This window comes from Nyctereutes procyonoides, unplaced genomic scaffold (assembly GCF_905146905.1).
Source record: "Nyctereutes procyonoides isolate TBG_1078 unplaced genomic scaffold, NYPRO_anot_genome, whole genome shotgun sequence".
NCBI lineage: Eukaryota > Metazoa > Chordata > Mammalia > Carnivora > Canidae > Nyctereutes > Nyctereutes procyonoides.
Window position 1 is genome coordinate 9,705,525 of NW_026575148.1, and position 144,179 is coordinate 9,849,703.

The following is a 144,179-nucleotide window of genomic DNA, read 5'->3' on the forward strand; positions in this document are numbered from 1 at the left end:
AAAAATGGAGGGAGGAAGGCAAGGTAAAAAGTCAACTTCATGGTGCCACAAGAGTAGACCTAGGATTGAAATTAGAAGAAACAAAGAAGGAAGGAGTGAAGAATAAGCTGACAGATGTAACTGGTATCATCATGAAAACTCCAGGCTCATGGTAACCACTTTTGCTGACACTCACCTATCAGGAATACCAAGATGGAAGCTGTGGCAAAGAGCCGAAGTTAATACTAGAACCGGACTGATCCTGCACCCAAAATAGGGGAAGCAAAGGGATTTGTCGATCATTTATTACGTCAGTGTGGGCACCTTGCAAACTCTAGGTGGTTTGAGGAAAATGAGCAGAGATACTGACTAGAGTGTGATCACCACGCAGTGATGATGGTGGAGCTCACATTAGCATCCAGGCTCACCGAGATGGCACAGCCCATGTCAGCCATGGGAAACCATGCTCCAGTCCAATTATGTTTTACTGTTGCTATATGATTTAAACTATAGCACCTACTTGAAAGAAAGTGCTAAGTCTAGATAAATAGCCTATTGAAAATCATTCTTTTATGAATATTACAAATTAACATTTTGTAATACTACAAATTAATACTACAAATTAACATAACACATCTAAAATATTTGAGGATGTCGTCCTAAGAAGGTAAATCGCATATCTATAATCCTAAGTACTTGGTTTAGGGACTATAAAAATGAACTTTACCATCCCTGTTTGAATCAGCAGGGTCAAAATTTAAAAATATTTAGGCTATTCTCTGTGTTATTTCTCTAGATATAAACATGTCTACATGTAGAACATCAATAAAAAGTTACTAAAGCAGCCCCAGGGTGGCTCAGTTAAGCAACTGCCTTCGGCTCAGGTCATGATCTTGGGGTCTTGGGACTGAGCCGCAACTTGGTCTCCATGCTCAGCTGGGAGTCTGTCCCTCTCCCTCTGCCCCTCCCCCATTAGTTCATTTTCTCTAATAAAATCTTTACAAGTAAATAAAATCTTATATGAGTATCAATATGACTAATCACAAAAACAGGCTGAAACTTGTCAACTCATCAGAACCACTATTCTTTGGCAATCACGGGATAGGACTATAAATTCACTTCATAAAATAACTCCCAGCAGTTGAAGAGGGATCTCAATGAGTAGAGGAATTGGGTGGAGTGGAATATTAAAGGAGAGTTACTCAATTAACAAACGTTTCTTGAGTACCTACTAACTACAAAACACTGCTGAGTGCTACAGAGTGAAAGCTAAATAGTCTTATTCCCTTACCTATAGAGAAAGTCTAGCAAACCTCAGTGCTCAGTTTTAGAAAGAAAAGGTTTTTAAATTGGCTAACATGATTTTCATATAGCAACATTTCATTTCTATACTGCTTATCCACAGTTTCAATAAAATACTTTCTCTTGTGGTCATATCAGTTAGCTGGGCTGCAGGAGAAGTGGGGGGCTGGGTTCTTCCTTGGGCTCTCTCATGCAGTGGGGGTTAGAGGTCACCTGGGGATACAGTAATCTTTTTTTTTTATTTTTTATTTATTTATGGTAGTCACAGAGAGAGAGAGAGAGAGAGAGAGAGAGAGAGAGGCAGAGACATAGGCAGAGGGAGAAGCAGGCTCCATGCACCGGGAGCCTGACGTGGGACTCGATCCCGGGTCTCCAGGATCTCGCCCTGGGCCAAAGGCAGGCACTAAACTGCTGCGCCACCCAGGGATCCCCTGGGGATACAGTAATCTAAATGCCCACTTGGGCTGGACATCCAAGATGGCACACTCAAATGGCTGACCGTCAGTGGTGACTGTTCACTAGGGGATCAGCTGGAGCTGTGAACTAGAGTACCTGCATGTGCTTTTCCATGTGACTTTGCCTTGGGCTTCCCTACATAGCATGGCAGCCCTAAGAGGGAGATTAAGAGTGAGCAGAGAACAAAAGCAGTTTCCTAAGGCCCAGAGAGGATCAAACAGAGTTAAGGTCTATACCAGAAACTAGCAGTGTCCCTTATTTCCACTATATTCTGTAAGTCAGAGCCATCACAGGTCTTTTTTTTTTTAATTTTTATTTATTTATGATAGTCACAGAGAGAGAGAAAGAGAGGCAGAGACACAGGCAGAGGGAGAAGCAGGCTCCATGCACCGGGAGCCTGATGTGGGATTTGATCCCTGGTCTCCAGGATCGCGCCCTGGGCCAAAGGCAGGCGCCAAACCGCTGCACCACCCAGGGATCCCGCCATCACAGGTCCTATCCAAAGACAAGAAAATAGAGAAATAGAGACACCTGGGTGACTCAGTGGTTGTCTGCCTGCCTCCGGCTCAGGGTGTGATCCCTGAGTCCTGGGATCGAGTCACACAACAGGCTCCCTGCAGGGAGCCTGCTTCTCCCTCTGCCTATGTCTCTGCCTCTCTCTGTGTCTCTCATGAATAAATAAATAAAATTAAGAAAAAGAAAATCGAGAAATAAATCATCTCTTGATAAAGTAGCATCAAAATCATATGTAGAAGACAATGTGGGATTAGTGTTATCTTTGGAAAACACCATCTGACACAGATATAAAAGCATTGTTTTGACCAATATTGTACTTCAGATTATTTTAACTATTAAAACTTTAAATGCAATAAATTATCATCTATCCAGCAAATAAAGTTATCCTATCTAGACTTTCCTAAGGGAAAGAAAGAAATGCCTCATTTGGGGAAAGAACTCCCTTCAAATAGTAAGATAAGTACTAGTTTATGCCTAATATGTATATCACACACACGCACGCTACACATAGAACAGACAGAAGTCTTTAATATGAAAGGCAAGATCATAAATCCAAACACAAACCTCATTGATAATAAATCTAAATGCTTATCTTAGAGTGTCGTATCTTCTCAGCTCTTTATCAACTCAAACTGAGATTAATTCACTTAAATCATCTATATGATACTGTTAAGTGTTTCAGACTATATAATCGTGTCTTCTTGGATTTTACGACCTATATCAAGGGGGAGAAAAATATTACCTCCTCTTCATGATGAGTCTTAACAATGGTTGATGTGTCCCTTATTACTGTTTGTTCTTGGGCTTTTTCTTCCCCAAATGGCTACCAAAATAAATTGCACAAAATATAGAGTTGACTGGACTGCCTTTTAACCTGCGTTAATTTACTAACCGTTTCAAGCATTTGTTGTTGCTCATCAATAGACAAGATTACTGTAAAAGTCTCAACACTTTTTAGTGCTCTGTATAAAATGGAAATGTAAATCCCTTTTATAGTAACTAACACAGATTAACTTTGGTGAAACTGATATCAACTCTTCATTTTTTAATAGGGTCATTAGGTAGACTTGGAAAAGCCCAAGATACTCTCCTGATGCTTAAAAATTTCTAGGTCTCGTATATGTTAGTCTTCTTACAAAGACTACTTTCTTAAGTGGGGACTTAGAAAATCCCAGATGGTAAAAATGTAGGCTCTTCCATGGCCAGAAGAGAGAAAAGCATTTTAGAAGACTGCAGTTTTTCCTGAGAAGAACTTCCTCCTGCCTTGCCTTTTGGTGCAATGGAGAGGAGAGGAGTCCTTTCACTTCTTGTTCTCCATGAGCAAAGATTCAATCCTCTTTCCTAGCTCCCATCCCCAGTGTAAGCCTTGCTGCCATTTACCAGTATAGACAGTCCTGAGAGCTCCTAAGCTCTCTGAATGATGAGGTTAGGGAAAAAGTAGCAGGAGGCTGGTTCACTGGAGGGCACTTTGAATCGATTGTTAACATGTGTTGGGAATGCAGGTCAATGCATTCTGGGATTGGGCTCACGTGGCTCACTGAAGGAGGTTACTTCCTTGGGCTACCTTTGACCTCAATTTAAGCAATGTATTTATAGTTGGGATAATGTAGTGATAGCATGACCTTATAGTAAATTGAACGAGCCTATTAACGATGCGATGATCACCCATTATGAAGCCCTTTTTTACAGGAATGATGCATTTAGGTCTTGGATAGAACTTGATAGGGACCAAGGTGGTAGAAGCCTGGGAAGAAACTTCAGAAACAAAGATAAAGGGTTTGTTTTCTGGTGAATAAATGGGTCACTGTTCCCAACACTCCATTTCATTAATCAAGTTGGCAGGATAATCAACAAGCTTAATTGCTAGCAAATGATTAAAATGGGAAAAAATAACATGTCCAAATAGCTGGAAAGTATGGTCAAAATTTTATAAGATTTTAATATAGTCTTGTCATCCAACATATCACTGGCACAGAGAATCTATTAAGAATTTTTTTGGCCAGAAAAAAAAAAACTTAAGGATTTACTTCTCCATTACAGGCTATGTATCCCTTACTTTCTTGAGAATCTTATTCCAATTCTCAAGTTTACTGGAACTACCTTGATGCACTTATAAAACTAAGCGGATCTCCATTATTCTTGTTCATGATGCTAAAAACAAATTCCTTAAGGTCGTTATTGTATTCTGTTATCTACACATTTTGTTGTGCCATTACCAAAAACCTCTAGGAAACTGAAAATGATGATGGTAAACAATGAAATCGCTACATGAAAATCAGATGTAATACACCAAAAATGTAGAGAATAAAGGAGTGTTCTTTTAACTGTCCTCATAGGTTATGAAAATGATAATAAAGAGAGGCAATGACTAACGCCAAACTCTTGTTCCAAAGACAGACAAGTGATATTTCAGATGGGTATCTAGAACATTCAATCTCCAAGCCCTGAGCCTTCAACACCTGTCTCCTACATTGGATGACTCAATGCTACAGTCTGGTTTATCTAGTCCCCACACACCTGGAGCTCTTGCTTAACTAATCTATTATGTCTGTCTGACAAGAGGACTTTCCCAGAAATACTTCTGAACCTCCTTCTCATGAATTATTTTACAAGCAAGCTCTCCCTTTGACACCTTACTCAGCATAATACCATATCCTGTGTAGATGGATCTTTGAAGAGATAAACAAAACTGATATACCTCTAGCCAGACTCAAGAAAAAAAAAAAGAGTCAAAATAATTAAATAGGAAATAAAAGAAGTTGCAAACATACAACGGATATACGGAAGATCATACAAGAATGCTACAAACAATCCTATGCCAATAAATGGGACAATCTAGAAGAAATGGATAAATTGCTAGAAACATACAATATTCCAACATTGAGTCAGGAAGAAATGCAAAATCTAAACAAATTGATTACTGAGTTGAATCAGTAATCAAAAAACTACCCCCCCAAAAAAAACAAAAAACCAACAAACAAAAGTCAATGCCCAAACGGATTCAACGGTCAATTCTACTGAACATTTAAAGAGGAGTTAGTATCTATTCTTCTCAAACTCTTCCAAAAAAAATAGAAGAGGAAGGAAAGTTTCCAAAGTCATTCTATGAAACCAGCATTATCTCTGTACCAAAACCAGAAAAAGATATCACATAAAAGAAAATTACAAGCCAATATCCTTGATGAACACTAATATAAATATCTGTAACAAGATGTAAACTGAATTTAACAATACATTAAAAGGATCCTACACCATGACTAAGTGCTATTTATTCTAGATATGCTAGGATATTTCAATACCCACAAATTAATCAAATCACATTAGCAAAAAGGATAAAAATTCCATGGGGGATCCAACACGGGAGAAATCAACAGAATCCCAAAACGAAGTGAAGGAAGATCCTAGGTCCACGTCTGTACTGCAAGCTAGAGGCACACCCATTCCAAACAGGAAACACCAGTAGGCTTGGAAGAGACTTCCTTAAGAAGTTAAATTAGGGCAGCCCGGGGGGGGGTGGGGGGGGGCTCAGCAGTTGAGCCACTTAGCCAGAGTGTGGTCCTGGAGATCCGGGATCGAGTCCCACGTTGGGCTCCCTGCGTGGAGCCTACTTCTCCCTCTGCCTGTGTCTCTCCTTCTCTGTGTGTCTCTCTCATGAAAAAATAATAATAAAAAAAATTTTTTAAAGAAATAAAATTAGCAGAGTACCTAATGTGTTTGAATATATTAAGGATTTATATAATTCGGAGGGAGTTTTCAACTGAATTGAGTACGTAAAGCCATGTAAATGATGGACAAGATGCTTAACAATCCCAAGGAAAACAAAATGTGTAGATGAAACAGAGAAATCACGACGTACTGCAGGACTCAGCAGCAGACAGTGTTTACTCCGGCAGCATAACATCTGCAAACCGAACACAGTTTCTATTACACATATCTGTACAGGAAAGATCAGCATGGGAACTCAGATGGAGGTAAAAAATCAAACTAAACCCTCTTCTTTCAAAATAAAAAGGTCCTAGTTAGTGCCTGAAACTGTAAGATTGAGAAGTAGCCATACACTCACCGTCTTTAGGTATATGTTCATTACATATACATAAAATCAGGCTGGAGAGTTTAAAAAAAAAAAAAAAGCCAAACAATGGCTCAGAGGGCTACTCTTTTCCATAAGAGGTTTGTGGAGGTATCTAAGGTCTTTGTAGTATGTGTATCTTTAATTCCAATAAAAGTTAAAAAGTGTATTTCAATTAGTTGAATTACAGAATACCAAATCTTACCTATTGTAACATAAGAATTAAAAGAAGGTACGAGCTGGCAAAGACATTGATATGGAGAAAGAAAGATCTTCCTTGGGTTTTAAATGATATACTTTCATAAAAATGAAATTTGGGGTTTGCATACTTTTCAGTGTTTATCACAATAGATTTCAAAGGTCCAGAGATGAGAAAAGCCCCATATGTTTCTATTAGGTTGTTAGGACAATGATCTCACGACTGGTTGACATGAAGACTTTCCACAGGGCACACGATTTCCAGGTTCTTAGTTCATATGTGGTATTCCCTAAAATAGTTGTCCCTGAAGACATCCTTGGGCTGAAGACGATGCTGGTTTCCCTTGCCCACGTCCTCTACATAATCGCCTTTCTCCCAATTTTCAAATGAAATGCAGATCCCTCCCTCATCCCTAGTCTTAGCGTGGGACAAAGCCACGACTCCAAAAACCTCTGGAGCATCAAGCCAGGAGACAAGTCAAAAGCCTGGCGTAAGCAAATGAATGACTCTGACGAAGGGGTGTTACTCATTTTACAAATCACGTAGTTTTTGATTCTTTCTTTCCACAATACAGGAGTATCTAAGCCAATTTGTCAACTACTAGGCCATTAAAATATTTCTGATGATCACTGTGACTGTCAGCATGTGACAGGTCAGGAGTTGAAGGAATTTTGCTACTCCCTCAACAAAACACTCTCCGTTTCTATATACAAATGTGGTTGTTAGAGCAGAAATAAAATCGATGCTGAATCCTGTATCACTCTAAAATGTATCCTGGTCCATCTCATCAATATCTACATTTTGAGTACCATTTTACTTTTTAGGTTTAATAATTATCAACACTTGTATTTATGCTATCATGATTATATATTAGTAATAACTAATAATTATGGTCACTTGAAGTTTTTTTTTTACAACTCTTCCAATTCATATTTTTGCAGGAAAAGCTTGAGAAGGCAATCTAGAAAACCCTACAAATTTGTATGTTGTGACAGAAGTGGAATTTATGTATGAGAAGAATGAAAAGCAAATTTTCCAATTTCTAAAGTAAGGCTTTCCTCATAATCCCTTTAGGGAATACGAAGGGTTTTTTTTTTTTACTTAGTTAATGACAAGGATGAGGGGCACCCCGGTGACTCAGTGGGTTAAGCATCTGCCTTGGCCCTGAGTCATGATCTCAGGGTCCTTGTTCAGGTCCTGTGTCAGGTTCCCTGCTCAGTGGGTAGTCTGCTTTTCCCTCTCCTCTCCCTCTGCCCCTGCTCATTTTCTCTCTCTCTCTCTCTCTCCTCTCTCTCTCTTGCCCGCCCCCTCAAAAAAATAATAAATCTTCAAAAAAAAAAAAAAAAGAATACAAGGATGAGGCCAGGCAGGGCAGTAGAGACATACCACCATAGAAAGCCCAAGTTCCTTGGGCCCTCCCTCCTCTGTTCCCCACCATTTACGTTTTAAATGGATGGTGATGACTACCAAATTGTCATGTACTTATATTTCTTTGACTATATGGAAAAGGTGATACAATTTTTTTTCATTTTTAAATTTTTCTTTAAGTGTCAATATTTAAAATATGCCAGAAATCATATTTTGTTACATAACAATCATGCCTTTATCTTGAAAAAAATTAGATACCAACTTCAGTGAAGATATTTAATTTTGAATACCTTAAACTTAGTTACCAATTCTACAAGGGGATGCATAATTTTTGAAATTATTTTTACAAGTCTGAGAGCAAAAATTTTGCAGTACACCTGCCCAGTTTAACGGGTGGGTTCACATCGCCCTCTTGTGGTGGTTAGGATGGAAGGACACATAATTTAGACATGGTTTTTTTTTTTTTTCCTCAAACAGAAATTACATTCTCCTTCTTGGTGCAATGAATAAATAGCGACTTGTTGTAGAGATGAGTACATCTCACATATTCTTACTAGCTTTATAAGATTTGGATATAGTAAAAGGATCTTGAAAGTTAGAATATGACAACGCTTGGGGCAACTGAGGGGCTCAGTTCCTGATCCTAGGGTCCTGGATGGAGCCCAAGTCAGGCTTCCTGCTCAGCGGGGAGCCTGCTTCTCTCTACCCCTCACCCCGCTTGTGCTCTTGGTCTCTCGGTCTCATTCTCTGAAATAAATTAAAAAAAAAAGAATATGACAACCCAATAGATCAAAAAAAATCAGCTTATTTGCCTTCAATAATTGGGATTCGGTATTGACCAAATAAGATTTTTGCTTTCCACATATGTCCAGACCGTGCACAGAGTCCAGAGACACAACGGAGGCACTCCATCAGCTGAATGAAAAACTCATCCTATCGTTTCAGGTTGTTCTCAGGGTAACTGTGGAGCTTTGCCTAGGAAGGCAAAGCCTCTGCAGTTTTCTCCCTACTTCCCCCTTCCTCCTACCCTGCCCCACGGAACTCCATGCCCTGGTGCTGTCAGCAATGAGGATATCCATTGTGGACAAAGGGTGGCACAGTAGACAGCAGGGGATAATGAAATATCAAACAACAGGATGTGAATTTTGCACACACACATACCCCCACCCAAGCTCATTGCTAGTTGTGACCTTGGTTGACATAACAGAATTCTCATGGTCAGTTTCTACAACAGTGCAATGCAGGCCTCACAGATGCCATGTGCAACTGCCAAAACACATTGGAAAGATGCTCAATAATGGCAGCCAACTGCAACGATGGCTCTTTTACACATGCGAAGGATGAGCGGGTCTGCGCACATGAAGGATACAGTCCCAGCGAGACACTTCGGGTAGCTTTAGTCACTTTCATTTGTTCAGTCACAGCAGTGCCATCACATACATCTTCCGAAGTGTTTTCTTTCCTGTTCTCTGAGACAAAAATTTCACCCTTATTACACTTGCTCGCTCTTCTCGCTTCCTCAGGTGACTGAAGTTGGTTTAGATGAGCAAACAGATGCCAGCCCCACAAATATGATCCTGTCAGCGACCCTAGCCTGACAGCAATGCCCCACTCGCTTCCTTCACTATGGAGAAGGCCAGATTCTCCCTGTGTGCTCAAACACTACCCGTCTCACCTTCATGACCATTGCTTGAGCATGTTGTTTTCCTTTTTAGTGAGAAATATCCTCAAGTATTTGCTTCTCTTTCAACCAACCTTACCTCCACCTCCTAAATAAAAACTGTCTTTGTATGCCACGTAATCCTGTAGATGATTTATTGCTCTGTCCCCCTTCATCATTAAACATCTTGAAAGAGTGGTCTATAGTCATAGTTTCTGTTTCCTCACCTCACATGCTTTTTTCACTCTACTCCATGTGGAATGATGAATGTTCTTCCCCTTGAAACTGGTCAACATCAAAAATTTAATTCTGATACCAATTCCAATAAAATGGGTTCTGCTCTTAACAGATTCCTTAGCAGCTTCTGACGGTTGACCACTCAAATGAGAAAAAATATATATATGGTATGTGTAGATGGCGTCTTAGGGATGACTTGGTGGTAAAGAATATAAATTCACAGTAACTTAAATAAACAAACATTCATTTGGGGGAAAAAAGACTATTATCTCAGGAAATCTTAGCAGGAAATTCAGCCAAGTGCTGTAAGATCATTCACTGGGTCACTCTGGGTATGCACCCTGGGAACGCTTGTTCCTCCTCCTCTCCACATGTCAGCTTCATACCCATGTTTCTTTGAAGATTTCCAATATATAACTTTCTAGGTCAAGGGATCAGCAAAGACCTCTAAGAGTAACTAAGTCTCTCACAATAAATTTCCACGAGAGAAACCCGATTAGTCCAAGCTTGAAGTATGAATCTTTTCCCAATTAGTTACGGTCAGTGACGGTTAATTTTTACATCAACTTGCCTAGGCTACAGTGCCCAGTTACTTGATCAAATGTTAAATGTTCGTATGGTGTCAATGTTGCTGTGAAGGTATATTTAGATGTGATTAATATTTAAATGAGTAGACTTTGAATAATGCGAATTAACTCCCTCCAAATTTGAGTGAGCCTCATTCAATTAGTTATTAACCTTGAGAGCAAAGACAGATTTCCCAAAGGAGAAGAAACTTTGCCTCAAGTCTGCAAAATAGAAACCCTAACTTTCCAGCCTTCTGACTTGTCATAAGGATTTTGGACTCCCCAGCCACTACAATCATGTGATCCAGGGCCTTAAAATTAATCTTTCCCTCTCTTCCCTCCTCTTCTATCTCCTCCCCTTCTCTCTGTATCAATACAGGTAAGTAGATAGGGAGGGAGGGAGGAGGGAGAGAGGTATAGATAGACCAGAAACAGGTATTGTTTCTCTAGAAAACCATAATAATACAGTCACAAAGAACAAGCTTAACCACAGCAGTCTCTCCTGTTATTAAAAAGCAGGTTTAGGATACTGGATATGAGCAGAGTGGCCCCAGCTCTATTATGCATATGATTCCAGAGAATCTCAAACTTAATTATATTTATAGTTCATTGTGCTTGCTCAAGAAAAATTCGCCAATATATTAACATCTGTTCATTACTATTTAATCTCATATCAATTCAAATATTAGTTACCTAATTAAAATTTCAATCTTTTCTTTAAAGAATGCCTATTCATGTTGACATTTTATACCTTCAAAGTCTAGAATTAAAATAGAGAAGACTCTTTGGAACCCTCTGCATTCTTGGAGGGAGAGACAAGTTATGGTTGACAAAAATATCCTGTACATAATATGGGTTCCTGTGATGGGGGAAAGAGGTGGGAAGACCAAGGACAAGAGTGGGAAGGAACCTGATTCTCTTTATGACACCAGTAAACCTTCATTTTTGCCCCCTTCTTCCTAGAGGAGCAAAAGATGACCTTGGATTCCATCATAAATACAAAATATGTATTCATCCAAATGATAAAATTACTGAAGAAATATAAATGGTGTTTTGTTTCTGTCCATGGGTCTTATTTCTATATAGTTACAATAAAACCATAATCAACTGTAATTCTACTTACCAGAAAATAAGCAATGGAGAATCTGAGGTGAGAAGCCTTTCTTTTTTTTTTAAGATTTTATTTATTCATGAGAGCTGCAGAGACACAGGCAGAGGGAGAAGCAGGCTCCCTGCAGGGACCCCATGTGGGACTCGATCCCTGGTCTCCAGGGTCACGCCCTGGGCCGAAGGCAGACGCCCAACCACGGAGTCCCCCAAGTGCCCCAAGGAGAGATGGTTTGAGGAAGGAACATGGGTTGACTTAAGAGGGAGAATTCAAGATGCTAGCAGACAACCAGCCCCTAACACTTCAGAGCTTAGGAGAAGTCACTGTTGGCAACAAGGTGGAAACCATCCACTGAAACAAAGTACTTCAAGTGGCAAAAGTCGGTGGGCTTGCTAAGGGTGAACAAGTAAAGACAACAAGTAGAGTTTGGTACATGTTTAATGATTTCAAACAGAGAAAGGGGTCTGACATGAGGGAGATAAAACATCTGCTTGGAGCAAGCACCATGGTTTGCATCTCAGAGGCCTTTTTCCTCTTTCACTCTTGCTAGGCAAGTCTTAGTTTGCCTCATTCCACTGGGGGAGGGAGGAGTTACTGCAGGCTCCAGGGTAAATCCTAACTGAGCTAAGCCCACCACTTGTCCTCCTTTCCTTTTGCCACAGGCTTGTTTAGGCATATGCACGTATACACATGTTTGTACAGCACTGGTGGCTGAATTATGAGAGGAAGAGTCTCCAGTGTGGAGACTTCTGAGAAAGATACCTTCACTAGGATAGAAAACACGGAAGAGAAGCCCCCCTTCGGCAACATATTGCTCCTGTTAGAACAATACAAGCAACGTGGCCCTGATGAAGGACACTATCTCAAAAAAGGCAAAGTAAAAAATGAAGGAATCCGTGTTGATTATAATCACTCAATTATTAATTACCCTCGATACTAAGTACTTCAGGACTATGGGAGGTGACTTCTCCTCCATGTTTAAATCAGTTGAATAAGATTTTCTGTTACTTTACTTGCTGCCCAAAGTACAAATTAATATCTAAAATACAGTCAGAGTCTTAAAATCAAGACAAGTGAGAATCAGCAAGGTCAAATGCTCTCAATAATTCAAGAAGAAGAAAAGTCATTGGTCTAGATCCCAACTGAAAAGTGTGTGTGGGGGAGGTGGGGGAGAGTCAAAATCTTTAATATTGTTTCTTATTTTATGTATCTCTTTTCTTATTATACTAAGTGAAATAAATTTCAATTTCTCTTATTCTATATATATCAAAACTTATAAATGTATCCATTCACTTACCAGTTTAATGCATGCAACTGAGAAGGACATTTTATTCACACTTGTATCAGTTAGGGTGTAGTCAGAGAATAAGAATGACAGTGTGGGGATTTGGCACAAGGATTTGAACTTATTGATTGTAGGAGATGGTTAAGGAGTCTCTGAAAGGCTGCTGACCTTGCATCTGATGTTGGAGTTTGATACACACATGTTAAGACAGATGGGAAGGGTAGACAGATATGAAGTGAGGAAGAGAAGAACAATCCCAAATTCACAAGGAAGAGCTGGAGCCCACAGAACAGACTGAAAAATATGTTCAGTTTTTGTTGCCTCTCACACTGATTGAGTGAGTATCCTGCAAGAAGTAGGGCCTTTGATCAAGCCAAGGGATCAGAGACAGGTGCAGTCCCGGCCGCTGCCTCATGCTAGGAGATGAGCCAGCAGATAAAGGACAAGATGCACAAATGGTGCCAATTCCCTCATAAAGCCCCCTTTTGGTCCAGCCTTACTGGCAACATATAGAAAAGGGAATTCTGGGGAATGTAATGGAGACTAATAAGTTGGCACATTACAGTAATCCACATTTGCTAGTCTCATGAAAGAAAGGGTCTCTATTATCATGGTGATACTTTTTCCTTAATCTCATGGAATGGCCTTTGGAAAGGACATTTGATACTTGTCAGTATCAGACTACTAGTCTTTTAGTAGGACCCATTTTGCAAAATACTTGCACCTGCTCAGGCATCCTACTATTTCAGTTAGAAGTTACAAATAAGGGACCATTTATCACCACTGAACTTGGTGCATATACAGATAGTGAAAAGGTACATTCTGAAAGCAGTTGCTTTTAAAGACACATTTCTTGCTATGATGTCAAGAGACTTCTACCAAGTTGCATCCTCTACTCTCAATTTTGCCCAAATTTATCAAAACTACTGTTGTCTCAACCTACAAAATTTAGACCCACAATAAGGGTCATCTAGAAACAAAATAACATGTAAAGACCCCATTCTATTCTTGGAAAACTAGTTTTGCCAAACATGTTTTTCTTATGTTACAACTGAATGAAAGACTAAGCAGCATATAAACCATAGCTATGTTCAGAACTGTAAATAAAATCCAAGTTAAGAAATACGTATTTACTGTTGATTTCACCAGTAATTTACCTGTATCCACTTTGGTATGTTGGTTTACCTCTTTGTGCCTCTTTTTTCTTATTATACTAAGTGAAATAAAGTAAATTTCAATTTCTCTTATTCTATACAAATCAAAACTTCTAAGCGTATCCATATACTTAAGTCCAAAATATTTAAGATGTATAGAACAGAATTTAAAATATAAAAATATTTCCATTCATTCTGACTCTGGCATAAATATACTTTAAACATACCATTATAATGGAGTCATTAACTATTTTTTAATGATTTGCATAGACCAAGAAACAAATCCAACGAGAGAAATTTTGCATTAAATGTATCGTACATTTTTCCTTGTACAGTTTTAAAGTTGTACAAATTAATTAGAAACCTTAAGGCCAATATAAATAATGTACAAAAAAATACATTTGCCTAAAAACACATACTTGTGAGAACAGCAAAGAGGATAGATTCACCCTACCGTGTAGCAACACTCTTGTAATACTGTAATTAAGTGGTCAGACAACTGGATGACTGAAACAAAATAGCACAAAATTCCACTTATGTATACCCAACAATTTGATATAGGTCAAAAGTTACACCATGAATCAATGGGAATAGTAAGGTCTCTAAGATAGTGTTACAGAAATTAGTTCACAATATGGAGGAAAATAAAACTATCTCCTTGCCTAAAACCTTGAACAAAGTAGATTCTAAATTAATTAAAAACTTAAAAGTAAAACCTAAAGCCATAAAAATGAAAAGAAGATAATGTAGAAGAGTGTTTTGTGACTAATGTACAGATAAAGGACAGTCAAAATTCAAAAGTACAAAACAAGGCAGGGAAGAGACAATGGATTTGATCATCATTAAGAAATTTTGTTCAATTAAAGATTTTATGTAAAAGTTAATGATGATAGATTAGGAGGAGATATTTATAATATTTCAAACCAAAAAGGGACTAATTTTGCAGCACCCCCAAAAAATGATAATGATCTATCGATTTCTTGTTAGAAATCGACAATTAAGACAAGCAATAGGAAAATGGGCAAACTATATGAACAGGCAATGCACAGAAGAAACTCAAAGGAATGTGAAATATAGGAAAAGATGCACAAACTTAATCTGGATGTGCAAGTAAAAATGAAAAAAATTTAAATAACATACGAAAAGATGCTCAACATCCTACATTATTAGGAATATAGTTGCTCATTAAAGTAAGTGAGATACCCTTACACACCTATTCGAGTAGCCAAAATACAAAACACTTGACACCACCAAATGCTGGAGAGCATGTAGACAACATGTAGAACAGCATGCAGGACAACTCTCATACACTGCTTGTGAGAATGCACAATGGTAGAATCTCTTTCAAAGCCAATTTGACAGTTTCTTACACAACTAAACGTATTCTTACCATATGACCTCTTTCATATATATCCAAATTAGTTGAAAACTTAGGTCCTCACTGAGGGGGGCACTTGATGGGATGAGCACTGGGTGTTATTCTATATGTTGGCAAACTGAACACCAATAAAAAATAAATTTATAAAAATAAAAAATAAAAAAGAAAACTTAGGTCCTTACAAAAACCTGTACACTAGTCTTTATATGAAATCTTCACTCATAATTGCCCCAACTTTGAAGCAACCAAGATGTCCTTCAGTACATCAAAGGATAAGTGAACTATTATATCTAGACACAGTGGATTATTCTTCAGCATTAAAAAGAAATTAATTAAACCATGAAAATATAGGAAAAAATTAAATTGCACAGTATAAAATTAAAGAAGCCAATCAGAAAATGCTACATATTGCATTACTCCAACTGTATCACACTCTAGAAACAGCACAACTATAGTAAAACGATCAATGTTGCCAGGAGTTGGGGGAAAGGAAATGAAAAGACAGCGCACAGAGACTTTTTAGGTCAGTGAAACTATTGTGTATGACATTATGATGGTGTATACATATCATGCATCTGCCACAACCCATAGAATGTATACCTCTAAAATCAGGAACAAGACAAGGATGTCCACTCTCACCACTTTTATTCAACATAGTACTGGAAGCCATAGCAGCAATTAGACAAGAAAAAAAAAGGCATCCAAATCAGCAGAGCAGAAGTAAAACTGTCACTATTTGTAGAGATGTGACACTACATAAAGAAAATGCTAACTACTCCATCCCAAAGCTATCAGAAATGAAAAATGAATATCCATAGTTGTGCTGTTTCTTGGGTTTCATACAGTTGGAATCATACAATATGTAGCATTTTCTGATTGACTTCATTTTTATAAACCTGTAAATTTGCAGGTTACAAAAAATACACTGTAATTACTTGCTTTTCTATACACTAAAAATGGGCTACCAAGGAGAAATTAAGAAAACAACCACATTCAATTGTAACAAAAAGAATAAATACCCAGGAATAAATTTAATTCAGGAGATGAAAGACTCATACTCTGAAAACTGTAAGACAGTGATCAAAGAAATTGACCAATATTTAAATAAATGGAAAGATAGAACATGTTTATGGATTAGAAGATTATTGTTAAAATATCCATAGTGCCTAACACAATCAACAGATCTAATGCAATCCCTATTAAAATAATAGTATCTTCCACAGAACTAAAATAATCCTAAAATTTGTATGAAATTACAAAAGACCACGTACAGCCAAACAATATTGTCAACGATGAAAAAAGCTAGAAGTATCACAATCCCAGATTTCAAATTATACTACAAAATGATAGTAATCAAAGGAGCATGGTGCAGATACAGAAATAGATCAACGGAACAGAACAGAGTGCTCAGAAAGAAACCCACACGTATAAGTGCTCAATTAATCTATGACAAAAAAAAGGCAAGGAGAGTTTCTTCAATAAATGGTGTTGGGAAATGGGGCTGGGAAAACTGTAAAGCTACATGCCACATCCTGGATCACTTTATTGCACCATACACAAATACAAACTCAAGATATATTAAAAACCTGAAAACATAGACAGTGAACTCTTAGACATTAGCCTTAGCCATATTTTTCTGGATCTGTCTCCCCAGGCAAAGTGAACAAAAGAAAAAAAAAATGGGAATTGAGACTATGTCAAACCAAAAAGCTTTCAAATAGTGAGGAAACAACAAAACTAAAGGGCAACCTAATGAATGGAAGAGGGTATTTCCAAGTGATTTATCTGATAAGGGATTAATATTTAAAATATATGATGAATTCATACAACTGCAAAACACCAAATAATCCAATAAAAAAATAGGCAGATGACTTTAATACACATTTTTCCAAAGAAGACATTCAGATGGCCAACAGACACATGAAAAGATCCTAAGCATCAGTAATCATCAGGGAAATGCAAATCAAAAATCACAATTAGATATTGCTTTACATGAATCAGAATGGTTAGTCAAAAAAGATGATTAATAATAAGTATTGGCGAGGTCGTGGAGAAAAGGGAATCCTCCTGCAGTGCATGTAGGAATGTAAACTGGTGCATATGGAAAACAGGACAAGGACAAGGTTCGTCAAAAAATTAAAAACAGGGATCCCTGGGTGGTGCAGCGGTTTGGCGCCTGCCTTTGGCCCAGGGCGCGATCCTGGAGACCCGGGATCAAATCCCATATCGGGCTCCCGGTGCATGGAGCCTGCTTCTCCCTCTGCCTGTGTCTCTGCCTCTCTCTCTCTCTCTCTCTCTCTCTCTGTGACTATCACAAATAAATAAATTTAAAAAAAATTTAAAAAAAAAGATTAAAAAAAATTAAAAACAGAAATGCAATATGATACGGTAATCCCACTACTCAATATTTACCCAAAGAAAAAGAAAATACTATTTTAAAGAGATAGATGCACTCCTATGTTAAGTGTAGCACCATTTATGATATGGAAACAATTGAACTATCACGGAATGAATGGATTAAAAATGTGGTATATATAGAGAGTGGAATCTCAGCCATAAAAAATGAAATTTTTTTGTGACAACATGGATAGACTTAGAGGTTATTATGCTAAGTGAAATATGTCAGAAAAACACCAATACCATAGGTTTTCACTTACACCTGGAATCTAATCCAGAGAAAAAACTTGTTTCCCAGAGGGGAGGTTGATGGGGTGATGGGCAAAATAGGTGAAGGGGATAGAGAGATACAAACTTCCAATTTTAGAATAAGTCATAGGGATGAAAGATAAGGTATAGAGAATATAGTGAACAAAATTACAGTAACATTGTATGGGGACAGATGGTAACCACACTTAAGGTGATGAGTAATGTATATAATTGTCAAATGAATATATTGTATTATAATTGTATGTCAAACTACACTTCAATAATTTTTTTAAAATGTAATGACAAAAGAAAAGGAAAGAAGCGACGGAAGGAAAGAAGGACTGACGCAGGCAAATAAACTACTGAGAAAAAATAAAAAGCCATCAGAGGCCTCTTTGTCTCCTCCACCCCCACACCATTGCTGTCCCACTGTGCACGCTTCCCTTGTACCCTTCTCTTTTTCTCAGAACCTCTCCCTAACCTCCTCCTCAGAACCCATTAAGACCCAGCCCTTTAAAATTAAACCCTCTGAAAATCCTAATGTTAAATCCTTAATTTAACCTATCCCCTGGACTAAAAATTTCCCCAAAGTAAGTGAGGATTCCCACAAATTTGCTGAGGAATCTAACATAGTCGTTTGGACTTACCAACCTGGTTCCTCAGACTTAGACTGGCTAGTTCACATGATCGTTAGCAAAGGCCAAGCCCAACTCGGGATGAAAACAGCCAAGTAGGATGAGCCTGAAAAATCTAGAACTACAAAGGTGAGCCCAACCCCCTGCCTTGTTATACTATCTGGTTTGAAATCACTAAGTGAATTCACCTGGCAATTCCTAGGGCTTTTCCCGAAACCTTCTGATGAGAATGAGATTCAGGCTTGCACTCAGAAACACAGTGAACACAATTCTGACCCAAGTTGACTCCAAATGGTTTCTAAGGCAAATTCTGGCCTTCTGTTGATGTTGAATCCACTCAGGTGGATTCACTCAGCCTTTAACTCCGTGTTCATTAACAGGCTCAACTGAGATCTTTTCTTTCTAGTTAAAAGGACCAAGGTGGGGCAGCCCCGGTGGCGCAGCGGTTTAGCGCCGCCTGCGGCCGGGGGCATGATCCTGGGGACCCTGGATTGAGTCCCACGTCGGGCTCCCTGCATGGAGCCTGCTTCTGTCTCTGCCTCTCTGTCTCAATGAATGAATGAATGAATAAACAAATCTTAAAAAGAAAATAAATAAAAGGACCAAGGTGGAATGGGAAACCATGTCCACTCTAGCTTTGGTTAAGTTAGCACATCAGCTCGCCCCCACCCTAGGTGGTTCAACTAAAAGGAAGGACACTAAAATCCTTAGTTTTCAACTCTAACAAACGGAAGCCTCTAAACAAAGCCAAACTTCATCTGATCTTTGTCATTACTGCAAAATCTGGGACACTGGAAGAAATACCAGTTTAAGCTCTCCAGGAGCCTTCAGCTCTCCAACCAATCCTTTCTGAATTACAAGACTCTGAGGAACTACAGCAGCATTTCTCCATCTTTCTCCAGGTTGGAAACGAATCTCTTTCTGTACTTATTGACGCCGGAGCTACACTGTTGGAGCTTAACCCTACTGTTATTTTTTTGTAAGATTTTATTTACTCATGAGAGACACAGAGAGGCAGAGGGAGAAGCAGGTGCCCTGCGGGGAGCCGGATGGGGGACCTGAGCCAAAGGCAGATGCTCAACCGCTGAGCCACCCAGGTGCCCCTCAACCCCACTATTATTAAACAGTCTCTGCCTTGAAGTATTCAAATGGCTCACATAGCAGTGGTTTCTAATAAAGCTCAACACATTCCTGTGTCTCTACCGATTCCATTTAAGCCCTCTGAGGGATACCCTCTTCTCCTTACTTCTTTCATCCCTATCTTTTTATTGGGTCAAGATTTCATATAGAGATAATACACTAAAATCTCTTTCTCCAGAAAGGGAGAGATAATTCTCGAATTTGATAGCAGCAACCAAAATAGGCAACCAGATTGATCAAATAACCCTTCGGTATCTTGATTTGTTCCATCTCTGACAACACAAGATCTAATAGTAAGGATACTAACTATTGTTCCCTACTGGCTACAGGGCATCAAGCCCATAAAAAAAGATTATAAACTTGGTGGGGGGTGGCGCGCGCGCGCGCGCGCGCGCATTACTGCTCCCCTGGGGATAAGACCTTTATCTTTATCCAGGGAGGAAAAGATTACAACTGGACAGTAAGGCCCCAGGGATTTACCAAAAGTCCTTCCTACATCTCCCCAAATTTAAAAACCATTTTGGACGATACAGTCACCTGGAGGCTCTGCTTTGTGACAACATGCAGAGGACTTGCTTTCTCTGCTCCTCTTCTCAAGCCTCTTCGCATGGAAGACAGCATCCACCTGTTAAAACTTTTAGCCTTAAAGGGACACAGAGTCTTCGAGGAGAAATTGCAGTTTGCTCAAAGGAAATTCTGTTATTTGGGGCACCTAATTTTACAAAAAAGGCTACATTTGTAGATCAAAATAGGTTCCATGGCTTCTTGAGCTTGCCCCAAGTCAAAACTAAGTGCCATTTACAAGGTTTTCTTGGCTAGTGGAATCTAAAAAACAAACCTGACCCTATCACTTGGGAAGATCGGGATGATTTTGCCTTTAAAACCCTAATGAAAAGCTTAAAAATCTTCCGCCCTTGAACGTCCCAATGACCAATTTCCTATTTTCCTATCCCTGCTGAACCCCATCCCACTTCCCTGCTCCTCACACAACTAATCATAAACCCACCACCACCACCTCCTTGCCTTTTCTGGGAGTGGTACTCTTCAGGACCGGTTGTCTCTGGCAGGTCACCTCCTTGCCCCTCCCTGATGACTTACAGGGAGCTCCTTTGCTTAACATCAACTTTTTTGTCCTGACAGTTCTTATTTAAAAGGATCAAAGTGGTAAATGTTATGCTGGGTATGCCGTTCCAGCTTCTTTGGAAATCATCCAGGTATCTCTGCCCTTGGTTACCTGGGCCCGGCAGTCTCAACTGTCCTAGCTGAAGCTAAACTGCATATACCCATGCGACAATGGTGATGCCTCTGCAGTAGCTCATGACTTTGGAACGCCCCAAAGTTGGACTGCTCTCAAAGGAACCAACAACCAACCAAACTTCTGTCATGGTCTGTGGAGATGTTCCTTCAAATGATAATCTAGAAAAATTGTAGATGCCCAGCAATTGGACCTAGAAAAGGAAAAACAATATTGGAAATCTAATAATTGTTGGTTTGGTTAGAAAAAGAAAACTCCAGCTTAGGTCAAATAATAATCCAGTTGTAGGATACTGACCTTAGACAGGAAATGCCTCAGAGTTCTTTCTCCCTCATTCCCCTCCTTGTTACTCAAATGTAGCCTCGACAGTCTGCAATCTGTGCATTTTCCCTCTGACGTGGAATAGGACAACCAGTAAATGTCTCTCTTTTGTTTTTAAAGACTTTATTTATTCACGAGAGACACAGAGAGGCAGAGACACAGGCAGAGGGAGAAGCAGGCTCCACGCAGGGAGCCCAATGCAGGACTCGATCCAGGGACTCCAGGATCACGCCCTGAACCAAAGGTAGACTCTCAACCACTGAGCCACCCAGGCGTCCCTAACCACGCTTTAGGACAGTATTTACATAGCATGCCCCAGGGGATGAAGACCTTAAACATCCCACCTTGCAGCCCAGAGATTTTGTTTTTTGGAAAAAGCTATCCCCAGAAAGGCTTCATAGTGCAACTCTGTTAGAAAGGCCCCTCTCAGGTCCTGTTAACGGATCCTTATGGAGCCAAACTCCAAGGAATCGACCCTTGGATCCATGTGTTGCATCTAAAGAAAGCACCAAGCCTGGGGCACCTGGGTGACTTAGTCAACTAAACACTGACCTTTGGCTCAGGTCATGATCCCAGGGTACTGGGGTCAAGCCCCATGTTGGGCTCCCTGCTCAGCGGGGAGTCAGCTTCTCTCTCTCCTCCCTGCTCATGCATGTGTGCTCTCTCCCTCTCTCTCTCTCTGAAGTAAATAAAAAAAAATCTTTAAAATAAATTTTATTTATTTATTTTTAAAAGATTTATTTATTTATGATAGACACAGAGAGAGAGAGAGAGAGAAGCAGGCTCCATGCCGGGAGCCCGACGCGGGACTAGATCCCGGGACTCCAGGATCGCGCCCTGGACCAAAGGCAGGCGCCAAACCACTGAGCCACCCAGGGGTCCCTTTAAAATAAATTTTAAAAAGAAAGCACCAAACCCTGACTGGAACTGCATCCCCACTGGCAGCCTGGAAAATAAAGATTTCCAGGAATTAAAGCAGCTGAAGGAGATAGCTTTCCCCAGAAGACAGAACGGGTTTATTTACCTTTTCCTTGCTGTTGCTTTTTATCCTATTTCCTTCTTTACTTTTTTGACCCAATCTGTTGCTTAAAGAGGGAACTTCCCTGTTGGATCTGTTACCAGAAACTCCGATCTATCCACGATGTCAGGGATCCCTTGGTTTTCTCTGCAAGCAATTTGTTTGATCCCAAGACCTATCAGGATAGGCTGTTAGAGCTGGATGTTCACATACTGGTTTTAACCTCTAACCATACTCTTTAGCTGTTTGCCTTCAAGTTCAAGTTAGAACGATTATAAATACAACCCGGGGTCATTATTCTGCTACGTAAACATTTTTAAATTTTGCACCTGTTGCCTGTCAAATCTCTATAGAAGTGACGCACCCAGTAGGTGGTGTTAGCTCGGCACTCACGGATGATCTCCGATGCTTACAACCTTGTAAGATACTGACCTTAGACGGGAAATGCCTCAAAGTTCTCCCTCATTCCCCTCCTTGTTACTCAAATGCAGCCTCGACAGTTTGCAATCTGTGCATTTTCCCTCTGACATGGAACAGGACAACCAGTAAATATCCTTCTTGGCACTAAGGGATAAGACCACTAAATATCAAAAATCTAATCTTGGAGCAGCAAGGTTTTGAGGAAAGATCTTCATCAGAAGGGGGAAATGGGGAAATGTGAAAATAAGTAAAAGAACCCTCATTTAAAATGGAATTGGGAAGCCCTAAACGGTGAGCTTTCATGTACCACCAGTCACCATAAGAAGCATTACCTTGCATTTCCCAACAGGAGACTTACTTGACATACTCCGGCAGCGGGAAGGAAGAATTTCTCTTTGTCCAGCAACAGCCCAGCCAATGAGAACTCCATGAAACAGCCCTTTCAGCTTCCTCCTTTCTTCTGTAAAAGCAAATCCCTCTCCTCTGTTCTCCAGACTTGCCTCTGCTTCACCATACTTTGCTTGTCCTGAAATGCAATTCCTCTGCTATTCTCCAATAAACTCATTTTGTTGGTAAAATAGCTGGCTCTTTTGTTTAAGGTCAACAGATAATAAAGGACTTAGAGTAGCCACAACAATTTGGAAAATGTACAGAGTTAAAGCCCTCTCACTACCTGACTTCAAGAGTTATATATAGTTATCGAGATTATTTTAGCATAGGGTCAGAATATTCAGAAATAGACACACACATGTGGTCAACTGATTCTTTTTATAAAGGGGTCAAATAACTTAGGAAAATTATTCTTTTCTGGAAATGATGCTAAATACACTGGATATCAACATGGAGGAAAAAATAAGCCCCAACTCTTAGCTCTCATCATACAAAAAAAATTAACTTGAAATGGAATAATGACCCAAATAACTCTTCTAGGAAAAAGAAAACACACACACACACACACAAACACACACACACACACACACACAAGAAAGTCTTTTTGATTCTAGGGTAGACCTAAGCTTCCTATATGGATGGGATACAAAATATAGTAAATATTATGGGGAAAAAATTAGAAAATGGACTTCATAAGAATGTGAAAGTTTTACTCTTTGAAAATTACTATTAAGAAAAAAAAAAGTAGGTCACAGATTTGGAGAAAGTATTTACAATACACATATCTGATAAAAGACTGGTATTTAAAATATATTTAAAATGCTTCCAGAGGAAGTTGATATTGTGAGACGATATGTGTATGTTGGGGGCAAGGGACATTAGCAAAATCTCTAGCTTCTCCATTTTGTTGTGAACCTAAAAACTGCTTTAACAAATATAAACTACTAAAAAAATAGGATAGAATAAATGCTTACAACTCAGTAACAAGCAAGCAAAGAATCCAACTACAAAATGGGCAAAAGATTTGATAGGTACTTCAAGTAAGACATGTAAATAGACAAAGCACATGAAGGGATCAATATCATTCGAAATCAATAACATGCAATTTAAAACCATGTGACTGCATTACAAAAGTATTACAATAGCTTTTTTAAAAAAAGACACCATAGCTAGTGCTGGCAAGGATGCAAAACAAGTAGAAATTTCATACATTGTAAAACGGTACAGCTATGTTGCATGCATTTGGCAGCTTCTTTAAAAGTTCAGTGTTTACCGTATAATTTAGCAATTCTAAAGTATTTACACAAGAAATGAAAACATATGCACAAAACAACTTGTAAAAGAATGTTCATACAAGTTTTATTCATATTAAAAGCTGGAAGCCCATGAAGTGAGCAGTATATCCATACAATGGAATATTATACACCAATAAAAAGGAATAAAAACATGAACTAACCTTAAAAACACTGTATTAAGCAAAAGAAGTCAGACAAATCTAATAGTAATTAAGCGAATCAGTACGTGGTTTCCTGGGCTACAGTTTAAGTATGGGGACTGACTGGGAAGGGCACACAATAAGAATTTCTGGGGTGATGGAAATATTTTGTATCATGATTATGTTAATGTATACATCTCTCAAACCTCAGCAAACTGCACATGTATAGTACATACAATTTACTGTAGATGTTTATCTCATGCCTCAATAAAGTTGACTTAATAAACACCCATTTTAGAGTTTCTCTTCTTAAGATAGAACATTCCTCCTATCCTAACAAGAAAAAATAATCTAAAAAATCATATCTTATTTGAAATCATTAGAGAGTAGAGATCACCAGGCAACAAAGAGAACTGAATTCTAAAAACATGACAAGATTCTCCAAGGGGAGCTGATACAAATGAACCATATATTTGACAAGAAGAAAGACTGCATAAAGCAGTTAAGAATAAATCAGTTAGGGGCACCTGGCTGGCTCAGTCAGAACATGTGACTCTTGATTTGGGGTCCTGAGTTTGAATGTCATGTTGGGTGTACAGAGATTACTTAAACATAAACCTAAGAAAAAAAGAAAGAAAGAAAGAAAGAAAGAAAGAAAGAAAGAAAGAAAGAAAGAAAGAAAGAAAGAAAGAAAGAGAATAAACCAGTTAATGTTTAATGGATTCTTAAAGGATGACTGTGGGCTAGGCTAGTGCTGGGGTTTGCAAAAGCAGCATAAACACGAGGTGCTACAGGAAATTTAAAATTTTTGAAACACACTGATAATGTCCGTCTGTCCAAAATATTGACCACCAGCTTGAGATGATTCAATTTCATCATTAGATCCCACTACATTACAAAGTTTCATGTTTTGTTTTGTTTTGATAAAAATCAAGTGCTATAAGAAAATCCGTGCAGAACAGGTAATGAGGATGGCAGTCCCCAATGTGATTCCATGACTTAAGATATTATACAACGGGCGCACATATCCCAAGAATAAGAACTTGTGGTTATTTTAATACAAAAAAAAATCACTTTTTTTCTTTTAATACTCAGAAAGCTAAGATTAGAAGGGAACTTCTTTGACAAGATAAAGATCATATACAAAAGCGCTATGGCTAGTAACTTACACAGTGGTGGAAGAATGAATTCACCCCAAATGGGAATAAGGCAATTCTTGTAAGATGTCCATTCTTACCAACATCATAATAAAGGTCCTAGGAAGTAGATTAAAGCAAGAAAAAAAAAGGCATAAAAGATTGTGAAGTTACAAATTTTTTTTCACAGACGATACGGTAATCCATGTAGAAAATCTCAATGAATCTAGAAATTATAATTATGGAGTATACCAGGGTCACAGGAAAAAGGTTAAATACAAAAATCAATAAATACTTAAAAACTGAAATTAAATGGGTACCAGAGTGGTTCAATTAGTTTTGGATTCTTGGTTTCAGCTCAGGTTATTATCACAGGGTGGTGAAACCAAGCTCCCCCATCAGGCTCCTCACCCAGCTAGGAGTCTGCTTGGGATACCTTTCTCTTTCTTCCTTGTCCTCTGCTCCTCTCCTCACTCTCAAATAAATGAATCTTTTTAAAAATTGTAATTAAAAAGAGCATTTATAAGGAATAAACTAACAATATATATGCAAGATTCATTCATATAGTGAAAAACCACAATGATGGGAGAAAGACCTAAATAATTGAATACTGTGCGCTCTTAAGTCAGACATCTCAATCTTGTTAAACTGTCAATATTCTAATTGATTATAGGTTCAATATAATTTAAATCAAAATCCCAGCAGGCTTTCAGTAGAAATTTACAATTTGATTCTAAAATGTCTGGGGAAAACCAAAGGAATTTAGAAAGCTCTAACAATTTTTAAAAAGAACAAAATTTAGAACTCACACCACCTGATTTCATAATTTACTATTTATTTAAAGATTTTATTAGTGAGAAAGAGAGTGAGCATGCATGAGTATAAGCAGGGGAGAGCAGAGGAAGACAGATCATCCGAAGCCGACTCCATGTTGGGCACAGAGCCCGACACGGCTCGATCCCAGGACCCTGAAATCATGACCTGAGCTGAAACCAAGAGTCCATCACTTAACCATAAACTGAGCTACCCAGGTGCTCCCATAATTTACCAAAGTGTAGTAATCAAGACTGTGCGTTGTTGGCATAGGCAGAAATATAAAAATAGGACAAAATGGAAGCCCAGAAACAGACTCACCTATATATGAACAATGGATTTTCAATAAGGTAAAACAGAAATACAGGGGAAGAAGATAGTCTTTTCAATAAATGCTGGAAAAATTGGATATATGCTCCCAAAAAGAAAACCAAAAACTAAAATCCTGCCTGCACACATACGCCTCTCATTCATACCACACATTATATACAAAACCCATTTTGAGATGGATCATAAGACTTAAATGTAATTCCTAAAAGTATAATCCTTTTAAAAGAAAACATGGGAAAAATCTTTTTGTGATCCTGAGTCTATCCCGAGACTTGCACGTGAAAGTTTATTGCATCTTTATTCATAATGGCCAAACGACTGGAAACCCAGTTGGTAAATGGGTAAACAAACTGTAGAATATTCAATATAAAGAACAGCACTTAATAATAAAAAGTAATGAGCAGTTAACGCAAAGCACAGATGAACTGCAAAAATATACTAAGTGAAAGTTTGGCTCAAAGCCTTTATTTTGTAGGATTCCTTTAAATAACATTATGGGAAAGTAAGCCGATAGATAAATCAATGGTTGCCAGAGACTAGGTTTGGGGAAATTAGGATGGGATAACTTTTTTGGAGAGATGGAAAGATTTTTGTATCTTAAATACGTTGGTGGTCAAACAACTGTATAATATACCAAAGCTATTACAATGTATCCCTAAATACTCCTTAGGAGTAGAAAAAGACAGTCTATCTAAAAACATCAAAATATAGACAAATCGTTTTCCATTACATACCACATCTCTGAATATCTCTTCAAAGGATCATGATCTTTCCTAAGTAGCCATAAGTTACAAAACCCAATTTTTCATTTTATATATATAAGCATAGTGTTTTAAGTGGTTAATTAACCTCTGTATTGTTCAAGTCAATAAAATAAATATTAAAATTCCTAAAATTTACTTGAGACCTTTCTCTCTTAATTTCTAAACATGCAACTTAGGTATTTATGTTTTAGGTGGTTTTTAAAAATTAGTTGAGTTAAAAAACAAAAAGATAGTGAAAAGACTAGTAATAGAGATATTGATAAGGCAAATAAATATTCCCAAAAATACTAATGGATCAGGTAACAATGGAAAGACAAAAAGCTTAATAATGCTGGCCAACTTATGGAACATAGCATTTCTGAGAAAGAATCAAAATAATGAAGAAAAAAATACAATTGATATGTGAGGCACAGTTTTAAGTGCTAGGGTTACAGCAGTGAACAAGATAAAGTCCTTCCCCTAATGGAACTCACATATTCATGAAAGGGGCAGTCAATGACAAGTGAAAAAGAAAAAAAAAAAAAAGTCAATAGTCTAGGTAAGTGCTAGAAGGAAAAGGTAAAGGATTAAAAAATGATTGATAGGGGCAGGGTATCAGTTTAGAGACTTGACATGTGAGCAGGGACTTGACTGGATTATTCAAGGGAGGGAACAACAATGCAAAGACCCAGAAGTCCTTTAGGGTATTCTAAGCAATGGGAGTAGTGTGAGATAGAACAGAAATAGCTAGGGGTAAAGTGCCACAGATTATAAAGTTGTGAATGCCGAGTCCATCCATTTATCAAAAATTATAGACATTGGCAGTTTTTATTTGAATGTTTTTGATGAAGGGCTGAGTCTGGTTTTACATATTTAAGATTAGATGCCTATTAGATATTTAAGTGCAGATGAGTTCAGGGGAGTAGTTGAAGCTGAAGATACTCCGCACAGCAATGAAAAGGAAAAAAAGTAAAGCAGGTGAAACAGAGGACACAAATAAAAAATATTATGACAGTAACACCACAGGTTTCCACAAAGCAGAAAGAACTGGTCAAGAGGCAAGACCTGATCTAAAATATCAAATAAACAAAGAATATCACACCTAGACACAGTACAGTGAAAAGAACACCAGAGACAAAACAAAGTTTGGAAAGGACAAAGAGGGAAAAAACCGTGAATGCCAGGTCAAATTCCACAGCTCATCTACAGATTGGATACCTAATAGTAGTCTACAATAATAAAATTACAGCACAATCCACATTTCTGCCAGATAATATAGATGATCAATGCAATCAAGATGTTAACTCATTTAAAGAGAAGTATTATGACTTCACGTTTTGTTTTGAGACTATTTATATGTTCCCAATTAATATTTAGATCAAGACTCAAATGTAGACTGGGACAAAGAATTAAAATAATCTTACTCATTTGGGAGTTTGAATTACCAATCTTGTTTCAAGTAAGAGCTGATTTTTTTTTTTTTAAAGGACAGGTGGCTAATGGCCTTTTAGGATAGAAAATATGGCACATGAAGCTTCACCGAAGAATTTATATAGATATTTGGAAAAAAACCTCAAATTATTTTTTAATCATACTTTACCAAATAATCTTATCTTTCATTCTTTAACATGGTTAGTATTTCCTATCCTTAAGTCTTTATAAAGAATCCAAAGATTTCCTGTAATAAAACCAATCTACTAGGTTCTTAAAAAAGAAGAAAGAAGTTAGCCTAAATAAGACATCTAATAAAATTACTTACTATAGTCATTCTGCAGAGAAAATTTCAATTGTTTTGTTTTAAATGTCTACATTTAGAAGATTTAAGAATTTTAACAAAGAAGTTTTGACATTTTGTCTCAAGATTTTTGTACTATTGCCTAGTTGCCTGTCCTTAAATATGTTCATCATAAATCTTGCACTATATATAATAGTTTCATATTTTTAAAATGAGTGTTAACTACTGGGTTCGATAGTTGTTCATATTAACATGTTTAAATATCAATTTAGACACAGTTAAAAATATTTTTTGCATTACTTGCTGAGCAATGAACTACTCAAAATTTTAACAAGCCACATTTAAGAGTTCACATTACAATTTCAAATGACGCTGGTTGTCTAAAAGAATCCGGTATTTAAAAATTGCTTTTCCATCCCCCACAATCCCCCAAATCACTACACCCCTTGTAAAGAAACATCACAACTGTAAAACTACATTATTTACGGCCCAAAGACTATTTTCCAGTCAGAAACAGTAACAAAGGTAAGGAATTACGGCATTTACCCTAGTGCATATTCTTTAAATCTCATGGAAATGAAATCAGTATATTTATATAATCCTTTCATTACTTAACTACAAAAATGGATTACAGAAATTATATAACATACTGTTTTATGCAAATACAAAGGTTTGTTTTATTAAGCCACTCACTCTGAAATTAATGAACGAAATCATTCACACTCCAGTTTTCCACAGCTGTCCAATCTAAAATTACTTTCTAACGTATCCTGAACAAAGAATATTTTCTTTATAAGCAAACAGGCCATTGCTTTTAATAAGAATCATTTATTGTATATTATTAAAGTGGAGGGTTAATTGGTACAGTACTATGCATAATCTCTCACCCTTGAAAATTTAAACACAAATGGATAAAAATAGCAAAGCAGAATGAATGAGCATGTAAAAGACAAAATTTATGCATATCTTATAGAGAATGTTCCCTGTTATATTTATGTACTAATGTTCTCCATTGTGTCTTAATAAGTTTATGGCTTGTTCCTCTTCTACAGGATTGCTGACTTCTTACAAATAATGAACATATTTTCCATCAATTAATGTTACATACAGTTTTAGGTTTTTCATTCAACTAATTAGTGACTGAAATATTTAACTGTTAAATCAGAGCCCATTCCATTGCCTCAAAATATGTAATACTGTTCTATGAAATCTGTACAATAGGATATAATACAAATATCCCAACTACAAAGTGATGATTAAAAATGCCAACCCTGATCTGTTTACTGTATTAATATAACTTCATTAAGTATTATATTTTTTCATTAAATGCGATCTTCTACTAAATGTGGGAAAAAGTGGAAAAGCTTAAAAATGTATACTGGCACTAAATTGTTTTTATCACTTTTATATTTATATAAATTAATGTTTAAAAATTGAGTTATTCTTCATATGTTATCTGATACGCCAGAAAAAAATAGATTATCATTCTTCATGGTAACTAAAAGAGGGATCAATACTTTAAAAAAAAAAAAAAGGAAGGAAAGCTTTGTTTTGTACACATAAGATTTTAGACCTAAATGGATAAAAGGAAAATATTTAAAAAATAAATCCATCTATGGATAAATTTCTGTAGACTGCTCCCACAGTTAATAAACAGGGACACATTTAAGAATATTACAGGCATATACCAATATATTTATATTTGTCAAAGTTAAGATTCAAATTTGTTACATCACAGCACACATCCAAAATGTATGCCAACATGATTCAAAAATCCCCACTGAATATAACAAAATAAAAATCTGTGAATAAATATAAGGCATTCTAAAATAAAATCTGCAGAAAACCAACAAGAGTCCAACAAAGATTTCTATGATCTAAATTTTACTTCATAGATTCATATAGTCTTCAAAATAGATTTAGTTGTAGTGCCACACATTAGCAATAATCAACTGCTTACCAAAATACCTTTTTCCTGGTAGCTAAATGTTACTACTAAAAACAAAACGAAACAAAACAAAACAAAGTTAAGTGCTTAAGGGAATAAGAATGCAGCAGAAAATTACAGGAGCCCACATATCCTTTTTCTTAAATTTAATTTGTCATATATAAGGTTTTTATATACAATCAGTGTGCATTGTAACAGTTTATATTAAAAGTCAATCAAGTTTATCTAAAATGTTACCTGGCTGCATAGCACATTTGACATTATTGCCCACATGAAAAGGGAAAACAAATGGATTTACAATAACTTTTGGCCATTTTGGATTCTGTGAAGTGTTCATACACCTACCCTTTTAAACCAAATGCATCTGAAAAAAATGTTTCCAGAGCATGCAGTTTAGATTTTACATATTATCTCACCATTTTGTTACTACAAACACAATATTTACTAAAAAAGAAAAAAAAAAAAAAGAAATAACATGTATCTAATAAAATAGTCAATATAAAAAAGAGGACTAATGGAATTAAGTGGCCCCTTTCCCCATTTTTTACATTCTAAACAATGATTCCATCAAGACAAATCATTAAAAAGTGTTATTACACTGATAAATTTTTTTAAATGATAAGAAGGCCTGAGTTGGTAGGGAAAGGAACAGTCAAAAAAAGCCTGAGAAGGGAAAGGAAGTAAGGAAAGCTCATTTAATCCATTTACAATAATTTACAGCCATTTTTATGTGTGTATGTATGTGTGTGTAAAAAGGCATAATAATAGATCACAAACAGGAAATTCCTGGCTATTTTACAGATATAAGTACAGAATTTAAATATTCAAGCTTGTGATGAAAAGCGGCAAGGTGGTCGCAGTGTACAATGTAAACAAGTAGCTTTGGAAAGTGAACAAAGTCCTTGAGTGTTTTTTCTTTATTAAGAAAAGAACTCTCTTTCATTCCTTCCTGAAACATGATCACAGGTCAGAGTAAAGTTCATATACAAACATAATTTAAATGGAGGTCAGTCTAAAATCACTGACTTAAAAACAGTTTTATCCAGCCTATATGGAAGGGCAGTGTTGAGGTCCCTGTAATAGTAAACATTTTCCATTTCTTTAAAAAAGAAAAAAAAAAAAAAAGTACTACAGTATTTGTAGTACAGTGCAGCATAATCCTTAAATATAAAAATATTTTCTCTTCTGTTGGGATAATAGACCTTGCATCCTGGAAAGAAGTAACAATACTGCTACTGATAGAAGATCTGTTTATATCTTTCAAGTCATGTAAGGCAATTACTGTGTTGGTTTATGATATATGGCTAAAAGAAAAGTCCAGAAAGATAAAGTATCAGTTTTTGTTATGTTTTCCGACTACTCCAGGTATGCTCAGGTGTACTTTTGTGTTCAATTGAATGTTCAAATGGAGATCTGGAGCCATAAGGAGATCTCTGATCTAGTGGTGATCTGGGGCCACTACTGGAAGCTCTGTGGTCCATTTGCCAATCTGAGTGATACCTATAATCCCTGGAAGATTTATGGTGTGTATACTCAGAACTTGCCCGATGGTCTGAATGTAACCGATGATCTGAATGAGAACGATGATCAGAATGAGATCTATCCTTTATACTTCCTTCCAAATTTGACCTGTGATCTCTACTCCTGTGATCGTCCAGTTTTCTGTGTTTCTCTCTATCACTGTAATACCTAATAAAAGATAAATTAGAATTAAATTGATACTCCAAATTAATTGTTTCCAGATAAAAAAAAATTAAAAAATAAAACACAAAAATACTTTAAGGCATCCTTTTAATTGTGTATTAAGCTCTGTGTTTTACTATAAAAACTTCCTAAGTGAGCTTCAGTCATTGGACATATCTCTGCATGCCTCTCTGGAAAAATCATTCAACTCACAAAATTAAAGTGAACCATACAGAATACCCCAGACAGCATCTAAGTTTACACGCCCATTTTATTTTTTAATTATTTTTTAACTATTTAATACTTAATATTTATTTTTAATTAAAGCATAATTGACATACATTATCATACTAGTTTCAGGTATACAACATAGAGATTTGAAATTATACACATTATGAAATGCTCACCATGGTTAAGTGCAGTTACCATCTGTCATTATACAAAATTATTACAATACTGACTATATTCCTAAACTGTACTTTATATCCCCGTGACTTATATAACAGTATAACTGGAAGCCTGTACTTAATCCCCTATACCTATTTCACCTATCCCCCCCAACCCTCCAGACAACCATCAGTTTGTTCTCTGTATTTAGGAGTCTTGTTTGTATTTTGGTTTGTTCACGGTTTTATTTTAAGATTCTAGACACAGTGAAATCATATGGTATTTGTCTTTCTCTGCCTTATTTCACTTAGCTCACATGCCCATTTTTCAATTGGTTACTTTTTACTATACATAACAATTACATTAATGCATCTTAATTATCCGGAAGTGGGGATTAAGATAATGGTCTAGAATATCCTTGCAATCAGAGACTTTTATGAACCTCCAAACAGAAAAAAAAAAAAAAAAAAAAGAAAGAAAAAAGAAAGAAATAAAAAAAAAAAACCTCTAAAATGCAGTCTGTGAACTAATTTGCAGACGAGAATTTTCACTAGTTGGGGAAAGGTCATTGTTATAAATTATATAAATTATGTTCTGTAAGCCTGTAAAATTATAAATATTTACTACTACAAACAAGGCTTTTCATTTTGTGCCTTTTTCTAAGAGCCAATCTACAACTGACATAATTATAATGTGACAGTGCTTCCACTACAGAGAAGAAATTATTGCAGTGAGCACAACTAAGATGCAAAAAAAAAAAAAAAAAAAAATCTATTAATTTCTTTACCTCTGACCTTTTATTCTCAAGTTTTTTTCTTTTGCTTTCATAGTTATCATTAACTGATGAAAATATTCCTTTACCAAGTAAAATGTATTTTGTTGTCTATTATATTCAGGTTGTTTACTACTCAAAGGCTTCAAAAAACAATAAACTGAGAAAACTTCCTGATTTCAGGACTTCCCAGATTGCTGTGATGAAGTTTAACCTCAATAAAGTGTCTTCACATCAGTTCATTTTTCCCCTTTGTGTTTTGTTTTAATGGAATGGAACATAGAACCCGCTCACCGAATTTCAGTCATATTCCATTGAGCTTTTATTTGACTCTATTATTGTTGAAGAGTATTTGAGCCAATATTCTAAAACCAACCAACAAAAATGAATTCCTATGACTTACCAATTATAGAACTCCCTACACTTTCATCTTTCACTGTACTTTCATATTTATAATTAAAAAAATATTTTATAGAAATTCAGTTAATATTAACAAAAAGTATTATGTATCAGTTTTTTTATTTGTAAGCAAACATCTTTATTTCATTCAATATTTGCTATTATTACCTGAATACTGAATTGGATGAAAATGTCAAATATTATAAATTTTAAAAAAAAGTCATGAATAGGCAAACTTTCAAAACTAATTGTCCAGTTTACCTGCTTTCTTGCTTGTAATGATCCCAGTCACGATGATCTTTACCATTACTAAAAGAAGAATAGGGTCTTTTCCTAGAGTCACTCTTTTTGTAAGAATCTCCCTGATGCCGGTCTTTATGATGATCATGATACTGAGATAAGTGTCTATCAGATGAATAACTGTCCCTGCTACTATCATCGTGATTTGTATTCTCTTTTAATCTTTCCACATCTGTTAGATAAAGAATACAGCTTTTGTTAATGATGTAAAAAAAAAAAAAGAAAAGAAAAGAAATACATGGTATACAAACTTTGCTGCTAGATTATAAGAACTCCTTTCTCAACTCCAGCAAAACAAAATCAGTTGTCCAACAAACAGACTTTAGAGATGGTCTATAAAAGCAGCAGAGTAAGGCCTACAAAGGGGCTACTGTATTCTGAAATGTGAAAAAAAAAACAACTAAAAAACATAAGGCCCACTCTTCTCAGACTATACTTTTGTGAGTCTTGCACCTACAGAATACATTATTCTAAATAATATTTTTAAAAATTACATTCATTTTAACAATTATTCTGTAAGTTCTAGAAACAAAAGGTTGATTTATGAAAGGTTAATTTAACAAGCTAATAAAAAGGATTACTGTTTAAGATAACAGATTTGACTTAAAAATGTGAGTATATATTATGTAAAGCAAACCTGAAAGAAGAAAACAATTTTTAAATTTACTCTCTAAAACAAGTGGTAGCACTTACCTGGATTTCTAATCACTTGAGCATTCAAGTTGCTGTTCTGATCATTATTTTGCTAAAATAAATACACATATGTAAGAATCTTTTAAGTGGCTTCAAATACCTTTATAAAATAAGATAAACAAAACAAAACACCCTAAAAAGAAATCATGATGCTGAAAGAAGTCCTCATATATTAGGATGTATAAATGTATCATTTGCAGACATCTTTTTTTAAAGCATAGACTATTTATCCCACAACTTTCTTAAAAATTTGACTTTGAAAGAATTCTAGACTTAGAGAAAAGCTGCAAAAATAATACCTAGAGTTCCCATATGTCTTTTACTCAGCTCCTCCTAATGTTAATACCTTATATAACACCACAGTATAATCGTAACTGAGTCTACTAAGATCTTTTTTCAGCTCCAGGATCCAATCTGGTACTCCATATTACACTGAGTCTTTATGTTTTCTTAATGTCCTCCAATTTAGGACAGCTTTTTAGCTTTTTTCTTGTCTTCAATGACCTTAACACTTTTATAGAGTACTAGACAGCTATTTTGTAGAACTCTCAAAGTTCGTCTGATATTTTTCTCAGGATCAAACTAAGGTTATGCACTTTTGTCAAGAATTCCATAGAAGTGATATAACCTTTCTTAGTGCTATATTATACTGAGGGTTCATGATGTTAATCTTGGTCAAATGTTTAAGGTAGTTATTAAACATCTTGGAGGAGATACTCTGAGACTATCCCAATATCTTGTTTTCTTGCCCACCAATTTTAGCTTCTTTCACAAGATCCTATGGGCAAAAAACTTTAATCGTGCTCTAACAGTGATTTTATAATTCCTTCAGTCTTTCTACATTTATTAAAGGAATTCTTCTATAAAGAAGAATATCTCTCAGTTTTAATAACAAATTAAAGGAAAAAATATGATGGATGCATTAATTTACCTGAGATTCCTGCCGTTTTTTAATAGCATGTTTATATAATTTATGTAATTTTCTTGCATCAAACTCTGTAAACTTAGATACAAAAATCCACAGGTTTCTAGGAGAAGAATAGGTAAATTAGTCTAGTGGAAAATATTTAAGCTTTTTCATGGAACCCTTAACCTCTAGATATAAACACACACACACACACACACACACACACACACACACACAGAGCCTTCTACAGAACAAAGTCTAGGAGATTATTTCTAGTATTTTTTAAAACTTTATATGGCTAAGACTCCAATCTATTTTTTTTAAGTAATCTCTACATGCAACATGGGGCTCAAACTCACAACCCTAAGGTCAAGAGTCACATGCTCCACTGACTGAGCCAGCCAGATGTCCTCATACGGTAAGATTCCAAATGAAATTAAACATTAAGGGACGCAGGAGTGGTTCAGTGGTTGAGTGCCTGCCTTCAGGGCGTGATCCCAGGTCCTGGGATCAAATTCTGTATCAGGATCCCTGCAGGGAGCCTGCTTCTCCCCTCTGCCTGTGTCTCTGTCTCTCATGAATAAATAAAATATTTATAAAAAAAAAAAAAAGAAATTAAACTTTAAGTTTTACTTTTCTTCCAAATCCCTTCATTTTATAATCTTTTAGAGTGAAAGGAGTAATCTATCCTAATTTGAAACCAAAAAAGATGTAAACTTACAAATCAGGAAGGGACTCCTAAGAAACAAGCTATGTTAGCAGTCTGACTAAAGATAGCATCAGATAATGTGGATTAAGTAGTTTAAGAAGGGTCCTAAAGAATTTGTTAAAAAAAGTAACTGTATGGGGGTCCCTGGGTGGCTCAGTAGGTGAGTGCCTGCCTTCCATCTTATGCTTCGGTCATAATCCCAGAGTTCTGGGATTGAGTCCCACATTGGGCTCCCTGCTTAGTAGGGAGTCTGCTTCTCCCCCTGCTTGTGCTCTGTCAAATAAATTAAAACAAACAAACAAAAAAAGCAACTGCATGGAAGTTATCAACAGAGAAACTCTGAATCTGGTTCTTGAAAATAAAAAGAGAATTCGGCTTTATCCATTTAAGCCACACCACACACACACACACACACCACACACACACACACCTGAAATTTACTGTACCCCTGTTCTATGGTTCTGTGGTTTGGGGGTATAATAATTTGGTTTGAGAATAATTCTGCTTTATAGTATTTACGGAAAGCATTAAAACTCCAGTATATATATTCCAACTATAAATGAAAGATTAAGGCAGATAATATAGTACTTTAGGATTATTTCCTCTCCTTCCTCATAATTTATCTTTTTAAAAAAATACTTATTTCAGAGAGAGAGAGAGAGAGAGAACACACATCTGAGAGCAAGAGAGCAAGCAGGGGAAGGGGCAGAAAGGAAGGGCTTGATCCTAGGACCCTGAGGTCACAACTTGAGCTGAAATCCAGTCAGATGCTTCCCCGACTGAGTCACAACCCTCCTATCTTATCATTATCATCCAATTGAAAAATATGCAGTGCCTTATATACAGTTTATAAAGGGTTTGCAGATGATTACTAGTAGGCTCAGAGATATTCTCTAGCTGTTCAAGGTCACAAAGCCAGGAATTAACCAAGATGGGGACCAAGCACATCTGATGCCAACTCCAGGAATCATCCCATGGCATTAGGGGCACATGACTTCAGGCTATTATTATGCATGGCTTCAGTGTCATCAGACAGGATAGCTCAGTTTCATCTGTTTTTAAAAGCCTAGTGATCATAATCAACTTCCTGTCTCTATAACAACATGGGTTCTGGTTAAAGGGCACAAGGATAGTACTTTTTTCATTTAGTGTAATCACTCCTTCTGAAATATGTCATTAGTTTTTTGCTTTGATGTGTAGCTGTGCTGAAAAGAGCAAGGAAATCAGCAGACTAATAAATTGATATGACTGGTTTGTGGTCATTTTATAGTATTCCTAAATTGTTTAATAGTTTGGTTTTAACACTTATCTGGATCTGGTAATCATTAAGTGATTTGTACAGGATTATGGCAGTTCAGATTTACAATTTTAAGATCAACTGTGCTGCTGCTGCTTCGAAAATAAAGCAGAAAATAAAATTCATTTTACACTGCCTGAGAATATTAATTTTTACAAGGCTATTTATTCATACCTGAGTATGAACTGCTAAATTTACATGATAATACATTTTTTGGTCTGGTACTACAAATTCTAAAGATACTACTAAGAAGAATTTGGTGAAGTAGAGATTTCTAAAAATCAAATGCAATCTGAATTCTAGTGAAACAGTTTTCTTTTTTTTTTTTTTAAGATTTTATTTTTTGGAGAGAGCACAAGCACACATGTGAGCACTGGCGGGTAGAGCGGCAAAGGGAGAGGGGGAGGGACAGGGAGACTCAAACTGAGCTCTGAGCCCAACGCAGGGCTCAATCCCAGAATTCTGGCAACAATGACCTGAGCTGAAGTCAGATGCTTAACCAACTGCACCACCCAGGTACCCCTCCACCGTTTTTGTATTTAAAGGCAGAGGTGACACCAGTGGTTTATCATGATGTATAATTAAGCAACTGTTCACTAATAAAAAGCTTTAAAGTTAAAGGAAAAAATGAAAACAATCAGAATAAGAAAAATTGAAATGTAAGACACAAAAAGATGGCTACATAATTATAAATTTAACATTTACTGTAAAGTACATTACTTACTTTCTCCACTGCTTGATTTGTTCAGGATTTGTATACTCTTTTAGACATTCTGTGATATGGTCTCCAATTTTTATTAAACACTGTCTAGTATGCTCCAGTTGTTCTCTTTCTGAAAGGCCTTTTTCAGGCCTATCAAGTTGTTTCAAAGCTGCTTTGACAGGCCTCATTCTTTCCTTACACTTTAAAAGGGAAAATAACATGTGTTAAAAGAAGAATTCAAGAAAGATCTACTTCCTTCAATGATATCTAATATGAGTAAATATAGCACTGTTTGATGCTAAAATTAGCACTAAAGCTTGCCTCACAGCTCTTAAATAAACATCAGGGTTTTTTTCCCTCATATTTCCTTCAGAAAGTAAGGTTTTCCATTATCATTTAAATTAGATCTTTGTGTATGTAAAAGCTTTGGATTTACTTACCTTCTGTAAAAATAGTTACTTTTTACCCTGTAACACATCATTATGCAGCCTTAAACACAGAATGTTAAGAAATAAAATGTCTCAAAACATAATATCCTAGAGATCCATTCTTTTTTTTTAAAAAAAATATTTTATTTATTTATTCAGAGAGAGAGAGAGAGAGAGAGGAGAGAGAGAGAGAGAGGCAGAAGGAGAAACAGGCTCCACGCAGGGAGCCCAATGTGAGACTCGATCCTGGGTCTCCAGGATCACACCCTGGGCTGCAGGCAGCGCCAAACTGCTGTGCCACTGGGGCTGCCCCTAGAGATCCATTCTAATAAAGAATATAATATAAAAAAATAAGAATCTCCATAAAATATGCTGGCAAAGCTATTAAAAACAATATAGCTATAAGGATAAATGTCTACTCTTCTAAATCTTTGGGATCAAACAAAGCTGCTAATGAAATTTTACTCTTATATTTTGACTGGTCAGGGAATTGGAGATGCTTGATAAGAACCAACCTTTTTCTTGGCCCATGTTATCACTGATATGCTAATAAAAGAATGATATATCAAAAAAACTGTATGATTCAGTTAAAGTTTAGTAAGTGCAATAAAAGTAATTTTTAACCAAAACTAAAATAAAAATATTACTAAAAAAGCAAACTATACATAAATTTTACTTATATATACAAATGCAAAACAAATTTAAAATGAACAATAATTAAATTCTCAAGCAGCAAAATTGGGATAGTTCCAGGAAAGTTAAAGATGGATCAACTACAGACAATATATTTAGCTGATCCAATGCCATTACATTTTAAAAAGAAATCCTTACACTGCTGCTGTAGAAGGGCCATTCTTATTTAAGGGCCACACCTACTAAATTAAGTGTCTATGTATGTGTGGAATTGTTTGAGTATTTTATTCTATTTTATTTACCTACTTGTCCAAATCACTTAGAAGTTATCCATCTTTTGTCAGGAATAATTTAAATAACATTAGAATTACATGTTTTTTTTAGTTAAAATTAGAACTCAGCCAGGCCTGATGTCTTTTTTTTTTTTAAAAAGCAAACTCTTTTCCTTTCTAATTTTTATTTTATTTTATTTTTTAAAGATTTTATTTATTCATGAAAGACAGACAGAGAGAGAGAGAGAGAGAGAGACAGAGACAGAGAGACAGAGACACAGGCAGAGGGAGGAGCAGGCTCCATGCAGGGAACCCAATGTGGAACTTGATTCCGGGACTCCAGGATCACACCCTGGGCCGAAGGCAGGCGCTAAACCGCTGAGCCACCCAGGCATCCCCCCTTTCTAATTATTAGCATTACTCCTACCTGTTCTCTACATTTCCTGTTTTTTGTTCAATTTTGGTAGTTTATATTCTGATAGAAAAGGATTCATTCAGCATACGTAATTTGAGTGCATACCATGTTCTACGCATTGTCCCAGACCCAGGAAATAGAGCAGTAAATAAAAGAGAACTTTTCTTTGTGGAACCTGCACTCTAGTAGGAGAAAGCAGGCAATAAATAAACAGGATGCAGTGTGTTGGATGGTGACAACTGTGATAAAGAAAAATAAAGAAAAAGTAGAGAACTTTCTACTTCATATAAGATTTCAGAGAAGAGTAATGCTTGAGCATACACCTAAAGATAATGAAGGAGTAAGCTATTTTGAATAGAGGAAAGAACAACAAGCACCTATGTTCTAAAACTTGTATGTTCAAAGGAATAGTATAAATGCCAGTGTGGCTGGAGTCTACTAAATGAGGGAAATGTAAAGCAAGAGATGATAAGAGTTAATAAATGAGATGCAGTTATCTTTTATCCTATTATTATGAATCTTTCATCCTGAGTGAGGGAAAGCCACTCAAAAGTTTGAAGCAAAAAAATAAGAGGAGGTGAGTTTCTTCTCTCTGTAACAGTCATTATTACTCTGGTTGCCATGTGGAGTACGCACTGAGGAATGAAAGGGGTATAAGTACAAGAGTGGGAGCCATGAGAAACAGCTATGAAGCTACTGAAATAATCGAGGGCAGAGACGGCTGTAGCTTGATGCAGTATGGTAGAGCCAATACGTTTACTCATTGACTGATAGCAATAAAGAAAAAAAGAGGAATTCATGACTAATATCTATGCTAAGCCAAGGCTAAAGTTGGGAATTGGAACAATGATAAATATTTATAAAGCACTTATTAGATATCAGAAGCTATGTGCTGTGTAAAGAAAGACACCTCGTTTGATTCTGATGGTAGACCTTTGCAACACTATTTTATTGAAGAAACTAAAGCTTAAAGTGAAATGACATCTGTCAAACCCAGGTCTGATCTCAAATGCTGTACTCTTCTTTTTCTTGACTGTTAAATTTTGAATGACATTTAGGAGACAAATCAGTAAGACACAAAGAAAATCAAGAGGTGTCAAATTAGGCAAAAGATGTAAAGGAAAATGACCAAGAAAAGGCCTCTGAATTAATAATCAGAGCTATTTCCAAGTAAAATTTATATAGAAATAAAATCCTAATCATGCAAGCTCAGAAAGTCTGGCTCCAGAGTCCATGTTTAAAATTATTTCATTCTTCATCTCCATAATACAAGAGATTTTTAGGATCAATCATGAAGGTTAATGGAGAAGAAATTCATGCATTGGGCACAACAGGAAATTTTCCATTTCAGCTGTTATATGAACAAGTCAGAAGGCTAAGGAAGAAATTGGGCAAAAAAAAGGTGGCAAGAGGTACAAAGATACAATTTCACCTAACTCAGTAATGAACAGGGAGAATAAGGGAAGCACTTCAAAAGACTTCAGTTTTCATTTCAGAAAAGCAAAAGCTCACCACGACCTCCCTATTCCCACCCAATAGAGAGGGTTATAAAAAAAAAACAATCAACAGAAAATGGATAGAAATGCTAGATTAAGAACTTGGTCAAAAACAGAACGTTAACCTTAAAAAGATGGGAAGGAACCCCAGCGTGTAAACATGAAGAGATAAAAATAAAAAGTTCAGAGAAAGGTTCAAATAAGTAAGATGGAAGACAGGAACAAAAGTAACTTAATTCTGACTGTCTCCAATATTCTTAGGGATTGAAGGGATATAAAAAGCCAAAAGTTAGGAGGGGAAAAAAAAACTGTCATAGGAATTATTAAACTCAAAAGAGCATGAAAAATATTTGAAGCTGTATTAGGGCATGCCATGGAATTAACAGGAACAAATAAATGGGTTCATTGATCAACATTCTCTAGTTAGGGTACAAAGCAGAAGAAATGGGACAAGAAGGTAACCTGGGCATTTATAATGGTTTCAGAGGTAAAACAAAAACATGGTTTTAGAAGTGAGAAGTTCCATCTTTCAAGTATAGTATTTATTACTAGCAATAAAACTGACAAGACGACACCCAAACGGCACAAATGATTCAGAGTCTAGAAATCCTAAAGAAGAAATGCCCCCCCCCTTTTTTTTAACGATTTTATTTTTTGAGAGTAAGCTAGCAGGCATACACTCCTGAGCACAGGGGTGGGGGTGGGAGGCACAGAGGGGAAGGGAGATGATCTGAAGCAGACTCCATGCTGAGCCCTGACACAGGGGCTCCATCTAATGACCCTGAGATCATGACCTGAGCCAAATCCAGAGTAAGACGCTTAACTGACTGAGCTCACCCAGGAAGCCCAAAGAGGAAAATTCTTATATGAATGTAGATCTACATTTGTGCACATTGTAACTGCATATGTAAGACCCAGACTGTACATTGTTCCTTTAGGTGCTACCAATAATAATGTATCTCTTATTCAAGGATAATATGTACCTGTCTTGTATCATACAGGCTTTTTCTTTAACATTGTTACTCCTTCCTGATTTTGCTCTCTATCTGGATTTTTTTAGTCCTTTATCAATCAATCTGCTGGCATGTCTATATTCAATAACAACATTCACTACAACCACTATCAATTTTTTGAGCAAAGAACTACCTGAAAACTTCCCATGTATCAACCATCTGATCATATTTAATTTCCTAACAGCAGCACTCTGGCTCTAGAGGCAGTACATTCAATTACTATATATAATTATTTCCCCACACTGCAACCTCACTATAAAGGTTTCCTCAAAATGTGTATCAAAATTAATTTCACAGGTGAAACTATTCTGGGCTCCTGACTGTATCCAGTAAATAATTCATTTGGGAAAAGGCCAAGATAGATACTACCTGACTTTGATGAACAAAAAACATGACAGCATGTAAAACCAGTGTTTTTAGACCTGTGTTACTCAAAGTGGTCTATGAACCTGTATTAGTCCAAAAGAAGGAAGAAGTACAGAAATTTTAGAAAACTTTGTATCATTTTGACAGTGCAACTTTTTATCTACTGAATCTAGTAATATAACATTGGAGCTTTACATTTTGCCTTTTTTTTTCTCTCATTTTCACTTTTCTAATGAAAAGTTTAAAAAAATGTTTTCATTTGTTTTTATTATACTTTCTAAGAATACTGGTCTATAAAAGATTGGGGGAAAAAAAGAAACTAGTCCTTCACTGTAGATAAGAAGCACTATTACATAGATAAAAGGTTCAGGATCTGAGAAGTTTAAAATTCTAAAGCTGAAGGGAAAAAAGTTTGCTCCAAGGATTCTCTAAATGCCTCTCTTTAAAGTCTTTAATTTATTAAAAAGTTTTTCAAAGTTAATTCTAATTTTAAAATAACTTTTAAAATTTAAATCTATTGCCTTTATAAATCTGAACTGTATGTAGTACTACCCAATTCAAATACATTTCTAAATTGAAACCTCCAAAAGATAAAATTGCCAATTAAAATAAAATGTTATATGAATTCTTATTAATAACCAGCAAATCTACTACTTACAATGCTGAATGTCTTCTGATCTAGCTCTTCAGATTCTTCAGATATGGGAACTGGTTCACCACTTGCAGTGATATGAACTGGAGCATCTGACACTGAAGATTTCTTGGATCTTTCCTTGCTCTCAGACTTGGATTCGTTCAACTAAAGAAAAAGAGAAAATAAAAACAAAAATCCAACAAAAACAAAGGCGAAATGACACTTGCAGAAAACAATGTCTCACACTTTCTATTATTGTTTGTTCTCATTTCATACTCTGTTTAATCTTCCTAGGAAACCAAAAATAATTCTACTCTGTACTATATTACCCTATAGGTAAAGCATTAAAAAAAAAAAAAAGATTCAAACCTATTTTTCTCCTTTTCTAGATATCCACATGTATTCTTAAAGAACTTAGTTATTTAGGCTAATTTGAGCTGACAGGCAATTTATTTTCCTAAAATTTAAATAGGCTGATTGTGACACTTTCTAAGTTTTACATTATGATTTGCATACCTTTTCTTCCTGTATGTCTTTTTCTTTCTGTATAGCTTCTTTTACTTTGTTTTCTCTTTTCTCTTTAAAATCTTTTTCTTTTATATCTTTCTTATCCTCTTTTTCTTTTATCTCCCTTTTAAGTTCTCTTTTATTCTCTTTTTCTTTTGCTTCCCTCTTTTCTTCTGATTCCTTCTTTATAAAAACATCTGGCTCAGGTCTTTCTTCACTGTCTCTTTCTGTTTTAATTTTTTTATTTGGATGTTTCACAGAAGTGATCTCATCCTGAAAAGTGCAAGTATGGCCAATGTATTACTAACCAAATCTTGACAAAGACTAATTCCTTTTCTTTGCAAGACTATGGATTGCATGTATGTGGATTCAGAAAGAAATAACCCAGAATCCCATTAATAATGATACATGCAATGTTCACCTTCCTATAAAAACTAAAGTAAGCCAACCCCATTTGAAATTCAAAATAAAATTAAAGGAAACAGAATCTCACTTTAAAAAACGGCAAATGTTTGAAAAGGAAGGTCCTTTGCTCTATCCCTCTTAGTGCTATCCTGTTAGAGGAGACTATGTAATGAACTTTATAAAAAAGGAACTTCAGTACCTAAAAAGTAGAATTTCAGGTCTTAGTTCAAATTTTAAATGTCACGTATACTAAAACATGCTATGTCTCTTTCTAATATAAAAGTCTGTTTTTCTAAAACACGTTCTTACCTTATCATCATCTTCATCGGACTTCTCTGAAGGCAGGGGTGAAGAATCACTCTTCATTTCTTCTTTCACTTTTATAGACTTCATTGCTTTATTCTTCTTAGCTCTTGCTTTTCTCCTCTTTGACCCTCCCTAAAAGTAATTATTTTTATTCTAAACAACTCCACAGATTAAGTAAAAAAAATTCTTAAAATACTAAATCTAAAAAGTTAAAAGAACACATATTCCTACCCAATCCTTAGTCTAATGGTAATGAGCTACACCAATCTTAGGAAGTCAACAAGAGTGACATAACTTAATAATATTAAATCAAATGCATAGTAATATGAATAAGAGATATTAACTATAATTAATGATTCCTTTAAAAATTAGAGAAAAATGGAAGTTGAAAGAAATAGAAGGAGGTTTTTCAGCTTCCTAAATTAGTATTATCTTCAACTAAATTTGATCCCATCCCCGAGATAGCATCAGAGACATTTTTATTAAAAAAAGAAAAATATTTTTATTGGTACATAGGTATTTATGGACGTTGTGGTTATAATGCAAATGGTGAAGGCTATTAGTGTCTAATCACCTCTCCTTCAGTGTATTTTTCCTACTTTTTTTGTACCCGCCTCATAAATAAGCTCAGTGATCTTTAATGCTGTCTTTCCAAGACCACCAAATAAAATAATAGAGGCTTGAGCTCTTAAAAGTACACCACTCTAAGCAAACTGCCTCTAGTACCTATCCAAACACTAGGGAAAAAAAAAAAAAACAAAAAACAGGATCCTACTTCTGAAAGATAAGACTTGCCAGTTTTAACAGGAATGCAGAGATAACTTAAAGCAAAGTATCAGCATTTGCAATTAAAGCTACCAAATTACAGAAAAATATACTTATAAGGTCATATTAGCCTCAGATATCTAGGGCTATCAGTAAACCAAATTAACCTTACTAAAAAAAGTAGATTGCTCTTAAGCATCTAAATCTTAACTTACTGTAAACCAAATTAATCGTACTAAAAAGTAAATTGCTCTTGAGCATCTAAATCTTAACTTACTGCACCAGAAAGTCTCTGAGCTTCTTTTTTTGCAAGATCTCTACTAAGTAATTTGATGAGGTAGTCTGCACGTGTCTGCAACTGCTTTGCTTGTGGTTTTTTATCAGGATCATCTGGAAGAATCTGAAAAGAAATTTTTTTTTCTAGTTGTCTTTAATAAATAATACGAGAAACCTATTGCCTAAAAAAAAATGCTTACTCATTTAAAGAAATAATGTAAAATTTACTGGCAAGTTACAATCGTTAAAATTTGTAGGAATAAACAACTAAGAATGCAAAATACATTTTTTTTTTATACCTATAACCACAGCGAAGATTTCGTTTCCCTGGGATGAGTTTTAAATAAATAGACGAAAAAAAATCCCTCCAATCAGGTAATAATACAAAGTATGAGGTTAAAAATTTCTTTCAAATATATGTGTATTTAGCATCCAGTGTTATTAAACATCCTAATATTCTTAGATTTCTTTCCTCTCTCATTTAACAGTATATCTAACCACAAAGTATACAAAAATTCCTCAAAAACAATCTATCAGCTATTTCGGTGACCCAAAGCATGCACCATGAAGAAATTTTTACAGTGGAAATTTCAACTACTCAAGTTTGGCTTCATACGTAGCAAATGACATAGTACCAATATCAAAAGGTTCCTCTCCTCTGTGAAGTAGTAAAATATAAAAAGATAACTTAAATGATAATAAGGCAATGTTTCCAGTGTTTTCTAGTCTAAGCAAAGAAATGATTTTAGCTACTGTGATAGTATCAAAAGACTAAAACCCTTAAACATTGTTTGATAGTAACAAAAAAAAAATCAAAATATTTTTTGCTCTTGAGTAATATGACAGAATGAGAATTTTACTTTAAACCTAGTACTAGGAAGAAAAATACACCTATACCTTAATAGTAAAGACATAATTTCAGAAGTAAAGCAAAATCTCAAAGATCATTTAAATTAACCCTCTCAAGAAAACCAGGAGACCATGGTCATACAGCTAGAGTCTTGGTTTCCTATCGAGTTTCTTTCTTTTTTTTTTTTTTTAAGATTTTATTTATTTATTCATGAGAGAAACAGAGAGAGAGGCAGAGACACAGGCAGAGGGAGAAGCAGGCTCCCTGTGGGGAGCCTGATGCGGGGACTCATCCCAGGACCCCGCAATCACCTCCTGGGCCAAAGGCAGATGCTCAGTCGCTAAGCCACCACCCATGCATCCCAATCAAGTTTATTTCTAACATAATTTAGAAGCAAAAATCGAATTCAGTATCAGTAGTCAACAGAAACAAGAAATATATAGGTACCTTGTGTGTTAAACTGAGGTCAGGATCCATTTTAATCATTTCCCAGCTTCCATATCCATATTCGTAGATACCAATTAACAAATTGGAATCATCTTCTTTGCCCCAGTCTATATCAAAATGAGCTGCCTTTGTGTGGCATGGGATAGTATACCTGTATCAAAGTTAATAACCACTGAGAAGTTTAGAACTGCCATATTAAAAATTAATTTTGAAGAACATATGTGAACTATTGAAACTTCAAAAATACTATGTTTTATTTTCTTTTTAAAAACATTTCATTCAAACTAGTCAATGACATAATACATTTTATACCATACATACATATCTGATTTATTGAATAATAAATTTTTACAACGGATAAATTAAGCAACTCACTGCTTTCTTTCTTCTGGATCTGAAGGAATGGATTTGTGCAATGGTATTAATTCTTCTTCATGGGAGATGACGAGCTTGGCATTCACTTGTACTCCAGATATTCGGAACGTTGGACCCTTTACTTTTCCAAGTCTACCACCTTAATTATTTTCAAGATAAAAAAAAAAAAGTATGAAATCTGCAATTCTATAAAATACGAAGCAAGATATATTATTACTTATATTAATATGCATTACTTATTTAGCTGTATTAGTAAGTATTACTTGTTTGTATTACTGAGGAGTGGCGCTTGCTGGGAAACCTTATACTTCACTAGAAGATTTTTCAGTACGTACTAGAGTGATTATAATATAGCAGATGTGGATTCACAGAAAGCATCTCTTAGAAAGCATTTCAAAAAAAAAAAAAAGAAAGAAAGCATTTCCATAAACGTTTTATCAACTGCACAAGATACATCAATCTATTAATAATGTCACCTTCTAAATAAGTATCCTAGTGTATCTTTTTCAGGATTATTAAATCTTATCTAAGTATTTTCATTTAGGTAGGTAAATTATGAAATAAGCTTAATGAAGTATCTATGCCCAAAGCCAGTATCACATGTGTACACTACATTTTCCCAGCCATCTACACTAATAATACAGTAATTTATAGTGTTATCAACCAGCTACAATATACCAGACAGACAGACTCCCTTGCTTTCTATAATACAACTCTGTTACCCATTTCTTATTACCCAAAAACAGTCCTGCTTTATTTTTTAAAGCATCTTTTAAGAGCGACGAATAGGTAACTGAGATGTAATACCTACATAACTCGTTAAAAATTATTTGAAACTTCCATTTACCTCTCTTTAAATCACTCTCACTTTAATTTTTATTACCTGTTCGCTCTGTTCCTGAAGAATTATCCTTTAAAGCTTTAATGCAACCATTATGCACCAATTCTCCTAGTCGTCTGAGGTCTGTTTCTGACTTATCAACTAATTCAGCATCCCGAGCAATTGCATCTAATCTGTTAATGAAATGATATAATTTTCAGTTAAACATTCAATGAACTGGTGTAATTTAAGACAGAATAAGTTTTACTCTACCTCAAGCTCTACAAGTCACTCTACATGCCGTACAAATTCTAGTTCACATAAATGCACAAGACATATAAAAAGAAAATTTTAAAATGTTAAAATATTTGCCAGGAAAACAATTCATTTATATAAGCAAGAAAAATAAAGTAAACCAATTCATTATAGAACAAATGGTATGCTTCAAACTTGAAGACTATGTAATAATTCTATAAAAGCTTTTCAAAACCGATTAAATCTTAAATTCAAAAATGATTAAGCATTGTAATACAGATGACCCTTGAGCAACACAGGCATGAACTGGACAGATCCAGTTACATGTGGATGTTCTTCGATAAATATAGTAATTCTAAATATTCAAAATAAAACAAAATTACTTTAAGAGGGAGTTTTGGAGAGAAAAAAATAGAATTAAGCCAATCTGAGTCTTTGACACTGTATTCAGACAGTGGGTATGCCACAACAAAGGACAAAGAATATTCAAATCAGCAATTATTGAAATTAATCACTAACTTAAAAACAAATTTTTCTGATAATTTCTTTTTTAATAGTTTATATTAAAAGGAACTATAATTAGGATAACTTAAGAAAACTTCCGTAGTAAGGGAAAACTTAACTGGTGTTTAAGTCAAAAGACTATATTAGCAGGATGCCTGGGTGGCTCAGGGAGTATCTATCTGCCTTTGACTCAGGGCATGATCCCAGGGTTCTGGGAACGAGTCCTGCATCAGGCTCCCCAGGGAGGAGCCTGCTTCTTCCTCTTCCTATGTCTCTGCCTCTCTCTCTGCGTCTCTCATGAATAAATAAATAAATAAAATCTTTAAAAAAAAAAAGACTAAGTTAGCAACTGACCTTCTCTAAAGAATAAATCTGCTATTTTATGTTTGTGATGAAAAAGATCGGATGAAAGCACAATTATAAAAATGCTGAATATTTTACAGACATGTGTATTTCACAGGAAACTTCATTTGTAGGTAAAATTTTAGAGCCTAGAAAGAATTATGAATATGAAATCCTTTAAAAAAGTCTATTTGAAATCTGCTTTCTACAGACTAACTTTGTGAATGATTTTCAAGGCAAATTTAGCAAAGTAGCTAAACTGAATAGTGGTATATATAAATAAAGCTGACAGCATGAAACACACATTCTATAATTCTATGCAATTATAGACAAATGTATTTACCTTTCCAGAGGGCCACCAAATTTCTTGTAACTCTTGATAAACCTAATAGAAAATAATTGTTTGGTTTAAATGTGGGCTTCACTATCCATTAAAAAATAGATTTATAAACATACAGAAATAAGAAAACAGTTGTTAGTGCAAAAGTTAAATGAATAAACTATGCTAAAAACAAAAATGTTAAAACGTTAAGATATACTAAGTAAAACAAGACATGTTTTAACACCCAGGATGATGTTTAGAAACCAATATAAATAAAACAATAGAAGCTAAATTTTATTTTAGAAATTACTTTATTATTTTCACAAGACAAGTTCAAGGCTACCACAGGAAGTGTATCCAGAATTATCAATCAATCATACTACACCTCCTCAACATTCCAAGTATTGATAAAAGTTTACTGAATCATAGCTTTAATTCAGATGTATGGTATTATACCAACAGTGGAAAATAAAAATTTTACTTAAGAACAAAGCTACCCAAATGGTTGATGGATGAGGGGAAATATCCAGGAAAAGTAGAAGTTGAAATGTTCTTCAACTAAAGACAGAAAGTCCAGCAAATCAGGTGGTCATAAAAGTACCCTTAATAAAATCTAACAATGTATTTAGTTTTCTGGTAGAAAGAATGAGGAAGAACTTTATCGGTCAGGTCTATGATTTAAAAGAAAAGAGTTACAATGGCTTGAAAAAAACAACAGACTCTCAAAATACAACAGTGAGCAAACCTTTTTACAAATTTCATAAGCAAAAATATTACATAAACAAAAGTAGGCTGTTATCCCATTCCCCTTATTATAAATGTGTATAAAGAAACAAACATACTTTGAAAGAAAAGTAGAATTTATACTACATAACTATCTTACCTCAATTACTATTTGGACATATCAGAAATGCTTTTAACATTGTTCTTTCAAAAAGCAAATCTCAGTGTTAAAAAACTAGAAAAATATGGAACTAAAGTATTCCCACATAAAAACAGTAATATCGGGACTCATAAATGCAGTGATAAATTTTAATAAATAAATCTAACGTACTAAAATATATATTATTCAGAAGGGCCACTATTCTGAACCTCATTAATAAAACCAAAAAATTTTAGCAGTCTAACAGACTAACAATAAATAAATAACATGCAGAGATTAGATACGAAACTCTTATTTTCATAGCTATCATGAACACCCCAAAATAGAACCATACAATCCCTACACAATTATCATATATTTCCCTTCTCTAAAACTCTCATCTTAATCTTTGAAAATTATGGGATTTGTGTATTTTAGTTCCACCTCCTAACAAAAGCAAGTTGAAGTAAAATAGTCTTATGTCATCTTACCGCCGAATTTCTGCATCACTAAATCCTTTGATATTCTCTCGAGGAATAGTCCGTGGTCTTCCACGTTTCTTTGGCCTTTTCCTTTCTGAGATTGAGTCACTATCAGATCCAGAATATCTCCTACTTCTACTGCGCCTCCCTTCACTTCCATTAAAACTAATCTGGAATTGGAAAACAAAAATGCATCTAACCTTAGACTTACAGAAGGCTTCTACTGTAAGAGCAAAGAAAACATTACAAAAGAAAAGACTGAGACTGAGAGAACTAACAAATTCAAATGTCTGGATATCAAAAAAAATTCTGTAAATAAAATTTAAAAGCAATTAAAAATAAAATTAAAAACAGAGAAAAACATGGCAGGTTAATGACAAAGAGTTATTAATGGCCCTAACATCTTTAAAAACAATCTTAAAAGTCAGAAGGAAAATACAAAATTGCCTTTCTTTTTTTAAAGATTTAGAGAGAGAGAGAGAGAGAGAGAGAGAGAGAATGCACGTGAGATGAAGAGAGGGGGAAAGAAAAATCTCCAATAGATTCACCACTGAGCAAGGAGTCCGATGCTCGATCTCACAACCCCTGCCATCATGACCTGAGCAAAAACCAAGAGTTGAACACCTAACCAAGTGAGCCCACCAGGTGCCCCCAAAATTGTCCTTTTGTAACAATATGAGAAAAATTAACAAGCAATTAATCAAATAGAATAAACAAAGAATTAAACAACCTCAATGGTAAATGTCTTTTAAATGAAAATTAAAGTAACAATATTTATTTATAACACCCATTACTTAACAGAAACATCAAAACACTTTCTGTAAGTCTCTGGAATTTTTCCAAACTCATGGTGCACTTTCTGAACTCCTAATATGCTGAGACCTAACTGAAAGTCAAAGATAGTATTCAGTTCTTACTCATTCTAACCTCCTCCCATCCTTTCACAAGAAGTAATATGGTGCTGTGCTTACCACGTACTATAAAAGGAAATCATTATGGGGCTGGCCAGAAATAAACACTAACAAGAAACTACATACATGGTCACTTTCAGACCAAATACACATTATTTAGCTCCATTTCTGCATCCATCTTTTCCATGATGTAAAAAGATGATAGGATGCCACCACGATCCTAATAACAAATCTCATCTATAAAACCCTAACCTCTCTTACACATCAAAATCATTAGGCAACCTAATAGTCTAGAATATATGAGATACAGTAGAGCTTGTAAGAAAAGACAGAACTTGAACACTGGCTCACCTGTGAAAAGCAAAAATGGTAGACAGCAAATAAGATATAGGCAGACAAAAGGAAGTTGGCTAAAACTTGCTAAAGGCTGAGTTTGGGTAACTATGAGAGCACAGGATCCCTGGAAATGAAAAACATGGAGAACAGAGCTTGTACCCTCTCTCAGACACTCCTCTGCAAAACAGGTGCTCATGAGTGAAGACTGGAATCAGGGCAGGAGATCAGAAAAAACTTTCCTTCCAGATACTGGCCTGGAGAAAAGGAACAGTTTTCTACTGCACTGAGAGCACCCAGAGGAAACATAACACAGAAGCAGGAAAAGAAAAAGAAAATAAAAAAATTCTACCCTGGGGGAAGGATAGCGGAAGGATGACTAAGCAATTGCCATACTTGCCTCATACTCAAAATTTAAGGAGGCACCAAAAAAGCTCAGTAATCAACACAAATAATCTTGTAACATAATATTCTAAAAAACAAAACTTAATTCAAACAGAAAAATCTAGTATTAAAGTTTCTTTCCTTTTGCTGTAGGATCTCATGTAGCCTGGCACGGCACTGTTACCATTATTTAAAAGTCTCCTCTATTTTCTTCATTTGGGTTATAAAATAAACAGCAGTAAGTTTTTAAAAATTCATATCACAAAAGGTATGCTCTCTAATGATAATAGAATTGAACTGGAAATCAAAAACAAAGACACTTAGAATATCTAACAAATATCTGGAAATTAAACACGCATCATAACAACAACAACAACAACAACAAAAACAAACAAACCAACAAAAAATACCTAAGGGTCAAAGTATATCATAAGGCAAATTATGATATACTCTGAAATGAATGAAAATGAAAACACAACCAGGTACCAAAATTTACAAGATTCAAAAAAGGCAGTGCTTAGAGGGAAACTCATAGCATTAAATGATAGTAATATTAGAAAAGAAAGATCTTGATTCAATTGTCTTAAGCATGTATCTTAAGACACTAAAAAAAAGTAGAGCAAATTAAAGCAAAGCAAAAAAAAAAGGGGGGGGGGTAATAATGAATAGAAATCAATGAGTTTGAAATAGAAAAATAAACAAAACCAGGGATGATTTTTTGAGGGATATTATTAATAACTTTATGCTCATAAATTCAATAACTTAGATAAAACGGACAAATTCCTTGAAAGAAACAAACTACCAAACTCAATCAAAAAAAGAAATATTCTGAATAGCTCTTTATTTATAAAAGAAATTAGAGTTAACTTTTTTTTTAAGAGTTAAAAATTCGAACAAAGAAAACACCAAGCCTAGATGGTTTCCCTGACAAACAGTGACAAACATTTAATGAAGAATACCTATTCTAAACAAACTCTTCCCAAGAGCAGGAGTAAACACTTTCCAATTGATTTTATGAGGCAAGAATTATTAAATTAGATGAAAACATTATAAAAGAAGGAAACCATAGGAAACCATAGACCAGTATACCTTATAAACAAAGCCAATCAGTCCAAGTATAAATACCCTTACAACAGACTTATCTTTTAAATGAAAAGGTCACCTGTTTTGCACAGTTTCTCATTCTCGGGAGCATATAAATTTCTTCAAGTTCCTTTTGCCTTTCTTCCTCTTCTAATCGTCTTCTTTGATCTTCTGGAATTATTTCCTCCCAATTCTTTGAATTTCTTTCTGGTTCCAACTCAATGTCATCCTCATCCATATTTGAAAAGTTGGCAACCTTAAATTCCAGAATTTTAACAGAGTAAGTATTAAAGAAGAATTCGTCCTTAAGTTACATTTTGTGGGACAAGAAGTGACATATTCAGAATAAGGCAACAGAAGTTAAATATCCTCAGGATAATGAATATGACTATGGATTTGGTCAAAGTAGAATAAACCAAAAGACTTTTAAGAATGATTCTCTTTTGTCCTGCTGCTCAAGGAAATTAGTTGACAGAACAAAATAATTTATAGTAACGTGTTAAATCATCTTCTGCCAAAAATACACTAGTCCATTAACTACAAAGTGTTGTAGAACAACCCAATATTCTCATTTTTATAATCATAAAAAGTAGTACTAGAGCTACTGACAAGACAAAAAGAGCTCTGGGTCCTTAGGTTCCTAGCTTCTTTGTTGCTTAAAAAAGAGAATAGAAAGAGCTAACTTTTGTGAAGATTAAATAAGACAATACATTTAAAGAACTATGACAACTCTGGTACACTGAAGGGATTCATTAAAGCTAATTACAGAAACTGGATGATAAAAACCTATGCTTATCCTGTGTAAGGAATAAGACTGCAAATGGTATTCATTCTCTCATGTCTATTATTTAGTTGTTTATTTACCTTAAAGATTTATTTATTTGACAATGTATGTGTATGTGCACGGGGGGCGGGATACAGGGAGAGAATCTTCAAGCAGGCTCCCTGCTGAGTGTGGAGCCCTACATGTGGCTCAACCCCTAGACCCATGAGATTATGACCTAAAGTGAAACCAAGAGTCAGATGCTTCACCAACTAAGCCACACAGGAACCCCATATTTATTACTTAAATGTGATGGAAGCCCTAAAGCCAGCAGTATAGGAGTATCAACTCACTCATATAAAAGCAATCTGTATTTACTTTACTTACCTTATCAATGACATTTTTTTAAACTGCCAATTAGTCAAATTAAAACTAAATAGTATACTTAATATAAAATTAATCACAGCATACTCAGAATAAGTACCAGTTCCAGAAACCTCATTTTTCCTTAAGATTAAATAGTCGTCTGACTTATCTCCCTGCTTTTAATTCTTACTCCATTACACTATATCCTCCACACTGCAGCCAAAGTGATTCATTAAAGTTACAGAAGTTTTTATTCACTGCTGTGTCCCTGTGCATGGCACACTCGAGGGGCTCAATCAACATTTGCTGGATGAACAAATGACACAAACCGAACTGTGGAAAATGGCCAGAGGAGCCTGCTTCTTTATACAAAACAACTGACATACAACTTACTCCATGAGGCTGGCTGACTTATGTTGCTTTAGGACTCCTTCCAACCTTTTTGCCCTCATTTATAAGTACTAATTAATAGGCATTCATTGCTTACATGAACTGATTAACTTGAGTTTTCTTAGGTGTGATAATGCTTAATTTAATCCTTTGTCAAAAATTGCTCCAACAAACATTAAAAGCCTTCCATCATAACTATCTACATAAGAGATAATGTTCATTAATTTACCCATATATTTGAGGATGTGCTATTTGCCAAGCACTTTTTTAGATGCTAATCAAAATAACAGCTGTCCTCATTCCACTAAATGTACCTATTCATGAATGATTTGGTCCTTTTCAAAACAAGTCGCTACTGGTTTGTCAGAATAAGGGAGAAAAATTTTCATAGACTATAGCAAATTTTAAGACAAAAATGTTAATAAATTATGTGGATTGTGCTTAAAGAAATTAATAAAACATGAAATGACAAAAAAAAATCAATCCCTTTCAATTTTAATAATTTTAAGGAAAAAAAATAAAAAGAAAGGAAATCTACCTTGAACTGGGAAAGCAATTCATCTCCTACAGTTAAAGGGCCTGGTTCATTTTCATGAGTTTCAGCTCTCTTCAAGATTTCATCTATATCCATTTCCTATAATTAGAAAAAAATCTTTAAGTATATTTTAATATATTTTGAGGTAAATATACCTTATACTTAAAAGTCTACAGAAATGGCACATTTTGAGGCAATTTTTTTTTTTTTTTTTACCTGGGGCTCTTGTTCTTCTCCTTCAGGTTCCTTAAAAAGTTCTTCAGCACCAAACTTTAAAATGGCTGATAATTCCTCTTTATTGAAAGGAGTGGAACTAAATCAAGAAAAACAAAAATGCTTAATACTAACAGTTAACAATTTAATATTTACATTGCTGTTTTATTCACTATTGATACAGTCAACTTTATATAACTAAGTTATATGACAGAGTCAGACAGGTGAATTATTAGTTCACTTATTTTAAAAATAAAGAACTTGAAACCTGGAAGTTAAAGGAACTTCTCCCAAGACTTATAAAACTTGAGTCATGAATTCAGCACTTAACATATGCCTCTGACTAGAAATTACTCTGGTGCTTTAAAAAATTAAAAAAATTACAATACTAAATATGGTGCTTCAAAGATCTATTTATAGTATGTAATACTTCAGGAGAATGATTGTAGAAGCATTCTAAAATGATTTTTTTAAAAATATTAAAGTAACTACCAGGGTACCTGGGTGGCTCAGGCAGGTAAGCAATCTGCCTCCGGCTCCCACCGTGATCCAAGGGTCCTGGGATAGAGCCCTCGTCAGGCTCTGCTCAGCAGGAAGGCTGCTTTGCCCTCTCCCTCTACTTTTCCCTCACTGCCCCTGGTTCATGTTCTCTCTCTCTCAAATAAAAAAATCTTAAAAAACAATGAACTACCTTGAGGGAGCAGAACCTGTATGTAGTACTGTCTTCCCCGTCGTGTCCATTCTCTGAATCACAAGATGATCTAAAACCATCTTCTTTTTGGCCCTTTCAAGTATATCCTCTTCAACTGATCCCTTTGTAACCAGACGATAAATATTCACCTGTGAAGATACGTATGATAAAACATAAAATGTAGTAAGAAGGCTCTGTTTTGCTAATCTGAAATACCCAAATACTGTATAGAGCGGGAAGCTCATGCTACATGAAATTTTAATAGGTCAAAATAAAAATTAAAAAATATATACCAATATATATATAAAAGCTAAATTTCTTCAATTTGAAGATGATTTTGAGGTTGTCCTTCTTACATTTTGGTTACGAGATTTTATTGGCTTCTTTTTATTTTCTAAAAGTAGTAATAGTAATTTTTAAATTATCTTTTAGCTGAGAAAAAAGGGAGAAAAAGTAGAAAATATATGATAATTTACACTACGTTCCCTTAATTCTGATTAATGTTTCATACTCCACAGAATCAAAAATTCTGTGAACCATCCCCCCAGGGTAATGATGAAACCCTGCCATAAACAATGCTTTCTAAAATAGACAAAAACTGATGTGTAGAAATTTGGCCCTATTTCTCAAGGTCAGCAGTTCCATATCAAACAGTACCACCATATAGGGATATTTTGAAAATTTATGGGTACATTTTTATAGTTTTTGTAATCATTAATTAGGTGAGCTTACGAGCACTTCTAGAGCATAGGGACCTAGGACACTAGACATTCTGCATTAAAATGGATATTGAGGCACAAAGACAAACTATCCCAAGTCTTACAAATGATTTTTTAAAACTTTTTAAATTATTTGGAATCAAATTTCAAATTCTATTTTAATGTAAACAAGAAGAGTTTTAATGAAGTTATAATATATACAATTTTTCAGCATTGCAACTATTCCATAAAGCAGATAACTGAGTATCTTTTTATTTAATCTCTGTCAAAGCTATCATTTCCAAATGTGTTTAGTATTGATGTCACCAATAAAACTCATTTGGATTACTCAACTACACTCATTTTGTAGTCATTGCATATAAATATTTAAAAATAGATATGAAATACCTTTGTGTCAGATTTAAAACCAAATACTAGTAAAACAGCAGGTACATGCATAATTTCACTCATGTGGAATTTGAAAAAACTAAACAAATGATGATAGAGGAAAAAAGAGAAAAAGAAGCCAACCAAGAAACAGCCTCTTACCTATACAGAACAAACTGATGGTTAACTTGAGGAGGTGGGGGAAGGAGAGGGGGGTGTTAAATAGGTGATGGGGATTAAGGAGTGCATTTATTGTCATGAGCACCAGGTGTTGTATGGAAGTGCTGAAGCACTATATTGTACACCTGAAACTAGTATTGTACTGTATGAAAACTGGAATTTAAATAAAAACTTAAAAAACAAAGAAAAACCAGCCAGGTACATGAAGCACAGGATTCTTACTATAGTACATCAATAATGAAACAATAAAAAATGTATCTCAATAACCATTAATAAAAATATATATATGTGCACATTTATATATTTTAAATTAAATGATAATGTATTAAATAAATGTATTATATTTTAAAGTATATTCAATATTTATATCACATTTATTTTTTTAAGTTTTGTAACATAACAATAAGAAATCTATGTTACCATTATTTTGTGAGCTTATTCAGATATTCTTCCCAGAGGTCTACCATGTAACTTTCTATATCTAACTGGTTCTTCTAATATATCCTCTACTTTCTATCATCTATTAGATAATGTGGTGCCCTTTAAGTAGTCTTTAAGTAATATAAATGGAATGTGAATCCAGCCAGGTGTTGAGGATTTCAATATAGGAAGGGTCTGTTTAGTGCAATTAACCACTATCCCCCATCTCATTCATAAATCAGGGCTCTTTTGACTATTCACATATAGATTAGGCCCAGCTCATATGTGAGATTATCTTATTTCCTGATCATCTACTCTTTGACAGTCTACAATTTATCCTGGTATGTTATTATCTGTACTTCAAGATTTGCCTCTCTTTATAATGTGCAAATAAGTGTTGTTATCTAATTTTAATACTAATTTTTACTCTCTTATGCACCAATATAACCCTTTGTACTTTCTATGGAAAAAGAGTCTTGCTCTTATTTCCCCAACTCTTAAATTTATTCTTTATATTCTCGTGTAGTACTATAGATTAAAATATGTATTTTTTTTAAAAGAGGCTCTTTTAAACCTAAATTGGTATTAGGACATTCAAATTATTTTCAAATTCATGTATCCAACTCAAGGAAAAGGTGGTGCTAAAAATAGCTGTTGTAAAATGGGACCATTGCTATAAATACAAGCTTTCACTTAGGGGTATGCAACATTGTTCCAGAGTATAAAAAATCACAGAAATAATAATGTATTTCTGATGACAGTTTTGAGAATTATTTGGGTAAAATATCTTCTCAGTTTAAAATTATGGGCATATTTTTCAGTAGAAAATATGAAATTTTAAAAGGGTAATAAGATGTGGTAAGTCTTTCTGTGCTACTTGTTCATATCTCCACTCTAGAGAAGTTTGAGCAGCACTATTCTAGGTAGAGTGAATTAAAATACAAAGACCAAGGCATCAGAATGATGACAGATGTTTTTTCTCAAGGCCTATTACAACAGTGCCAGATAGCTGTACAAAAACTGTAACGAGAATGGCTTTTTTGTGTAAAAAAATCTTATAGGCAAATGGATAAAATACAGGCAAACACAAAGGTAGCAATATACTAAGCAAAATATCTTTTAATAGTCAAAGTAAATAAAGACATTTTAAAGTTTATGTTTTGAATGAAAAACATTGGTTTTCTACAGCTGTAAACAGAATATGATTTAAAGAGGGTGCATAATCCTATTTTGGCACAGTTACTTCAATTCTGCCAGACTGACAGGTGATTTTGAGAAATGACTTCCTATGTACCTTATCTGTTAAAGAGTAACATGACTGTGTTCCGATGATATGACCAGGAGGATAAACCAAAGTCACTTCCAAACACTGATGATCATAAAAAAAAGAAACTTTAAAAGTAAAATAAATGGAAAAAAATAATACCTGTTTCTTCTGCCCAATTCGATGAGCTCTAGCCTGTGCCTGAAGATCATTTTGTGGATTCCAATCAGAATCAAATATAACAACAGTGTCAGCAGAGGCTAAATTAATTCCTAGGCCTCCAGCTCTTGTGGAAAGCAAAAAGCAGAAATCCTGTAAGGAATCATAAATATGCTCAATTTTAAGTTCTTCTGAATTGTGACTGTAAGTAATAAATAGGAGAATTTTACAATTGATGTTTTGAATTTTAAGGTATTTTACCAATAAAACTAAAAGGTAGTTTTAAAAAATACTAATAAAATACAAAAACCTTTGACAAAACCAGGCAACAAGACTCCAAAATACAAATATACATTGGGATAATGTAGACCAAGTTTAAAAAATTCTAAATAAAATTGGGCTAATTTATAAATTTATAATTTATATGTTTATAATTTATAATTGAAGCAAATTAACTGTCCTATGCTGAAATAGTATTGATAGGAAAGGGTAAAATTCTTCAGATTTAACACAGAATACTGATTTTTAAATCTCATGTACAAAACAAAGTTGGCTAACAAAATTTTTTTAAATAAGAAACAAGCACGTGATTAAAATAATGATTAAAATAATTTGCAATTTTAAAAAGCACTCATACCTCTGATCCTTCAGCATTAAAATGATCTAGAGCTTGTTTTCTCAGCTCCCCCTTTATTGATCCATCTAATCTCTAGAATAAAACACATTAAAATACTGCATATAACAGAATCAAATATTTAAAAATATTATAATCAATTATAGAATTAAGTTAGTAGAAAAGGCAGCATTGCTTTTGCTAAGACTGTAAGAGTAGAAGGTACTTCTTAGGCAAGAAGACCATGCCCAGCCATTCTCTCTCTCAAGTTTGTGCTCTTAATTACTAAAACTATTTCCCTAGTAAATAATGGCAATGGCAATCATTCTGCCTGAGTCTCACTATAAGAAATACATTTTAGATGTGAATGAGTACACAGCTGTGCACCCAAAGCAGGTTACGTGACACAATGTATCATGATAAACTCTAATGCATTAAAATCTATTGCATTTTTTGAAAATGTTAGTCCAACGCATTGATTCCCAGTTCCATTAACAGGTTACAGACCAACAACCATCAGTGTCACCTGAGAACTTGGAAATGCAAAATTTTGAGCCCCATCCCAGATCTACTGAATCAGAAACTCTGTGAAAGGGGTCCAACAAAAGCCGCTGATTAAGTCTGAAAGTCACAGATTTGGGCACCATGGGTTCTAGTCAAACAGCCTGCATTTGAGTGTCTTCAGTATTCACGGGTGCCTGGGCAAGAGATCTTGACTTTTCACCTTGTTCCTTTCTGAGGTAATGGACATGATAGTAGTACTTCCCTCAGAAAATTCAGAGGATTCAGTGAATTAACACAATAAAACAGCACAGTGTCTGACATATATTGAGTGCTTACTAAACACTAGCTGATATCCACCCCCCCCAAAAAAAAGAAATTGTGCTATTTGTTTTTCATTAAAAATCATAATTAGTATAAACTTTAAAAACTAAGCATATCATTTATTGAGGTATGATCTAAACCAAAAGAATGTTAAAAATAATTTTCTCTGGAAATTAATCTGGGAATGAGAAGGGATTAAAGCCAGAGAACCACTGATTACAAGCACTTGTTTACTATTTGTTTTGTTTGACCACATACACGTAATAGTTTATCTAAAAAACAAACCAACATAAGGTTGAGGCGAGATAGAGAGGTGGAATGGAAAAACAGGGTAATAGCTAAAGGGTAGTTTCTTTTTGAGGGGAAGAAAACATTCTAAAATTGATTGTGTTGATGGCAGCCCAAGTCTGTGAATATATTAAAAATTACTTAATTGTGCACTTCAAGTGGATGAATTGCATGGGATGGAAATTACATCTCAATAAAGTTGTTAAGGAAATCAAACAATGATACTTTTTCGTAGCTTGAATGACTATATATTTCTCAATCATGTTCATAGCACCAAAAACCTGTCCTTCAAAGCAGACATTAATTACCACAGCGGTAATGTTCTATTTATTTGTAATTATCTGCTTAATGTCTATCTTCCAGATTAGGATATAAGCTCCAACAGAGCAGGGATTATATTTGCTGAGGTTCATCATTATAATTCTGCTTCTATTTTACTGCCTGCACTAAATATGTATCATTTACTAGTTATGGGAGTGTTTACTAGGTTCTAAGGACTGTTCATGGAAGGATTAAATATGGATTAAATAAATTATTAGAAAGTACTGAGACTAGTACTTGACTCTAAACATCACTCATTCCTATTAGCTTTAATTACACTGAATCGATTTCAAGATGGAATATACACCATTTTGGTCGTTAGTATCTTCGTTAGAGTAGTCTGCAGTTTTATTCAGCAAACTGTGTATCAGAATAATTATGAGAATATTATTCTTCAGAATCTGTAAGTCCTGGTAACATTCACAAGGAATGCTCTTTTTCTTCCTCAAACTAAAGCCTAATACATAAGGCTGCCCATTTAGATTTGAGCACAGAAGAGGAATATATAATTAAAACAGAAATCAGAGAAAAGGAAAAACTGCTTTGCTGCTAAAATGCAAGGTCAAGAAGAAACAAATAATGCCAAACAGAATTTTTAATTTTTATTTATTTATTTATTATTTTTTTTTATTTACTTATGATAGTCACAAGAGAGAGAGAGAGAGGCAGAGACACAGGCAGAGGGAGAAGCAGGCTCCATGCACCGGGAGCCTGATGTGGGATTCGATCCCGGGTCTCCAGGATCGCGCCCTGGGCCAAAGGCAGGCGCCAAACCGCTGTGCCACCCAGGGATCCCGAATTTTTAATTTTTTAGAGAGGAAGATGGGGAGGAGGAGAGGAAGAGAGACAATCTTCAGCAGGCTCCACAGCCAGTGCAGAGCCTGATGCGGAGCCAATCTCACAACCACAAGATGTTCTGAGCCAAAATCAAGAGTCAGGCGCTAAACTGACTGAGCTAACAGGCACCCCACAAATAATTTTCTTAAAGATTTATATGAGAGAGGGAGACAGAGAGAGAACACGGTGGGGGGGAGGGTAGAGGGAGAGAAAAATCTCAAGGAGACTCCCCACTCAGACCCTGAGATCATGAACTGAGCCAAAATCAAGAGCTAGATGCTTAACCAACTGAGCCCCCAGGAGCCCCCACAAATAGAAATTTTTAAAACAAATATGTTATTTTATGTTATCTTAAGAATAAGTTTATATAGAAATCTATACACAGTTAATTTTATAGAACACCTTCAAGAATCAAATGAAATTTAAGTCAAAAACAAAAAACGAAATGCTTACTTGAAAGGGGAATTGACGGTATTTCAAATATTCTGCAAGTATATCTAACATCCGCACCATTTGGGAAAAAATAAGAACTCTATTGCCTCGTTCTCTTAGGCGAATTAACAGTTTGTCAAGAAGAATCAATTTTCCGCTACTACGGATTAAGTGCTAGGAAACAATAAATTACAACTGTTACAGCATGTAAACAGAATCAATCAAATGAAACAAATGTTCCACTTAACAGTTCACCTTTAATTATTTAAAACTGAAATACTGTATTTTTATAATATTGGAAAATAGTTTATTTCAGTTGTGAAAGTTTCCTAGGACCCTTCTAGGATCATTTTGATCTATGACAAGCTAAAATTTTCGTTGCCATTTAGCACCTAGGCTCTCGTCACGTTTAGGGGGCAAAGGGGTCAGTTTTACTTTATTTGCTAGGTATTACACTACTTCTCCAAAAATCTTAGCTGAAAAACAATACACTAAAAGCAGCAGCAACTAAAGGTTTTAAAATAGTTAAGAAAACGTTTTAATTTATACCTATCAGTCACTGAACCTACAACTATAAAGCAGTACTGCGGCTGGATGGCAGCTGTGCCTTCTTCACACTTCTCATTTGTCTTCCAGAAGTGATAAAAAGGGTAAAATCTGAGGTCAAGATATTTTTCTCAAGATTACCATTTGCCATATCACAAATTCAGCATATTCACTGACATTAATTCTTGTCAATTAAGAATATACAAAGGGATTTCTGCTGGATAAATCTTAGTAGTCCCTTCAAATCCATTTTTAGAAAAATTATTAAAATAATTGGATAAAATTATAATTTTAAAGGCTTTCTTATAAAGACTTAAAAAAAAAAACAAAACCAACACCGCTAATTATACCATAACCAAAGAGAATTCCTAACCAGTATATTAAAGCCATGTGCCATTTTCAGTTATAACTGAAATAAGCATTTCTAGAATTTCGTTTTACCATAAGGTAACAATATTTTAAAATCCTTACTTGTAAGGCCTCCTGTTTATTATAGAATTCATTATTATCTGGTGGTTTAATGAGGTAGCAATGGTTACAACATTTCTTTAGCTCCATCATTATGTTCAAAAAGCCTGAGGTACTGCCCTTGGAACCTTTGCTGAGGGCTTTATAATTCCTAGTTAATATCCATCTGTTTAAAGAAAAAGAAAAAAAAAACACAAAAATGAGGCTTAGCAGAGTATTTATCAGAATAAATTCTAAAACCATAAAAAAAACAATTAAGCACCAAAGCAAAACTGCACTATTATGATGTTCACAACTGGATATACAGTGGACCAAACCTTATTCATAAGATTGATGAAGTTCTTTCATAACGTAAATGAGAACACAACAAATAACCTATTATCTGTGCAACACACAATAAAAAGGCTTAATGTAACACAGTGAATACCATGTATTAATCCTTCCCCCCACCCGCCAAAGTTACTTCAAAAATTACCAACTGTCATCTATATTAACCCTCCTACAAATTTTATTAGATTAGGAAACCAAAACCCAATTTCTTATAGACCTACAAGAAATCTCATAAACATACCTGGTTTACTCACAATGCCTCCTCTAAATTACAATAACACAATACATATTCAACTTGTAGAAAATTTTGGGTGGTTATTTTATTACTCTAAAATACTTAATAACTATGTAACATTTCCCCTCATCACAATGTACTTTGTCTTCTACCACCTTTAATTTTCTTCTTTTTTTATGAGGAAGTCTTTGAGGGATTTGAAACAATTTCACCTCTGATTTGCCTCAAAATGATAGGAGGTGGGGGAAATGGGAATGGTTAGATAAAATAAGACTGGCTACGAGTTGAAAACAATGCTGAGTGTTGGGAATTTATCATATGACCCTCTTTTTTTGTATATGTTTGAAATTTTCCACAATACAAACCTAAAATTTATGCAATATATGTATTTCTTTCAATGTATGGCACTTATAGACTTTACCATGAAATAAATTTCTGAGAATCTAAGTGCATGTAGCAGTGTTTTTATGCAACTAAATGTTTAAAAAGACATTAGGACAAATATTCCCTTTTGATTCTTTGAAGTACTACTGCACAGATTTTATATATAGAAATTATCTAAAGTATGATTAATATTCAATGGGGAAGTCAAAAATTTTGTTTATTTTTCTGGCCTCTGTCAATTAAGTAATTATCATAATTACAAAATAATGCCTTAGTATTACTAATACTTTAGTATTTACACTGAACGGAACCTTCTATATGGAAACAAAGCATAAAACAAACTCAAATTAATTACGAATTAATCTTAGGTTAGCCAAGAACTTGAACATGCCATTCAAGCTCTCTTTGTTCAATGGTCCAGAGAGTAAATCTATTCTAAAATTCAAGAACTGTTATGGCTCTACAAACCTACTGTGCTGTGGGACACCTTGATGAGACAAGGTTACAGGAGATTATTTAGAATTAAATGTCTAAAACATGTGCTCTGTTTACTGCTTACTTGTAATACTGTTTCTGTAAAGCACTCATTTCCATTCTTAAAATCTGCTCAACTTTGGCAGGAAGAGATTTTTCCACATCTTTTTTAACTCTGCGTAACAGAAACGGCTCAAGCTCCTTGTGGAGGCTTGCATAACCATATTCTCTGCCTTTCCCATGTTCTTCTTCAAAATCTTCCCAGGAAGAAAACCTTAAAAATTTAAGAAAATGGAAGAATCATTGAAAAAAGTCATATAACGTGAGTTTTTGTTTTTTTTTTTAAGATTTATTCATTTGAAAGATAAGAGTGAGCGCTCAACGCCAAAGAGACAGCACCAGCAGAGAAGAGGGGCAAAGGCAGAGCAGACTCCCCACTAAGGAGGGAACCCGATGCAGGGCTCCATCCCAGGGCTCTGGGACCTTGACCTGAGTGGAGGAGGGCAGCCATCTGGGCGCCCCTGCATATGAGATTTTTGAGAGTAGTCATATATAAGCAAAATACAGACTTTCAGGAAAAAAGATTTGCTAATATTAGCCACTTCTAAGAATTATCCTTCCCAAGAAATCCACCATGTATCTATATAAAGGTGAAACATGAATTGTTTTATATAAATTATGATTCTCCTTGAGTAAAAGATGTTAAATAAAATTAAATATTTTCAAATACAGAATTATCACTAAAATATTTCTCAAAGAATGCAATTTTAAAGTTCTGAATCTATTGAAAAAGAATGTGATATTAAACAAGTTATCTAGCCCTTATTTAATCTAGTTTTCCTCATATAGAAAAGGGCATTACCAGTACCTTATTATTGTTACTGCTACTTTTAAATACCAGGAAGGACACTATTTGTTTTTCAAGAGAATTTTATTTTGAACATGGGCAAAATTAACTGTCATAATTTATTATACATGACTCAAACTTATTTACAAAACTGAAAACTTAAAATATTATTAGAAATATGAAATGCTGCATCCCATGTCCTTTATTTTCCTTCTTATAAATCTGTGGTCTAATGTTCTAGGGCAATAAAACTTCTTGTGGACCTTATTACCAACACTAATAATTTTCTAGCTAAACTAAAGATACAGAACTAATATTAAAACCGTATATCCCAATTTATCTTACTTTTCTGGCATAATGAAATGTAGCAAAGACCAGAGCTCTTTGAGGGAGTTTTGTAGAGGAGTTCCAGTAATAAGGAGACGGTGATTGGACTTAAAGTCTATTAAAGTTTTATACAGAAGAGAGTCATCATTCTTCAATCGATGCGCTTCATCTACACCTATAAACGCCCAGTTTAGACCTCCAAGGAATGCCTTAAAATGAACAGAAGAACAAAGTTAAATCCTTAAGAGAAAATTTAAATTCAAATTACTAAACTGAGGTATATTAAAATTAAGAGCAAACTTCTGTCTTTTTTCAAATAAAAATTATATTATTTCAACATTTACTGAAATCCTCAAATCAAGTAACTCAACATACAAAACAAAGTTCCTTCCATGACTAATTCACCCACTGGAAAACAGAGAATAGCAAACGAAAGGTTTTACTAGCTTACACATTCATTAAAAAAAAACAAAAAACAGTATCATTAAAATAGTATCATTTAAAAATTTTTACAAAAGATTTTTAGCCGAAGGCCAGCAGAAGCCTCTACTAATTTAGAGAAAACATGATATAAGTTTGGAGGTGTCTTATGCCAAGTGTAGGAATAATTCACTGTACGATTTTTATGAACTGTGGATCTCTAATATATAAATGTTAAGTCTCTGACTTAAAACAGAAACAGCCTGATTCTGTGATTTAACAGTTCTGTGTTCTGGGAGACAAGCTCATTAACCTCTTGTGAGACTGGATTTTTCTTTCCAAAAAAGCAGAAATAGCTGTATCTTATAAAATAGATGGGAATTACTTGAGATATGAACTACAAAGAATTAACATCTATAAAGCATTTAGCATAGTGCTTCTTTTTACTAATTTTCCTCCTCTTTAGAGACCTTACAAATCAACATATTATGCCGAATTAGCTTTACGTAAGTCAACAGCTGGCAAACTTCTCCTATGAAGACCCAGATGGTAAATATTTTAGCTTTTTGCAGACAATGTGTAGTAGTCTCGGTCACATAACTCTTTGGTTGTTTTTATACTGTCAAAAAATGTAAAAACCATTCTTAGTTCAAAGGTCATAAAAAACAAGCCAAATGTGACCCACAGGATGTAGTTTGCTGACCCATGATTTATCTTCTCATCCTATCCACAATACATAAAGGAAAAAGGGATATACACCAAACAGAAAAGCATACGTAATACATACCTTATCCTTCAGTAAAATTTCATAAGTTGTTAAAAGTATATTAAATTTTAACCGTTTGGTCTGGGGATGCATCCATTCATGAGTTCGTATCTATCAAGAAATTTTAAAGATAGTTTTAAGGAAAACATTAAGTATACTTTTATTTGAGTATCTAAAAAAAAAAAAACCTTCAAAGTACATAAAAAACTATATGTTTATGTAAGAAAATCATTTTAATTCTTAAAACAGTCCAACAAGCTAGTCATCTTATTTATAAATGAAATATAAATACCACAGTACATCAAAACCTGTAAAAAAATAAAGCGGACACGTTTTTAATACACACTTTCCACTGATGGCAGTTCTCATTTAACAAAACACAAGAGATCAATTCTTTTAATAACACAGCATTTATGGATGAAATATGATATCCGAGTCTGCTTCACAATATTTGGGAGGAAAGTACTCTGTAGAGGTACAGATGAAACAAAACTGGCAATGCATTGAAACTCTGAAGATGGAGATGGGCACACAGAGGTTTATTACATTCTTCTGTCTGCTATCCTGTATATTTGAAACTCTCCATAAGAAGTTTAAAAACATTTATCATATAAAGTAATACTCAACTGAAAATAGTCTTTTATTACAGCCAATTAAACATGTATTGAACACTTACTTTGTGGCAGGTTTTACACTAGAAATTAAGACTATAAAGACAAAATACCTGTCCTCAAAGACAAGTATGTCTATATTTTTAAATTTGTGGAGAAACAACTTACCATATTTCTGCTGTTAATGTCACCTAAATAAACCACAGCATTCATTTGAGAAGCCCATGTCTGAATTTCTCTTTGCCAGGAAGTAAGGGTGGAGAGTGGTACTACTAACAGAAAAGGTCCATATAATTGATGTTCGTGAAACAAATAGTTCAGAAATGAGATCGTCTGTATTGTTTTTCCAAGGCCCATTTCATCAGCAAGTATACAACTATTTCCTCTACAAAATTAAAAGCAAAAATTATGTATGCAATTAGGTTCAGAATTTTACAAAGACATCTTTTTACATAACCCATATACACAAATTTAAATTTAGTTAAATTTAATTTAGTTAAATTTAATTTAGTTAAAATTAATCGGACATACAAACAAAAGACCACTTTTATTAGCTATAAGTAAGAAATTTTAGTAAAGGCCTCTGTAATAGTTTAAATGGACAAAGTTTACCATTTTAGTCCAAAGGAAGCTTAAAGATTTAAAAGTAATAGGAAGTAGTGCAGCAATTAAATAGGTTAAACTCAAACCCCACTGGATTTTCTTCTTAATATGTAGTATTACTTACATACTAAGGAAATTTAAAAACCTGCATATAAACGCCAAAATCTTTATCCTTGATATTGATGGAAATCTTTTCCTAATCCTGGATTTGTGAAATTCCTATGCCCTCAAATTAAAGAGACAATTCAAAATATACTTACTTGCACCAAGAGTGAGCAAGCCAATTTAAACCATTCAGTTGATAATCTCTTAATTCTAAACTTTCATGTCCTCCAATATAGGACGGCTGCTTCTTTAGGGCTACAAATCTTGGCCTTTGTTTTAATACCTTTAGTAGAAATAAAGGTTAATAAGAACTATTAAATGTGAGAATTTTAGAAGATCAAAATCTCAGCTTTTACTGTAAAATTTGAAATTTTATCTCCAATTATCAAGCTCAGACATTCCATGGGTCAAAATATATCTCAGGATTCATTCAAAGAAGATTGTTATGTCTTACTGTAACAGCCATGTACAGTGATAAATATTTTGTCTTCTTTTTTTGGACAGAAAATGATAGAAATAAGTAATAAGAAATAAGTAAGTTCCTGCTGAAATACTTGAGTCTTACACAGTTCACAAGCAAGAGCTTTGTTAAAGTCTTTCAGTAAGCTTGTGCAGCCCTGATCTAAGAAATAAGCCACTCAACCGGCTTAACTTTCTGATTTCTAAATTACCATTACCAGTTTAACTCAATCTTGTAATGACAAGTGACAGTTTCACTCACCAAGGCTACAAGCAGCACCACACCTAAGACCACACAGCAATTACAGGAACACCATTTCCTCTAAGACCTATCAACCAAGTAGTTCTCTCTTAGCCTATCTGAAATCAGGATCCAACTCTCTATTTGGGCTTGTAGTATTTACAATGCATAAATACTATTTTCAATTATTTAAAAATTTCAAACAATACTCACTTTGCAATCTTTAAAAGGAGTGGTTTTTGATTGATTCCTGCTAAAATACTCATCTATGCAGGCTTGAAACTTTTTGGAAATTAGAGCTCCATCCTCCCAGCTGCATTCTGAGTATGGAAGGCCCTGCCATTTGCAATAATAATCAGGATAACCAGCTGCTGACTTCTGATTGGAATGAGCTGTGAGATAAATCAGGTATTTATTTATTTGTTTTCACACTGAATCTTATCTGAGGACTAATTTTTGGTAAAAAAAAAAAAAAAAAAAACAAAACAACTACACAAGCAAAAATTAGTCCACTGGTTTACAATACCCTATTACAGTAAGACTACTACCGTATATGATGTGTAAGCCGTAAATTTGCATTTTTTTTCAGGTCAAGCATGGAAAGACACAAGTTTAGTTAAAATCACTTATTACTAACCAATTATTCGTTCCACTATTTGATACTGTTTATGTAGATCATCTGTAAGTTCTTGCTGGCAATTGTAATATTCCACATCTTCTGGAGAAGCATTTTTCAACCTGAAAGATTATTAATCCAGAAATAGACTTCAAAATCTCCCCTAAATAACCATTTCCCCCAAATACTATCTATAGCATAAAATCTCCCATTTGCCACTTATCATGTGAGTCAGCTGAATAATGAAGAAACTGAAATAGAAATAAAGTGAAGAATCATTAATTTTTAATTTTATATATGTATAACTTATAATATATGGGATACATTCTACATGACTGTTATTAAGAAGTTTAGATATGGCTATTTTTGAAAAGTTTTACTTTCAAATACAATTAAGTCTATAAATAATTAAGTTATTACTGGATTCTTGACTATGTATTCCTTATTAACAAAAAAAGCTTAGTAATGATCTCTCAACTGTTAAAAAATTAAATCTAAAACGTATTTACCATCTTTTTGTTTCCTGATCTTTTTTCTTATAATTATCCAATTTTTTCATTCCTCTAACATTCTGCTGCTTAAGGGTTTCTTCTGTTTCCCAAGTATTGTGGATATGGGACCATCCTTTCCATTTAATTAAATACTGGATCTCTCCTGGTTCCTTGTTTTTCTCAAATCCTGCATTTGGGTCACCATCTGCTTCAACTGCATAGATGGTTGTAGTAGCACCAGTAGCTGAAAAAGAAAACACAATAATGTAATTCTGTTATAAGACTGTTTCCTTCAACTCAAAAATTCAAGAATATGAATAGAAAAATGTATGCACTTTTAAATAAGTATCAGGGTACAAGAATTTAATTTAATTTGGTACTACCGATTACATAAAACAAACTCCGAATTTTAGAATGGATAGATTATCCAATTTAATCCCTCAGTTTTAGAATAAAAAAAAAAAAACATGGTCAAAAGACAGAGTGGCACACCTTAGATCACACAGCAATTTATAGTAACTGATGACTGGCTGCCTTTAAAAGCTGCATGTCCAAAACCATTATGTAGGAGGTATATGTACCCCTGTGTTCAATGCAGCATTATTTACAACAGCCAAGACATGGAAACAATCTAAGTTATCCATCAACAGATAAAGAAAATGTAGTAACACACATATAATGGAATACTATTTGGCCACAAAAAAGAAGGAAATCCTGCCATTTGCAACAACATGGATGAATACTGACGGCATTAGAAATGAAGTAAGTGAGACAGAGAAAGGCAAATACCATATGATTTCACTTACATATGGAATCTAAAACAAACAAAAACCTTACAGAAAAAGAGATAGATCTGTAGCTACCACAGACAGCTAAGCAGGTATGTGTGCGTGGGGAGGTGGGGGGGGGGGAGATAATAATGCAGATATATACAAACTTTCAGTTGTCAAATAAAGTATTAAGGATAAAAAAAATAAAAATAAAAAAATAAAAATAAAAAATAAAAAAATAAAGTATTAGGGATGTAATGTACAGCATAATGACCATGGTTAACACTGCTGTACAGTATATTTGAAAGCTACTCAGAGAGAAGGTTCTAAAAGTTATTACAAGGAAAAATTTTTTTTCTTTTTATTCTATCTATAAGAGATGATGGATAAATATAAACTATAACTTGTGGTAATCATTTTTGCAATATATGTAAATCACTATGCTATCTACCTTAAATTTTATACAACACTGTATGTCATATCTTGACAAAAAACTTGAAAAAAACAAAAACTATAACAAAAAAAAGTTATAGTACATGTCACGATAACTAAAAATGACCTACATATTTGAGATGAAAGAAAAAAAATTTAAAAAGCAAACTATTTGTGAAATTGAAAGTACCTAAATAATAACCATTATTCAGGCATGACAACAGAAAAGCTCAAATACATAGGTTAAAAATTTTTCTAATTATCTGCAAAATAAATGAAGTGAGGTTAAGTGAATTATTCTGTGAGAAGAAAATACTCTGGCTAAGGAAAGTAAATAACAAATAAACAAAATAGATGATAAGCCACCATCTTAACTTTCAAAACTGAAATAACTTCAAGAAATTACTCTACTAAATATGAAACAACCAAACAATAAGTATGTTTTTTTAAGAAAATACCTCCTTTTCTCCCAATCCGACAATCCATAAAACGTTCTATTGTTTCAAATTCCTCTTCCTCAGGTTGAGGAACATCCTCTCCACAGACTTCCAATAGATCATCAGAATCTGTTTTCATTTCTTCATCTTCTTTATAGCTAACATTGACAGTTGCTTGGCGACGAGAACTTCTTTTATCATTATCATAATCTTCTTCATCATCTTCCTCCTCAGATGAATCAATCTGTCTCTTTTTTTGTCCAAGAATTTTCTTCCCATTTTTTGCCTTAGATCTAGGTAGGGAAGACCAGAGGATAGAGGTGTTTTACAAAAGCACTAGCATAAAACAAGATGCGAGACACTATACACAAAAAGAATTACCTTCTGTAACCAACAATTTTCAGCATCAAATAAAGAACATACTAGAACTTACCTATTTTGAGGTTTTCTGCTTTTAACTTTGTTTTTTGGCTCATAATCAGATTCTGTTTCATCACAACTGCTTTTATCTCTTTCTTCTTCTTCAGATTCTGAATCTGAACCAGACTGAGATGGAGATCCTGACCCAGACATTTGCCAATCTTCACTGCATATAGAATATATAAAATATGTTTATTTACCCTTATGCTGTATAGTAAATTTTATCTCTAGTAAAAATACAAAAAAAAAATCAAAATGAACTACATTTCAGTTACTATAAAAAAAAAATGTTACTTTTACCCACACCAACATATTAAAATGTATCTAGAATAAAAGAAATGCTTGAAAATATTCTTCACAGATTTCTCCTAGAACTCCAGCATCTGGTTAATCATTTAGTTATATACTTCAGTGAATGGCAAATAAGGAAATGTTATTCTGATTATCACTGTGGATGAAAACATAGTATGCTATTCAAAGAATCATAGGGTTTAATTTTGAAAATCTTGTATAATTATACTGGCCCTCTCAAAAAAAAAAAGATATTAATCCCTTTCATTTTACTTTTCAAGAGACTGTGCTTTTTAAAAATACACACTCTGGCACTGATTTTTAAAGTAGTATATAATATTAAGAAGCCTAAAATACAGCACAGAAAAATGTATTTTAAAAAATCAGTTCATTTTAACCAAGAGCCAATGATTACTTGCTATTTTTAGTCTATTCAGTCTATTTAATTCCAATAAACATGTAGAGAAAAATTACTGGAAGCACATGTTAACATTCTGCTATAACATCAACTTCAAATGGAAGATACACATTAAATTCTTATATATATGCCATATCCTGTCTCACAGCTACTGCTTCTACTCCATTCCTCTGTATCTCTTGCATCAATTATGACTACGTTAAGAGTTACATAAGCAGCACATATGCTAAAATCTGGTTTATGATAAAAACATGAGAAGCAATTTTTTTGAGATCTTTCTAGAGTTTGCATGTTAGAAGTAGCAACAGGTAAAATATATGAAAGTATCTCCACTTATTTCTTATAATACAAATTATAATGATTGTAATATCTAACCAAGACTACCCATCATCTTAAATCACCGGTTTTTAAAAATATTATTTGGCTCTACCTATGCTAAGTTTAGAAATTACTGAGTGGAAGAGTTTGGAGAGCTGATGAGACACAGTAGTTGAAAATGTACTTGGTAAACTAGAAGACAGATCTGAGGAAATCAGCCAGAATGTAGCATAACAATAAAGGGATAAAAAAAACATGATACAGTAAGATCTTTGAAGATGATGATGGATGATCCAGTAGAAATTTATAACAGATAGAATCCAACGTGACTAATATATGTTAATAGTAGTACCAGAGATATTTACAGGATAAGAGAGATACAAGAGAGATACAGAAATACAATGACTTGAATTTTCAGAAACTAAAATCTTCACATATAAAATGAGTGAATACAGTGGAATAAAAAAAAAAAAATCCAAAGCTATACACACCAAAGCAAAACTGCAGAATATACAAGTAGAAAAGACCGAAGACAATGGAATATTATTTTTGACAAAATGAAAAAAGAACTTAGACCATCTAAATAACTGAACCGAGAATCTGAAGTACTCTTAAACACTTTCTAGGTCAAGATCTTTAGGAAATTATAGTCAGTTTCTAAATGAGTTCTACAGAGAAAGTAAATTTCAAGTACAGATGAATAAGACAGCCATTAACATAAACTAAAAAATACTCAAAATCCATCATCCACTAGTCCCTACACTTCTACGTTAAGTTCCCCAAGTTACTAAGATTTTCTGATATGACCAAGTAGATCTCTGGAGTTTAAAAATACATAGGAGAAATGCATTAATAGAGGATATAAATAAGTGCCACAAGAACCTCTAGTCCTCATGGAAAGATAAATGTTAAAGAATACTGGTTTAAATTAACCTAATAAGATGCCATAAACCAAGAATTTACAAAAGTCTACTTTTGACAATAATTTTTCATCAAAGAAAAAACACAAAATCAGTAAAGTCTTCCTGATATGAAAATGATTGGTTAAACAAAATGACATACTCTTTATGCTTTTTCCTTTTGACCTCATTCGATGAGTCATCAGAATCTTCACTGCTGGAGGAATCCTATAGGAGAAGAAAAAAACTAATGTTATTAATGATGAGAATTTGACCACTGACGTCAAATTTTTGCTTGTCATACTATTTAATATCCACTTTGCTAATAACAGTTAAAGCTTTATTCTGATGTTGTTACATTTGTACCATTAGCACACAAAGTAATAACATCTTTATTATGAATTTATAACATATAGCCATTGAAATTAAATAAATATCACAATGTCAGCATTTTGTACAATACCTTAAAATCTACCATCTCTAAAAACTATTACTGTTGCCTAAGATGGTCTCAAAAAAGAATTGTAATTGTTGGTATGTCAAATTTTGACTTAGTATTTTTCTGCCCCATTAGACAGTTTTTTTACACAGTTGACTATTTATGTACAAATATACAAGCTGGTGTACTTATGTGTGCACAGGAACTATATGTTTTAAAGCCATAGCCTACTCTTTTAAAAAGATGTTGTAAATTCTGTTATTCATATTCTCTACAAGTATGGTTTAATAGGCACATTTGTCTATTTTCATAGTATTCATATTTAGTTTATTTCTAGTTTTGCTGTGATGAGCAAATGTACACACCTGTCCACTGCTCATTTTGGATTAATCCCTAAAAGTATAATTATTGGATAACTGAATATGGATATTTCAAGGCTCCTGATACACATACTTAAAACAGTTATTTCCTCATCCTTTCACAACATTTACTGTGTAATAATTTCATAAATAACCCCACCTAGTTAAATGATTCAGCATCGTGTCTACCTTTTTTTTTTTAAGATTTTACTTATTTATTTATTTATGAAAGATGGGGGGGGGGCAGAGATCCAGGCAGAGGGAGAAGCAGGCTCCACGCAAGGAGCCCGACATGGGACTCGATCCTCGGTCTCCAGTATCATAGCCCGGGATGCAGGTGGCACTAAACTGCTGAACCACCTGGGCTGCCCTAAAAGTAGTAGCTTTTTCATAATGAAAACTCACCTCCTCTGATCCACTATTGGATGAAGCTGGATGCTGCTGCTGCTGCTGCTTCTTGAGCATTGCTGACCTCTGAACAGCCAGAATACTGGGGCTAGATTTCCAAAACTATCAGAGAAATACAAATCACAGAAGGATGAACTTTTGAAAAAACTGAAAAAAAAGGTTAATTTACAGAACAGCAGTACCAACATTATCACTGCCTCGAGTAAGAAGACTCTTGTCTATACTCCCAGTAGGAGTAATACAATATTATGGCAATTAAAATTCTGAGCTTTAGTTGCATATACAACAGTTATAGTGCACTGATAACAATATTAATCAATATATTCTTTGAGACTGAATATTTTCAAAAAATATAGTGTCATTACAGGACACCAGCACTACTCAAGAAGTGGCTGCCTAGATTAATTGAGGTGAGGTAAAGATGAAGAGCTTGAGTCAGAATGCAAATCAACTATATCAACTAAATACAGTTTCAGTTCAACGGACTTATATTATTTATATTTGTATTTATTTATTAGACAGCGAGATTTTTCTCTTATTGAAAGAAGCTTGTGTTGATGTATATTCTGGCCCAAGGATCTTACCATGGACTGGTACTCTAAGAAACACTACTGTATTCTATTATGAGGTATACATAGGTTTAGTAAATCTTGCAGTAGCTTTTTTTTCAAACAGAATGACCCGTAGCCTACTCTACCAAGTATCTTCAAGGAAGCAAGTTCTGTTAGATTCTCCTGCTATTAACAATAAAGTATCTCCTTTGAAGATCTTGAAAGTAGAGATCAGACACTGGAAGATTAACAGAAAGAAGTCACAAAGCCTTTAATTTTTATCCATGAGACAATGAATATTCATGAAACTCAGTTTCTGCCTTAGAAAGTTTTATTTGTTTATTTTGTACTTGCTTGACTGCTTCTCTTCCAAGTCAATTAAGTCCACAGATATTTAACTACAAGTTTGAGAAAGCAAATTCTAATGTTTAAAATTAATGTTTTCTAAAAGCTAGATTAAGAATACTATAAAACCAGTGCTGTAAATTTTTCCATAGTAGTACAAGAAATCTATCTTTCAGGATACTTTATTTATTACCTCAGCTCCATCAACTTTCGGTGGTTTTGCTTGGACTTTGTTTTCTCGGGAAGTGTCTGACTCAGACTCTGACTGACTGCCGGATTCAGATCCAGAGTCAGAGTCACTGCTACCTGACTGGCTACTGCTTCCATCACTACTGCTTCCAGAACTTGAACCAGATCCCGAGCCTGAAGCTGACCCAGAATCATCATCCGACTGGCTACAATTTGAAAATAAAGAGATTTCAAACAAAATTTATTAGGAACTTAATTTTCCTTTTAAAAGTCAGCAGAAAGCCCCAAATCATTAAACCTTATTTATGTCATATTTCCACATTCAATAGCCAAACAAACAGAAAAAAGAATTAATGTTAATCTGTAGTAACTGACATACTTGTTAGATTTGGTACAGTTTTGGCAAAAACATAAACAACCACGTTACAATCTTCCTCTAAGATAATGAGCAAAATCTATCAAACACAAAATCCTGGGCTTGAAACCTGGGAAGCCATAGTCCCTCATCCTTAAAAGGCCATTTAACTATAGGAAATCTAATGTAGAAATTATGTGAAGAAAAGGATAAATGTGCTGAAAATCCTCACAGTCACAGGTAGAAAAAAATGTAGTTTTTACCTGTTTTTAAGTTTATATCTGTGTTCTCTCATTCTGGGGGAAAGTAATTTGTTAAAATTAAACTATGATAAGATATAATTTACTAAAAGAAAATCGGTAAATTGCTTCTCTGACAATATCACTGCATCCATCATGGTACCACAGTGATAAAATCTGAAGTAATACTAAGTTCTCACACTCTTTCCTAACCTCTGTATATCACATGTGAAAGCAATTAACAGTCCACTGAGAAACGACCTTTTTTCCCATTACTATTTTTCAGCCCAAAGTAACCTAGAAATGGTCTGGCCTAAACAGGTGATTTTGTAAATTACTATTACTCCCAAGACCATTTGTTCACAAGCTGTTTACATCTGAAATGTTGAAAACTAGGGCATTCAATTCTTTATACACACAACAGACTCAACTTTTGATGTAATTTCATCTAGCTTTATGACAAACAACAGGTAATGCAGTTTATGTATACACAGCTAAACTCGAGCTTCATGTCCTCTGCTGTAATTTTCCGAAATACCACCAGATGGAGGTATTACTCTAAGGAAAGAGACCGCAGTATTAAAAGTAATTCATTTATAAGATTTCTCCTTTTCTAGAACAAGGAGTTTATGCACATGGAAACACAGACATAAAGGTTTGAAAGACTTTTGATTCCAAAAGTTAGATATAAATTAAAATGCTTAAAATGCAAACATATCTTTTTAAAATGTGGGAACCTAGCAGAATCATTTTTTTTTTCACAGAAACAGCAAAAATCTGCCTTTTAAGTCTATGACATCGAGAGCATTTTTTTTTAAAAGACTTATTTATTTATTTTAGAGAGAGAAAGAGAGAAAGAGCACATGTATGTGAGCAGGAGGAGGGGCAGAGGAAGAAGAAAGAATCTTTAAGCAAAATCCCCACTGAGAGCTGAGTGTCGAATCTAAAGAAGGACTCAAAAAATAAATAAATAAATAAATAAAAATAAAAAAATAAATAAGGACTCAATCCCAGGACCCTGACTGAGATCATGACCTGAGCCAAAATCAAGAGTCAGACGCTTAACCAACTGAGCCACCTAGGCGCCCAATATCAGTTTTGTCATAATTTCTAAAAATCGGTCACATGGTTCAGAGGTCCAAAAAGAGCACAGTGTCTCGTAATAAATAAATAAACAAACCCCACTTACATCTTTTACTTGGGTCCCTTCAGAGAAATTTTGGCAAGAATATTGAAAAGATATTTTTCCTGACATACAATTTTATTTCTCCTTTAATCCACTAGGTCTTCCATTTACTCAATCAACTTTACTGAGAGGTATCATGTATTAGGTACTAGGCAAGACAGAAAGCAGAAAGAATCCTTACCATTAAAAACCCTCTAACCTGGTATGGAGAGACAGTCATATCAACCAATAAATGTTTTTCTATACTATTTTTAAGATCTAGGTGTATGGGGAGCACTGCAAATACAAACAAGTCTAACAGAGTAATTAAGGAACACTAAGAAAAAAGTATGGTTGACAGAAAAGGAGAATGGGGCAACTGGGTGGTGGCTTAGTGGTTGAGCGTCTGCCTTCGGCTCAGGATATGATCCCAGGGTCCTGGAATCGAGTCCAACATCAGGCTCCCCACGGGGAGCCTGCTTCTCCCTCTACCTATGTCTCTGCCTCTCTATGTCTCTCATGAACAAATAAATAAAATCTTTAAAAAAAAAAAAAAAACGAAAAAGAAAAGGATAATTAAGCAGAGAAGTATCACTTTAATGCTTGTAAGCTTCTCGAGGATACCATTTATTTTTTCCAAAGTACCTACACCAAAAATCTTTACACAGGTGAGGGTGCTCAACAGATATTCGAAAAGTAGACCGATGAGAACTACTGAATTTGTGGGCTATCATGGGCCTATATTCTTGATTATGTCTTGATTAGTCATTCCAGATAAATGGCTAGTCAAAATTCTTTGTTAATAAATTAAAATTCTAGGTGAAAGGAGGAATCTTTCCCTGTACCTTCTTCAGGTCGTAGTAGTCTGGCAAACGGCCTGAATCTAGGTTACTCTAATGGCATAGACCTATTCCAGAATGTCTTTAGCTTATGTATTTGAAGCATAAAGTATTTAGTTGTTCTTAGTAAGATTAAGAATATACAAAGATTAAGTAAGAAATACCTTAGGCATTGCCACAATCTCCAGGATACAGTTAAGTAAAAAACAAAAAAACAAGATACAAAATAATGTTTATAGTATGCTTCCTTTGTAGAAGGGAAAAAATATATACATACTTGCCTATACTTTTACAAAAGCAATAATGCCAGCATAAACCAACAATTAAGTTAAAAATGGTATCTATGGAGGGAGGGACAGCGGGAAGAGAGTCGAGGGAATAAGGTTTGAAATGAGTCCTCAGATTCAAAACATGTAAATGTTTTATATAATTATTTTTAAAAATCCTAAAAATTTTAAGGAAAACACACAGGTTCACAGGGGAAGGGGGCAGAATCTATATTCAGACAAAATTTTGAGTTAAAATTGGTGAAAAACCTCTCCTTATTAAAGTAATTGTTTCAGCCTACTTCTGTAAATGCTCTTTCCAGAATAAAAAATATGGGCAAGGCCTAGCTTTCTTTTATAAATCATCAGTGTTTCTATAACAAAGCGCAAACACTTATGAGGTTTTTCAGGAATTTGTCTTTGCCAACCTACTGCCAGCCAGTTTCCCACTTAAACCTTTTAGTTCTAGCAACGGCAAACTACTAGTAATTCTGAGAGCCAGTTTCTCTTTCCACTTCCTGCTTTTGCTCAAGTACTTCTCTTATTTTTCCCCACTTTAGAATTCCTACTTGAGTCTCATCTCAGAGTCATTTTATTTTATTTGAAAGGAAGAGCACAAGCAGTGGGGAGGCACCGAGGGAGAGAGAGAAAAGCAGACTCCCCACTGAGCATGGAGCCCGAGGCAGGATGATCCCAGGACCCTGAGATCATGACCTGACCCAAAGGCAGATGCTTAACTGACTGAGCCACCCAGGTGCCCCTCAGAGATGTTTCTCTGACAAATCTCTTCTGACTCCATTATTCTTAATCCAACTTTCAATTAGAAGTATCCTTCCTCAAGACTTCCAAAACATTACGTACATACCACTATCTTGGCTATGAGTACACTACGTAAGCATCACTGTGATAGTGTTTTTGGTATCCTAATTTTCATATTTTACTCTATGTTTCTAGAGTGTTGGGATCAACTTGTTGCCTGCCCTTTGTATGCCAAACACCAAACGAAGAGCTCAGTATCTCAATGGGTGGATGGACGTATACAACAACAAAAAAGTCCAAGACAGATATGGGTTCAAATTCTTATTTAAAATTCACAAATATAATCTGCCTACAAGAAATATTGCTGAGCTCCAGCTAATGTTTTACTTATTTAGGTAATAACCAATACATATGAACTTTTATACAATAAGTCACTTAAAGAGTTAATTACTACCCTTATTAATTATATTAAATCCCACTAGCACATTAACAGTGCTAGATTAAAAGAAACACTGTATTCTTTTCCTTACCTTTCTCAATTTACAAAATAAAACCCACCATAAGTTTATGGGCACTTCGATAAAATTGTTTTCTGAGGGTAAATTAAATAGAAATACAACATTTAAAAAATAAAATAGTAATTCAAATTAAAGTCTCTATTCAGGCTTATTTTTACATTCAACTTAAAATATAAACAATAGAGCAATATAATGAATTACCATATACCTAAAAACCGGCTTCACAATTACTCTTACCAGTCTTGTTTCAAATAACCTAGCTTCCCAAACACAATCTCAGGCATTTTAAAATTTTACCCATAAATACTTAAGTAGGACAAATAAAAAGAAACCAACACTATTTTTAAATATCCACAATATCAGTATCATACCTTTAAAATATCACCTACTCATGAATTTTAATATGAAATTAAATAATATTAAATATCTAGTTCAGTCTATCTGTTTAGTCATGATTTCATTCCTTCCACTAACTGAATACGAATCCAAATAAGGTTCACATTTTGCACTTCAACCTAATTTTTTAAAGTCTCTTTCATTTTTGAAGGTTATTTAAATTCCAGTTAGTTAATATACAATATAATATTAGTTTTAGGTGTATACTATAATGATTCAACACTTCCAAACATCACTAAGGGCTCATCACAAGTGTCCTCCTTAATCCTCATTATCACCTGTTTTACCCATCTCCCCCCCCCCCCCCACACACACACAGCCTTTCTGGGAACCATCAGTTTGTTCTCGATGTTAAAAGTCTGTTTCTTGGTTTGCCTTTTTTCCTTTGCTTGTTTTCTTAAATTCCACATATGAGTGAAATCATATGGTATTTGTTTTTCTCTGACTCTTTAAGTTGGCTTCATTATTTTGACAGTTCCCTCTTCCTGTTTTCTCTTGCAATTTATTTTGTGGAAGTTTTGTGGTAGTTTTTCCTGCTTTCTTAGATTTAACTTACGACAACCCTGTAGTATTAACATTATTTTTGTGGCCCTTTTATTTCTGGTAAACTCTTAGACCAAGAGACTCAGAGTAAAATTCAGCTTTTCTGAGCAAGAATATTTTTTGAGTTGTGGACTTCTATCAGAAGAAACTTTCAAGTTTGGTTGTCTCTTTCCGAGTGAGGCTGGTTGAGCTGCGGCATTTTCTGCCTTATCTATTCACTACACAGTTCCCTACAAGCTCTCAAGTTTTAACAGCCACTGATCATGATGGCTTTATCGCCTATTGTTTAGAGACAGTAAAATGGTGATATTATATCATTCTTCATTTACCCATTATATAATTTCTTCATTATTAATAGATGGAATACTTTTATAATGATAAACTTTCTCTCATATTTGTTATTCTTGAGGTACAGTTCATACACGAAAGCCATTTCCATTTCTTTTCCTTGTCAGTTTTGTCAGTTAAATTGCTGGCATCCTTTCAAACTTGATCAATAATTTTTATGTCTCACGAATGCATGGATTTGAATTATTTGATGAGTTTTTTTTTGTTTTGTTTTTAAATATTATTTATTTATTTATTTATTTATTTATTTATTTATGAGAGAGAGAGAGAGAGAGAGAGAGAGAGAGAGAGGCAGAGACACAGGCAGAGGGAGAAGCAGGCTCCATGCACCGGGAGCCCGACGTGGGATTCGATCCCGGGTCTCCAGGATCACGCCCTGGGCCAAAGGCAGGTGCCAAACCGCTGCGTCACCCAGGGATCCCTATTTGATGAGTTTTAATCCACTGTATCACTGTTAATGTTCAAATTGTCCCATCTTTAGCCAAAAGGAAACTCTTTATTAGTTCCGGAGTCCTTCTGACAAGAACTGAAGTGGTCTTTGACAGCTTCCTCACTTTCTGGTCTGACCAGAAGAACCAGGCTCATCCAGTATATTTCTTGTTTCAGTATGTAACTTGGGCATTTCATCAAAAACCCCTGCTTCTGTTTAGATTAGAATTTAAATTGCAATCTGAGTACTAGGTGAGCCGATTACTATGGGATCTGACACTGTTTTTAATGGAATGGTGTAGAATAAATACTCTGAGAGACAATGCATTAAGAATTTATACTACCAATTCCAATTTAATGGCAAACCAATTTAACTGGTTTTTATTTCTTTGGTTTTATGTTTATAGTATCACTTGGATTGAGTTTTTTTTATTCCAAATGACTTTAACAAAATTACTGCTTATCTTAGAATTACATAACAGTTTCAAAATAATACCAATATTATTAACAATATGATTACCAAATGTTAAGATTTCTTTACAATTCTTTTTGTCCTTCAGGAATACTCACTCCTAGAATCAAATTATTGCTGTAAAGTCAATGAAATAATTTATTTCTATATAGCCACCAATTTGGTATACTTAGCATCATTTGTTTTTCTTAAACAAAATGCTTTTCTAAAAAAGCATTTTAGAAACTGCTTTTTATTCATTTCTATTTAATCTTGCTTTATTATTTACTTGGATCCAACTTGAGGGCTATAGAAGTTATAGTCAAAACCTACTTTCCATCCTTGTCTCCTCTACACTATATCCTCTCTCCCCTATAGTTTTTATTTTTTAAGTTTTACATTTATTTTCCCTTTTCTCAATACAAGAAAATTATGAGGGATGCCTGGGTGGTTCAGCGGTTGAGCACCTGCCTTTGGCTCAGGGCATGCATGATCCTGCGGTCCCAGAATCAAGACCCACATCCCACATCAGGCTCCCTGCATGGAGCCCCTCCTCCCTCTGCCTACGTCTCTGCCTCTCTCTTTGTCTCTCATTAATAAATAAATAGAATTTTTAAAAATTATGAATAAAGATAAATGCTTGTATCCCATTTCATAATCACTAACATATTTACACACTGTTAAATGTTATATATATTGTATTCTGAAGATTATTTCACAGCAGTAGGTACGTTCCCCCTTCCTTTATGCAGCTGTACATATTTCATTTTGTAGATACATCACAGTTTTAACCTGTCCCTCAATGATGAACATGCTTTGTTTCCATTCCTATGATACCACAGTGATACAAAATTATGGCCCCTTTGCATGTATCTATTTATGGCAGCATATCTTGGACTGCTATTTATCAACCAATACAAACATATCTGCTGGAGCACCTAGGTGGCTCAGTTGAGCATCTACCTTTGGCTCAGGTAGTGATCTTGGGGGGGTCCTAGGTTGAGTCCCGCCATCAGGCTCCATACAGGGAGTCTGCTTTTCCCTCTGCCTATGTCTCCGTCTTTCTACGTCTCTCATGAATAAACAAGTAAATAAAATCTTTAAAAAACAAAAACATATCTGCTTTGAAGTGTTAAATTTATAATCATGTAGGACCCAGATCTTGATAGCTAAGTACTATTCCATACTTAAATGAACTCAGTCTTTTGAGAAATGGCAGACTCTAGGGACAGAGAAAGTACAAGATAAACCTAAATTATCTTGCCATACCAAAAAGCAAAATACAGGAAGGAAGGGAGTGAGGGAGAATATCAAAAGAACAGGGGGAAAAAAAAAAAAAAAGGACACAGGAGCCAACCTGAAGAAGCTTTCACTGGCCAAATCTGATCTGAGCATCAAAACAGACCATAAAAGGTTATTACCCAGTAAATAAAACAAGAATCCTTGAGTCCATGCTGATGGCAGGTAGGTGGATAGGGAGAAAGACAGGGGAGGATTCTGATAGGACTCTGAATGCCAAGTGATTAATGTGACCAGGAGAGCAGTGTTAGAAAATTACCATTTTGCAATCACCATAGAAAACACTGGTTTGGGCAAGGATCATCAGGACATGCTAAATCTGAGAGTCTGATGAGTAAAGATACTTGCACAGTCTCAAGGCATCTTCTCAGAAATTCCTTTTTAGTGTACTAGATAAATGTGAAACTAGTTGAAAAACCAGATACCACCTTGTCCTGGTAATCAAAACTCACACATCAATAGGGATGGACAGGAAGACAATATGAGCCTCTAGATATACCTTTGAGAAAGACACATCACCATTTACACAGTATTCCAGCCAGGGATACATATGGGAGGAGATGCATAACTTGGATCTAATTGCAAATGAACATAAGTCCAAATTGAGAAACATAACCTATAATATAAGTAGCCTACCATCTTCAGAACACTAATGTCACGAAAAACAGAGGAAGTGTTCCAGATTAAAGGAGATTCTGCAGAGGGGACCTGGGTGGCTCAATTGGTTAAGCGTCTGCCTTAAGTGTCTGCCTTGGTTAAGAATCTGCCTTTGGCTCAGGTCATGATTCCAGAGTCCTGGGATGAAGCCCCAAGGTGAGCCCTGAGTTGGGCTCCCTCTCCCTCTGCTGCTCCCCTGCTTGTGTTCTTTCACTCTCTAAGAAATAAATAAAATCTTTAAAAGGAGATTAAAGAGACATCATATGTGATCTTTGGACCCTATACTGAAAATTGATTAATTAGGATGACTGACTACACTAAAATAATGACTGAAAGATTAAAGTACTATTATCAATGTAAATGTTCCTGAATTTAATAACTATACATGGCTTATGTAAAGGAGCATCTTTGTTCTTAGAAAATATATACTGAAGTGTTAATGTGTAAAGGGGTATGATTTCTGTTAAAATGCTCTTGAAAATTTCAGGAAAAATAAATATGTATTACATATGAATCATGTATATAGATATACATGTATAAAGGCAAAAAGTTAACAAATAGTGAATCTGGGCAAAAGATACACAAAGACTTCCATGGTACTATTTTTGCAAATTTTCTGTATTCTTCACGAGTACCCCTCCTCTATTCATCCTTTCCTTCTCCATTTGAGTTTTTCTAGATCTCCACCCCGAGATCACATAAGACACCCACCAGGATTATCTGGTACTTAGTACATGCTTAACATAAGCTAGTTGTATTGTAGAAGTGTTATTACTTAAGTCTATCCCTACTCTCTAGAACTCTGACAGACTTTAAAAACATGTGAATTAATAAACAGTTAATACTCCCATTTCTCTACTTTTCATTCAAAAATATCATAAGCCTAAATCTTTCACAAATTTTCTTGTGCTTTCTTCCCAGTTTCTCTGCCTCTATTTTTCTTCTTTCGATTTTTTTCTCTAAGTCGTCTAATTTAAAATTGTTACAGGAAAAATAATTTTGAAGAATCAGAATATCTAGAACACTCAACACTAGGTCCATTTCTGATATGGTCACAATTATCCACATCCAAGCAGCACTGGTTCCTTCCAATGATACATATAATCACCAAATCTCTAAATAATCTTTACTCGTCACCTCCCCCCCCAAAAAAATATCTTATACCCAGACAGCTTCATTCATTCATGTTATCTCTGCTTGACCCTTATGGCCCTTTCTCTCTCATTTATACTCTGGTTTAGACAAAATTTAAAATTGTTCTTCAGAGATTTCAAAATCTCTTCCTAACTATATTCTAATTTATCCTCACATCAACAACAAAAGTGTCCTTGAAGGCACATAGAGGAAGTTTTTCTAGAGTCTTTCTAAAGGAGGAAATCTTCTGGGGTCTCAACTTTAAGGAGACTTAATTCCCTAGTCAAATACTTAATTCCAACCTCAGCCTCCTATCCAGAAACCCTGTATCCCTCCAAATATCCCCTGTACTGCCATGTTTGCTCAGAGCTTACTGTTCCTTACTGCTGGCTTCAAGGTCCCTTCTGTTCCTGGCACATAAAAGTTTTTTTCTGAAGTTCAGCAATGGATCTATTTTTTGCCCATTTGCACTATTTTATTAAGGATTTTCATGGTTTGCGGGTAGGAAGTACTTTACAAGAGTTCATGTTAGCTCAGCCTTGCAGGATAAAATAGCAACATCTCCTTGCTCTGCACTCAACTCTCTGCTCAAATTAGTTCTCTAAAGAAAACACCAAGACTTACAATGGGTATGTGAGAACATATTCTCAAGTGAATAAACAAAGATTCTTCTATATTACAAGAAAATAATGTTCAAGTACTTTTTCCTTTGTTATCACAGGAATTGGAAACTATGTCTGCAACAGGACATAAAGGAAGAATGAATAAAATAGTGAATGATCTAAGAAAATGGTAACAATGAGTAGCTGCTTTCCTTGCCATCAGATCAGTGAGAGAAGAAACTGGCCCTGATAAAGGGGCAGGAATAGACTAAAAAAGCCAAGAAAGTGTTATTGGAATGGGGAAAAAAAGAGAAAGTATTATAGGAGTGAGTCTGAAAGTACCAAGGAGTAATGAAAAGAACCTCTCAAAACAACACTAAAGAAGAAGACAAAGACTGTGTATTCAAACATTATATATAAATTAGACTGCCTGTATCAAAGGCTTACATCAATGATTTCTCATTTTAATTCTATTAAATAATGTATTTATTTACTTTTGTCCCTAAGACATCAAGATTTTCTTTCCAGTTTATCCCATTTCCCTACTTTATCACTTTCAATTTTTTTTTTTAAACCGGTAGTAGGAAGGATTAGACTCGGAGGTAGGGGAGGAAAGCTATTGGACACACTGATAAAAGGTAAACTGATTTCCCACAGAAATATTAATAGAAGGTTGACAAACTTGACAAACACAGTAATATATAAACAAACAAATGTGTTTACTATTCTAAGGAACAAATATATTACACTAAATTCTCACGTCATGCCTTGTTCCCTCCCCCTGATTACTGTTTAAGAGTCAGTATCATTCAAAAGGACTTCTTTGGAGGAGTTGTGAAAGAACTTTTAACAGACCCCCAATGGGGGAAATTCAGGGCTAAACTGATGAGTGCTCTGAAGCTCAACCCTAACTTATTTTTCCCTGGCTTTCTAGCTCCTTCTTCTCATTGTTATTATATTTATGTAGGTACACCCCATTAGGCCTCAGGCTTCTGCGACATGGGAATAAACATACTTAAGGATTATTATGAAGATTTAAAGCATACAATCTGGCATATTATAGAAATTCAATACTGACAGCTATTAGAAATTTTTTAAAAAAGGCCTTTTTACTGAGTTTAAGATCAGAATCATTACATCAAGGTCTATTCTAGTGGTTCTTTGGACTGTCATAACTGTAAGTATAAATATATAAAATGCCTATGATCAAAACCTACAGATAAACTAAAATTTTTTAATACAAATTGCTTAATTAAAAAGGAGAAGATATGGTGGTTACTAATTGGTGCTTTGTGCCAGATCCTGAGTTCTCATTTAATTCTTTCAATTTCATTTAATAAATAAACAGGCTCAAAGAAGGTTTAAGTGAAGAAACCAAATACTAATACTATGATTTAAAAAAAAGTGTACAAATTTTGAATACCTATGAAGAAATAAAAGAAAATTCAGAAAAATGAAAGCCACTAAGTTTTTACCATGATAGGTGTGATTTAAATATAACATTTCTTTATATTTGTGCCATATGCCATATGTTTGTTATCTACTTGCTCCTCCCCCACTCACCCAGTATCCATTTTGTTTGCCCTTTAGTAGTACAGAACTGTCCTCCAGTTTTCACTGGTATATGTCCATCCAGCTGAAGATTAGATTTCTCAGTCTAGCTTTCAGCTAGATGTGGCCATGAGAAGAAGTTCCAGCCAAAGGGATATGGCTAGAAGTGATATGGGATTTTAACGTCACAGCTTAAATAAAGTGGTTTGCCTTAAATCCTCCCCATTTTCTTCCTGCTGGCTGAAAATGACAACTAGCAGACCAAGAGAAACCATGTATTAAGATTAAGAAGAGCAAAGCTGTCCCACTAGTCCCAGTAGCTAAATAACCTCAGGGGGTACAGCTCACTTATCTGAGAGTGAAAGAGAAGTTAAACTATTTGAGTCTCTGTGTTTTGAGGTTTCCAGTATATAAAACACTCTACCTGGTTCTCTAACATATTATAACAATGTTTATGCAATTAGCATTTTTGAAAGAATAAGTTCGGGCAGCCCGGGTGGCTCGGTGGTTTAGCACCATCTTCAGCCCAGGGCATGATCCTGGAGACCCAGGATCGAGTCCCACATCAGGCTTCCTGCATGGAGCCTGCTTCTCCCTCTGCCTGTGTCTCTGCCTCTCTCTCTGTCTCTCATAAATAAATAAATAAAAATCTTAAAAAAAAAAAAAAAAGAATAAGTTCTGTACATGGATAATACGAATTCACTGGCTCATCTCTTCAACAAACAAAAAAGTACCGAGCAAGAATCTCTAAGCAGAGACAAAAATACCATGGGAAAAAGTGAAAGTGATGAGAATCAAAGATATGAAGATAGACTGTTACCTGATTAAAGAACTAGAGATTAAGGAAATGGAATCAGGGGCAAGGCCATTTATGGAGGGAGTGATTTTTAGAACTCAGTACTGATAGTATTCCCTATGCTTGTCATTCTGGAGAATGATTCCTCTCTGAAGCAACTGATAAAACTTTCCACTCTAAGATTACTCAAAAATATCATATTCTTTATGTGACCTTCTCCAATTTCTCCAGGTACATCACTGTTCCAACCTACACATTCACAATATTTTGCTCATGTTATTAGAAATGCCTCCACAACACTACAATTATTTGGTATATGTACCTCTCTTCTAACTACATCCTGGAATTCATTAAGTCAGGGGCTTCATTTTAGTTGTTTTTACAGACCATTATTCACTTTAACAGGACTAGAGAAACAATATGGAAATTTGTAGGTATTGAGAAAATACTTAAAACTAAAAAAATGAACTAGTGGCCAAAGGCCAAAAACTTTTTGGACTATGGCAAATATTACATTTTATATCATAAAGCTGTATAGACATACACACGCATGCACACATAGGCATAAAAGTTTGATGAACTAGTATTCTCAAAAAGACATATTGTATTTTTTATCATAGTTTACACTACTGTCTTAAAGAGGAGCTGATCGTAATCCTTTAACATGCTACAACTATTTAAAATGTATTACCCTAGAATAGTCATTTAAAAAGTGAGAAGAGGGACGCCTGGTTGGCTTAGTGGTTGAGCATCTGCCTTTGGCTCAGGTCGTGATCCCAGGGTTCTGGGATCCAGTCCCACATCAGGCTTCCCGTAAGGAGCCTGCTTCTCCTTCTGCCTATGTCTCTGCCTCTCTCTCTGTGTCTCTCATGAATGAATGAATGAATGAATGAATGAATAAAATCTTTTAAAAATAAATAAAAATAAAAAATGAGAAGAGCTCGGCTAGATGATAATAAAATCAGGCTACCTTTAAATTCTGTAAAATTACATTGTATTAAAATGTTATCCACGAAGAGCTCAGCTAGATGATAATAAAATCAGACTACCTTTTTTTTTTTATAAAAGATTTTATTTATCTATTCATAGAGACACAGAGAGAGAGAGGCAGAGACACAGGCAGAGGGAGAAGCAGGCTCCATGCAGGGAGCCCGACGTGGGACTCGATCCCGGGTCTCCAGGATCACACCCCGGGCTGCAGGCGGCGCTAAACCACTGCGCCACCGGGGCTGCCCAAAATCAGACTACCTTTAAATTCTGTAAAATTACATTGTATTAAAATGTTATCCACCTTATCTTTTATTATAAACCATCAAATAAATATCAAAGGTTTGAGAAAACCTAGAACGTATCCATCCATCTGTATGTATGGTTCTGAAAACCAACTAATGCCACAGTTATAAGGCACAAAACAGCAACCCAACAGTTCCTTTTAGCATTCTAAATTACCAATCCAAGTCAAAATTCCACTAAAAACTAAAAGTACAGTATGCTTCTACCACCTTAAAGCCTCCAACTGAAATTGAGAATATAACTACTCTAACTAAATGCTAAAAAACGGTCACATTTAGCATGACTAATTTCAAAGATGACTGGGTTTAGTCGTGTTAAGAGGTGAAGACAGTAAACTCAAAAGTTTCTCTAGTAAACATTCAGGGAATCAGATGAGAAATAAAGGCTACTAAATATACATTTGAAAGGCATTAAACAATAGTTTCATAAAATAGATATAACATTTGTTGTAATATTAATAACAATACAAATCTCTAAGCCGATAATTTTGTTTCTTTTCTTTTTTTTTTTTTTTTTTTAGATAGGGGAGGGGAGTAACAGGGGGAAGGGGAAAGAGGGGGAAGGAAAGGGGGAAAGAGAGAGAGAGATGGGGAAGGGGTAGAGGGAAAGGAAGAGAGAGAATCATAAGCAGAATCCATGCCCAGTGAGGAGCCCAACTCCTGGCTTGATCTCACAACCCTGAGATCATGACCTGAGCCAATATTGGAGTCAGACATTTAGCGGTCTGAGCCACCCAGGTGGCTCCTCTAATTCTATAATTTTTAATTGTAACACGTAGACAAAGCTTAACTGATGACATTTATGTTTTCCCCATTAATTACCTATCATGCAAAAGTTTAACTTATCTAGAACCTTTATTTCTTTTTTTAAGATTTTATTTATTTATTCATGAGAAACACAGAAAAAGAGAGGCAGAGACATAGGCAGAGGGAGAAGCAGGCTCCATGCAGGGAGCCCGATGTGGTACTCAATCCCGGGACTCCAGGATCACGCTCTGAGCTGAAGGCAGACGCTCAACCACTGAGCCACCCAGGTGTCCCAAGAAATTGAATTTCAAAATAATCTTCAAAATAATTGAGTGGAAAAAATAAGAATAATAATTGAGTGGGAGGATTTAGAGACTAAACTAGACTGGCCATGAGATAAAACATGAAGTTAGATGATGTGTACGTGGGGGTTCATTTTACTGCTGTCACTACTTTTGCACATGCTTGAAATTATCATCCACAACTTAAACACTAATAATAAAATAAATGTCTATCTTTAAAAAGTTCCGTTTTAAAAAATTATTTGTTTTAAAAAAAGATGTTTGAAATATGTATACACTTTTTATTATTTTAATGAATACGGTTGCAAAACAACCAAGTTCCCAACACTGTATGCTTTACTTTCTAATAAAGTCATATGTGACTTGATATTTCATCAGTCCGCAGTATGCATGGGAGTGTGCTGCTACACATAACCACCTCCATTTACTGTGAGCCATTCAATTTAAAAAAAAAAAAAAAAAAAAGCAAAATCATCAATGTAGTATAATATGACTAACATAAGCTACTGAACACTAGGGTCAATCTTTTGTTATAAAGTACAGGCTAAAAGTGGAATAAAGACATTATTTACATTTTTTGCACCCATATACAACTGTAAGTCTTATAAAGTTTCCTTTCAGATTAAACTTCTCCCCTTTATTAATGCAACATTTACTCAACTAGAAATGGAAATACTGTAACGGTTGCATCAAATGGCAATATTCACACTATAATTAACTTCAAGCACAAAAAGAATAGTCTCTTTTCAGAGAATTTAGACTGCAACTACACTCTTGTCCAGTGGCCCCATTCCTTCACATAATATCTCTTTAGCACAGTATTTACTGCCATCTAACATCATTTTCCCGGGTATAAAAGTTACTCTTTGCTTTTTTGCCTAAGCCTGTCAAAATACCTTACCATCAAAAAAGTCACATTATCAGAACTTTTAACATGCATAAAATCTAAGATCACCCAGGTTTTACATACCTCTTTTAAAAACACCACCAAATTTCATTCTGACATTGGGCTTGATATAGAAACTGTTTACCTTATGATCAGTGACTCCCACTTTTCCACTTCTGTACACTATTACTTCTTTGTATTAACTATAATTTGGTATTTTTCTTCACTGTAAGTCTAATAGGAAAACCTCCAATTTTAATATCTCATGCAATCTACTACAAAGTAGTTGCTCAATCATCTAAATTAAGTATCTGAGGACAGAGAACTGTACCTCTGAAAGCAGCAATGAGAGATGTGAAATAGCTAATATGAATGGTTCTCATTTAAGAAAAGAGCTCCCCCCCAAAAAAAGAAAAGAGCTCCCCACTATTTTTTTTTTTTAAGATTTTATTTTATCTATTCATGACAGACAGAGAGAGAGAGAGGCAGAGACACAGGCAGAGGGAGAAGCAGGCTCCATGCAGGGAGCCCGACGTGGGACTCGATCCCAGTCTCCAGTATCATACCCCAGGCCGAAGGCAGCACCAAACCGCTGGGCCATCGGGGCTGCCCCCCACTATTTTTATGCTTTATGTCTCATCTCTGAGATACTGCAGACACTGGATGCCAGAAGCCAGTACGGTTTAGCCAGAACTTTTCATGTTTCCGTACTTTATTCTCATTGATAGTTTTTTTTTTTTTTTTAAGATTTTACCTATTTATTCATGAGAGACACACAGAGAGAGGCAGAGACAAGGCAGAGGAAGAAGCAGGCTCCCTGCGGGGAGCCTGATGCAGGACTCGATCTCACGACCTCAGGATCACCACGTGAGCCAAAGGCAGATGCTTAACCACTGAGCCACTTAGGTGCCCCTCAATGATAACTTAGAACTCAATCTATCCACAACAAAGAACTCTCAAACGCCGTTTAACATTTACTTAAAGTTGACTTTTGACCAAAGAATCACCTCATATCACAGTGACTGATAATATATATACCCTTAACAGCAATGTTCTCAGTCATTCATACATAAGAACTTGATTCTGGTACAATAAATTTCTAGAGTCTCTCTTTAAACGTGTGGTTCTGACCAGTCCATTCACATGAGTAATATTCTCTCAATGAATGTTGCATTTAGTCAGCTATCCTTCCTTACCTCTCCTTCCTTCACTTGGGACCAAACCATACACTGACTTCAGCATAACACTGAGTAACGTCAGACTGAAGAACTGCAAAGCCAGCATGTCCAACACATCCTTTATTAGGAAACTTGCACTTCTTCACTGGGGGAACTATGACCTCTGTAAAAACCTTCCTTTCCAACCCACTTCTGAATATATGCTATTTGTTCTTCCTTTCTTTCCAAACTACATAATTTCTTACTATTAAGGTTACAAAAATTAAAGAGCTCCATGAAAACTTTCCAATAGCCCATTACATTACTCCAGTACTTTGCCCAATTCTATTTTCTTTCACCTCATTTGTATACCTATACGCTTCCATGAATTTGAGTATGCTTACTCGATTGTGTGTTAAAACCAAGCTATTGCATTGTCACCTCTAAATCATAATAATCTTTTTTTAAAGACTTTATTTATTTATTCTTGAGAGACGAGAGAAAGGCAGAGACATAGGCAGGAGAAGCAGGCTTCCTGCAAGGACCCCAGGATCACACCCTGAGCCGAAGGCAGACACTCAACCGCTGAGCCACCCAGGTGTTTCCATAATAATCTTTCTTCGTTAACATGGCAAAATACTGAATGGTTCCAGGCAAAAAGCTTCTCCTACATGCATATGAATTTAATATACATACAAATCTGGGAATCTAGTTAAAATGAAAATTCTGATTCAAGAGATCTGGGAAAAAGAGGGGAGCTTTTAGGGTGAAGGAATCACTCTGCACAGTAATGGAGTAGAGGACAACTGATTCTGTGCATTTGTCAAAACACATAAAACTGTACATCAGAGAGTAAATGTAATATATGCAACTTTAAAAAACCAACTCATGTGACTGAGGAACACAGAATGGAATGCAAATTGTGCCAAATGAATCTAACTTTATTACAAATTTATGACAACCGCATTGAAGAGGGTGGGAGGAAGAAGCTAACTTTAGTAACTTTTTAGAAAACAGTGTTTTGACTGGAAACTGAAAGTCTAAATATAATATGAACCGTATACTGTACATAAACACTATATTCTAGTTGACAAATATGTTTCTTCTGGGAGCATGGCCTAAAAATTCTAAAACTGCTTTACCTGTATCTGACCTTGTGGTGCATGATGGGATGGTGGATGGCAGGTGCCAAGTTTCTCTTTGAAGGAGACTGAAGTTATAAAGGAGAAGGAAGGTTATCATGAATCCTGCAGTACAGAATTAGAGTTGGAGACATCAGTATGAACTCATGTCTACCTCAACATGCATAATGATAGATACCGAAAACTAGAGATGTGTAGATATGTTTAGTATATATACATATACTACCTAAGCTCTGTCTGGTTTTTCCACTAAGAGAACCTAGAAGTGATACTTGGGTAGCAACAAGTATACCCAGCACCCAAACCTTGGTTTCTAATACCCTTTTCTCCAATAAAAGGATCCAGGGCTCTTTAGAGAAATGGCTGATTCTAGGGCAAAAAGATAAGGAGTATATAAAAAGGATACAGAGGCCAACGTGAAAGACAACACCTGATGGGCAAGTCTAGAACAATTTGAGCAACAAAATACATACTGTACTGGATTATAACCCAAAGTAAACATATTCATAAACATAAGTCCAGGCTTATACAAATGAACGACTGAATAAATGGAGAAGACTTCTTTACAAAAGAATTCCTCTTAATATACATAGATACTCCCTCACAGCAGGAGATAGAACTTCATTCCAACCTTCCCCCCAACCATTTGAGAGAGGGCTAGACACAGTGACTTGCTTCCAAAGAATACAGTATGAAAAGAAAATAAGAGTAACTCAAAGTGGAGACCCCTGGCAAATATTATGTTAGCTAAGTGATGAAGATTAACATCAGTAATATCATGTGGATATGTGGATATTACCCTTCCCATACTATGTGACTAGAAGAGCACTTTATCTCTGTGATATTCTAAAAACTGATAACCCCAGTTTATCCTAATTTAATCTGTTTTTAAAAGATTTTATTTATTTACTGAGAGAGAGAGAGAGAGAGAGAGAGAGAGGCAGGCAGAGACACAGGTAGAGGGAGAAGCAGCCTCCATGTTGGGAACCAATGTGGGACTCAATCCTGGGACTCCAGGATCACACCCCGGGCTGCAGGCGGCGCTAAACCGCTGCCCCACCGGGGCTCCCCTATCCTAATTTAAAAACCTCAGAAAACATCCCAAATGGGGAATATTCTATAGGACACCTGGCCAGTACTTCTTAAGACTTAAGGAAATCAAGGAAAAACGGAAACTCTCACAGACCAGAGGATACTGCACAGAGTTGACAACTAAAGGCAACATGGTACCCTGGATTGAATCCTGGAACATAAGTGGCATTAATGAAAAAACCAATGAAATCCAAGTAAAGTGTGGAATTTAGTTAGTAGTTTTTTTAAAAAAGATTTTTAAAAATGGCTATAAATCTGGTTTCCCCTTCTGGAGAGTAGGAATCATAATACTGCATACATCACGGGAGTTTTAAGGATGAACTGTGATAAATCCATGTAATACTCTGTGCACTATGTGTACCATGCCTGGCTCAGAGTAAGAGCTCAATCATCATCGCATGCCACATTATTTTTGTTTCAAGAGAAATGAAATGTACTCAACCTCTTGCTGGAATGGGCCAGGAGAGACCATCCTCTGGGGGTTCCCAGGGAAAAAAATAACAACAATAACAACAACAACAAAAAGTGGCAAGATAGTGAATGACTCCAGCCAAATAAGTTCATACACACACACACACACACACACACACACACACACACACGAATTTCACATGAACACATATCACACTTTGGAATCTTGTTAAAATGAGATTCTGATTCAGGCGGACTGGGGTGGGGCCCGAGGTTGTACATTTCCAACAAGCTCCAGGTGATGCCAATACCACTGGTCCCTGGGCCACAACCGCAGCTTGAACTTTTCAGTTTATGTATTTTTTTAAATTTTCTATAAAAAAGATAGTTTTTTCCATCTATTCTTTATCTCTTCCCTGTAAAGAAATATCCTTATTTTTAAATACAGAACTGTTACCAAATGTAACCAAGCAGTCACCAAGATGTTAAATAGCAACTACTTAAACAGTATAAAAAAGGGGCAATTACACATTAACATTTGCCTCCACATTATCTCATGCCTATGTAGATAAAGTAATGTATCTGAAAGTCAAATCACACACAATTCTTTTACCCTTACCAGTCAGAAGTCTAAACACTTTCCAGTCACTAAATTAATCACAATCCTAAGAAATAGTATGAAAATTTTAGTTGAGTATTTGGAGAGTGTAACCTATTGCTAAAGCTCCTGCTCAATACCTTACTGAATTTCTAAAATGTTAAAAGATTCTAGATGATCTGAGATTAAGTATCACATACAGCATATTTGAGGGAAAAAAAAAAAAAAACCCTAATAGGAATAGATGAAGTACATACAGAGCTGAAAAACAGGGATTAACAGCAAATGGTGTAAAAGAGACATACTTTTCTGCAAATAATGACATCATGGGAAAACTTTAGAAACCAGTTTCCTTAACTCAATGGTGTCTAGCCATTTTGGTTTTATGACTTCATGTTTTCCTGCCTTTCTTAAGATGCTTCTTAGCACAAACTTTTGAAATTTAAGAATAAACTGACTTTTTTAAAAAAACTCTGAGATAACTGCAAAGTAAGCTTAAAAAATACCATTTTAACTGGCACTGCCTTTAAAAATTATTCAAATTTACTTAGGGAGAAAAACTGATTTTGATGACAACAAATCTTTCTAGTATGTGTGTACGTAAATGCAACATTTCCAAAAATGGCATACCATAGTTTTCAAAAAGACACTAACAAATAAATATATGGTAAAAAAAAACATGGCCTGTGTTCGAATTAACTTCGACTTGGTGTTCCTTAAATTTAACAGGTCCTTTAGACTAAGGGGCTTCTCAAAGCCTTTTAAAGACCCTGAAGTTTTATAAAAGGAAATTTTCATTTAGAACATTTCCACTGATATTTCCTACTCACTGCTTACGCAAAAACACTTTTAAAAAGTTCAGATCCAAAGAACTGTGAAGTATAAAAGGCCAACAAAGGTATCTTCTATAAGCCAAGAAAATTTGTGTGACATATAAAGTTCTTCTAAGTAAATATAAAAATTACACACATGTATATTTAAAACGTATTATAAATATATTAAATCAAGCACTGTTAACACTATGAAAAGCTATAAAGAAACAGAAGAATTCTAAGAATCAGGTCAATAAAGCCCAATTGCCAGCCACAGATTAACTATAAATGGTTGAGACCATTGTGGCACATCACCAACAATTTCCCTCACTCTGTAAAAATTTTTCAAAGGCACTATATGTAGACGTTAATTAAAATGATTCAAATAAATGATCAAATTCACAATTTTAGATTATTAAAAACCTAATCGATAGGCAAGGAGAGAAACTTTTCCAAGCATGAAGCATGTACTAATCCAAAAATTAGCAAAATGTGACTATGTAGTTCTGGTCTTCATCCACAAATCTATTCCTGGATTAAATCATCATTCAAGGGAACTTTATAATAAAAAGTCTAACCAGGATTTGGAAAGCTTATTTTTTTTTTTTTCTCAAATCCACACAGCCAGGAATCAGTACTTTGAAATCTTCCAACAGAATCTTTAGAAAGCTTTACTTCAGTTGTATAATAAACTTTGTGCTGAGTTTAAACTGATGTGCAGGTGCATCCTGACCCACATTTCTTAGTAAATAAGTTTCAAAATTGTCAGTTATAACATAAGCCAAAGAGACATCTTCCTGTGTATTCTTTCTCCTTTCAGAGAATAGTCATAGACCATCTTTCCACACGGAAAGAAGCAAAAAACATTTTTTAGTATAAAGCTAATTATACCAACCAAAAATGTCAGATGACTTCTTAATTTTACTTCATTTCATAATGGAATTTCCACAAAGGAAAAAAAAAAATCTAAAGCAAAAATACATTTAAAAATTCTACCCAACAGAAATCAACTTTTACTTTAAAAATTATTTATGTCATTTAAAAGCAGAATATATTTTCCCCTCCCTTCCTTCTATATTAATATTCATAGTTACTATACGCTTTTTTTGTGGTGTGTTTTTTGTTTTTGTTTTGCAAGAAAATACCACTATGTATAAGTTCACGTCCTCAAGCACCATCTCCCTTCTCTGTACTGCCCAAGTGTGAAAGCTCTGCCTGGGGGGTGGAGGGGTGGGGGTGAATGAGGGCTGAGGATTGGTAACAATGACAGTAGAGCAAAAGAAAAGGAGAGCGTAAGAGCAATAAGGAAGAAAATGAAAGCAAATTAGAAGCACACCTCCCTTCTGATAAACACCAAGGCAGTTGCAAGAACAAGATAACTTGACAACCACACTTCTCAAAAGCACATAAAAACCTATATAGTAGAAATAACTCAGAATTAGAGAATATGATTTGCAATTATTTTAAGTATGCACTGTAAAAGATTCCTTTAAGTAAACGTGATTTCACAGAGTTTAACTTTTTTCACTTACACTATCAAATCTAACTTACTACTCCCCTTTAGATATGGCAGCAAAATGCATAAAACAGTATTGGAACCAGTAAGAGCTCAGAATGTAACAGCTGAATACTCAACTAGAAGATTTAGTCTCAAGAGTCTTATTTCCTATTTTGAGAGTTTAGGTCCTGTGTTTCCTCTAGATATGTCTATTAACCATTTTGTTGCTCACTGACAAATAAAAGAATGTGGACAATGTGACTCTTTTAATCACTTAATATAGTCAATATGCCTGTAGAGATTTGAATCAAAGATGAGATTCAAAACTCTTCTAATTAGACTCTCAACTCTGGTGATTCTTGAACAACTGTATTATCCGAAACCTTATTATACTTTGTCAATTAAGTAACTGAATGTTTCAGTTCAATTCTTTTTTTTTTTTTTTTTAAGTAGAGACCTCATTCAGAGAACTAGTTAACCCAGACCTGTCAACTCAGATTTTGTAACATATAGACCAATACCTGTTCAGCTAAATAATGCTGCTTTCTATAACTGCTCCTATGTTATCTAAACAGTCTGCCCACGAAAGTTTATAAACTAAAGTACAGGGATCCCTGGGTGGCGCAGCGGTTTGGCGCCTGCCTTTGGCCCAGGGCGCGATCCTGGAGACCCGGGATCGAATCCCACGTCGGGCTCCCGGTGCATGGAGCCTGCTTCTTCCTCTGCCTGTGTCTCTGCCTCTCTCTCTCTCCCTCTCTGTGACTATCATAAATAAATAAATAAATAAGTAAGTAAGTAAGTAAATAAAAATCAAACTAAAGTACACCTAACAAGACCAGAAAAATACCAAGCTTAAAGTCAAATACTTATACCAATGCTTCCTTTTCTAGCCAGCATTTTTTCTGAAGTGCTCCCAAATGCCTGTATTTTCCTTTTTCTTGCCCATCTCATTTCTCTACCACTGTAATTAATGTTCCAGTTACACAGTATCCTATGGTACATAAAACATGATGCTAATTATAATAAACAAAATATTGAATGCTCATTATATCAGGAACTATTTTAAGCCCTTTACACATAACATATTCTCAACTTTAAATAAGATAAAAATACTGTAATTCCTATTCTGTAAGTGAAAAAAAATCAAAACCTCAGAAGTAAAATAATTTGCCCAAATTTACACAAGTAATAAAAAGTAGAACTGGGAAAAGCAATCACGCAGTCTAACTCCGATGCTCACATTCCTGATCTCTACTGATTAAGTATATACAACTGCATGGACTCCATCAATGCACAGATAACTCAAAATTTGGGGGTTACATAAAAATTTAAAGAGTCTTTGTATGTGAAGAGGTTTCTTGCATGTTAAAATAGCTTCATATGGCTTATTCTCATTAACTGTATCTTCTCTGCAAAGACATGGCCCAGGTAACTCATTCATATATAATGAAAACTCTACTTTAAAAAGAAAATTGGGGGAAAAAGGGTTGCAGTTATATTTTAACAAACGTCCAGATTAGTGTTGTCCAAAAGTACTTTTGGAGGGAGAGCAATGTTTTCTATCTGTGCTACACATCATGGTAGCCATTAATCACCTGTGGGTTTCCGCACTTGACATGCGTCAAGTGTGACTAACTGCGCTCTGAATATTTTGTAACCTTAAATAGTTTAAATAGCCACATGTGGCTACTGGCTACTATACTGGACAGGACAGGTATAGAAGACAAAACGCCAGAAAAAAGGTGAGTTAAGAACTCCTTACTGTCTTTATTTGAAGAGTGCTCGAACAAAGTTATTTAAATGTCTTGTTTTACTTGCTCTATTTTCAATTAACTGACCCAAACAATATAAACCAACAAAGAGACTTCAGCAACCTAAACTTTCTATATTTAAATTCTTCTTTGTGCATTTCAATGAAAAAAATAAAACCTGTATTATCAACAAAACTTCAGGTATCAGAAACTTTTTACTGTTTGGATAGCTAAGAGGAAGAATCTGATCTGAAAACTCTGCCACCTACTAGGAAAACTAAAGAGTCATGTTAAGTTTTACATTCTCTTCCTAATAAGTGCTTGATAATAAAGTGCTTACCTTGATTCTCCACTACTGTTTCTAACACTTTCTTCATCACTGTGTCCATTCATTGTAAATATCAAGAAGTTTTAAAATATAAATCTTCTCAGTTTAAAAGATGAATACAAATATGAACTCCTTTAACATCAAAAATTCACGGATGAATTTTCTCCAACATTCACAGGCTTCCTGGGCCCTTTCTGATTCACCTAAAAAAAAAAAAAAAAGAGAGAAAGTAAGAAAATTTCTTATAGAGAAAAAGATTAGTCAATCTATTTAGAACTTACAAAAATCTACCTCAGTCAATTAGAGATGGTAAGGAAGGGGTAGGAAGGAGTCCTTCCCTCGAAATACTTAGGCTTCTATTAACTACCATCCTGACTACGGACTAGAATTTAGCACCACGGCTTATTTCTGACAGAAGAAATTAAAAATCTGTGGAGTGATATAACTTTTAAAGTGACTGCAACTGTGTATCAATACACACATATACACATCATAGATGAATAGACAAGTACAGTCAAGTGGCAGTATGTGACCTGCATCCCAAGAACAGAACGTGTTCTACCAAATGAAGTCTTATTAGTTACTTGGTCCAACAAATGAATGGGGCGGGGGGGGGGGGGCGCATTACCTTTAATCAAGCGCTAATTCCTCTTACCGACAACTTCATACACTTGAGGGAGGGAAAGTTTCGGAAACGATCACGTAAGAACAGAGTAAAAGGTACCCTATACTTTCGGCGAAAAACGTACAGGTCAAAACAAACGTGTTCTCCCACAGGTAAACCGAGACCGGGGTGATAACGCTTAAACAGCATTCATCCAGTCTGGACTCGCAGAGGCTCCGTTTAAAAAAAAGAAAGAAAGGCAGTGGGATACACTGTAGGATTAATCAAGAAGTGGGCTTGGGGTGGGTAGAAATCCCGAGCCAAGCAAGACCCGGGCATCTGCGCCTCTGGAGACAGCGGCGCACTGGAGAGTCACCTACGAGCCATCCGCGAATAAACAAAGGAGATCTCTGGCAGGGGAGGGAGAGGAAGACGCGGGGGAAGGAGACGTCAGATCCTTCCCCGGCCCCCAAGTACCGGGGCGGGCGGCGCGGGGCGCGGGGCGCGGGGCTGTCCGCCGGCCTCCCGCTCCCACGAGCCCTTCGGGGGCCCGCGGCGCGGGGCGCGGGGCGCGGGGAGCGGGGAGCGGGCGCTGCCGGGCCGGCCGCGGCGAGTCCGCCTCGGAGCCCTCGGGGGAGCCCGGCGCGGGGGACCCCGCGACACACGGCCACAGCCACAAAGTGGCCCCCGCTCGCTCCGCGCGCCCAGGGCCCGGGTCCCGGCGGCCGACGGGCTTGGCCGCCGAACAATGACGCCGCACGGAGCCAGGACCTCGGCCGCCCGGAGTCTGTCCCCGCCGACAAAGTTCGCAACTCCGCCCGCTCTCCCCGGCGGACTCCTCCTCGCCCTTCAAAATGGCTTTCCCCCCGCGTCGCGACTTCCCTTTCCCCCGTCCTCCTGCTCCCGCGGCCAGCGCCGAGCGCCGAGCGCCGCCGGGCCCCGGGCGGACGCGGCCGAACAATGACTCCCGCGGCCCCAAGTCGCTCGACCTCCCCGACCCTCCTCCTCCGCGCCCGTCGCGCACCGGCCGCTCCGCCGCCGCTAAGTTTTCCGAGCGGCCCCGGCCCCGGGGGCGGCCGCAAAAGCCTGCCCCGCCGCCGCCGCCGCCCCCGCCGCCCGCCGCCCGCCCGCCCGGGGCCTGCAGCCCGGTCCCAGGGGCGCGCTTCCCGCCTCAAAGTTCCCGCAGACCCGCCCCGCGCCCTCCCGGGCTCGCCCGGCCTCCCCCCCGCCTGCCCGCCCGCCCGCCCGCCGCTCCCCACGTGCTGGGAGTCCGCGTCGCGGCGGGACCGAAGCCCCGGGCCGCCAGCCGCCAGCCGCAGCCGGGAGGCGGGGAGGCCGGGAGGCCGGGCGAGGGCCGAGGGGCCGAGGGGCCGAGGGGCCGGGAGGCCGGAGCTCCGCCGCCCCCGCCCGCCCGCCCGTCCGGCGCCGGGATGCGCCCGCCGCTCACACGCCCCCCGCGCGCCGAGCCCGTCAGCCCGGCCTCGCCCGCCGCCCGCCGCCCGCCGCCCTCCCCGCCACATCGCGACCCGCCCGCCGCCCGCCGCCCGCCGCCCCCTTTCTTACCGGCGGGCGTGCACGGCTCCGCGGGGCGGAGGGAGCCGACCGGGCTCCGCGGCCTCCCCCGCGCCCGGGCCCGCGGTCTCCGCCGCCGAGCGAGTCCCCGCGGCTCCGGGCGTCTCGGGGTGAGCAGGAGTCCGTGAGGAGCCGGAGGAGGAGCAGGAGCAGCAGGAGGAGGAGGAGGGGGAGGAAGAAGGGGAAGGACAAGCCCCGGGCCGCCGCCGCCGCCGCCGCCGCCGCCGCACCAACGCGCGATCCCCCCGCGGAGCGGATCCAACAATCAATTCATTATTGAAGCACCAACGGCGAGGAAGGCAGCACAGGCGACAAGTAACGAGCCGTCGTCGTCGCCGCCGCCGCCGCGGCCACGCGCGCGCTCCCGCTCCCGCCGCTTATCGGCTCCCGGCAGCCGCCATGACGCCGAGAGAGCGAGCGCAACCGCCGCCGCCGCCGCCGCCGCCGCCGCCGAGGTCGCCGTCGCCTCCGCCTCCCGCGCGACGTCAGCTCCTCGGCTCGCTCCCCGGCTCCACTGGGCGCGAGGCGGGCGGGCGCGCGCACGCCGGGCTTCTCGGGCGCGCGCGCGCGGGCGGGGGGCGGGGCCACGCCGCGGGGGCCGTCGGAGCGGGGGGGGGCGGGAGGGAGGCTATTGGCGGCGGGGGCGCGCACGCGCGGGGGCGGGGGCGCGCACGCCGGCCGCGCGGGGGCCGCCGGACTCTGGCCGCCGGGGCTCGCTCGGGCGCCCTCGCTTAGCGGCCGGGGATTCGGTTCCGGGAAGCGGGAGCTGCGGGCTAAGGACGTCGCGGCGGAGGGACTGAGAGGCTACCGGGGGAGCGGCGGGCTGCGGGGCGGGGAGGGGGATGCTCTAAACGACGCGGGGGCTCGGGGCGCCCCGGGAGGGCCAGGCCGGGGTCCTGTGCGCGGTCTGGGGGCCCAGGCCTCGAACCCTGCTCCCGGGAGTCCCGACGGGGGGGTGGCGGTGTGCCTCCCCCCAGGCGGCCTGGGAACCCGGCTGTCGGGCAACTGCGCTCCCCCCCGCCGCCTGCCCCGCTTCGGCGCCGGTGGCACAGGCTCCCGGCGGGGCCGCCCAGGAGCAGAGAGAGAGACCGGGCTGCTGCTGCCGTGACACCTCCTCCTCTGTGGAAAGGCTTTCACGGCCCTTGTAGGCGCCTGCCCGCAGGCGGGGAGGAGGGCGCCGTGCAGGCTCGCTGCACAAAAACAGCTCCCGGGACGCTGCTGACTGTGTCCAGCTGGCCCGCTGCTACTTAGTTGGCGGTTTCTTGCATAACTGTGACTGCGGGTCTCAGTTACAACCCTTTTAAGGGTCGGAGGAAACACCCTTTCCAGCGTGGCGCTGCTGTCCGGCTTCACTCGTGTTGAGAGCATTCCAAGATTTTATTTATTTATTCATAGAGACACAAGACACAGGCAGAGGGAGAAGCAGGCTCCACGCCGGGAGCCCGACGGTGGGTGGGACTCGATCCCGGGACTCCAGGATCAGGCCCTGGGCTGAAGGCAGGTGCTAAACCGGTAGGCCACCCGGGCTGCCCGAAAGCATTTCTTTAAATCCAAATTCTTGTAGACTTTCTCCACCTGCCCCCTGCCCCCCCCGCCCCCCCCCCCCCCCCGCAGTCCTTTGACTCAGGCCAGGTTAATGATCAAACTCTCTAATCGTTTTCTCCAGATTTGGTGCCAAGGCCCACCTTCCAAGGCAGAGGAGCATGAATGTGGTAGCTGCGTTCTCAAAACGATCCTTTTCATCTCTTCGGAAATAACTTCTGTTTTAGTCCACCAGCTGCTGGAACAGTTTGGTTTAGAGGCCTCAGAGAGATCTCAAAACATCATCCCAAGTATGTGGAAGGAAGTAGGAAAAGGCAAACAAGTACACGTGGTCTGCTAAAATACATGTATATATATGTACATGTTTATCAATAAGTAGTAAAACAAAATGTAGCACTGCCATCATTTGTAAAACGAGCTGTGCTCAGCCTCTTTTTCTTGTATCTTTTTTTTTTCCTAATTACTAAATCGCTGTAATGCTGGGTTGTGAAGAAGATCGTAACAAGTAATCCATTTTTGAAGTCCCGAAAAGTAGAGAGGAACTGCCAGTGTCTAATATTAAAGGTGATAGTAATTCAAAATTAATGATGAAGGTGCCTTAACGATTGGAGCTTCCTGTGCCTCACACCAGTTTCTTTATTGGATTACTAGAGTGGTAAGTAAAAGGGAAAAGCCCCAAGAACACAGTAACCATGGCAGTTAAAGAATTCTGGAATCAGAAGAAGGATGCGGATGATAAAGTCTTGAATTAATATCTGTACTACATTTTATCATTATCTCACAAAAAAAAGGATTGTACGAGTTACATGTGTGTTTTCTGAAAGCACATCACAAGCTTCTTAAACTATGCCATTTGGACGTAATATACTACACGTAAACTCTGTAGACGCTTTTCTTGCAAAATAAGTCTTAGTAAATTTGTAATAAAATATTGAACCTTGGATATTTATATTTCCGTTAATATAATATTCTTTATGACTGCACAGAATTTTATAATTGCCATTGAGAATGTGGAGAACTACAAGGTAAGTGGAAAATGGGAACAATCTTGCCAGTTAAGTTTTTTAAAAGCTATTTTAAAATGAATAAGGCAAGAGTTATTTTCTTGACCATTTGTTATCTGAACAGTTAAGTTTTTAGTTTCACTTTGTGTGAACAGACTCTGTCCTTATCTCTATTGGTACTAAAAACAATAGACAAACAGTTGATAATCTCAGCACATGACTGGCAAAAATCCCTGAAAATTAATGGCAACCAGGAAGTCTTTATTATTTCCCATTTGAGAAATTTCATATTCTTTGGAAAACATACTATTTTTACAAAATCTAGGACAGCACTTTGTGGGTCCTTGATTCTGTTACGCTCTTCTAGGACTAGTTAACTGACGGGCATCCATAGATGGAGATAGAGTAAGAACCACTTATCCAGAATTGTGAAATGTTCAACATAAAGGCAACGATAACTCTTGCTTTTCTCATGAATATTTTGGATGCCAAGATAGGATTTCAATTGCATAATTATGTTCTTTTTGCCGAGAGGATTTGTGTATGAGAAGCTGCTAAAACAATCAGAACAATATTAAAATAGCCTAGAATCTAAAACAATGTCGTCATCCCCAGATCCTTGCCAAACAGTGGAATAACTTTCCAAATATACTTAAATTTACAAAGTTCTTTATAAATAGAACCCATGAAATCCTATGTCACCTTATAGTGAAAATTTACATTTTTCTGTGTTTTTAATTATTAAAATTATATGACAGGAGCTGTGGTTCCCAGTGTTGGTGAGGGGGGTGGCAGGAGTCAGAAACTGGGGAAATTTTTTCCTAAGAATGCTGGACACTCTTCTGATATGCAGAATTTCTAGGTTCTAGATAGTTTTAGAATTTTTTTCTGGATTTTTCTGATACCTACCAATTGCTCATTCACTTTTGGCCATCATATTTGGGAATTTTTACTGATAAATTCTTGAATCGCAAGTTTCAAATGGAAGGTTCTTAAAGGTGATGCTAAAAGACAACTATATAAAATCTAACCATTGGGGACTCCTGGGTGGCTCAGTGGTTGAGCGTCTGCCTTCGGCTCAGGGCGTTACCCCGGGGTCCTGGGATGGAGTCCTGCATCGGGCTTTCCACAGGGATCCTGCTTATGTCTCTGTCTCTCTGTGTCTCTCATGAATAAATAAATCTTAAAATAATAATAATAATAATCTTTGAACTATATATATTCTACTTTCTCTAATTTTCAAAGTGTGCCCAAAGAGTAAGAAAAAAATTAGCTAACTGGTAGCAAATTGGTGCATTAATGCTGTATCAGATCCTTTATTTACTGTTCATTTTACCTCGGGTATGCTGTCTTTACCCTTTCTTTATCCTCTCTACTTTTATTATATAGGCCCCACTTTCTCTGTGTCTTTCCCTGTAGCTCAACCTGTGGCTTCCTTCAGACTTGAAACCTAATGAAATCACTCCTCTGCCTTAAATACATATTCTTAAATATACCACAAATCTGCATACATAATGTTTTAGTCTTTTCGCAGTCTGACCCCAGCATTGCCTCCCATCATTCCTAGGAGACACATGATACTCTAGCCACATATTTCTTCAGATCATTAGAAAGTTACCTTTAAATGTAAGTGGATATAGTTCGTCTGTCTTATGAATTAGCCTCTTACGGGTTTAAGCAATTCATCAAGGATTATTATGTATCCTCCTGCAATTGTACAGACACCCTAAGAGGCATGTCAGGGGCAGCCCAGTGGCTCAGCAGTTTAGCGCTGCCATCGGCCCAGGGCGTGATCCTGGGGACCCGGGATTGGGTCCCATGTCAGGCTCCCTGCATGGAGCCGGCTCCTCCCTCTGCCTGTGTCTCTGCCTCTCTCTCTCTCTCTCTATCTCTATCTCTATCTCTATGTCTCATGAATAAATAAAATCTTTAAAAAAAAGAGGCATGTCAGGCAGCTCTCCACCTCCCTTTTAGGACATCAAATTGTGTATTCTGTAAGTGCAGCATATCTTTGTATCGTATTAAAGCACTTGTTTCCATATGACATTGTGAGCTTCTTGAGTGGATGGAGACTCTGTTCCCAGTGCATTATTGTTGACATTTATTCAATAAATTGCATACCAGACATTCTGCTAGGGTGAGGGGTCACTGTGCTTAGGTTGTATAAGAGCAAAAACATACTTTCAAGAGTTAAAGTCTAATAGAGGAAACAATCATACTGCAAAATCATAACAAAAATGGTATGAAGAACCAATCGTGAGAATTCATAATGGAGGACCCTAGTCAGAAGAGTCTCCAAAGGAAGTGATGTGGTCTGAGAACTGAAGAATTAATATGGAATAGATAAGCAAAAGAGAAGTAAAGAGCTTTCCAGGTTAAAAAAAAAAAAAATAAGATGGGCAAAAATCCTGGACCAGAGAGATGAGGTCGATTTATAATCCAGTTGGCCAAGGATGGGCATTTTTTACTTTCCGAAGTGCTCTGGTTTGGACTACAAGGAGGGTAGTACTGCTAGAGCAGATAGAACAAAGGAAGATGAAGCTACATAGGAGCCAGGCTATACAGGATCCAAAACCAGGTAAAGAAGTGGGTTCTGGGCACCTGGGTGGCTCAGTTAAGCATCCAATCCTTAATTTCAGCTCAGGTTATGATTTCAGGGTTGTGAGATGGAACCCTGCATCAGGGCATGGAGCCTGCTTAAGATTCTCCCTCTCCTCTTTTCTCCCCCTAAAAAAATCAGTAATAAAAATTAAGTGGGTTCTTTTCTTGGAACAAAGGGTAACCTTTGAAGGATTTTAAACTGTGGTAATGAAGGATTTGCAAATTGGAAATTTTACTCTAGCCTTAAAAAATTAGTGGTATGTCAAAGAAAACACAATATCCTTTAGTGAATTAGGCTAAAAGCTAAGAAATACCTTGATGGGCCAGTGTAGTGTTACAGAAGAGAGAGTAGATTTGGAAGGGAATGTCCACAGAATTTGTTGATGCCGTTGGATTCAGGGTTGGGAGGAGGAGGGAAGCTGTACATAAAATGGAATGGCATGGAACTGAATAGTAATAGCATTCACTTCATAGGTAATATATTTGGAGATGGGTAGGTGTGGAGATCATAAATTTGGATCATAACTGAGTTTCTGATACCTTTGAGTCAGGATTCTTTGGGATAGAGGTCTGGAGCTGAGAAGGGAGATCTGGACTGAATAAAAACTGAAGTGTGTGGGGAGAAATTAACGTCTTGAGTATACATGAAATAAACTTGGAAGACAGCCTAGGAACATACAGTCAAGAACTTCAGTTAATTTTTGGCTAGGTGGAGGAAGATGATCTGGATAAGAAGTTGCAGATGTCAAGGATGTTGTGCAATGGATAACAAAGGCAGAAGTACTTCAAGGAAGGAGTGGTGAATGGTATATAATGCTATTGAGAATCATATGAAATAACATCAGCATATCCATTGGATTTAGTAACATGATGAGCTTTTGTTACCTTAGAATTATTTTGCTGGAATAATAAATAGGGCGAGAGCCAGGTTGGAGTGGAATGTAATAAATGAAGAAATTGAATCATGGAGTCTAAAATCAATGACTTTGACTTGAGAGGGAATATTCTCTTTGCTTTTGGGGAGCAGGGTTGTGTAAATTTTTGTTTAGGTGAAAGACAAGATATTTCAAAGACAATGAGAAATGTCCTTTTGAGAGGTTGATTAGAGACGAGTTAACGATAATTAGCTAGAAGGATTAACAATAGTTGGATTAACAAGCATTCAGAAATGTATATACCTTAAAAGTCTGATTTGGGAAAAAAAAATTTTTTTTCAACCAGGAGCTAAATACTAGATACCACTATTTATAGTTATGGGCTCCAGGTGATGACTTGATGTGATTTGAAAGTTTCTGTGAGTCTTCTATTTCCCAAATATATGCACACCTCATATTCTACTAATGTTTGAAAAATTGTTGGTAGAAATCTATTTTCAAGCATATACTCCTGGGAAGACTAATATGTTAAGACATTAATTCTTGACTGTGCCCAAATTAAACTTTGGGTAGCTTTGCAATAAAAATGCTCAAGCCTTACCTCAAGAGATTACATTCCATTGTTTTTAGGTGGGGCCTTGGCTTAAGCATTCTTAAAAGCTCACCTTTTTAATTTTTTTTTTTTTTAAGATTTATTCATTCATGAGAGACACAGGCAGAGGGAGAAGCAGGCTTCTCGCAGGGAGCCCAGTGGGGGACTCAATCCCAGATGTCCTAGCCGAAGACAGATGCTCAACCGCTGAGCCACTCAGGTGTTCCAAAAGTTCACTGTTTTTAAAAGATGATTCTACTGTGCTACAGCACTGGGAAACTATGGACATTGTTGTATTAACACTGCATTGACTCAAAACAGTTTGGATGAAGTATGGAGAGGCCGGGACACTTATTTTGTTAATAGTGGTTATTAATGGGGCAAGGGGAGATTTTGCCCCACAGGTGACATTTGGCATTATCTGGATACATTTTTGGTTGTCACAATGAAGGTCAGGTGCTGCTGACATGTAGTGGGTAGAGGCCAAGGATCCTGCCTAAAGATCCTACAGTGCATCGGACACCCCAGCAACAAATAGTTATCTGGTCCCAAATGACAATAGTGCCATTGTTGAGAAACCATGCTATAAAGGGTGCCAAACTTAAGTATTTTTTAGTGAAATCTTGGTAGAGTGGTGGTTTGGTAAGGGTACTAATGAAGGAGGATCTGCACACTACCTAACAAGGTAGTCTAAACTCAACCTTGCTTATAATTAGCAACAAAAGAACCTCAAAAAAAAAAAAAAGAACCTCAAACAAAACACATTTGTAGAACAAAGAAATATAATTAGCACAATAGACTGATAATGTTACTTTCCTTGTTTAAAAAAAATACAGTGTAACAAACTCATTGTTGGTGTAAGTGTAAATTGGATTGGAAAATTGATGGCCCATCAGGCTCCCTGCATGGAGCCTGCTTCTCCCTCTGCCTGTGTCTCTGCCTCTTTCTCTCTGTGTGTCTTTCATGAATTAATAAATAAAATCTTAAAAAAAAAAAAGATTCACATTGTGAACAACTCTAATGCATTGTTTAGTGAAAGAAAACTTTGAAGTCAGATCTAGTTTTGAACCATTAACCTCATCCATTATTGTTTACATGACATTGGACGAATCACGTATATTGGGATTTTTTTTGTGACTATAGAAGAACAGAAGATTGATGATTTAAGAGAAGTATAGAAAAATCTCGTTTGTTCTGATTTTAGCCTTATTTCATGATCCTCCACCACTGAGAAATACAGACATTCAGGGATGGGCCTCAGCAGCTATATTTGTATTAGGTAACTCAATGCCTCTGTCTTTAGCTAGGATGAACCAACTATATCCTACCTGGACCAATCAAGTTATCTTGAGTATTTAAAATTGAGGTCGAGAACGTTTGTCAACTAATCTTTCTGAGAAAGAAAGGTCAAGGCTACCTGACTTGGGAGCAGCATGTGGAGAATCTTAGTTGTGTTGCAGAGTAAGAATCTCTCACATTACTGTGTCATTCAGTGTTCTGTTATAATTGTGTGAGGTTGATACCTTTCTCCCCACTTTATGACTAAGGAAACTCAGAAGCCTGACTAAAGTAAATATGTGCTGAAGCTAAAATAGAACTCAGGCAGTCTGACTCCAGAGTCTGTGCTTTCATGAAACTGTGCTGACATACCAGACACAGCTATAAGAGCTGCCTTGGTTCCTGATAGGTTTCCATTTCTTGATCTCAGTCCCTTGAGAAGGTTGAGTTTGCTTCCTATCTTTGAATTATTTATCATAATTTATCCTTATAATAAAATTTCATGTCTTTGCTTAAACTAGCTGAAGTGGGTTTCTGCCAATTGCAACTGAAGTGTATTTCTCCAGTTTGTGAATGGGATTGAAAACAACAAACCACAGAGAAACTGAAGCTGGCTGAATCAAGGTGGAATAGCAGGCAATAAAGGTTTTCCTGCCCTAAATTGGGAAACTTGTTAGCTCTTGTTATACAATTGTGAATCTTTTACCCCCACTTTCCCCAATAGTATCTTAGAACTCAGAGTATATATGCACTGAGGTAAGGCATTAGAGAATTATCTAGTTGTATGTATATATGTATATATCTATAGAAGTCATGTGCACTAGTCACTGTATGTAGAGGGTTTTATATAGTACATTTAAAAGTACAAAAGAGACAAGTTCTAAACAAAGTTCCCAGATGAAAGTCAATTGCACCAAATTTGGCTATTTATGTCAAATTTAGCAGATTTGGCAATTATTGGAAGCCAATTTGCCTTTGGTCTGGGATTATATAAACAGATCAAGGAATTAGTCAAGGAAGGGGGATCTGAATGACTCACTTGGTTAAGCATCTCACTCTTGATTTTGCCTCAGGTCATGATCTCAAAATTATAAGATGGAGACCTGCTGGGTGTGGAGCCTGCTTAAGATTCTCTCCTTCTCCCTCTATAAAAAAAAAAGAGAGAGAGAGAAAGAAAGAAAAGAAAAGGGAAAAGAAATTAGTCAACGGGTTTATTGAATTGCAACATTTTTTTTGCAACCTTGCTTCTAATACTAAAGTTTTTACATTTGCATTCCAGAAAATGAAATTTTAGTAATAGCAATAGAACTCTCAAGAAGGAGCAAATGATATTAAGTGGTCCAATTTCTCAGTTCCCTCCAAAATATTTTCACTGCCCATCTCCTTCACAAAAGTGTGATGATCCTTTACAATTTCTATCAATAGCTACTACGATTGGAATGCACTATGTGTCTGGGAATATTACTAAATGCCAAATGCAAGCTGCCGTGCACACTTTTTCTCTTGTTTGCTTTGAGGCTAACGTAGAGAACAATGAGGATGGACAGAGTCCCAGCTGTTGCTAAGAAACAGAAGTTCAGAAGAATCGACAACTTAAGGAGAAACCTGACCCACTAAGGTCTTCAGCATTAGCTAGATACAAAACAAAACTCCCTAAAAGAAAATTGGCAGGCAGTTCTCCACAGTAAAGCAGTAGCATATGATAAACCCCAAAGTAGACCCAGAGCACGGACTGTCTCAACCCCTCAAACACCTCTCATTGTCTAGTACAAAAGAATCTGCACCAGCCAGAAGTGGGTACCATTGCCCAAATGACAAATTTAGTGTCCTTTGTCAGGAGTGGCCCTGGAAGACTCTGTAAGAGAATTGAAATTGGTTGCAGCCAAATTTCCTAATAACTGACTAGGAAGTGGGTCCATTAGCTCATGCCTTGTAAGATTTCAAGAGCCTATTATTAATATCCTGTTTCTGCTGGACATAATGTGTGATTTGGTTGAACTAGTTGAATTTAAATTTAGTCCACATATTGCAGGATTAATTCACGTATTTCTTGGGTGCTTTTTATGTGCCTATCTTTGGGGTAGGGACATGGAAAACAGTGTTAAGATGGACGAGGGTTTTTCTCACTTGGAGTTGCCATTCTACTTTGGGGGAAGGAAGAAGAGAGACCGACCCATCATTAAAGGAAGTAAGGTTACAAGTTGGGATGGGTTCAATAGGGGGAAGGTGAAGTTATGCCAGAGAAAATAAAAAAGAGACAAATGGAAAGAGCAGTGGAGTGGTCAGAGAAGGCTTCTTTGAGTTGTAACTGGTAGAATAAGGTCCTGTCTATTGTAGGAAGAACCATGGGAAGGGCAGGAAGCACAAGTGCAAAGACCCTAAGGTAAGAAGGGGTTTGTTTTATGTAAAGAACTGAAGGAGGCAAGTTTAGCTGAAGCATCATGTATGAGAAGTTAAGCGGATATTGGACTCGAGATATTCAAGGAACCTCCTTTGGATCCAGAGGCTTGTGGTTTATGGAAGACACTTGGGTTTGATTCCAAACACGAGAAGATGCTATTGGAAGATTTTACACCAAAGAATAGTAAAATCTGATTTACTTTCTATAAGAGTGTTGTAGCTGCTATGTAGGAAATGGATAATAGTAGTAAAGTGAAAGTGGATCTCTAGTTCTCCGCTTAAAAAGCTATTCTAATATATAATAGCTGTTAATACAATTAGAGGAGTAGCTTTGAAATGTACAGAAGATGGAATCAAAATTACTTTGGGTTGTAAAAGTAACAACATTTGAGTTGAGGTCCTCATTTTCTATATACTAGTATCTAAATATATCAATAAGCAGCAAACAAGTATATTGTTTGGAAATGTGGAGATAAATATCAAAGAGCTAGAAACGTTGAAGGTATTTGAGAGTGGAGAGGGCTGAGAGAGGGAAATGCTGTTTTTTCCCCATAAATATTCAATATCATTTTTTAAATATAAATGTGTGTGTGTGTGTGTGTATAAAACCTTTACAATGAAAAGGTTAGAAAGGTGTGTGGTAATAGATGGAGTAAGTCAACGAAGCATTTCTTTTTAGTTGAAAATACTGATGTATGTTGGTAGACTGGCATGAATAATAAGAAAATGAAAATTTGATGATATGTAATAGACAAATGGAATAACTGAAGAAGCAAAACTGAGAAGAAGCGAAAATACAGGTGTCAAGAGTTACAATTGCCCATGATAGGGAAAATAACACTATTTCAATTTTAACAGGAAAGAAAGCTGAGAAGGTGAGTACAGATGCAGAGAGGTTTGATTATCTGTTGGAATGAAAATGAAGTAAATCCTCTCTGACAGTTTCTATATTCACAATGAATTATAGACGGAATATGATCATCACCTGAAAATGAGGAGAGTGAAGGAGTCTGGGGTTACACACACACACACACACACACACACACAAATGACACTTCTACATCAAAGAATGTAAAGATGAGCTTCCTAGGGAAGCATAGTAGGACTGCCAGATTGACTTGGGTGTTCATCTGTGGTCTGTGGTCATGAATTCAAGGAGAAATGAGTCAGCTAATTATATTTTCTTTATTAAGTTTCTTGGGTCTCTGCACAAAGAACCAAATACTTGAATTCAAGGAGGTTTGAGATTTTGTGAAATGAGTTCAACAGAGAGAGATGGAGGCCAAGGCAATTAATTGATTGTGCTTCAAAAGGAATATGATGAAACAAGAAATCCAAGCTGGGTAAATGTGGGGGTGAATACAGATAATTAAAAAGTAGTAGGAGTAGTGAAGGGTGTCAATGAACTTGAGGTCTATAAGAAGCTAAAGACTTAATGCCAAGTTAATGTGAGCTGGACGGATAGGAGGTGGTGGACCAAACAGGATGTCCAAAATGGATTATTTCACAGGCAGTACAGTTATCAGTGCTTACATGGCCCAGTGTTACGATAGGATAGGATATGAATTGAGTTTAGTGATGATCTTTGGAGATGATGAAGGCTAAGGAATTGTGTCCAGTTCCACAGTAAGGAGCTTGGAAGTCTCTACCCTATGCTAGCAGACGGTAAAATCAGCAACTCTTCTTGGAAGAGAAAGGACAAGACAGGACAGACCTCTGTCCCCACAATTGGTGAGACAAACAAATACACAGAGTCATCATGGTTTACCTGAGCAGAGACAAGGAGCAACCACTGTGGGAACAAGACCAGGTGAGGAAAATCTGAACTGTAATTGATTAATTTCTGGAGGCTTCGTGTACGTAACTCTGAGAGTTAGCTCAGGGGACCCAGTCATAGGTCGCCCCAAATATTACGAGATTTACCTCCAAGTGCTTGCCTAGGTTCCCACAATAAGTATCTTACAAAAATCCCCTTGTGCTCTCTGCAAGGGGAGGGGGAAGAGAACCATTCAGAAATATCCAGACCATTCTGCTCTTCTAAACAAAGCCTGCCTGAAACAAAGCCTAGTTTCAGGGGAAAGTAGTTAGCCAGGGCCTAACCTGCTGGGCTATTTTCAAAGCCTAATTGACCTAGGGGAAGGGAAATACCTAACTCCTTCCCACTCTAACTACTCTATCCCCACCTCAGGGGGGACACAAAAAAACTGAGAGACACTTGTGAGGCTCACAATCAAAGACACAGGCTCACGAAAAGACTGACATCTAATCATAAGACTATCAAAGGCTTCTCCTCCACCAACACCTCAACACCACATCACTAAAGGCCTATTTAGAGCAACTTCTTTTATCCAGGACATTAGGTGCAACTATCGAGAAAAAAATTTCCAAGTATATCAGGAGGTAAAAACCTCACAGTTTGAAGAAACAGAGTAAGCGTCAGAACCAGACATGGCAAAGCTATTGGGAATTATCAGTCAAGGAGTTTAAAGTAATTATATGATTAATATATTCCAAACTATAATGGATAAAAGGCAGCATGCAAGAAGAGATGGGCAGTGTAAACAAGGAGACAGAAATCCAAAGAAAGAAACAAAGAAATGATACAGATTAAGAAACAAATAAAAACAAAAACACAGAAATAGAAAAGAACTAAGATTATGCTATTGGCTGGGTCATCTGCATAATATTTTGAAAGTCACTGAGAAAGACCATGTATAGTGTTGGAAAGGGGAAAATGATAGTAAACCAGAAAATAAAGTTGTCAATAGATAAAGGAATGACTAGAAGTGAACAGCTGTAAAGGACTGACTAGTGATCAAGATGATCGCATCAGCTTCAAAGAAGCTTATACTCTTGGAGACAAGAAGGACATGTCCCAGATCCTAACCCTGAGATTCACTATGTAGAGGCACAAAAATTCTTCAGTTGAGGGGCGCCTGGGTGGTTCAGCGGTTGAGCATCTGCCTTTTGCTCAGGTGGCGATCCCAGAGTCCTGAAATTGAGTCCCACATCGGGTTCCCTGTGGGGAGCCTGCTTCTCCCTCTGCCTGTGTCTCTGCCTCTCTGTGTGTCTCAGGGATAAATAAAATCTTTTAAAAAAGAAAGAAAAGAAAGTCTTCAGTTGAAAAGAATATAGCCAAGTCATTAAGACAGCCTAGACCCATTTAATTCTAAGAATATAGATCCTAATTTGATAAGGACACATTCTATTCAACAACTATATGTGAAACATCTATGTATTATGCTATTTTTTCGGTGTTAGAGATATAACAATCAAAAAAGAAAGCCAAATGTCTGCACTTTTTGAAATTTATATTCCTGTGTGGGGAGCCAGAAAGTAAACATATGTTATATCTGGTAGTGGTGAGCACTATGAAGAAAAAAAAATATGTATTTTGAGAGGGATAGAAGGTGATAGGGATGGTATTTTAAACAAGGTCACCGGGAGCTTTACTAATAAAGGTCACAGACATGTGAGCCAAAAACTGAGTAAAGAAGAGACTTGCAGATATTTGGCAGGGGCAGGGGCATTCTATGTAGAAGGAAGAGTGAGGACAAAAGCCATAAGGCCAGAGAGTACTTATTATGTTTACGACACAGCAAAGAATCTAATTTGAGTTCAGTAGAGTGAGCACTCACTAATTATTTGTTTGTTTATACTAATTTTTGTATTAACACTGAGGAAGTAAAAGTGTTCATTTAGCTAGAAGCTTCTCTGTCTCTTTTTATATTTTAAATTCTCCATAGGTCATTATTTTTTAACCTGAAATGTGAAGTATTTACATATTTGGCACAACATAATAAGTAATAAATGCTTTATTAGTAAAAAAATAAAAATCAATTTGATTTTATGATTTCTTAACATTAGTTATTATTGGGGATCACCTGGTTTTTTTCCTCTGACTAGTTAAGACCACTTTAATAAGAGAAATACAAAGCAAAAATTACACAAAACTATCATTTTATATATGTCACTAACAAAACTTCCAGAGGGGATGGTAGGTGAGCCTACATGATTCATCTGAAATAAGTGAATAAGAGAAATAAGTATGCATACTTTGTCTAAATCTGGTGTCCTATGGGTCTTCATAGTTAAATTAACATCTAATCATTAATAAATAAAGCTGTTTGAACATTTTCAAATCAGTCCAAACTTATTTAAAAAAAAAAAAAAACATAGGATGAAGAGTGCAGTCCAGTGGAACTGCTATGAGGAAGAATGTGGCAGCCAGTATCCTGCCTATTATTATACTTCCATTTTGGCTCCATCCCTACCACCTCCTAAATCTACTCTTAACAAAGAATCTGGGGGGTTGGGTTGTGTCTTTAAAAACATAAAGCAAATCCTATTGCTCCACTGTTTCACGCCCTTTAAGAAAAATCCAACCTTCTTTCCATCGTATTCCAAGAGCCTGTATAACCTGACTCCAGTCTAGCTCTGCAGTCTTAACCCATCATTCCCCCTACTCATTTTGACCCAGCCATTTGGCCTCCTTTCTGTCCCCAAGCCTGCCAAATTCTTTTCCACTCACAGACTTTTGCTCTCGTTGTTTCTAGGCCTGGAATGCTTCTCTCAGCTCTTCTCATGCAGGCTATTTGTCATCCTTTAAGTCTCAGGTCAGATGTCACTTCCTCAGAGAGGCCCTCTAAACAGCATTCTCTAAGGAGGCTTTCCTCAGTTACTTTTTCTAATTCCCTTGTTTATTTTCCTCATAAAAATAGCAATTAGGATTTACCTTTACCTCATTTTACTTGTCTAACTTGCCTATTGTTTTCTTCCTACTAGAAGATAAGCTCCCTGATAAATTGATATGATGAAAAAAACACTTGGAAAAATTTAAGGATATATTCAAAGTAAATTCTGTAGGATTTTTAAAAGCAATTAAAAATTATAGGTAAACCATAAGTGCTCTATAGAAAGGAAATAAAAATATAGTATCCTATTGCTGTCTTTTTCATGGTTATCATGAAGTTAAATATGATTTAACTAAATATGGTGATATAATTGTCTTGGAGTGGTGGGGGTAGATACGGTATATGAATGACAAATGCCTATAGTGGAAGTTGGCATTGTTGGTCCAGCATCCATTCCACATTTTTCCCTATTGCATAGTGGCCTTATAGATCTCTTTAGATGTCAACTTGATTAAATTGTGGGTGTTATCCGATTGCCCTTGCCAATCTAATAAATCTGTGGATGGGAAGTTCTGAGCCAATAAATCCATGGCATTCCCCAGGTTATAGGGAATGAACATATGACCCAGTTTGTAGTAAAGATCTATAAGGGATTTGTCTAGATATTCAGGAAAAAGAGATTTTCTTTATTCTAATGTGAAAAATCAGAGAATGAACCTCTCTTCCTTTGGATATCAGCTGTGCTAGTGTGAAACCAGAAACTGCTATCATTCACTTGTTCCCCCACAAGAGAGATGGTCTAAGGATGGTGACATCATAGAATAATAGATAATAGAACTGAGGGAACCGCAGAAAGTGGAGCTAGTGCCATTGAATGAAGCTGACTCAGAATAAATTCACAATAAACTCTGGGTTTCCAATTGTGGAAACCAGTGCAGTTCTTATTTCTTAAATGAGGTAGGATTGGCATTACTAGAAGTTGAGGCCTCTTACCTGACAAAATCCTACTTTCTCTTAATAACAAGTGAAGAGACATTATCTAAAATATGTAAATGAAGAAATCACTTTCAATATATATTATTTAGAAAAACAGAGCTTGCTAGCTGAAGAAACTGCTTTAAATACCTGAAAAGTATCTACCTCAGGGCCCAGAGATGGAGAGAAGAGAGATGAGCTATAAGCTATTCTTTTTAGTTGTTAGTCTGTCAAAACTATTTCACTTGCTAACCATGTACTTTATTTAGACTTTTCCAAAAAGAACCAACGAAGTTTAGAATTTTAAACTGAGTCCATTTTAAAAAAATGATTTCTCTAATTACTATTTAATATGTGCAATTTAAAAATCAAAGTATTTGGCGTTCTAGATGTAGAGAATGGTAATAGAAGGGTGGGACATAGAATGGACATAGAAGGAAAAGTGGGTTCTTAAAGGATAAGAAGTTTGAAGTTTCATCTTTTTTTAAAAAATTGAGAGAGAGGAGGCAGGAGGGGTGGGTAGGGGCAGAGGCAGATGGAAAGGCCAACTTTCTCTAATCAGGGATCTGGACAGGAGGCTTGATCCCAGGACCCTAAGATCATGACCGGAGCAGAGGTTTAACGGGCTGGGCCACCCAGCACCCCCCATCTTCTTTTTAAAGTGCCCAATGGGTGATATCTTTAAATGTATACACTATTTTAGAGAGGTATTGAACAACCAAAAAAATACTGAATGTTTGTTAAGATAGATTTCTTAAAATACGGTGTCATAGCCCATTTCTGAGCACTAAGAATACCAGCTTTTCTTTTTCTTAGATTGATAGTATGCTTTCTCTAAGTAATATTATGGCCCCATGTTCCACTTGTAAAATCTTTTTCTGTTTCAATGTAAAGCAAATTTATTGCTCCCCAATAGATTTTCACAGCACTCTCATGTTCACTCTGCATAAAATTCTAGGTAAATATTTGATACTTTCCTCCTCTTACTATAAATTCACTTTTCATCTTTTCTCATCTCAGATTTCAAATGTCATCTGACATATATTTCAGTGGAGTGTTTCAGTATCTTCCACAACCACTTAATTTTTATACAGATAAATAGCTAGAGACACATCGAGTAATTTTTTCACTACAGAAAAATGCCCATGTGACAGGAAAGTAGTAGCTGAAATCCAGCCTATGTCCGCTTGCTATGTACCCTGGAATTTGCTGCCAATGAGAAAGGGCATGTTTTATAATTCACCCAAAGTTTCTACATATATTAGTGGTGACCAGAGTTGCAGAAGGAAATAAAAACAGCAATAGGAGAGGGTTATAGGATATATAACCCATTGCAACCAAGATTTTTGGAGCATTCTCTGAGCATTAGGCACTGAGATCACAGAAATGAGGAAGTCAGTGGGCGTGTAACGAATGGGGTGATCACAGGTCTATTGAGTACCATCGTTTGCGTATTTTTGCCATTGTCTCATTTGGCTAGAGTCCTCTTTTGCTCTTAAATATGTACCAGTATGGATAGTAAATTATACAGTCACCCTAAGAAGAAAGGAAAAATCCATTCTAGACTGAGTGGCATTACAGGAGGGAAGTGGCACAGGGCAGAAATAACGGCTGCAAACAGGGACTCTGAGCTGGTGAAGGGATGTTAGTCCCACCACTGTTAAGGAGTTTTAATTTGTCTTGAGAGCAGTGAGAATTAATGATGGTTTGGGAATAGGCAAATGATAAGATCAGATTGGTTCAGCGTTAGAAAGATCAAAAGTACATTTCCCTACCACTGCCTTTCAACCCCCAGCGCCCCCACCTCCCACCATATACACATACATGGGGCTAGGAAGGAAGAGAGGAGAATCTTGTCCTTTCTGAGTATGAACACACTCATAACTGAGCTCCACTTAATCTTAAATCCACTATAACTCCTTGGAATCACCCTCTCCATTCCCTCTGTAAAACACACTGCTGTCGTTGGCACGCTGAACTTTTCAATGCTTATATGTGGTAAGCTACTCTAGGGCAACACACATTTCTGCTCCTGTAAGTTGAATTGCATATTTTAAATCATGTATTTATTCTTTTAAGCCTGTTGATGCCAGTTATACTAGTTACTACAGTTATGTAACTGAAAATTACATAAACCGATGAACGAAGAAGGCAAACTAGTTTCTATGATAATTTTGTGGAATGATTTTGAAAAAATGAAAGACAACTAAGAATAAGCATGTAAAAAATAATAGGTAAAATAGTATAATCATCCAGAAGATACTGTGCTCAATTTGCTTTACCATATACTGTGTAACTGAAGCCATATTAATATGCTCTAGGAAAGAGAGGCTACATCAGGCCTGCCATCGAGGCTGCTATTTGGTTGAGCTTACAGTAGTATATGATCATTCTCCAGGATTCATCATTCAGTTTTTGCCAGGGGGCAGACAAATGAATTAAATGAATTTATGATAGGGACCATATATTAGGATTCTCAAAAAAAAAAAAAGGATTTTCCAGAGGAACAGACTAATAGGAGATAGGAGATATTATATATATATAAAATATTTGTTAATATAATACAACATATTATAACATATATATGTTATATATATGTATATATAGATATATAGATATAGATATATATATATATATATATAAAAACAGATTTGTTATAAGGAATTGGCTCATGCTTTAGAAGTCCCAAGATCAGCACTGAGCAAGCTGAAGACCCAGGAGAGCTGAGACAGTTCTAGTTCTAGTCCTTGTCCAAATCCCTAGAACCAGGAAAACTGATGGTATGAGTTCCAGTCTGAGTCTGAATCCTAAGGCAGGAGAAGACTGATGTCCTAACTCTAAGACAGTCAGCAGAGAGAGAAAATTTTCCCTTACTCAGCCTTTTTGTTCTATTCAGGCCTTCAATAGATTGGATGAGTCTGACCCTCATTGGGGAAGGCAATCTGCTCAGTCCACCACCTATTCAAATGTAAATTTGAATCCAGAAACACTCTTACAGACATGCCCAGAATGTTTAACCAAATATCTGGGCACCATGTGGCCCAGTGAAGTTGACACAAAAGTTAACTGTCACAGACCACCACAAGGCATCCTCATGATCTTTAAAAGTGACACTTGGGGATCCCTGGGTGGCTCAGCGGTTTAGCGCCTGCCTTCGGCCCAGGGCTTGATCCTGGGGTCCCGGGATCGAGTCCCACGTTGGGCTCCCTGCATGGAGCCTGCTTCTCCCTCTGCCTGTGTCTCTGCCTCTCTCTCTGTCTCTATGTCTCTCATGAATAAATAAATAAAATCTTAAAAAAAAATAAAAGTGACATTCATTTCCACCATCCATACCCAAAATATGATATCTTGTTTTGTTGTTATTGTTATTTGGTCAGAAGTAGACTGGGTATTAGTTTCCAAGACTTCTATTTAGCCTTCCCCACTTTAAACAGTTTTTACTTCAGAGCTAAAACCCATATGGGGATTACTCCAACTGCCTATGTCAATCACAATTTTAAACCATTAGGGATTGAAGAAATGAACACTAGTTGGCAGAAGGAATGGGTGTCCCAGTGTACTCTCTGTGAGTCCGGATTTGTCCAAGACTACATTTATTACCTTGCCTTTATATATTCCTACTCTTGATGGGAAGATCAAGATAATATAATACTCTCTGTCCCAAAAGTGTCAATTTCATTTCACACCCTGAATCTAACTTTCCCTGAAATGTCTGGATATTTCCTTTTCCTCAGTGTTCAGTCACCTGAGAAAATGGCCTAAATCCCTTTGGGAGAAGGACTAGAAGAATCATTATAAAATATATTTGCCAGAGTGTTGTGGAGTCCTCTCCACTAAGGCATGACTGCTTCTGGGTCTGAAAAGTAGCTCACATGTGGGAACTGGGCAAGGAATCATGATACCTTTACTATAGTGACCATGCTCAATCTCCTCATCCATTCTTCCTTACTTTGATCACATATATTAGGTAGTATCATTGTTGCGTGCTCATCAATTTTTTTCTCTTAGGGCCACTTAGTTCTGGAAAGCATCTCCACAACTCTTTCCAGGTTGAACTCCCTTGGCTATTATGCTGATTTTACCAGTCATTAGGATAATTGTGACTATGTTGCCTTCTGGCATTAAGTTCTGTCTTCTGGATCTACTATGCGTCTGGGCCCCACCATTCCCCACCATTATTGCTACTAATAAGTCAAGTTCTATGATAATATCACCTACAATGAGTCCTGGCCTTTAGAGGAGCTGTCACTGAACTTTTTCATGAGAATGTTGCCACTCATATCAGGACATGCCCATTGGTTTTGGTGAACGGTGTATCCTCTGGCCCTTCTCATGAAATGTAGTCTTTCTTGTGAGCTTCTGGCCTCATATAATGTATCTACTTCTCTGATCTTTTAAATCTTACCCTCTACTATCTGCCATGGCTCTTTAGGCATTTCAATATCTCTTAGCATAGGCCATTACTTTCTCCAGACTTCTAGGAACTATCCTAACAGGAGATTTGCACCATCTCCTGGGACCCTATCTCGGTGTTAAATCCCATATCCCAAGAATTCCTCCAAGTCAATAAACTCATCCTTATCTACTCTTACGTTCTAGCTTTCTTGATCACATTATTGGTGTGGCATCCATGAGAGAAGGTGGGGTAAGTTTCTTAGAGAGCCTTCTTTTATTCAGAAGCACTCATTGTAGTGACTTTCTGCCTGGGGCGGGGGGGGGGGGAGTGCTAGTTTTTAATCAGAAAGGTGGGCACAACTTCTGTATTCTGAGTGTTCAGGGGAGTCTCGGGAGCCAGAATCTTTGGGGGCATCCACATAGCTATCCATATCCCATGTGTCATGGTCCCGAATTTTCCAACAAGTTACCTACCCTTGGCTTCAATTGCTTTTTAAAGCTTCTTGATTGATTAAGTTTTGAGTTTGGTGTTCAAGCTTTTTCTTTTTTTCCCAGGGCATAAGGAATGGCTGTCTTTGGAAGCTACTAGGGAAGTAGTGAGTTTTCACTAGGTTAACTGCTCTCTGGTTTTCATTAACCTTCTGTAGGCTTGAGTGCAACTTAATAATAGCTAGCTAATAATAGCTTGTATCTATTGTTCATACACATACACACACTTTTGAATTGCCTGCATTTTTGCCCCTGCCATGGCATTCCTCTGCTTCAGAATAATCTCCCTAGTGACAACTGGTGAATGTTTTCGTAATTGGGCCACCACATTGTACCAGAGACTGCCCATGCCCCAGATACTGTATGAGGTGAGCTTTATTGACAGTGGGACAATTCTGATCCAGTTTCCTTTTATCAACTATGCTACTTTGGGGGCGTTCCAAGAAACAAAATGACATGAAGTTAGTTGTATAGGAAGTCTTTTGGGAAAAAGATGAAGGGAGACAAAGTAGGATTGGGAAAGAAAGTTTTAGACTGTGGTGTAAATCTGACAAAAGCTCAGACAACACAATGTGGAGCTCGGGAGCAAATATTGACTGTTGGGAAATCCTATATTGGGCAAAATGGCTCAGGCCTAGTACCATCACTGTGCTCAGTCATTGGTTGAGGGCTGCCACAGAAGAGATTGTCTCAATTGGAATGCTGTATCACAGCCTGAAAATGCTGCAGGTAGAGGCAGTTACCTTCATGGCATTAGTTGCAGTTGAGTTGCAAGTTCTATCTTGAAGGGAGACTGAAGTAGTGCACTTCCATGGCTGTCCTGCTGATTGAACCTGGAAAGGCTTATGGGTGCCAGCAACTAGCAGCTGAAGAACTTGATCAAGAAGAAGGGGAGGAAGGCTGAAACATGGAGCGCTGATTAAAAGCTGCTGAAGAAGCAATTATAACAGTAGATCTCCCCAAGTCTGTATCACTAGGCAAAGGCCAACTTCAAAGTGAAGTTTTACTGGACAACAGCTATGCCCATCTGTTTACATGCTGCCCATGGCTTTTTTTCTTGCTACCACACAAGAGTTGAGCAAATTGAAAATATTGACTACCTGGCACTATACGGAGAAGTTTGTCGACTTCTGATCTCTCGAGGTTATTTACATCTATATATTTCTATGGTAGAAATAATAATTCAAAAAATCCTATGCTGTGGCATAGCTCTTCCCAAATCTGCATCCAGAGGAATCACGCTGGTAGTTAGAAATTGGCTGCGGTGGGAGAGTTTTTACCATAGAAATAAGAAAGGGCTACAATTCAGGGCTTTTCCTTTTGGGAGAGCTGCTTGCTAAACATTTACCAGCAGCATTTATTGCTTCATGGTAAGTGCTGTGGACTGAATTGTGTCTTCCTGAAATACATATATTGAAGTCCTAACTCCCCGTCCCTCAAAATATGACTGCTTTTGGGGATAAGGTTTTTAAAGGGGTAATGAAGCTAATCCAATATGACTGGTGTCCTCCTAAAAAGTTTGAAAACAGGTACAAAAGGAAGACCATGTCAGGACTGGGGGGAAAAAAAACTGCTGTGAATAAGCCAAGGAGAGACGCTCCAGAAGAAATCAGCCCTTCTAACACTTTGATGTTGGGTTGTTTTCTAAGCCACCCAATCTGTGGTACTTTGGGAAAACTGATACAGTAAGCGACTCAAGAAAGTGTCAAAGTTTACAGAGGAAAATTTATCCCGATTGCCTATTTAACCCATCCCCCTACCCATCTCCCTTCTGGTAGCTGTCCATTTTTTCTCTATAGTTAAGAATCTGTCTCTTGGTTTGCCACTCTGTCTCTCCCTTTTTTTTTTCCCTTGCTCATTTGTTTTGTTTCTTAAATTCCTGAAATATTATGGTATTTGTCTTTCTCTGACTGCCTTAGAAAGGCATAGAAATAGCATAGAAAAGTATCTATTCATGTCTTCTGCTCATTTCATTTTTTTAAAAGATTTTATGTATTTATTCATGAGAGACAGAGAGAGAGGCAGAGACATAGGCAGAGGGAGAAGCAGGCCCCATGCAGGGAATCCAGGATCACGCCCTAAGCCCAAGGCAGATGCTCAACCGCTGAGCCACCCAGGAATCCCTCTTCTGCTCATTTCTTAACCAGATTATTCATTTTTTGGGTGTTGAGCATTTCCAAAATTTTAAATGTATTTATTTTTTAGCACTGATGCTATCTTTAATGCAAAGCTTGTTTAGAATGAGATATAGCAAAGAAGTAAACGTAGAGATGCTAGAATTGAAGTTAGGGAGGGCTGCAGAGACTCTTCAACGCAGCCATTCCTCTGTCATCCCAGAAGTCCTGTGGGCTCCTCCCAAGAATCCTGGGCCCCTGAGAGATACAGTTAGGATCTGTTACAGAGAAATAAACTCTAGGTATAAGTTTGAAAGTTTTGCTCTGAGTTTATGACTTTGAACTGGCCATTAACCTTCTTTGGTCTTTGGTTCCCTGATCTGCATAGTGGAGATATAGACGACCTCTAAGGCAACTCTCAGCTCTAAAATTTTATGATCTCTAGTACTACCTAGTTATAAACCATTTCACATCTATCCAGGTGATACCAGGGATTCAACTGACGTTTGTGAGCAAGCCAGACTATGACAAAGGGGAAATAATTCTTAACTGCACTCTGCATTGTCTTTAACTCTGGAAGCATATTTCATTTTTCGCGTTGGCTAACTTTATCTCTGGTCAGTAATGAAGAATTATTCCAACCTTGCCTGATTCATCTGGCATAGATAAGGAATGTTCATGTTGTAATTTGAAAACTCTGTTAGTACATGAATATCAAATTGACCAGAACCCTGGCATATACTAGGCATTCAATAAATAGTTGTTGTCCCTTGTGACTTAGCTAAAAACCACTGAATTGTATACTTTAAAGGAGTGAGTTTTATGGTATGTGAGGTACATGTCAATTTAAAATGTTGTTGAGTGAATTAAATGTTGCGTTTTGAATGTAGAAAAGAGGGAATTTGTGTGGCAATTTTAAAATGTTGATTTCTGATGTTTGGAATAAAACACAAGAACCAAAAAAATAAAGCAAAGCAAAATAAAAACAGGAAATTTAAATCAAATACCTAATAGCACCATTAGTTGTCAGGACACATTAAAAATATTTGGGATACAACCTTGAACTTTGAGATTTTGGCAGGCATGTACATAATAGAAATTGCCTTACTGCTTTTCAGAGGCAAAATAATGACCAGATAAGCTGTGTTTCATTATGGCATTGAAACATGTTTTTATGCTTTGTAAGTATTACACTGACATTTAATGACATGAATTCATGATGCCTCATATGTTGCATATTATTACCTTGCATCAATTTCTTAATGCATGTAGTCATGGGCTTTTTTATTAACTATAAAAATTTACGATGTTTGATCAAACTCAACATGAATGCAGTATTTCAATATATTTCCTCCTTTCTGAGTAAATAGATGTTTGCTGGGAGGGGTGTAATCTTAACTATAAGTTAGCTTAAAATAAAAATGCTTCATATTTGATCTATTTCATTTTTTCCTGTTTTATTGAAAAATAATTGACACATATCACTGTAAGTTCAAGGCATACAGAATGATGGTTTTATTTACATCTACTGTGAAATGGTAACAAAAATATATTCAGCTAATATCCATTTTCTCATATAGATACAATAAAAGGAAAAAATAGGAAAATTTTTTTCTCCCTGTGATGATCTCTTAGGATTTACTGTAACAAAAAAAAGGATTTACTGTAACAATTTTTCTATATATCATACAGCAGTATTAGCTATAATCATATTATATATTACATTCCTAACATGTATTTATCTTATAATTGGAAGTTTGTAGTTTTTGACCACCTTCCTCGAGTTCCCTCTCCCCCAGTCTCTCTGCCTCTCTTAATCACAAGTCTGATCTATTTCTATGAGTTTGGGTTTTTTGGTTTTGGGTTTGGATTTTTTTTTTACACATATAAATGAGATCATACAGTTGTTGTTTCTCTATTTGATTTATTTTACTTAGCATATTGCCTTCAAACTTCATTCATGTCACAAAACAAATGCTAGAATTTCCTTAGTTTTTTCCTTCTTCTTCTTCTTCTTCTTTTTTTTTAATGGCTGAGTAATACTAAACTATATGTGTTTGGGTGGGGGGATAACTGCTTTATCCACTCATCCATTGATGAACACTTAGATTGTTTCCATATCTTGGCTATTGTAAATAATGCTGCTGTGAACATAGAGGCGCACATATCTTTTCTAGTTTGTCTTCATTACCTTTGGATATAGACCCAAAAGTGGAATTGCTATATCATGCGGTAGTTCTATTATTTTTAATGTGTTGAGGATCCTCCATAATTGTTTTCCATAATGACTGTACCAATTTACAATCCTACCAGCACTGCACAAGGATTCCCTTTTCTTCACATCCATGCCAGAATTTCTTTTCTCTCTCTTTCTCTGTCTCTCTTTCTCTCTCTCTCTTTTTATAATGGCCATGTTAACAGGCATGAGGTGATGTCTCATTGTGATCATAATTTTCATTTCTCAAATGGCTAGTGATATCGTGTATACTTTCATGTACCTGTTAGCACCTTTCACATTTCTTTTGGTTTATATCTTATCTTCACCATATAATTAACAGGAGAGGGCAGGAATAGATTACTTTCAAGAATTCTACAGATTAACATATATTTCAAAGGCAAAATCCTATAATTCTGCTTCTAAACCGCTTCCTTTAGTATATGTGCTACGTGCTCTTTAAACCACATTTAAAGAGGTGAATCATTTACACCTCACTTGTATTCCTTACCGCATGAAGGATCCTTAGAAATTGTCTAACCCACTCGTTTTATAGGTAAGAAAATTAAAGCTTAAGGAGCTTATGTGATACATCTAAGACTACCGAACCACTTGATGGCACAATTTGTTTAATTTTGTCCTTAATACCACAACAAACCATTTCTTTAGTTTGTGTCCGTGAAGTGGAAACCAGTTATAAACTTGGCAGTGGATTCAGAAGACATCTGAAGGAATTCAGGCTTGAATAAGGTGAGGTTGACCTCCTCAGAATTACTTAATAATTCAAAAAATAAGCCAAAAATTATTAATTTACATTATCTGAATTCACAAATAAATCCGATGCCTCTTCCTCATCCTGTTCCTCATTTTCAATGAATATATTTCTACTAGTATGTTAATATTTTCATAATCTGTATTATTAACAAAGAAGATTTGAGACAACCCAGAAACATATTTTTACAAAGCATTCAAGTCTTGGACTTGCTTTGCACCATAGTATTAAGTTCAGATGATATATAAAAATCATCATATATTAAATCCCAGGTCTGTACTACTTTGCCTGACTAGATGCTTTTTTTTAATGCAGTGAGAATTCTGCATTGCCCTGCTTATGATGCCTCTGGGGCCTCCCCTTCTCTGGACTATCGTCCCCCCTCTTTCCCTCCAAAAACCTAAAACACTGGATAGGTTATGTGCATATAACTTCCAAATATCAGTGTCCTGGCCAGAATCTGGTCCTCACCGTCTTGGGGTGCTGCTGAGAGGTCCGAGGGAGCCACAGCAGAAAGAGTGTAAGTCCTTTCCAAAAAAAAAAAAAATCATTACAGCACATTACATGTCTGTTAAAAATCATTCTTAGTAAGAACTTTGATAGGCTGAGGAAATTTCTGGCAAAAAATTATATTTGTTTTCATATAGGCAGCTCTGAATAATATAATACAGTTCCCATTCTGATGCTACAATATGAGCAAACAGTAAAGATCAGGGCAAAAAATAGACATTTTTATTGACTGTTTCTCTTAGGGAAGAGAGACGCTCCCCCAACCTTGGTTTTCCCACCCAGGTGTACGCTTTCTGCCTCTGGGGTATTGTTCTTACTAGTAGCTTTGCAACAACAGCAGGTGCAGTTAGTTTACCAACACATTTGCTATATCACCAAAATGCTTCTGTCATCAGTAGCCATTTGTTATTATATACTCACTGATGAACCAGATAACCGCTAAATACACACACGCTCCTATAAAGATGTAAATGAGAATCTGTAGTGAATGTTGTGCTGTGACACCTAGATTTCAGCCCCTTTAAGACTGAGACACCTATGCTTACATCCACCTAGAGTGTTGGCTGCTGACAGCTCAGAGTTACATTCTTCTCTTGAAATTCATCTTGACCTAAGTCAGATTCTGCATCAAATTTACACCATCTCTGTTGATGTGAGGAACTTCTCTGAGGGGGCTTTAGAGCTCCCATGGGTCAACTGAGACCTGTGTTACAACTGCATCATGGTTCAAATTCTTCCTCTGCCCAACCCTATTTCTCTTATGGCTCATAGATCTTGTTTCTGAGAGGACCCACCCCCACCCCCAACAAACCTCCTACATGCAGATCTCAGAATCTTAGAGTCCCTAGCCTGGATCCCACCCTACAATATATGCATATAGGTATATATAGAAATAGGGGAGAGAAAGGAAGAAATCTGAATAGGGTGATTAATTGTAGCTATCACGTGGCATAATCATGAGCTAAGGACAAGAAAACAAGGCTTGGATATCAAATTCATTTTCTTAAATACCACTGCTCCTATTTTATCTATATTCCTTTATTGGATGATCTTCCATTTATCTCTAAATGTTTAACTACCTCATCCTTCCATGCTTCACTCTCTTTTCTCTGATTCCATGAGCAATCTTCACATTCAGATTATTTCTATGAAATTCATTAGTATCTCACAAATGGATTCCTAAATCTTTAGTTCCAACTCTAATCTCTTTTCAGAGATCTACATGAGAATTTCCAAAGGACTTTTTGACATCTCAACTTGAATTTCCTACAGACACTTCAAATTCATTCTGTTCAAATTCATTCTGTTAAATTCATAAAGTGAACAAAACTGCTCCCCCATAGTCTCCATTCTTTTTTAATATGACCACTGTCTTCCCAGTTCCTCAAAGTACACTACCCTAATCATTGTTATTCTTCCTTAAGAGCTTACTTATTAATGGGTCACCAAGTCTCGAAGACTAATAAAAAATGTGTCTAAAATCTACTTTTTCCTCTGCTTTATTTAAGCCTTCACTTTTTTCTTGCCCAAAAGCCCATCTATATATCCAATTTTACTTCTTTAGCCATCTGCCCTTTTCTCTTTCAACCCTGTCTGTATCTCTTAATCAGTCTAATTTACCACGTGTAACTTAACCATAGGCCTATAAAAGAGACTACCCAGGGGTGTTTGCAGAAACCATTCTAGACCCACTTTTTCTTTCTTTCTTTCTTTCTTTCTTTCTTTCTTTCTTTCTTTCTTTCTTTCTTTCTTCTTCCTTCCTTCCTTCCTTCCTTCCTTCCTTCTTTCTTTCTTTCTTTCTTTCTTTCTTTCTTTCTTTCTTTCTTTCTTTCTTTCTTTCAAGATTTTATTTATTTATTCATGAGAGGGACACACAGAGAGAGAGGCAGAGACACAAGCAGAGGGAGGAGCAGGCTCCATGCAGGGAGCCTGACATGGGACTTGATCCCGGGACTCCAAGATTACGCCCTGGGCCCAAGGCAGGCGCCAAACCACTGAGCCACCCAGGGATCCCCTGGTTTATTTCTTATACATACCCTGAGTCCTCATTCCATCTTTTCCACTTCCTAAATTTGGCATTTGTGTGTAAGTTCTGGCTCGTAATCTTGAATCTTGGGTTTCTGACTTGCCTTTTTTATTCTGGACCTCTGCAGGTAATGTAGTTACCATAGTCATTCTCATGCTTGGAGGTCTGCAGCCCAGGGTAGCTTAATCCCTGTGTGGGGGCAATGGACATTCTGCTGCTAACTGTTGATTCTAGGAACATACTTTTCCTAAAGATATGTGCAAAAATACACTTTAAATCAGCAGGGTTTTTTTTGGGATGCCTGGGTGGCTCAGCGGTTGAGCGTCTGCCTTAGGCTCAGGCCGTGATCCTGCGGTGCAGGGATCAAGTCCCACATCGGGCTCCCTGCATGGAGCCTGCTTCTCCCTCTGCCTGTGTCTCTGCAGCCCGCCCCCCCCCCCCGTCTCTCATGAATAAATAAATAAAATCTTAAAAAAATAAATAAAAAAGCATGCTTTTTTCAACACTTTCTTTCTTTCTTCTTCTTCTTCTTCTTCTTCTTCTTCTTCTTCTTCTTCTTCTTCTTGTTAGCACACTATATGCTAGATGCTGTTCTGGCTACTAATGATATAGCAGTCAACAAAAATCCTTATATTTTAGTATTCTAATGGGATAAGTGCATCTGTTGAAGCCCAAGGATAAAGGAGGGTAAGGGGAGGGCGGAATGCTGACCATAGTATTATACCTATCCACCTGGCTGAACTAGTTTGTCAAAAAGAGAAACTGCTTGTCCTGCAGGTACCAGCGTCTTCTCCCACAGCTGTCCAAGGGATCTGTAAGCCAACATTGCTTCATCTACTCAAACATGTCTTGAGGTCAATGAGAAAAAATGCCTTTCTTGCTTAAGCAGCTAAAAATCCACATGGAAGCCCAAGACTCATAATTGGCACGTTTAATAGGGTGATATTTTACAGTATAATGCTGATACAACTTAGTGCTTTTTTGCAGCCTTCTTCCTCTTGGGTTTGAGGCTTATTACACAAAAGGAGCTAGAGACTATTATACAAAAGAAGCTACACCAAAAAGGATATTGATGAGCTTTAGACTCAAAAGCTGACTTTCTTGACCTCTCTCTAGGAAGATAATTGTCTTGCAAACCTGGAGAGTGAAAAGGTTTTCCTAAATTCCTTTCACTGCATTTAACATATCAAAAGCTAGGCCTGATAGCTACTGGGCTTTCAAGGCACCTCTAACCACAATAGGAAACATTGTGTTAAGGCCCAGTTCATATGTATGTATTATATTCATTATATGTGTGTGTGTGTGTATAGTATAAATATAACAGCTGAAAGAAAACTGTTACAAAAACTCTTACCGTTTGCTATATATCTTGATATACTTTATCCACTACAATTCATTTCTTTTTAGTACGCTATTCAAACACACTGAACTGGGATCAGAGTTAAAAACAAACAAAAAACTTGCCTAGTGGTTTTTCAAAAGGGAGGATTCAATTAGAAAAAGGAGAGAGGTTAAGTCAGCTTCTGTAGGGGATTGCAGAGGTTGTGGGCAATGCTTAAGGGAATCAGAAGGATTAGGGTATTCAAATTCTTGATGTTAAGTAGAATTGATCAGAAGGAAAATATCTTCTATTGGAGGATGGAATTACAGTGATGTAGGTTATAAAAACAAACTGTATGAAGTCACTAAATTCAGTGGAAAGTGTAAGGTTACCAAGACATTTTGAAAAATAGATAAAGATGAAGCAAATGCTGAATGTTTGCATTCTTAAGATGATAAGCATAGGATGAGCTAACAACCACAATTGGAGTTTGACCAAAGGTTAGGCTCTAACTAATGCTGTATGACGCCACACTCCTGATGTCCTCAACAATGGAATCCCTTTCTTGATGATCATGATGTCTAAATAAAATACAATAAGAACACGAAATCATTGTTAAACGGTGGTAGAACAACCTGTGGTCTAGTTATTGTCACCTTGTGGAAAAACTAGGGAGCAATTGGAGGGTTACGGGGAGAGAAATTGTGGAAGAAAGATGAGAACATATAAATGATACTTGGTTTAGGCAAAAATAATGTACAGACGGGGATCCCTAGGTGGCTCAGCGGTTTAGTGCCGCGTTCAGCCCAGGGCGTGATCCTGGAGACCGGGGATCAAGTCCTGCATAGGGCTTCCTACATGGAGCCTGCTTCTCCCTCTGCCTGTGTCTGCCTTTCTCTCTCTCTCTCTCTCTCTCTCATAAATAAATAAATAAATCTTTATAAAAAAATAAAATAGAATCTTTTTTTATGTTTTTTAAACTTTTTTTTAAATTTTTATTTATTTATGATAGTCAGAGAGAGAGAGAGAGAGAGGCAGAGACACAGGCAGAGGGAGAAGTAGGATCCATGCACCGGGAGCCCGACGTGGGATTCGATCCTGGGTCTCCAGGATCGCGCCCTGGGCCAAAGGCAGGCGCCAAACCGCTGCACCACCCAGGGATCCCATAAAATAAAATCTTTAAAAAAATAATGTGCAGACTTGCATGCATAGATTTAGACCTGTTACATCTAACTGAGAAGATCATGTTCACTATGGATAATAGAAGATTGTGTTTCCGCGTTGGCTCATTACTGTGTCCTATCCTACAACCTTTGTGGCAACAAGTAGATTAGGCTGAGATTTTCCTGGATGGGATTTAGTTTAGGGTTTGTTTGTTTGTTTGTTTGTTTGTTTGTTTTTTCCTTCCTGCTTCCCAAAAGCAAGTAGGGGCTCACAAGGAAGATCAGATAGGTTACAGAAAATGAAAAGAGCTCATTGTTATTGTATATTTGAGTATCGTGAATAAATGTGTGACCCTATCCCTATGATCTTTGCTCAGATGTCACGTTCTTGCAGGCCTTCTCTGAGCATTCGGTTTATAATTGTACCCCACCTACTTATTCTCCTGTTCTGCTTTACTTTTCTATATGGCACTTGTAAACAATTTGTGTATGTGCTGTGTGTATGTGTGAATGGTATAATGAATTGCCATGTTTACATTGCCAAGCTTCAATAATTATCAATATTTTGCCAATATTATTTAACCTATACTCCCACTACTTTTATTTCTGGTGTATTTTAAAGCAAATCTCAGACATTACAGCATTTCCTTCCATACTGTATGTTTTATTTACTATGTTTAGTGTCTGTCCTACTTTACTAGAATGTGAGTTAGATGAGGGCAGCAGTTTTTATCTGCTGTAATCACAGAAGCATCCCCAGCACCTAAAAAAAAGTTTCCTAGCACATAAGTGCTCAATAAATATTTTTCTCCTCACTGCTAAGTGGGAGTCTGCTTCTCCATCTCCCTCTGTTCCTCCCCCTACTTGTGCTCTCTGCCTTTCAAATAAATAAGTAAACTTTAAAAATAAATAAACATTTTTCTAATGAATGAGTATGAAATTTAAAAAGCAATATTTTTAGTCTCTTGCTAATTAGGTAGAGATAAATGCATAATTTTATCTAAATAACCTGGCAATTTCCCATTGGTAAATTGGGGGTGGTTGTTTCTGGCCATCTTCTAGACTATGTTTGAAATGTCCAGCCTACCCTAACAGAACATTTAGCACATCTGTTTGGAAAGTGTAAATGTAGAATTTAGGTTCTTCTAACAGCAATTGGCTGAAACTGGCCCACACTTATGGCTTAGATCAAGAGGACCTCAAGAGAGAGCTGACTGGGAAGCTGGCCCAGACTGTGAGTCCACTAGTTGGCCACAACTGACAATAACTGAGACAATTAGGCAGAAACAAGTGGAGATTGTGCCTTTTAGTATCTGGTAGTGAGCCAGACACAGCCCCAATCAGGTCCTAAACTAGACAAAAACATCATGCTCCATCATTCAAATGAGGAAGTACAAACGTGAGTCTTAATTGTACTCTCATGCTGATGTTGCTTTTAGAAATTTCAGTGCTCCCTCTTTAAATACAATGCCTAGGTGGGTGGGGGGATGGGGTAGTTGAGTGATGGGCTTTAAAACTCTTTAAAGTGCAGATGATGTGATGAGCACTGGGTGTTGCATGCAACTGATGAATTATTGAACTCTACATCTGAAACTAATGATGTAATTTATGTTGGCTAATTGAATTTTAAATTTAAAAAAAAGGATAAAAATAAATACAATGCACAATACTTTAGCACCACTCAGTTATCTCTTTCTTTAGGATTAGGAAATTCTGAAAGACTTACTTTATTCACTCCAGCCCCCTCACCCACCTGCAAAATCATCACCCTCTATAGATAAAGTACTTGCATCTTTTCAAAGACCATATCACTCTTGTTAGATGCATTCACCAAAACGGCAAGCCTCACTCTCCTTCCTGAACCTCTAGCTCTCCTGGTCATTGTCCTATGATTTATTAAGAAACACTGCCTACACTGATATCCTACCGTTGATCTCATTTCTCCTCATGCTTCCAGTAGTAACTGCTCCAAGTTCCGTATCTCTCTATCCATTTGTCCATCATCCACTATCTTAGACCAATTATTGCACCAATTATGTTTTAGAAGATTATTTCCAATGCTATATACTATGCAGGCCCAAGGCATAATCCACTACAGTGTAATTTTCAAAGAGTATATTCTACCCATTCAGCTAATCACAACATTCATGCCATCAAAGCTTCCATCCCTATTTCCCCATGTCTTGTCCTTCTAAGAAAAATCCCTGATGGTTACCTGGATGAGCTGCTGGAGGAAACTTACAGGATCCCTGCTTCTCCTGGACATTTAATGTTTCAGCTTGGCTAGAACGTTCTCCTTTCTTGTGGCAAAGATCGGATTTTTTAAAGGCATTGCCTCTCTTCCATTGTTAATTCACTTTATTAGGATGGGTCTGATCATCTCCCAGCTTTGATCCAGGAGTGAAGATATGATCCAGTTGAAGAATTACATTAGTCTAGTCACAGTGCTTGGGCCATGGATAAGTATGCAATAGAAGATGGGAAGATAATTTCTGAGCTATATTTGAAATTGTTGGGGAGCAGAAAAGCTCTCCTTACAGCAGATTTAAACCGATATTAAAAATCTTAAGCTGTTGGTGACAATGTTGCTGCTGTGTGTGGAAAGCCTGCCTAAGGAGAGCCTATCTGAGATTGAAATTAATGCAGAGGAAAGTAGAATCAAAATATGGCTAGACGGGCAGCCCGGGTGGCTCAGCGGTTTAGCGCCGCCTTCAGCCCAGGGCCTGATCCTGGAGACCCAGGATCGAGTCCCATGTCGGGCTCCCTGCGTGAAGCCTGCTTCTCCCTCTGCCTGTGTCTCTGCCTCTCTCTCTCTCTCTCTGTGTGTCTCTCATGAATAAATAAATAAAATCTTTACAAAAATATGGCTAGATAATATTAATTGAGCAGTTACTGTATGTTAATTAACCATACAACTAATCATTTAGTCCTACAGTAACCCTCAGAGGCAGAGTAAATGTTTATCATCCCCAATCTAGAAATGAAGTAAATGAGACTAAATGTCTAGGCCAAAGTTTAGCCTAGTGGTAAATCTGAGACTTGAACCTAGACAATCTAGATCTAGAACTTGTGTTCATTGCCAGTATATTACAGTGGTAAGTAGTTATTGCTAACAAATACATCAACTTCAGAAAAAGAGAGAGAGAGCCCAATAATTTGTCTTTGAGTCCCTATACCCAGTCATCCCTGAATGCATAAACTTCTTGATTTTTTTCAATTAAACAAGCAAGGAGATTTCTCTCCCCTTCCTATCTCTTCTTCAAAAGTTGGTTTGAATCTAATCAAAAGCCTGAGTAATATACTCTTCAATAGGGAAGGAGCAATACTAAGTATATAGAAACCTATACTACACATCAAAGCAGACAGACCGCAGGGGAAACAATGGATGGCTTTTCCCTAACTTACAGGCATTTACACTTGTGGTTGTTTGAGGATAATTCATAAGGTTCTTTAAGATAATTCACTGAGTGAACCAACCCTTTAGTATTTCCCCCATACTTACCCCTACTCATTTGTGTTATCTTTTATTTCTTCATGGCAAACCTGACTGACATACACAATGCTCTACATGTACGACCTATAGCTTCAGGTGGGGAACCCAAGTATATAGTGAAAGTAGTGCTCTGATATCCTGGTATGCTGCAATTAGCCCCTCATATCAAGATTGCCTCTGAATATATGTCAGCTCTTCCTTAGGTCATTCCAGAGAAACTTAGACCGAGCCCTGTTTGGCAGAAGGGATCTGAGTCATAAGTAGTGTCCATTTCAAATCTGTAGCCTTAAATAATCCCCATACATCCACATACTATGAACTGAAAGGTGCATGACTTGCTCTTGCTCACTTGTTCTTTTTCTGTGTCTACTTTGATCCTGACCTTAACTGACCCCTGATTCTTCAAACACCTCGTATTTATCCTCCCAAAGAAATCCAATGATTTCTTAATCAGTATTACAAAGAGTATTAACCATAAAGGAAAAGATTGGCATATATTGACAAAGTGGATGACATTAAAATTAGGACCTTTTGTTCATTAAAAGCTACCATCAAGAGAGTGAAAAGGCAAGTTATAAATAGGAAAAGATATTTGCAATGAACGTAACACAGAAACCCTACAAATTAATAAGAAAGATAGGTAACAATAGTGAAAGGAACAAGAAACTTGAATAGACATGTCATAAAATATAATATCCAAATTCTCAATAAATATATGAAAAGGCACTCAATGTCATTAGTCAACAGGGAAATGAAAATTAAAACTCTAATGAATTAACATTAGCCAGTGACCAGAATGTTTACATTAAAAATATCAATACTAAAAGTTGATGTGGATTTGGATACATTGTATTTGTGTTGTTCTAGAACTCTCATGCCCTTTAGTAGAAGTATAGTTGGTACAACTTTGGAAAAATGACATTACCTACTGAAATTAAGCATATGCACACTCAGTGAACAGCAATTTCAGTTTTAGTTGTGTACCCAACAGAAATATACACACGTAAACATCAAAACTATACTGGAAATTCATAACACTATTATTTACTCTGACTATAAACAGGAAGCAATCTAGATGGAGTTAGAATGGATAAATAAAAAGAAAACATGGTGTATATATAAGAATGGAATACTATTCAACCTTAAAAAATAAAATTCTTCAGTTTGTGACAACATGAGTGGACCTTGAGAATACTATGCTAAATGAAATAAACTAGATACAGAAAAACAAGTACTTCATGATTTCATTTTTTTGAAGTATTGAAAATAGTCAAATGCATAAAGATTGGAACGGTGTTTACCAGAGGTTACACGGAAAGGTTAAATGGAGAGTTATTAATCAACAGGCATAAACTCGAGATCTGCTGTATACCATTGTACCTATCGTCAGAGATAATATATTATACACTTAAAATTTGTTAAAGTGTTCTTACCACAATAAAATAATAATAAATGGATAAATAGTGGGTGGCACATTCATAAGATGAAAGGGAAAGTAAACATAATTTATTTCTACATACACGATATGAATGAATCTCACAAATACAACGTTGGCTGAAAGAAACCAGACATCAAATAATGTAACTACATGATTCCTTTAATATAAACTTCAGAAACTAAATTTCAGAAGTTAAAATTGTGGTTACCTTAAGATGAGAGAGCTGATAGCTCTGTCTTGCTCCAGAATGCCTCTGGTAATATATATATATATATATAACCAACTAACTGCTTAGTGAGTAATTCTTCCCTCTATCCCAGGTCCTGCTCTAGAATACTGACAGGTTCCCCAGTCTGTCCACCTGATTCACCAATGAAGGTGGTGGAACTGTGCTCCAACAATAGGTGACAACGCAAATTTTCCCAAATGCCCCATGTATATGAGTACCAATTTGTTCATACTGTTCCCTGTGCCTATCATAGAATTTTCCCTTCTCTCCTAGCTGAGAAACCTACGATTGTGATTTAAAACATAGATGACACTGCCTGCAGCCAGAGAAAGAGGCAAAAAGGGATTATAGTCAAAGCCATCTTTGACCTTTGGCTTGCCACTTTCAAGTTGTATGCACTTGACTATCAGTTAAATTTTTAGCTTTAGTTTCACATCTATGAAATGATGATAATGATATTTAGCTCACAGGCTGTTTGGGGGAATATGTAATATAATATGACAGGAACTCATTATATATTATTTTTCTTTTTCCTTGCAATATTACTTGCTTTTTGCTACATACTCCTCTAGTACCCACTTGAAATAATTTTGAAGCCATTAGCTAAAAAAAAAATTATTTAATAAAGCTTAACTTGGTATTAGGAGGGAGGGTTATAAAAACGAGTAAGAGGTAATTAACTGAGAGATTACTACTTTGATTAACAATAGAAGGTTTTTCATTGAGAAAATGATCTAATGTTATAATTTTAGGAAAAGTAATAAGACCATTATATACAGAAGAGACTAACATGTGGAGAGAGAGAATAATTAGGAATCTATAGTAGTCATGCTGATCCAAAGGTATCAATAACTAGCCCACTAGGATGTGTGAAAGGAAATCAGAAAAGAGAAATAATATATGGGACATTAAAATAGACGAAGCATTAGTAACATTTTTGTATATGAAAATAACACAACGGAAAACTATTCTGAAGCCTCACAGTCAGGAATAGTATTTGTTCATTCTGAAAACAAAAGTTATCAATATTTTATCAATATAACCATTGGGTTAGATGAAAAGACTCACAAATTTCCAAGAAACAAACACCCCACACTATAGTAATACTAAAATTCATCAAATGGATTTCAGATAGTCACATTTAAATGTAAGTTTTTTTAAAAAAGATTGTATTATTTATTCATGAGAGACAGGGAGAGAGAGAGGCAGAGACACCGGCAGAGGGAGAAGCAGGCTCCATGCAGGGAGTCCAATGTGGGATTCGATCCCGGGACCCTGGGATCACAACCCAAGCCAAGAGCCACCCAGGAGTCCCATTAAACATAAGTTTTATGAAACATCCTGACTGTAATTATTAAGAGAGGATGATAATTCTGTTACTGTTTTGTTTTTGTTTTTGTTTTGTTTTGTTTTCAGAAAAAGGAGATGGACCTTGGGAGGAAGAAAATAAGATGCTGAAAAACATGGGATGGAAATTTTTACCACAAAGAAGGAAGACTACACATGTTGCAACTATTAAAGAACCATTTTGATGCTCCATGGCTTTTTAAAGTATTACTGACTCTGTAATGGGATATAAATCTTCAAAATACACAGAACTTGAAATTTGTTGCTATGATTATGAGCTTGTTTAAATGATAAAGTTTTATTTTGACATTTAAATAAAACCTCTAATATGCAATTTGCTTAAGGTATACTTTGTTGCATATTAACTACTATAATATAAGCTTTTATTGTAGCAGTGGCATATAAGGTATAAAGACATTTTTTGTACAACAGAAGTAAACTAAATCCTTTAAGGTTAAATGTGAACTGCTTGAGGAAGCAAAAAGAGAAAGGAAGAAGACAGAAAGCCCTAGATGGTTTGGTAAGATTTATTACAAAACAAGATTTCATAGAGCAGATCATATGGTGATGCTGTTAATGTTATTAAGCCCTGAACCAAGATTCTTAAATAGAGACTAAATGTTTGTGATGTAAAAAAAAGTACATATTTACAATTGTGAATATATATATCTTTAAAAAGTGTTGAAAAAATGCTTCTGGAAAAATCAGGCTGACCAAAGACCAAAACTAATTCTAGAGTTTTCATCAGTGACAGGTATGTGAGAGATTGTTTTGAAGTAATGGAGTAATCACAATAGGGAAGATAGATTCAGTAGAAATAAAAAAATTCCCAAGGTAAAATCATGGAAAGTCACAGTAACTATTTAATAGGAACCAATATTCTAAGTATTAAATTCCTGGATATTGCTCATCTGGAAGGAGAATATAGAAATTATTTTTATGCTTACACAAATGTTTGGCATATAACTTCATCCCAAACAATATTAGCACCTTGAACATTTGCTATTTATAATCTTGCATAATTTGCTTATGAATTTACATTGCCCTTTTGGAGTAACCTAAAGCCAAGCATCATTCCTGAAGAGATAAGATATCAAATATCATACTCAAAGAAGGTAGAAGCAAACCCAGTCTAGAAATAATGAAAGAATGTGGGGGAACTGAATCCAGAAGTGAATAATCCCACTTGGAAGAGAGTTCATGAAGAATTATTGACAAACTTGGAGTTTGGTAAATGAAGAACATATTAGACTAAGTGATTTCTTATTTCACTCTTTACTCCAGAATTCTGTGATTTTAAAAAAAATTCAAATTTTATTTAAATTCAATTTGCCAAAATATAGTATAACATCTGGTGCTCATCTCATCATGTACCCTCCTTAATGCTCAGTTACCTCTTCCCCCTACCCAAATCCCCTTCTGCAGCTCTGTTTCCCAGAATTAGGAGTCTCTTATGGCTTTTTTTCCTTTCTAATTTTTCCCCACTCAGTTTCCCCCTTTCTGTATGGTACCTTTCACCATTTCTTATATTCCACATATGACTGAAACCATATGATAATTCTTTCACCGATTGACTTATTTCACTCAGCATCATACCCTCCAGTTCCATCCATGTCAACACAAATGGTGGGCATTCATCCTTTCTGATGGCTAAGTAATATTCCATTGTATCTATAGACCACATCTTCTTTGTCCATTCATCTGTTGCAGGACATTGTGGCTCCTTCCACAGATTGGCTATTGTGGACACTGCTGCTATAAACATTGGGGTGCAGGTGTCCTGTCATTTCACTATATCTGTATCTTTGGGGTAAAAAAATATGGAACACTTCACAAATTTGCATGTCATCCTTGTGTAAGGGCCACATTAATCTTCTCTGTATCGTTCCAATTTTAGTATATGTGATGCTGAAGTGAGCATGAATTCCGTGATTTTAAGCATCAAAAGATAGGAATCTTTTCTTGTAGTGAAAACTATGATTCTTGGTGTTAACTAAGTTGTAGTGTTAGCTGCTCTAATAGTTAAATACCGGATTTCAGTGGCCTAGCATAGTGCATTTATTTCTCA

General features: G+C 36.5%; 1 protein-coding gene, 1 long non-coding RNA gene and 1 other non-coding gene across 4 annotated transcripts; 1 reads left to right on the plus strand and 2 right to left on the minus strand.

Moving 5' to 3' along the window:
- Nucleotides 1–31,373: 31,373 nt before the first annotated feature.
- CHD1 (chromodomain helicase DNA binding protein 1) lies at nucleotides 31,374–105,179 on the minus strand. 2 transcript variants are annotated; one of them, XM_055312829.1, is made up of 37 exons: nucleotides 104,690–105,179; nucleotides 102,535–102,725; nucleotides 78,164–78,365; nucleotides 77,072–77,176; nucleotides 76,032–76,096; nucleotides 73,956–74,108; nucleotides 73,544–73,815; nucleotides 71,902–72,127; nucleotides 71,414–71,514; nucleotides 70,990–71,168; nucleotides 70,232–70,359; nucleotides 69,537–69,753; nucleotides 68,779–68,868; nucleotides 67,590–67,780; nucleotides 66,483–66,671; nucleotides 64,978–65,140; nucleotides 63,982–64,134; nucleotides 61,282–61,353; nucleotides 60,648–60,797; nucleotides 57,537–57,685; nucleotides 56,849–56,945; nucleotides 56,636–56,731; nucleotides 54,658–54,834; nucleotides 51,877–52,037; nucleotides 50,545–50,586; nucleotides 49,164–49,294; nucleotides 48,281–48,419; nucleotides 47,906–48,056; nucleotides 46,610–46,732; nucleotides 45,571–45,699; nucleotides 44,866–45,129; nucleotides 44,374–44,514; nucleotides 39,114–39,292; nucleotides 36,408–36,504; nucleotides 35,477–35,528; nucleotides 34,745–34,955; nucleotides 31,374–32,931 (listed from the first exon to the last, which is right to left on the minus strand). In XM_055312829.1, the coding sequence occupies exons 2-37, from the start codon at nucleotides 102,585–102,587 to the stop codon at nucleotides 32,586–32,588; spliced, it is 5,394 nt and encodes a 1,797-aa protein (XP_055168804.1). In that variant the 5' UTR covers nucleotides 102,588–102,725; nucleotides 104,690–105,179; the 3' UTR covers nucleotides 31,374–32,585. The 2 variants fall into 2 exon arrangements, with proteins under 2 accessions (XP_055168804.1, XP_055168805.1); XM_055312830.1 differs by lacking the exon at nucleotides 44,866–45,129 and having other exon boundaries at nucleotides 104,690–105,178.
- A 191-nt stretch (nucleotides 105,180–105,370) lies between these two features.
- Nucleotides 105,371–107,183, plus strand: LOC129501653 (uncharacterized). The gene is made up of 2 exons (XR_008662776.1): nucleotides 105,371–106,210; nucleotides 106,365–107,183. It is a non-coding gene; the product is annotated as an uncharacterized LOC129501653 (long non-coding RNA).
- Nucleotides 107,184–143,925: 36,742 nt separating this feature from the next.
- LOC129501709 (U6 spliceosomal RNA) lies at nucleotides 143,926–144,032 on the minus strand. The gene has a single exon (XR_008662798.1). It is a non-coding gene; the product is annotated as a U6 spliceosomal RNA (small nuclear RNA).
- Between the last annotated feature and the right edge of the window lie 147 nt (nucleotides 144,033–144,179).

What these genes read in the sequence shown, in the direction of transcription:
- CHD1 (XM_055312829.1), bottom strand. Translation starts at nt 102,587, where the DNA reads ATGAATGGACACAGTGATGAAGAAAGTGTTAGAAACAGTAGTGGAGAA. An exon ending in AGTGATGCAGAAATTCGGCG is followed by an intron (nt 50,587 to 51,876) that starts GTAAGATGACAT and finishes ATTTTCTATTAG; the next exon opens with GTTTATCAAGAGTTACAAGA. An exon ending in CCGATGAAGATGATGATAAG is followed by an intron (nt 45,130 to 45,570) that starts GTAAGAACGTGT and finishes TGCACTTTTCAG; the next exon opens with GATGAGATCACTTCTGTGAA.